Source organism: Natator depressus, chromosome 12 (assembly GCF_965152275.1).
Source record: "Natator depressus isolate rNatDep1 chromosome 12, rNatDep2.hap1, whole genome shotgun sequence".
Lineage (NCBI taxonomy): Eukaryota > Metazoa > Chordata > Testudines > Cheloniidae > Natator > Natator depressus.
In genome coordinates, this window is record NC_134245.1 from 2,714,337 (window position 1) to 2,858,069 (window position 143,733).

General features: G+C 48.5%; 2 protein-coding genes across 4 annotated transcripts in view; both read right to left on the reverse strand.

Annotated features, from left to right (window-relative positions):
• GOT2 (glutamic-oxaloacetic transaminase 2) overlaps positions 1 to 8,606 on the reverse strand; it is a 20,805-nt gene extending 12,199 nt beyond the window's left edge. The window contains exon 1 of the mRNA XM_074968339.1: positions 8,495 to 8,606. Coding sequence (XP_074824440.1) covers positions 8,495 to 8,580 — 86 coding nt within the window. The 5' untranslated portion in view covers positions 8,581 to 8,606. The remainder of the gene's footprint in view (positions 1 to 8,494) is intronic.
• A 35,589-nt stretch (positions 8,607 to 44,195) lies between these two features.
• Positions 44,196 to 107,898, reverse strand: CALB2 (calbindin 2). 3 transcript variants are annotated; one of them, XM_074969056.1, is made up of 11 exons: positions 107,707 to 107,895; positions 76,698 to 76,774; positions 71,805 to 71,894; positions 60,666 to 60,746; positions 56,010 to 56,066; positions 53,987 to 54,064; positions 51,748 to 51,803; positions 50,774 to 50,813; positions 50,621 to 50,674; positions 49,573 to 49,644; positions 44,196 to 44,743 (listed from the first exon to the last, which is right to left on the reverse strand). In XM_074969056.1, exons 1-11 carry the CDS (start codon positions 107,795 to 107,797, stop codon positions 44,627 to 44,629), a joined length of 813 nt encoding a protein of 270 aa, XP_074825157.1. In that variant the 5' UTR covers positions 107,798 to 107,895; the 3' UTR covers positions 44,196 to 44,626. The 3 variants fall into 3 exon arrangements, with proteins under 3 accessions (XP_074825157.1, XP_074825160.1, XP_074825159.1); XM_074969059.1 differs by lacking the exon at positions 60,666 to 60,746 and having other exon boundaries at positions 107,707 to 107,898; XM_074969058.1 differs by lacking the exon at positions 49,573 to 49,644 and having other exon boundaries at positions 107,707 to 107,896.
• Positions 107,899 to 143,733: the final 35,835 nt, after the last annotated feature.

Genomic DNA, 143,733 nt, shown 5'->3' on the forward strand with positions numbered 1-143,733 from the left:
CTGGGGGCCCTGGGGGTGGTCAGCATTGTCCTATCTTACCAATAAGTTGAGTTACTGGGTGGACATTTGAATATCTAAATTTTTACATATTGACAGAAACCACTGTCCTTGGGGCTCTAAAGCATTCCTGCTTGATCTGCGATTTTTGTCTTAGTTGTTAGCTAAATTTTACCTCTTGCCTGACACAGATATGGCATAAGCGTTGCTGCACTGCCGTCAAGCATCATCTGAGGGAAAAGCCAGCCTCTTTGTTGTAACTGAAAGCGTTCTGTATGAATGCAGCAATGCACTTTACCAGGGCACTTCCAAGCCAGCAGGATTATTGTGTGACCTGGATACCTCAAGAAGTGACAATTTCAGTCTGGACTCTAAATTCAAGAAGCTGTGTCTCTCCATTAAGCTGCATGCACAACTAAAGACTGTACTCATCCCCCACTCCAGACTAAGAACTTTTATGGTGGCAGAGGCAGTTAAGAGCACTGCTAATTAGAGTAATCCTGGAAACAAAACAATTTACATTCCATTACATGCTCAAATCACAAGATATCTGGAAAAACATTCAGACTTGCTTCAGCTAAGCAAACAGCTCCAGCTCAATCCAGGCTCTCTGTAAATCATTAATGGATAGCAACTAAGGGGTCTGATGATTTTCAGATGTGCTGGGCAGCCAGAACTCCACTGGAGTCAATGGAAGCTGAGGATTTTCAGCACTAAAATTAATATAAGGCACTAAAAAGGCTGTAAACAGACAAAAAACACAGTTGCATTTTTTATGCTGTCCTAGATGCATCTTTAGTACTGTTCTGTGATGGTAGGCTCTTCAGGCCAGGGACCACTCCTACTTCTAACAAACTGGGAAAATCCCCAGTATGTTTTATGACTATTGTATAAAGTAAAACCATGACAGAGATAAGTCACAGTTTCAGAAGAGTTAAGATAGCCCTCAGCTGGTGGGAGAATTCACCTAGCTGGCTCTAGTTTCGGGAAGCCTGGGATCAAGAGGAGACTTAATCCCTAAAAGAACTCTAGAAATAATGGGGGAGAATTTGGGAGGGGAGGGGAGGAGTTGAGATAGACTGGCCAGGATGTATCACTGAAAAGGCTGGCAGTGTCAAAGATAGCGGGACCAGGCTGTAAGCAGCATAGGCTGTTTCCCCCAACTCAGAGATGGGGACTAAGCCTAACTCACCTGAGCTATCAATAAAGATATTAAGATTAGGTAAGGGAGTATGTGTGCAGGCCTGTTATTTTAAACGAATTTCTCTAAGCACTGTGTACCTTTTGGGAAAGTGTCATGCTTTATTTTACAAATTTATTTTGCATCTGAAGAAGTGGTGTTTTACCCATGAAAGCTTATGCCCAAATAAATCTGTTAGGTTTTTAAGGTGCCATCAGACTCCCTGCTGTTTTTGTGGATACAGACTAACACGGCTACCCCCTGACACGTGACATGCTTTATTTTGAAGACACTGTTCCTGTATCACTGCAAACATGTTGTCACAGGCTCCCAAAGGGAACCCCTGGCAGGGTCCGACCACCCCAGTTAGACCCGCTGGATTAGTCATGTTTCTAGGTCCTGGTTTGAGAGAGGGCAAACTGGAGAAGGCCTGATCCCTGTGGGGGTACACTCAGAGATCCTGAGAAGGCACAGGGGTGCAACTAGCCCTGTAACTGCCGCACCTAGCGCAACAGAGTCAAAATCCTGATCACAGCTGCTGGACATTACTGTAATGTAAGTGTTTGAATAAAGAGCGCAGACCCTCATAATAAGCACAGACCATGTGAATTTAGAAAGACCTCTCAACTCAGTACCATTACATTTAGCCCACAGAACTGCTCTGACTGGGTGTGGTGTGCAAAAATTCACATTCCATTGTGGAGAATTGCAGCTTTCTATAGCACTTGAATTCAAATGTGTTACACCACCCTTCATGGTCCTGAATGACATAAAAGGCACTGACAGGCACTCACTTATCTTGCACCTGATCAGGGAGAATAAGTCAGTTTGCTGGCACTATCCCTTTTCTCCAGTGAATTATGATTTCAGGGTTTGATGGTCCAACTCTGCCTTCTACACCAAAGCAAGAGTTCTGTTTTCTTTCAGTGGGAGCTTTGCTCCCCAAAGAGTGCAGAACTAGTGCCTCAGAGAGCCCCCAGGGTTATTTTTTCTAGCAACCTGCTTTTATCTGCCCTACTGTCACTCCAAGGAAGAGGGAGAGCCCTCTTAATGTCAAGGACACACCAGACAGACTGTAAAAAAACAAAAACAAAAAAAACCCCTTGTTATTTCTGTTGGGCCACAGCTAACACACAGCTGCACTCAATGTCTGCAGGCAGTAGAGGTGACACAGAGAACGAGGCCTGGAATTTTTAACCTGCACCCTCAATTTGATGAGCAGGTACAGTTTTAACGAGAGTCCCCATCATGAACAGCAGGACTATTAAGGAGAATACCTCATGCAGCTCTGAGCCAGAGAACAACAGACCGACAACCTTGATACTGAGGGCTTATCATAAATATAAGGAGTACTTGTGGCACCTTAGAGACTAACCAATTTATTTGAGCATGAGCTTTCGTGAGCTACAGCTCACTAGTAACTGAATGGGTTTTCATTATCCATATAAATATCTAACACTTGACCCCATTGATATACAGTTAGTGATTTCCACTGCTGAATTATGCATTGTGGGTGAGGGTTTTTTGTTTTTTTAAAAAAAGAACAGGAGGACTTGTGGCACCTTAGAGACTAACCAATTTATTTGAGCATAAGCTTTCGTGAGCTACAGCTCACTTCAGTGGATGCATCCGATGAAGTGAGCTGTAGCTCACGAAAGCTCATGCTCAAATAAATTGGTTAGTCTCTAAGGTGCCACAAGTACTCCTTTTCTTTTTTCTTTTTACGAATACAGACTAACACGGCTGTTACTCTGAAACCTATCATAAATATATATCTTCACCCCCTACCCTAGGATCAGGTGGTTTGGGAAGTTTCTGGCAGAATGTGACAAGTGACAGGAGATTACCACTCAGAGGCAGTGAGATCATGGACAGGGTGCTGAACGGGGACTCAGGAGGTCTGGGTTCTTTTCTTGCTCTGCCACTGACCTATGATACACCGGGTCAGTCACTTCTCCTCTGTGCCTCCATTTCCCATCCCACCATTTGTCTTGTCTATTTAGATTGTAAGGTCTTTCAGACAGGGACCGTTACTGTGTGTGTATAGCACCTAACACAATGGAACCCAATCTCAGTTGGGCCCTCTGGCCAACTATAACAAACAGTTGTCTAGACAGTCTATTTTTATGTGGCCCTCATTACCATAGCAATCCTCTAATAAAGTCCACTTCTCTATTGCTACTGGGAGGAGTATCTTGAAAGGATTTAAGGATGCATGTCAGCACAAGCCTTAGGGTCCTTAATTAGTTTTAAAATTGACAATATTTTTGTTTTGGAATTTGTGGACGGTTGATCATAGAAGCTGTTTATATTTTAAGTGCGGTGTCAGCTGAGGGAGGAGGAAGAATCAGTCATGTGTTTTGGATATTCATCCTCAGTTCATCTGCTTTAAAGGTGCGTATGAGCAGCCAGAGCTTTTAAAGCTACTTTATGTTATGCAGAATATTGTTTTGTGTTCCTTCAGAAGCGACTGTCTCTGCAAATAACTGGTAACTGCCCTGAACATGGTTTGTGGTGTTTCCACTTTACAAGAGAGCCATAAAAAAAATTATCTGTACACTAGTGAACCTCCTGCAACACACACACACCCCTACCAATTTTTTAGGTACTTAGATTGAGCTGAAAAAGCATAGGCTACTTTTGCAGGACCCTTGAAATTACATTTGAGATGGTGAAAGTCCTTTGTATTTTTACCATGTCTTTTATTCAAGCAGCTTAAAGTGCTTTACATATTAAGGTTCCAAACTTGGAAACACTTAAGCAGGTCAGTGAACTAAATGGGACTACTCATGTAGCGAAGAGTCTGCAGGATCAGGCACTAAGCACCTCAACACTCCTGTGAGTTAAATACTTTCATTCCAAGACTGTTTTCATTGGCTCCAGATTACCTTTAGGGCTGATGATTTTCATGTTCATTCTCAGCCAAGGAATGAGTTTTTTGGGTGAAGGCTGAAGAAAGTTTCTTCTACGGTTTATTGAATTTGGAAGGAGGGATATGATTCAGCTATTTAAAAGATAAATGGGTTATTTAAATGCAAAAAAAGAAAAGAATCCCCAAAAACAAAACAGAACAAAAAACCCAACTAACTACGTTTCCTTTCAGAGTTCAAAGAAAAGGAGGACTTGTGGCACCTTAGAGACTAACAAATTTATTTGAGCATAAGCTTTTGTGAGCTTCAGCTCACTTCATCCGATGAAATAAATTTGTTAGTCTCTAAGGTGCCACAAGTACTCCTTTTCTTTTTGCAAATACAGACTAACACGGCTGCTACTCTGAAACCTTTCAGAGTTCAGATTTTGCTTTTATCAAGGAGAAATGTCTGCTTTGCTTTCTAGGAGTGGCTGAAAACAGACGTGAAATATGTAATTTTCCTTGTCAGTTTCAGTGCACATCATATGCTCTTATCTAACCAACTCTGGATAGCCACACATTTACAAACCCACTTACAGAGAGTTTTTGAACTCATGATCCTCAAGAGGGGTCCAAGGCTCAAGATATCAGCAAACTCCTATACTTTTGTGGTAACTCACATCTAATATTTTAATGTGTCATCTATGCACTGCACCATACCGAGTTTCAGAAAATTAAGAAAAGACAACGTTAGTCATGCCTTAAGGTAGAAATTTTAAATGGCTCAACACCTCAACCTCCATTCCAGCACTGGCTGCATTTCTATTAACCCTGAAGTGCCTTGGGATCCTTTAAGATGAAAGGAGATGTCAGATGTTACAAGTTCTTAAGAAATTGTGAATACCACCAGGGATACAAACTGTAAAGTGAAAAAAAGAGTTCTCTTCAGTCACCAGACTGTCTCTAACATAAGCATCTTCTCTGAGCCACAGCAGCCTCAGGAGTGGAGTTTGCTGACAGAGTCAGCAAAGCCTGGGTTCAGAAAGTACATTTACATTTGTGTAATTAATTATACAGAAACTCACAGAAGTCTCTCTTTAAGAGGGCCATTCCTCCTCTCTGAAGAGAGTCCTGTGAATATACAGCTACATCAAGCAACACAAATATCTACACTACACTCAATTGCATAATCCCTGTCAATAAGAACCCCAAACAGGGTAGGTGGAACAAAGGTCACCCTTCTCCTGCAACCAACTGCGATTAGAACGTACACCTTTTCAGCTGCCAATGGCCCACAGGGGCTATAACAAGCCTTTCAGCCACTGAACCTGAAGAATTCATTCCTTCAATCAGCTGCAGCAAGTGCTTCCCCAGTCAGGGATATTTTAATAACTAGCTAAAGTCCAGTCATATGACAAGATGTAATAAATAAATTAAATGTCTGATGCAGTTATTCTGCATGTTAAGCCAATTTTATATTTCAGGGCCATTTGTTTTGTACCTCTCAATCTATATACCAGTTTTAGAGATGCTATTCTTTGCTAATAGCAACTGTAACACAATCAAATGCCATTTTAAAGTAATGAAAGGAGGAAAACCAAATACTGCTAATCCCTACCTGACATCACTAATAGCTTTGATAAGGAGAGTTGCATAAAATAAGCAATGTTTGCAGTACGAAACCTCGATGGCCTTATGGTCATGGCAGCTTGTAACTAGTTAATAAATTAACAGGGAGAAAGGGGCATATCTGATATCTGTGGATCTTAATTTTTCAAATGGCATCTGGCATATCCACCTCATTCCAAGAGGAAAAGACTTTTTAATAGCTAGCCACATAGATTAAAAAAAAGAGAATATTAAAAAGCAGAGCTCAGTATAATAACTCTCCCCATGTCCCTTCAGATTAGTTTATAGTCTAGTTAATTAGAGGCCTGCTCCACTGCATGCAATACCTGCACACAAGAGCAGCATAAAAGGCCAATTTCTCTCTTCAGGGTACCAGAAAATGTTGTTTTTGACACTCTCCCTGAAGCCCCATCATGGTGTGGTATATAGATGACCCTATACAAAAAGTAGTACGCAGTACAACACTAATGTTTCTTTTGTTCCTCTAAGAGCCCAGTGAGGAAGCCTTGCTTTGCCACACTGACAAGAGCCACAGAACACCAAGCAGTGACCCGAAAATGAAGATTCCTTGAGAGCAGTCATTCCTCTCCCAAGGTCTGAGTGTGCTGTCTCTTAACTACTTTGAGTCCAAGCTTCTGGTGCTCCAGGATGGTCATGTGCGCAGCTCAGTGACCTCCAGTTGGCAGCACGAAATGCCATCATTAGATCAGCTTATGCTTTTAAGTGACAATCTGAAGAATTTCAGACTCTTGAAAGAGCTCTGGTTACACCTCATATCCTTACTACCTGTCCATTTCCTAAGAGGAGGAGGTGTCTAGTGAAATCACAGACCAGGGACCTCCCAATTTCTTAGCCTGACTCACTGTCTTTTGAGTGATTCATTTACCCTGTCTGCCTCAGTTTCCTTACCATTTACATGCATAGTTAATGCGATTCAACTTTTTTTAAAGTCACTTCCATCTAGGGTGATGAGACATCTCATTTTTAAAGAGACAGTCCTGTATTTAAGGCCTCCTGCAGGTGTCCTGACTTTTTTCTTAAAAAGGGGAAAATTCTGTTTCCCCCACAATCAGTACTGGTGATGAGCTCTGTAAAGACACAGACCAGGTTATCCCTCTTTCCGTTGCCTGCGGCTGGAAGCAGCTCCCATCTTTTCCCACCTGCACAGTGATGAAAGGCTGCTGCTGACCACATTCTGGTGTGAATCTTGGCAGAAATCTGGGGACGGGGGCATGTGACACTATGTGACCCCCCCCCCCCCCACATGTTGCCTCGGGGAAAACCAGGTACCAGGAGAGGCGGGTCCATCCCCAGGACCCAGCCAGGCATGGCGCACAGAGAGAGGTCACCCCCTCTGTGGGAGAGAGGTGTACGGGAGCATGTGTTTCACTTCTCCCCATGTGTGTGAGAGGGTAGGGGTGTGTGTCTCCCCCAGGTGAACCCTAAAGCCTTAAAGAAGGTAAATAAAAAGAATCCAACTACACAGTATTTCTTTTTAACAGGGGCTCAGTCAACTTAGAATCAATCACAGAATATGAGGGTTGGAAGGGACCTTAGGAGATCATCTAGTCTAACCCCCTGCTCAAAGCAGAACCAATCCCCAATTTTTTGCCCCAGATCCCTAAATGGTCCCCTCAAGGACTGAAGTCACAACCCTGGGTTTAGCAGGCCAATGTTCAAACCACTGAGCTATCCATACTGATGTTAATTTGAATGTATGTACTGCATAGTTCTGATTGATTACCATTGACCTTGCTTGAATACGAGTAATTTTACTAGGTGTTCCATATTCAGTATAGGAAATATGGTCACCCTACTTCTGTCTGAACTTCCCTCTATTCTTGTTACAGGTAACACCTAAGTGTCACTGTAACTGAGATGGGACACAAAAATAATCCCATTTACCCAGTACATGTACTCCGTACAGCTGCCAACACTTAGTGCATGGCAGGTTTCATAATCTCCCCTCCCATTTGAGTGGCTGTTTTAACATTTATCAGGCAGATGCGACTGCAATACCAGGCAGGCTCAGGGCCAGGTCACCACACGCTTTAAGAACCGCCCCGTCATGAGCGCGGGTGTTGCCAGGGTGACCCCACCAAAGGGGACTGCGGGCCAGAGAGGAGACGAGCCAAGCCCGGAACGCAGGGGCAGGGCCGGGAGGGCAACACCAAGAGGCGCAGGCTGCAGCACCGGGAGCCAGCGCCCAGGGCCCCCACGCTGCCGGCGGCGGCACCCACCCTAGGGGGCCAGGCGGGGGGCGCAGGGCGAGCCGTGTCCGGGCTCCCAGCCCTGCACTCGCGGCACACGGGGATCCTGCGCCTGGGGCCGGGCCAAGGCCGCCGGGCCAGGGTCCCCCGCCCCCAGGAGCACGAGGCCGCCCGGGCACTGAGCCCGGCAGCGGGGGGACGCGGCTCCTCCGCCCTCTAAACCTGCCCCTCAAGGGCACGGCGCGATCACCGGCAGTTCGCGCGAGCCAATCACTGCGGTGGACTAGCACCACGCCCTCGTCACCTCAGCCAATCCGAGATGCCTTTCCTGACTCCGTCATCACCTGCATCGCCAGCTCGGTCCGATACGGGCCGCGCCGAGGGACACGCTCCCTCGTAACGCGAAAAAATCATGGGGGAAGGGAACCAGCCGGGCTGCAGCGAGAGGACTCCCCCTCTCCCCAGCGCCTCGCTCGCGCTCCCAAAGCAGGCGCGCGGCCCTGCCCGCGTCGGCGGAGCCCCAGTCACGAGCTGCAGGTTACGAGGCGGCTTGGGCGCCCCCCGGCAGGGGCGCGTGGCCGCCGGCCCCGCTCCCGCGGGCGAGTCCCCGGCCGGGCTGCCCGTTACCTGGCTCTGGCCGCGCCGGGGGCCAGGCAGAGGCGGCGCGGGGCCGCGGCGGCGAGCAGGAGCCGGGCTGGCTGCAGCAGGGCCATGGCTGCGGCGGGAGCTGACGCTGGCTGGCCGCGGCTGCCCGGCGCCTTACGCCGCGCTGAGGAGAGGCCTCGCTCGGCGCGCGGAGAGGCGCCCGGCGAGCCCCGCGCACGCGAGCGCCCCCGCGGCCGGGCGGGCGGTGTGCACGCGGGGCCGGCGCGGGGGAGAGACCCGCGCGCAGCAGGTGCTGCGCGGCACGCGCGGGTTGTCGTCCCGCCGGACGGGGCCTTCCAGCTGGAGATCAGAGCCCGCAGAGGGCCCCGGCAGGCAGGCGGGGGAGCCCCTCGTGTGCTGGTGGCAGGAAGCGCCCCCTCCGCGGGTTGCGCTTTTAGGGTCTCCAAGCCGCAGCGCGCACCCCATGTGTCCGCCACACCGATTGTTCTTTCTCCGGGGGGCTTCCTCTTTGCCGCCCTCTCAGCAGCCAAGGGTTAATTCCAATCCCTCTAGCAGCTCGCCCAACCCTGGTTTGTCTAGCCCAGTTTCCTACCACACTAGGAGCCAGACATGAGTGTTTCAGGCTCCTTTAAAACAATTGTCTTGTGATGAAAATAATCTGGTTACAGTTCATGCCCCTTGAACACCAGGGACCTTAAAAATTTAGTGAAGGAATTTCCTAATCATACAATCATAGAATATCAGGGTTGGAAGGGACCTCAGGAGGTCATCTAGTCCAACCCCCTGCTCAAACCAGGACCAATCCCCAACTAAATCATCCCAGCCAAGGCTTTGTCAAGCCTGACCTTAAAAACCTCTAAGGAAGGAGATTCCACCACCTCCCTAGGTAACGCATTCCAGTGCTTCACCACCCTCCTAGTGAAAAAGATTTTTCTAATATCCAACCTAAACCTCCCCCACTGCAACTTGAGACCATTACTCCTTGTTCCATCATCTGCTACCACTGAGAACAGTCTAGAGCCATCCTCTTTGGAACCACGTCTCAGGTAGTTGAAAGCAGCTATCAAATCCCCCCTCATTCGTCTCTTCTGCAGACTAAACAATCCCAGTTCCCTCAGCCTCTCCTCATAAGTCATGTGTTCCAGACCCCTAATCATTTTTGTTGCCCTTCGCTGGACTCTCTCCAATTTATCCACATCCTTCTTGTAGTGTGGGGCCCAAAACTGGACACAGTACTCCAGATGAGGCCTCACCAATGTCGAATAGAGGGGAACGATCACGTCCCTCGATCTGCTCACTATGCCCCTACTTATACATCCCAAAATGCCACTGGCCTTCTTGGCAACAAGGGCACACTGCTGACTCATATCCAGCTTCTCGTCCACTGTCACCCCTAGGTCCTTTTCCGCAGAACTGCTGCCTAGCCATTCGGTCCCTAGTCTGTAGCGGTGCATTGGATTCTTCTGTCCTAAGTGCAGGACCCTGCACTTATCCTTGTTGAACCTCATCAGATTTCTTTTGGCCCAATCCTCCAATTTGTCTAGGTCCCTCTGTATCCTATTCCTACCTGCCACCGTATCTACCACTCCTAGTTTAGTATCATCCGCAAATTTGCTGAGAGTGCAATCCACACCATCCTCCAGATCATTTATGAAGGTATTGAACAAAACAGGCCCCAGGACCGACCCTTGGGACACTCCAGTTCATACCGGCTGCCAACTAGACATGGAGCCATTGATCACTACCCGTTGAGCCCGATAATCTAGCCAACTTTCTACCCACCTTATAGTGCATTCATCCAGCCCATACTTCTTTAACTTGCTGACAAGAATACTGTGGGAGACGGTGTCGAAAGCTTTGCTAAAGTCAAGAAACAATACATCCACTGCTTTCCCTTCATCCACAGAACCAGTAATCTCATCATAGAAAGCGATTAGATTAGTCAGGCATGACCTTCCCTTGGTGAATCCATGCTGACTGTTCCTGATCACTTTCCTCTCGTGTAAGTGCTTCAGGATAGATTCCTTGAGGACCTGCTCCATGATTTTTCCGGGGACTGAGGTGAGGCTGACTGGCCTGTAGTTCCCAGGATCCTCCTCCTTCCCTTTTTTAAAGATTGGCATTACATTAGCCTTTTTCCAGTCATCTGGGACTTCCCCCGTTCGCCACGAGTTTTCATAGATAATGGCCAATGGCTCTGCAATCATAGCCGCCAATTCCTTTAGCACTCTCGGATGCAACGTATCCGGCCCCATGGACTTGTGCACGTCCAGCTTTTCTAAATAGTCCCTAACCACCTCTTTCTCCACAGAGGGCTGGCCACCTACTCCCCATGCTGTGTTGCCCAGCGCAGCAGTCTGGGAGCTGACCTTGTTCGTGAAGACAGAGGCAAAGAAAGCATTGAGTACAATAGCTTTTTCCACATCCTCTGTCACTAGGTTGCCTCCCTCATTCAGTAAGGGGCCCACACTTTCCTTGGCTTTCTTCTTGTTGCCAACATACCTGAAGAAACCCTTCTTGTTACTCTTAATGTTAGAGAGGAGCCAGAAAGGTTTAGAAAGGAGCTCTGGACAGTAATTCAGTGTTACAATCGACCATGGGCAGATGTTAACCAACTCTTGCGAGTAGTTCTGCCAGCCAAGGTTCAACAATGACTAATTGCTCAGGCCCAGTGGCCCGGTGCTGACCCCAAATCTGGAGATGCCCTGAGGCTAAAACTCGCCTCTTGAGCGCCATTCCGGAGGTCTGCCCTAGGAAAACGGATTGGAGAAAGATCAATAACTGTAAACAGAACAAAGGCAAATCCCCGACCGATTATCTAAATAGACTAACTAAGGTATTTGAGCAACATTCGGGAATTGCCCAGCCTGCCACCATGCCAGAGAGGCAGTGGGGGCTGCCTTTGTTCAAGAACTCTTACCAAAGGTTCAGCAGCAGTTAAGTGTATCTGCATTGGCTGACAAACTAAACCTCTTTCTGAATTGGTGACAGTTGCCAACCATTGTACAGCTTGCGTAGAGCAGAAGAAAGAAAGTTCTGAAACAAAACTCTTGGCCTTGCAGTTGCAAACTTATCAATATAGAGGCTGCGGGGCAATGAGGGATGAATGAGGACAAGGTCAGGGGAGAGGGAGAGGTCCCTCATATCCTGCCTCAACAGGGAACACTGCAGGCCATGTTTGTGGCCAGGAGGGACACTGGAGAAATGAATGCCCAAACCAAGCACCTCAAAATCCTCCACCCCCTTTCCCAAACACTGAAGCGGCTCCTTCTCCCCCACGGAACAATTCTTATTAGAACAGCCTGAGGGAACGTAACTGCATCATGAATCCTTTCATTCCTATTAATCAGAAAGGCCCATATGTAAATTGTGAAATTGCAGGACAATCTGTTGCTTATCTTGTGGACACTGAAGCTAGCAAATCGGCCTTAAGATATTTAGAATTTCCCTCTGTTCCCTTGTCATATTAATGCCATTGGTATTTCAAATCAACCTGTTCCACATCCTGTCACAAAACCCGGTTCTGTTTTCCTGGGACCCATTTCTGATCAAGATGCCTTTTTACTCAGTCCATCCTCTCCTTTTAATTTGTTGGAACGGGATCTGTTGTAAAAAGAAAAGGAGTACTTGTGGCACCTTAGAGACTAACTAATTATTTGAGCATAAGCTTTCGTGAGCTACAACTCACTTCATCTGTACTTTCCACAGTATGCATCCGATGAAGTGAGCTGTAGCTCACGAAAGCTTATGCTCAGATAAATTGGTTAGTCTCTAAGCTGCCACAAATACTCCTTTTCTTTTTGCGAATACAGACTAACACGGCTGCTACTCTGGGATCTGTTGTGTAAATTAGGCTGTACTATCTATTGCACACCAGATGGCGTATTCCTACAAGGTCCTAATGAGAATACCAATCTGGTGCTAGCTACACTGCACACAACAGGTTTCAGAGTAGCAGCCGTGTTAGTCTGTATTCGCAAAAAGAAAAGGAGGACTTGTGGCACGTTAGAGACTAACAAATTTATTTGAGCATAAGCTTTCGTGAGCTACAGCTCACTTCATCCGATGCATTCAGTGGAAAATACAGTGGGGGGATTTATATACACAGAGAACATGAAACAATGGGTGTTACCATACATACTGTAACGAGAGTGATCAGGTAAGGTGAGCTATTACCAGCAGGAGAGTGGGCGGGGCGGGGGGAACCTTTTGTAGTGATAATCAAGGTGGGCCATTTCCAGCAGTTGACAAGAATGTGTGAGGAACAGCGGGGGGGCGGGGGAATAAACATGGGGAAATAGTTTTACTTTGTGTAAATACCCATCCACTCCCAGTCTTTATTCAAGGAGTCTGTTTTTGAAGGTTTTTTTGTTGAAGAATTACCACTTTTAGGTCTGTAATCGAGTGACCAAAGACACTGAAGTGTTCTCCGACTGGTTTTTGAATGTTATAATTCTTGACGTCTGATTTGTGTCCATTTATTCTTTTACGTAGAGACTGTCCAGTTTGGCCAGTGTACATGGCAGAGGGGCATTGCTGGCACATGATGGCATATATCACACTGGTAGATGTGCAGATGAACGAGCCTCTGATAGTGTGGCTGATGTGATTAGGCCCTATGATGGTGTCCCCTGAATAGATATGTGGACACAGTTGGCAACGGGCTTTGTTGCAAGGATAGGCTCCTGGGTTAGTGGTTCTGTGGTGTGGTATGTGGTTGCTGGTGAGTATTTGCGTCAGGTTGGGGGGCTGTCTGTAAGCAAGGACTGGCCTGTCTCCCAAGATTTGTGAGAGTGATGGGTCGTCCTTCAGGATAGGTTGTAGATCCTTGATGATGCGTTGGAGGGGTTTTAGTTGGGGGCTGAAGGTGATGGCTAGTGGCGTTCTGTTATTTTCTTTGTTGGGCCTGTCCTGTGGTAGGTGACTTCTGGGTACTCTTCTGGCTCTGTCAATCTGTTTCTTCACTTCAGCAGGTGGGTATTGTAGTTGTAAGAATGCTTGATAGAGATCTTGTCTCTGTCTGAAGGGTTGGAGCAAATGTGGTTGTATCGTAGAGCTTGGCTGTAGACAATGGATCGTGTGATGTGGTCTGGATGAAAGCTGGAGGCATGTAGGTAGGCATAGCGGTCAGTAGGTTTCTGGTATAGGGTGGTGTTTATGTGACCATTGCTTATTAGCACGGTAGTGTCCAGGAAGTGGATCTCTTGTGTGGACTGGTCCAGGCTGAGGTTGATGGTGGGATGGAAATTGTTAAAATCATGGTGGAATTCCTCAAGGGCTTCTTTTCCATGGGTCCAGATGATGAAGATGTCATCAGTGTAGCGCAAGTAGAGTAGGGGCATCCGATGAAGTGAGCTGTAGCTCACGAAAGCTTATGCTCAAATAAATTTGTTAGTCTCTAAGGTGCCACAAGTACTCCTGTTCTTTTCACACAACAGAGTCAGCCTGACCACGTGCAGCTCTCAGCCCTGATCTTGTTCACTTATTGTCACAAGTGCCCTCTTATCTTTGGTCTCGGCATGCAAACGAAGTGGGGCAGATCCAAACAGCCTAACCAGTTGAGATTTTTGTTCATCCTTCTAAATCACTTCCAAGGGTATCACAATACCCACTGCGCCCTGAAACAGAGGAGGGAATAGCTCCAGTAATGGATTCCTTGTTACAGCAGGGTAATATTGTTCCTACTACTAGTTCTTGTAATACACCTTTTTCCCCCGTAAATAAACCAGGGAAAAACACCCATCGGTTTGTTCAAGATCTACGCACGGTTAATGCTGTTGTCTTGCCATCTTTTCCAGTGGTTCCTAATCCAGCTACTATTCTTTCTTGTATTCCCCCCACAGCCACTCACTTTACTGTTGTGGACCTTTGCTCAGCTTTCTTTTCCATTCCCATTCATCCTGATAGCCAATATTTGTTTGACTTTACCTATAAAGGGCGCCAATACACCTAGACTCGCTTACCCCAAGGGTATACCGAATCTCCATCCCTGTTTTCCCAGATCTTAAAGAAGGATTTGGACAATGTGGTCTTTCCAGGAAAATCTGTACTCATACAATATGTGAATAATCTTTTGTTGGCCTCCCCTTCCATTGAATCTTGTAAAACTGATACTTTGGTTCTTCTGACAGCTCTTGCTGCCAAGGGTCACAAGGCATCTCAGAAAAAACTCCAGCTGTGCCAACCCAAAGTTCATTACCTTGGTCATGATATTTCACCTGGCACTCGCCACTTAGCAGGTGCTCACATTACAGCTATTTTAAACATGCCTAGGCCTGTCACTATTTCTCAAATGCAAACCTTCCTTGGTAGGACTGGGTACTACAGACAGTGGATTTTGGGTTATGTGACAGTAATTAAGTCATTGCAGGAGCAGATTAAGTCAGGCACCCCCAAGCTGCATCCACGGTCCCCAGAGGCTGAACAAGCCTTTGTGGCCATTAAAGAAGCCCTTTCCAGGGCCCTGGCCCTTGGGCTTCCCTATTATGCTAAACCATTCATTCTTTTCTGTCACAAGTGTAATGGGTTTGCCTTGGCTGTACTAATGCAAAAACACAGAAATAAACGCTGTCCTCTTGCTTATTGCAGTACTACCCTAGACGCTTGGGCAGCTGGATTTCCTGCCTGTCTCCGAGTTGTAGCTGCAGCTGCCCTTTCTGTGCAATTAGCTAAATCCATAGTCTTAGGATCGCCATTAACTGTCACTGTACCTCATGCCGTGGCAGTTCTTCTGTTGAAATCTAAGACACAACATCTGTCTACTTCCCGCCTCACTAAAGATGAACTTGTTTGCTGTCTTCATCTCATATTACCTTGGCTCACTGTCCCATTCTAAATGCTGCCTCTCTATTGCCTGGGCCGGAGGACGGGGAGCCATATGACTGCGTAGCTGTGACGTCTCTCCTTACCAGTCCAAAAAAAAAAAAAATCTTCTGGATGTGCCTTTGCAGAATCCTGATCTCCTTTATTTTGTAGATGGCTTGTGCTTGCAAGATTCTAAGGTAAATTTGTAGCTGGTTATGCTGTATGTTCCTTGTATTCTGTTATTGAAAGTGCCTTCCTTCCTTCTGTGTTTTCAGCCCAGGTTGCTAAGCTTATTGCCTTGACCAGAGCCTGTATTTTAGCTCAGGATCAAACAGTTACTATTTATACAAATTCTTGCTATGCCTTTGAAGTGGTACATAATTATGGTTTACTTTGAAAGTACAGGGGTTTTCTTACATCCACTGGTTCTCCTAAGAATAGTCTGTATGTATCTGCTCTTTTGGATGTCCTTTTATTGCCCAAAGTGGTTGCTATTGTTAAATGTACAGCTCACCAGACCCCTCATGATAAAGTTACATGTGAAAATGCCCTCAGGCTGCGTACACTTGTGCCTTGATTGAGCAGCCTCCGCTAGCTTCCCTTGAAGATCTTGCCAAGATCCAGGAGGCGGCATCAGAGGCTGAAAAATGTTCTTGGATGCTGCTGGGTGCATTTTACACCCTGATCACCTTTGGCGTTCCCCGAGTGGCCGCCTGGTTGCGCGTCAGGTGCTCTTGCCCTATTTTGGTCCCATGTACCACGGAGCAGCGCAAGTAAGCAAATGGGGGATGGTTGCTGCAGTTAAAAGGGACTGGCGTGCACCGGGTTTTTCTTCTATAGCACACCACTACTGTCAACAATGTATGATTTGCCAGCAGCACAATGTTGGTAAAGCTGTTGATGGTAAAGTTGATCCCCGCCCTGGAGACCTTTTGTAAATATTCAAATTGATTTTATTCAAATGCCTAAATGTTGTAATTATAAATATGTGTTAGTTTTAGTTGATGTTTTTTCAAGCTGGGTTAAGGCCTTCCCTTGCAAAAGAGCAGATGCCAAAACTGTTGTGAAACTTTTGCTTAAGGATTTTGTACCCTGATTTGGCATACCAGTGTGTATCAACGGTAATCGTAGAACTCATTTTACTGGACAAATTGTAAAAGAGTTATGTACAGCTTTGCAGATCCAACACAACCTCCACTACCCCCACCACCCGCAGTCTGCCGGGACAGTAAAACGTCAGAATGGGATTTTGAAAAAGAAACTGGCCAAGATCTGTGCTGAAACAAACTTAAAGTGGCCAGATGCCCTCCCATTAGCATTAATAAATATAAGAGTGACTCCCAATCGAAAGACTGCACTCAGTCCTCATGCCTAATGCGGCTTCCAGCAGCACCTCCACTAACTCTCGCCCAGATGGACATGCATTTAATGGATAACACAATGCTTAATTATTGTCAGGCACTAATAAAATATGTTAGGTCTCTTTAGACACAGGTAAAAAAAGCACTACCCAAGGATCCTAAGCAACTCTGCCACTTGCTGAATCCAGAAGACTGGGTCTACATAAAGGTCCATCAGCGAAAGACCGCCCTGACCCCGCACTGGAAAGGCCCTTACCAAGTTCTGTTAACTACCAATACTGCTGTGATGTGCCAAGGACTGACTCCCTAGACCCATGCTTCTCACTGCAAAAAGGCCCCTCCAACTTGAGATAACTCTCCAACTGATGATCGGTCTCTCTCTCCTTCTGGTGCTGCTGTTCCTTCTGGACAGCAGAAAAAAGGACAAAGTAAAGTGCTAGTAACTTCTCCCTTGTCCACTGACAGAACTACCATTTTGCTAAAAAACCCCAAATCATTACAGGGTGATGTGCTAGTAACCTCTCCCCTGCATAATGCTAAACCACGACTGCTCCAAGAGAGAAGAAGGAACACTCGCTCTGCTGAAACCACCAAGGGCCGGGAATTCCTGACGACAAAGGAAATTAAAAATTGGCCCTGGTGAAGAAAACAGAGGATTGTATATTAGCAGGGAGGGAACTGTGGGGACCGTTCTTGGAATTGTGAAGTTAAGTGGTGGTTTAAATTTCTTCCAGGGTCTGGGCTTTGTGCTTACGGACATCAAAATGTACTGCCCTCCCCAGCTGGCTTCCTGATGAAAAATACCAAAGACGCTTTACTGCCACGAACATTACCCCACCATCCCCTCCACCTTTGCCACCACCCCTGTAACTTACCCAAATACAGACAACACTGTATATTCTAATAAAACCCAATAGCCAAGGCCTTCACAGCTTAGTAATTTACTCAAATTTTGTTCAAAAAATTTATTTTTTAAGGTTCCAAATAGTTCATACAAGCAAACAATTCAGTAAGAAACAAAAGGGTCAGTGAAAATAGAAATATGTGATATCACTACAAATAAGCCCCCAAAATAAAAAATTAAGATTAATGGGTTCTATAGCGAAGTAGATAGGATGGCTGTTCCTGGAGTCTGCAGTACGGTAGATAAAAAGGGTCCTTATTGTTATTTGGTCACCCTAGTAGTGAATAATCAAACGTATACGCAAAGAGTCTGTTCTGCCACTGGAAATTTTACCTGCATTAAAATAATCCCAGTAACTAATAATTTAACCTGTACCATATTGCAATAGAATCATAGAATACCAGGGTTGGAAGGGATCTCAGGAGGTCATCTAGTCCAACCCCCTGCTCAAAGCAGGGCCAATCCCCAATTTTTGCCCCAGATCCCAAATGGCCCCCTCAAGGATTGAACTCGCAACTGTGGGTTTAGCAGGCCAATGCTCAAACCACTGAGCTATCTCTCCCCCCAATGCTATTAACTCTTTCCTGTGCTATTAATGCTAATGCCTCTCAGAAATATATAGAAGTGTTTAGCCAACAAATGTGGTATGGTACTTCACCAAAGAGAGATGTGTTAGAATATCAATGGACTGTGACTACACTAGAGACTATAAACTTCACGCTGCCCTTATTCAGTTTTCAGGTGACCTCTACATATCCTAATTGCTCAGAAGGGGCTGCCATTAGGTTAGCACAGCAAAGGGCCTGGGTTTCCTCTAACAAGAAGAGGGACTTGGCTGGACACCTATGGGATGGTGCCAATAGCGCAGCTGCAATTTAGAATATTTATAAAGGCCAACAACATGAAGAGAAATTAGGACAGTTGTAAAAAGCCCCAGGTCTTATTACTGGAGCACAGTTAACCCAGGTACAGGCTGAAATTGGTAAATTACGTGTTATCTCCACACTTAGTTCACTAACCCAGAGACTTCTGACGACGATGGTACTAAATATCGCTAATGCTGGGAAGGCATTGCAGTGGGATCTGGCATGTTCAGAAATTCAGGATTTCCTGAATAACCAGCTTATGGCCATTCGGAGTGATCGTGAGCATCAGGCTTGGCCCACTGCCCTTACAAATACCTCAGAAGTATCAAGTGATCAGTGGCTCCATGTCTAGTTAGTGATCAAAGGCTCCATGTCTAGTTGTAGCCAGTATCAAGTGGAGTGCCCCAGGGGTCGGTCCTGGGGCCGGTTTTGTTCAATATCTTCATAAATGATCTGGAGGATGGTGTGGATTGCACCCTCAGCAAGTTTGCAGATGACACTAAACTGGGAGGAGAGGTCGATACGCTGGAGGGGAGGGATAGGATACAGAGGGACGTAGACAAATTGGAGGATTGGGCCAAAAGAAATCTGATGAGGTTCAACAAGGAGAAGGGCAGAGTCCTGCACTTAGGACGGAAGAATCCCATGCACCGCTACAGACTAGGGACCGAATGGCTTGGCAGCAGTTCTGCAGAAAAGGACCTAGGGGTGACAGTGGACGAGAAGCTGGATATGAGTCAACAGTGTGCCCTTGTTGCCAAGAAGGCCAATGGCATTTTGGGGTGTCTAAGTAGGGGCATTGTCAGCAGATCGAGGGATGTGATCGTTCCCCTCTATTCGACACTGGTGAGGCCTCATCTGGAGTACTGTGTCCAGTTTTGGGCCCCACGCTACAAGAAGGATGTGGAAAAATTGGAAAGAGTCCAGTGGAGGGCAACAAAAATGATGAGGGGACTGGAACACATGACTTATGAGGAGAGGCTGAGGGAACTGGAGATGTTTAGTCTGCGGAAGAGAAGAATGAAGGGGGATTTGATAGCTGCTTTCAGCTACCTGAAAGGTGGTTCCAAAGAGGATGGATCTAGACTGTTCTCAGTGGTAGCCGATGACAGGAGTAATGGTCTCAAGTTGCAGTGGGGGAGATTTAGGTTAGATATTAGGAAAAACTTTTTCACTAGGAGGGTGGTGAAACACTGGAATGCGTTAGCTAGGGAGGTGGTGGAATCTCCTTCCTTAGAAGTTTTTAAGGTCAGGCTTGACAAAGCCCTGGCTGGGATGATTTAATTGGGGATTGGTCCTGGTTTGAGCAGGGGGTTGGACTAGATGACCTCCTGAGGTCCCTTCCAGCCCTGATATTCTATGATTCTGTGATTCTATCATCTGATTTGTGGCCATGGAAACGTACTTGGAAATTTTCTGGGTGCAGGTGCAGATGTTCACAGTGCTCCTTCCAAGCATATGGACTGATTAAAGGGATGTGGGTTCCCACATACCGAATCCTGCTGGGTATATGGGGAGGATGCATGTGGGATTGAATAATTCACCAAAACATTTAGAAAATTTAACTACCTGGTATGCCTAACCCATTTATAGTCAGTGCTTCTGAAATAACACCCAACATTTGAATAGGAATAGGAAGTAAATGAACACTCTGTCCTTTAAACCCCCCCCACAGCTTCAGTGTGTACAAAAACTAAAGCCAGGGGAAGTTGTCACTGTTCATAACAATGTTTGTTGGAAGGGTATGAAACAAGGAATCACTCTGACAAAACACCTGCTCTTCCAAGCTAATAACAGTTATATGTATGTTAAGGACACCACTTTGCAAGACGTACATTTTAATCTCACCCCTGTGGCAGGCAATCATATTATTTATTTGCCTGCGGATAGAATCCTACAATTGGCCCTTAGGTTTCAGATAACCTTTAATTAAACTGCCTTAGTACCTAACCGGTTCCAAAATTTGCTTTCACTCCTACCAGATGTCCGGGAAATCTCTGAATTACAAGGTCAAATTCATATGCTTCAAAATATATATCAACTTAAAAAATATGCCTTTTATACAGCCTATAAAGTGTCTACGTTATGTACTAATGATAATGCATTGTGTTATGTAACTAAGGCTAGAAAACAAGCCCATAATATGATTACATTGGGAATGTCAGTGCTTTTATTCTTGTTGTGTAGTTTAGGGTTATGCTATTGCTGTTGTAAAGAACGTAATAATAATAACACCTTCCATGTTCACACTAACCATGCATTGTCATTGCATCAAACCAAAGCCCGTAAGACTAAACCCTTTGATGTAAAATCAGAAATACGAGGTTTAAGACTAATAGTTGTGCTAGAAGCACAAAGCCCCAGCCCGGCCGGAGGTGGGTTGGTATCACATGACCTAGCCATAGTGCACTGGGCTGAGACCCACCCAGCTCTGCCACTGGCTTCAGCCCACAGAAAGATTTCAGTGGAAATGGGGTCTGAATACTGTCAAGGATCTGGGCCCTCACTGTGTGTATCCCCATGTATAAAATGATGTTTACCTCCCTTTGTAAAGCACTTTGATGTCTACTGATGAAAAGTGCTACACAAGACTAGGTATTATTACAACAGGTGAGTACGTGAAAACAAGCGAGTGATGTTTCCAAGGCCAGGGTGCCTAAGCATTCAGTAGCAACACGTAATTTCCTAACAAAACCACTATAGATTATTAAAACCAATAGCATTTGCACTGATCCACTTTACTGTCCACCATTTGTGTAAACTGTTCACTTTTTGCACTTCATTGGCCTTGAACAACAAAACGAGACTAGTCAGTTTCATTTTGTGTACAGTGAGCTTCTAATGACCTCACTGCCTGCTTCTCCCATGCTAGCAAAATGCATGCCTGGGTTGTAAAACTCAGCAGGGTGATGTTTGGATCCACATACCCTTCTTCTCTTGGATTGTTGTTCCTTTGTGCATTGGAATCTGATGTCTGTTTTCTGCCGTGCATGAAGCTTTACTCTGTATCATCTCTTTTATATTTGTCTTGTTTAATTTAGGTTGTAGACATTTAGGCAGAGTAATGTGACTTGTCTTTGGGCCTAGTCCTGTAAATCCTTACTTGTGAGAAATCTTTACTCATACAAGTAATTCATATAAATTATGGAACTACATGTATGCACAAGACCTTTCATATAAATGTGGACCTTTGCTGTAGATTGCAGTGGCTCGAGTGGTCTTTATGGAGTGGGGAATAAGAGGATCAATGGAGCAGCAATATCTCAGACCACACTCAGTCCCACTCACATTCCATCTCCTGCCTGCTTTTGCACAGACAGCTCCCTGGCACAGTTACACAGTTGCTGTGTGTCGCCCCAGCAGCCAGCCTCCATTGCTTGTACAGCAGATCTGCATCCCTTCCACTGCCTGGGAGCCACCACGCACACAGAGGAGGGTGTGGATTTGGCCCTTGGTGCATGCAGCTGTTGTTAGTGTGACAGTCGTGGAATATATCTGTGTCTCCTGATGAATTTCATTTTGTTTTGTATCATTAATAGACATTTTTCACTTCAGTTGCTTTGAACAGGGTGACTATATTTCCCTGTGCTGAATACAGGACACCTAGAAAAATTACTCATATTCAAGCGAGTTCAATGGCAATCAGTCAGAACTATGCCGTACACACATTCAAATTAACATCAAGTTGACTGAGCCCCTGTTAAAAAGAAATACTGCATAGTTGGATTCTTTTTATTTACTGTCTTATCTTTGAGATTTATGGTTCACACTGGAAAACACAGATACCCTTACCCCCACCCCCATACACCTCTCACACAGGGGACGTGACTGACCTACCCGATGCTCCTTGTCCGGTGCTCTTTGCCCTCCATGCCAGGCTGGGCCCCCAGGATGGACCCTCTCCTGGTACCTGGCGACACGTCTTCCCGAGACAATGCATGGGGCGGGGGGTGTCATGCAGGGTCACATGCCCCCAAGCCCCAGATTTCTGCCAGGGTTCACAGCAGAATGTGGCCAGCACCATCCTTTCAGCACTGTGCAGGAGGGAAGGGAAGGGAGTTGCTTCCAGCCGCGGGGGAGGAGGAGAGAGGGAGCGATGTCCTGGCCCATGTCTTTGCAGAGCTCATCTCTTTCCTACACCACTACTCCAGGTGCCCACCCCAGGTGCCAGTTTGTGTGTGTGTGTGTGGGCCACGAGGACCCAGAGTGTAGAAAATGGTGTCTGCTGCTGCTGCATCTGTATTCTCTCTGCTCGAGATGCACAGAGATGGGGGAGTGCTGGGCTGGAGGAAGGAGGGCACAAGAGACAGAACAGGCAGGCAGGAGAAAAGGGGAGCGGGAATAACAGAAAGCAGCAGGAGCTGCAGGGAGAGAGAGGAGGAGGAGCCTCTTATGTCCCTCTCTAGCCCCCCAGGAGCCTGCACTGATTAGCCCCAGCTTCTCAGGGAGCTTCCTGTGTCCTGCTGCTTCCCTGAACCCACTTGAGGAGAACAGGCTGTCAACTGGAGTAGTAGGAGCCAGTTAGGCCCTAAGACGCTGATATCTTCCCTCACTCAGGCCCTGCTACCAGCCTGCTTATTTCTAGCCTTCAACTGAGTGTTGAGAGCCACTGGCACAGAACAGCAGCCATGAGTGAAAGAAGAAAACGCCCCTCTGGGGCAGCATTCAGAAAAAGAAAGAAAGCAAAGGAAGCTTTTCTATCTAAGCAGGAAGGAGCTCTCCTGAGATACGTAGACACAAATGTTCACGGTGAGCCTTCCGGCCCCAGTGAGGATGTGAGTGGTGAGGAGACGCCTGATCTTCCAGTCAGTCAGAGGGCAGGTGACCTGGCAGCTGCTGCAGCATCCATATCTCCATCTCAAGTGGCTGTAACCATGCACATTCCTGAAGAAAAGTGCAGATCAGAGAAGAGTGTGGTGGAGGCGCAAGAAACAGCTGCTGCTGAGTTTAGTTCCTTGAGTCCAGAGGATCCAGGACTGTGGACCTGCTTGAGCAGTAGCCTGAGGGACTTCCTTGTACTGCATGGGCCACAGCAAGTGAAAAACTTCATGTTCCCCAAAGACAATGAAAATAGAAGTTTCCATCCAACATGTTACTGGCGTGAAATCCCCAATGGTGACAAAGTGGAGAGGCCATGGCTTATGTACTCAAAAACCCAGAATGCTGCATATTGATTTTGTTGCAAACTCTTCCAGTCTAATGTTCCAGCCACATTGGGTTCTACAGGAACAAAGGACTGGAAAAATCTGGCTAGAAATCTGGCATGCCATGAGAAGGCAGCAAATCACCAGAGAGCATTCCACATGTGGAAAGAGCTGGAGATGAGACTAAGGTTAAAGGCCACCATGGATGATCAGCATCAAGAGAAGATTGCTTCAGAGTCTCTTTACTGGCAAAATGTTCTGAAAAGGCTCATTGCCATTGTGACAATGCTTGCGACCCAAACCCTAGCCCTGCGTGGCACTGCAGATCAGCTGTATGTGACAAACAATGGAAACTTCCTTAAAATTGTGGAGCTGATGGCTGAGTTTGATGTACTCCAGGAGCATCTGAGAAGAGTCACCACCCAAGAAATGTACACACACCACTACCTTGGAAAAACAATTCAAAATGAGACCATACAGTTACTGGCAACAAAAGTCAAACAGAAGATTGTTGCAGATCTGAAGTCAGCACGATATTACTCTGTTATTCTGGACTGCACATCTGACATCAGCCATATGGAACAAATGACTTTAATGGTGCGTTTTGTAACAACAACAGAACGTAGTGAAAATGTCCCTGCAATGGTGACTGTCAGAGAGCATTTTCTAAAATGTATTGACATTGATGATGGTGGTGGAATCTCCTTCCCTAGAAGTTTTTAAGGTCAGGCTTGACAAAGCCCTGGTTGGGATGATTTAGTCGGGGATTGGTCCTGCTTTGAGCAGGGGGTTGGACTAGATGACCTCCTGAGGTCCCTTCCAACCCTGATATTCTATGATTCTATGTGCTTCTTAAAAAGCTGGAAGATACGGGAATTGCGATAGCTGACCTGAGAGGTCAGGGCTATGATAACGATGCCAACATGAGAGGAAAGAACAGAGGAGTGCAGACACGGATCCGAGAGTTAAACCCTCGAGCTTTTTTTGTCCCATGCAGTTCTCATTCATTGAACTTCGTGGTCAGCGATGCAGCATCAGCTTCTAGTGAAGGCTGCTGAATTAGAATCATAGAATATCAGGGTTGGAAGGGACCACAGGAGGTCATCTAGTCCAACCCCCTGCTCAAAGCAGGACCAATCCCCAATTAAATCATCCCAGCCAGGGCTTTGTCAAGCCTGACCTTAAAATCTTCTAAGGAAGGAGATTCCACCAGCTCCCTAGGTAACGCATTCCAGTGATTCACCACCCTCCTAGTGAAAAAGATTTTCCTAATATCCAACCTAAATCTCCCCCACTGCAACTTGAGACCATTATTCCTTGTTCTGTCGTCGGCTACCACTGAGAACAGTCTAGATCCATCCTCTTTGGAACCCCCTTTCAGATAGTTGAAAGCAGCTATCAAATCCCCCCTCATTCTTCTCTTCCGCAGACTAAACATTCCCAGTTCCCTCAGCCTCTCCTCATAAGTCATGTGTTCCAGTCCCCTCATCATTTTTGTTGCCCTCCGCTGGACTCTTTCCAATTTTTCCACCTCCTTCTTATAGTGTGGGGCCCAAAACTGGACACAGTACTCCAGATGAGGCCTCACCAGCGTCGAATAGAGAGGAACGATCACATCCCTCGATCTGCTGGCAATGCCCCTACTTATACACCCCAAAATGCCATTGGCCTTCTTGGCAACAAGGGCACACTGTTGACTCATATCCAGCTTCTCGTCCACTGAAACCCCTAGGTCCGAGCCATTCGGTCCCTAGTTTGTAGCGGTGCATTGGATTCTTCCGTTGTAAGTGCAGGACTCTGCACTTGTCCTTGTTGAACCTCATCAGATTTCTTTTGGCCCAATCCTCCAATTTGTCTAGGTCCCTCTGTATCCTATCCCTACCCTCCAGCGTATCTACCTCTCCTCCCAGTTTAGGTCATCTGCAAACTTGCTGAGGGTGCAATCCACGCCATCCTCCCGGTCATTGATGAAGATATTGAACAAAACCGGCCCCAGGACCGACCCCTGGGGCACTCCACTTGATACCAGCTGCCAACTAGACATGGAGCCATTGATCACTACCCGTTGAGCCCGACAATCTAGCCAACTTTCTATCCACCTTATAGTCCTGTATTTAATGTAATTCAAAGCATCTATGTATTTTTCTCTGTATCAACTCATAGATGGCAAATTTTGAAGCAACATCTGGGAACATCCTCTCTGACACTGAAACTACTGAGTGCTATACGATGGGAAGGTCGAGTGGAGGCGATAAAGCCTATCAAACACCAAATTGGGAAGCTAGATGATGCCATAGTTGCTGTGGAAGTAAAAAAGGGAATAAAGGGGATTTGGATGCAGACATCTTAGTGTTCTTAGGAATAGAGGAAGAGTCAGGCTAACTCTAACTCTAATAACGCGAGACTTTAAGGCAGGGCCTGGGCGAGTGGGAAGCGAGTGGAAAAACTGTAAGAGATGATGTTTTGACCTTGTGTTAAATAAAAATGGAACATAAACTGTAGCAAAAGCTGCTGAGAAAAGTAAGAGACCAGAAAGGAATACATATAAACAAGATGCGGCTGTTAATCTTTATTGTATGCAACCAAAGTAAAGACTGCATTTTTCTTCCACAATTTGGTGCCGTGACTCGTATGGCAATGCCCAGCTGAGTCAGCGACAACTACTGCGGACCGTTCCCCTTTGAACCCCATGGGGCCACAATAGAGGTAAGAGACATTTGAAATCTCTATTGGAGTATCAGAGGAGGACTGCCCGTGGGGCCGCCTGTCACTTTGGGGCTTATGCCATGTGAACTTATTGATTAAGCAACAAGATCAGATGCAAAGCGGTACTGAGGAACTGTTGCTGGCCTCAGTAAGGGTAGTTTGAAGTGGTACTGAGGGTTTAGTTTTGCCACCCTCAATCAGGTTAGTTATATGCGGTACTGAGGAGTAGTCTTGCCGCACTCAAGAAGGTTAACACATCGGTGCTGAGGGGTTTTGGCCACCTCAAGTCAGGGAAATGTTGTATAAAGAATGAAGGTTATTTTTAAATAAGATGTATCAGGATATGGGGAGTGTGTGTGTGTGTATGTATATGTGTGATATATATGAATGAAAGGCAGTATAAGCCGCTGACCAGGCCTAAGACTTAAGCTGTCTCTAGCCGCCCCAGGGCTACCCCATGTGGACATTCTAAAAGGAAGGGGGGGTCAGCCGAACCTTGTGACCCAGCGGAGAATTTTTCTGTACTTAGGAGACAGTGGCTTGCAGGCTCTGGGAGAAGGTGACATCACTTCCTCTGCTTCCCGCGCCGCCTGCGAGCCCCAGCCCCACCTGAGCTTGGGGCAGCAAATTTTTTGTTTGGGGCACAAAAATGCCTACAGCCGGCCCTGCCAGGTAAGGCCCTGTCCCATTGTAGATTGGCCCTGCCAGGACCAGGAGTAATCTGCATAGTTGCCATGAATTTATGGACGATGTTCCTGACCCACAGGCCTTACCACAGAGCCCCCCTGCATAGTTTCAGCAAGAGTGAGGAATGGCCCCATTGTGAATCTGGGCATGGCCAGAGTCAGGTTAGAAAAGTTCTGCTCCCACTCAGCCTGCAGCATTTCAAGAGTGCAAGCGTGTGCAGGGTCCCGGCTGAGCAGAGCCTGTGGATTCGAGTCCTTTTCAAATGCCAGAGTCTTTCTGAGCATGTGGGAACCACAGTCCCCAGTTAAAGGAAGAAATAAATTGTGGTTCTGGTGTCAGGCTGGTGGAGTTGATGTGGATTTTCTAGTTTCCATTCATGGTTGTATTTTTTTTTTTTTAAAGCATATCTAATGATTCATGCTGTCCACATGAATCCTACGGCAAACACAGAATAGGTAGCTACAGCCTCTGCCATTAACACAACTCCACCCAAGGGTTTTCAGACTTTCCTTCCTCTCCCTTCCCCATCCCCATTGCATGCCCCCAGTACGTTAGAGTTTTCATTTGTCCCCAGTGGAGATCAGTCTCGGAGAAGGTACTTACCAGACGGAGGTACACACAGGAGAGGCTGGCTTCGGCAGCCAGCAGGCAATGCAAAAAATCTCTTCTCGGTCACCACCAGAGCTCCTCTAAGGCTGTTCCTTCTGGGTGCGGTCACCTGTGCACCGCCTCATGGCAGAAGCTGGCGCTGCAGCTGCTCACTCCTTTTCCTCCAAAGGGGCTTCAGCCCATCCTAGTTGCTTCTGGTTCAGCCCTCTGGTTAGACCACCAGAAACCTTCAAACCCTGGGAGGGGGAGGAACAGAATCCAACGTAACAGTTTCACATCAAAACAAAACCAAGGCGTTCTCAGCTCCTGAGGTTATTCAGACACCCGTTCTCTGGGCTCAGGCTCAGGTCCTCAAAGGTATTTAGGCTTCTAACTTCCATTGACTTCAGTGGAAATTAGGAATCTAAATCATCTTGATGATCTAGGCCTCAGATCCTACACTTCCCCTCAAGTGAGGTGCCCTCTGCCATTGCCCAGCATAACAACCATCAGCAAGTCCCTGGTAAACCCAGACAGGCCAGTTTCAGGCCTGCCTTCCCTGCAGGGGGACTCTCTGACCAGTCACGGTCCTACCCACACAGACTTCTCTCCCCAGGTGGGAAGCACACCACAACTGAGCAATCTCTCCCCTTTTTAGGCCCTTTCTAAAGGTCAGGCACCAATAATGTCCATTGGGCAGGCAGGCTTGATTGTGCTTTCTGCTATTTGTTGACCCTTTTCTGCCCATGTGCAGTCTGTATGCTCCATCATAATACAGTATCTCCTCCATGAATTCAGAGATCTAATTCAATGGTTTAAACTCACTGTACTTCGCTCCTTAGGAAGTGTTCCAGAAACGCAGAAAGTAAAATGTACCAGGAACTGTGAACAGTTTGAGAAACTCTTTACAGCTCTCCCTGCTGCTGCAGACATTCCATGTCTTTCAAACAACACAACCGTCATCTGCACTGCAATCAGTCAGAACTTACAGAATCTCAGTGGATATCAAACAACGTCTGACTTTGAAGATTTGTTTGACAATCTCTCAAAAGAGTCTCAGACTGGAAATGAGAAAGCAAATGACTTGCCCTAGGGGCTGCAGTTTTTTGGAAGAATCCTTTCAGAAACCATTCTATTTCAAAAGGCTAGTGATTGATCAGTCTATTCCACTCCTGCCCTTGTGGCTGATCCTGCTATGAACAGAAAGTTCCCAGCTATAGCCATAGTTCCAGCCTTCAGTGGCTCAGCCACAGAGACATTTGGGGCAAAATTCTACTCTCGTATAACTCTACTAAAGCCAAAAGAGTTACATCAGGGATGAATCTGCCCCATACTCTACTTTTGGGGCTTTTGACACATTGTTGGAGCATTTGTTGCCACAGTTACTAATACTTCAATTAGTCTCCACATAGATTGTTAACATCCTACCAGTAAGAGAAACTCACCAGATATTCGCTGTCAGATTCAGTCCTAATCACTTGTTTCATATCTGACATCAGAGAACTCCTATGAGCAAAAGAATTTGCAACAGCAGCCATACCGCCAGCTATCTGGGGAGCTTATATCAACCTATTCTGTGACCTGTATTCAAAAGGCCTTGGTGAGATGAAAAAGGATAGCTCCTCTAAAAAAAAAAAATTTAGATGTTATTACTTATAATTAGGAAGGAAAATAGGAAACTCTTTCCCTTAAAGCAGTGTCATACATATTTCTCCAGTGCTTTAAAGGGTCAGTATCCATGAATGTTAGACCCAGAATGCTATTGCCAGCAGGAGAGTGAGTTTGTGTGTGTGGTTTTTGGAGGGGGGTGTGTGTGTGTGTGGGGGGGGGAGGGTGGTGAGAAAACCTGGATTAGTGCTGGAAATGACCCACCTTGATTATCATGCGCATTATAAAGAGAGGTTTCAAAGAGGGATGGGCTATTACCAGCAGGAGAGTGAGTTTGTATGTGTGTCTGTGTGTGTGTGTGTGGGGGGGGAAGGGTGAGAAAACCTGGATTTGTGCTGGAAATGGCCTTCCTTGATGATCACTTTAGATAAGCTGTTAGCAGCAGGACAGTGGGGTGGGAGGAAGTTTTGTTTCATGGTCTCTGTGTGTATATAATGTCTTCTGCAGTTTCCACGATATGCTATGCATCCGATGAAGTGAGCTGTAGCTCACGAAAGCTCATGCTCAAATAAACTGGTTAGTCTCTAAGGTGCCACAAGTACTCCTTTTCTTTTTTCTTTTTACGAATACAGACTAACACGGCTGTTACTCTGAGACTCAGAATGGAGGGTTGGGGGGCGTTGAAAAAAAAGGATTGTAGAAAAGCTATTAAGAGAAATACTTTCATGGCCAGATTTCAATGCAAACTGTTTTGTGGGGCTCTAAGCTTTCCACATGCAAAGAAAAAACACATCATTTCATTCAGAATGGCTTTTATTTTAGATTAAGGGAGACTAGAATGAACACAAGTAAAATGTCCTTGACAGAGCCCAGTATGTGTCTCCTCTGTGACAAGCTGCATCAACTCTGCCTCAGAATAGCAGCTGCCTCTGCAGAGAGTGGACTCAGAGAAATAGAAAGGTGCAATATAACAGAAAGACATCTTCAACATGATGATGGGATGGATTGCACTCTCAGCAAGTTTGCAGATGACACGAAACTGGGAGGAGTGGTAGGGTAGGGATAGGATCCAGAGTGACCTAGACAAATTGGAGGATTGGGCCAAAAGAAATCTGATGAGGTTCAACAAGGGCAAGTGCAGAGTCCTGCACTTAGGACGGAAGACTAGGGACCGAATGGCTCGGCAGCAGTTCTGCAGAGGACCTAGGGGTTACAGTGGACGAGAAGCTGGATATGAGTCAACAGTGTGCCCTTGTTGCCAAGGCCAATGGCATTTTGGGATGTATAGGTAGGGGCATTGCCAGCAGATCGAGGGATGTGATCGTTGCCCTCTATTTAACTTTGGTGAGCCCTCATCTGGAGTACTGTGTCCAGTTTTGGGCCCCACACTGCTGGATGCTTTCCAATTTTTCCACATCCTTCTTGTAGAGGGCAACAAAAATGATTAAGGGGCTGGAGCACATGACTTATGAGGAGAGGCTGAGGGAAATGGGATTATTTAGTCTGCGGAAGAGAGGAATGAGGGGGGATTTGATAGCTGCTTTCAACTGGTTCCAAAGAGGATGGATCTAGACTGTTCTCAATGGTACCAGATGACAGAACAAGGAGTAATGGTCTCAAGTAGCAGTGGGGGAGGTTTAGGTTGGATATTAGGGAAAACTTTTTCACTAGGAGGGTGGTGAAACACTGGAATGCGTTACCTAGGGAGGTGGTGGAATCTCCTTCCTTAGAGGTTTTTAAGGTCCGTCTTGACAAAACCCTGGCTGGGATGATTTAGTTGGGGATTGGTCCTGCTTTGAGCAGGGGGTTGGACTAAATAACCTCCTGAGGTCCCTTCCAACCCTGATATTCTATGATACTTCGGCTGGGCGGATCACCCTTTCCCAGGCCAGGAACACCTTGACTGGCCTCCCAGTGGGGCTTATGAAGATGGGGCCCATTGACATTCTTTGACACTCGAGTGGGTCACCCATGGTGGTTGTCAGAGCACTGGGCTACCCTTCTGGTGGAGCTGGTCCAGTCTGCTTACTGGAATCTAGACCCCCTAGGAGGCCTTGGATTATGGGAAAGTGAAGACAGCTATCTTAGACCAGACTGGCATCAGTCCAGAGACATACTGCTGACACGTCTACTGGGAATGATACCCACCCCGGTCCAGACTGAGGGCAGTAGCCCAAAGTCTCTGGGGCTACTGTTGGCAATGTGGAACCAGAGAACTAGACCAGAGTCCAAGTGGCTGAGACGGTGGCTCAAGAACAGTTTATCCAGATCCGTCCTGGTGGAAGGAAGAAATGAATGCAGCAACACCAGCCAGTGACTCTTGCCAAGGCCATCATGCTGACAGAGGATTAGTTGGCTGACAAAGGGTCGGAGCTGCGACCCTATAAACCAGAAGGCCCAGACAGCTAAGACAGACAGACTAAATGGGACGCCCACCAAGCTTGGAGATCTGGAATGGGCAAGTCTACCTAGGAAGACTTCAGGTAATTACTAGTCCCACGGAGGTTGTTGCAGGAACTCTTGCATCTAGCCCCCTTGTTGCCCTGAGCAGGGCACCTGGGAAGGGAGAAGACCCTTCAGTGGCTGGCGTGAAGGTTCTTTTGGCTGGGTATACACCACAAAGTTAAGGACTACTGTGCCTCCAGCCCTGAGTGCCAATGAGCCAGGCCAAATGGAATACCAAAGACACTCCTAATCCTGCTCCCCATGGTCAGGGCGCCCTTTGAATGCAATGGCATGGACCTCATGGGACCATTGGAGGAAAAATGTAGGGCAGGATATCATTACATCCTCATGGTTGTCAACTCTGACTCAGTATCCTGAGGCAGTTTCCTAATGCCCAGACACATCGCCATAGAGGTCATGAAGATCTTTGCCAGAGTCGGCATACTATGGGAAATACCGACAGACTAGTGCACCAATGTGTCATTGCGGCTAATGGCCGAATTATGTTCGAGGGATGTGATCGTTCCCCTCTATTCGACACTGGTGAGGCCTCATCTGGAGTACTGTGTCCAGTTTTGGGCCCCACACTACAAGAAGGATGTGGATAAATTGGAGAGAGTCCAGCGAAGGGCAACAAAAATGATTAGGGGTCTAGAGCACATGACTTATGAAGAGAGGCTGAGGGAGCTGGGATTGTTTAGTCTGCAGAAGAGAAGAATGAGGGGGGATTTGATAGCTGCTTTCAACTACCTGAAAGGGGGTTCCAAAGAGGATGGCTCTAGACTGTTCTCAATGGTAGCAGATGACAGAACGAGGAGTAATGGTCTCAAGTTGCAATGGGGGAGGTTTAGATTGGATATTAGGAAAAACTTTTTCACTAAGAGGGTGGTGAAACACTGGAATGCGTTACCTAGGGAGGTGGTAGAATCTCCTTCCTTAGAGGTTTTTAAGGTCAGGCTTGACAAAGCCCTGGCTGGGATGATTTAACTGGGAATTGGTCCTGCTTCGAGCAGGGGGTTGGACTAGATGACCTTCTGGGGTCCCTTCCAACCCTGATATTCTATGATTCTATGTTGCTTATTGAATATTCGTGCCCTCAGAACCTTGAAGTACCATGCCCAGATGGATGGGCTGGTTGAGAGTTCAACGGGACCTTGAAGGCAATGCTACACAAATTCATGGCACTAGGGCACACTGTTACCAGTCCTGTTAGCAGTGTGGGAAGTCCACGGGCTTCTCCCACTTAAAGTTCCCCAATGGGAGGCAGCCCAGGGGCATCCTTGACCTTCTAAGGGAGAACTGGGAGGAACAAGAAACCCAGGTCATGGGGTCAGCCCATTTACATGTTACAACTGTGCAAACAGCTCTGAACGCCTGGGACCTTCACCCAGGAGAACCTACTTCAGGCGCAATATATGCAAGAGCAGCAGTACAACAGAGGGGCCAGGATATGTAACTTTGAGCATGGAGTCCAGGTTTTACTCTTGTTACCCTCCATGGAGTCCAAACTACTAGCTAAGTGGTAGGGTCCCTTTGATGTGGCATGGCAGGCAGGGCCCATGGATTATGAAATCTGTTTGCCCAGGCAGCGAAAGGCGATACGAATGTACCTTGTGAACCTCCTGAAAGCCTGGAAGGCCAATGAAGGCCTCCTGATTGCCCTTTGCCCTCTGAAACCAGAACTGGGGCCTCTAGTCAAGGAACCTGTGGATACGAGTGTGACACTGCACCCCATAATCTTCACAGTGATATTATTATGATAGGTTAATGGCATAATTATGTTGCATTTTGCACTAGGTAAGTCATGTTAGGTGTCATAGGAAAAGTTATGATTTACTGAATATGATTATCCTATATGTATGCCTGTATAATTTTTGTATCTGAAGTTATGAATATTGATTATGTATCTGTACTTCAAATGTAGTTACATCTGGGTAACGCCCACTTGACAAGATGCTGTCAGCCTCGATAGTGGGTGGGGAAGGGCCTATTCAGGGCAATGGGCCATAAGGAAAAAACAGGCCTTGGGAGAAGCTTATCTCCCACCTGGTGAGCCTTCCTGTGAATACTAAATACAGCCTGTGAGTGATGGCTGCTATGACTCTACAAGGACATGTGACCAGGCTACATGATGCTGGACTTCATCTTGGGATGTCAGTATTTTTCCACAGATTGGTCTGGGAACCAAGCTTTGGAACAGGGTTCCCACCATATGTAAAAGCTTTATAAGGCAGGGAATGACATCATTTGTGGTTCTTCACTCCCCACACAAGAGGTCTCCTGAAAACACCTGAGGAATAAAGACTGAAGGGAAGTGATGGACCAGGCTAAAGGGATTTCTAGCCAGTGTATGAAACACCTGGGGATTCCAAGCTGCAAAGCAAGTGTGACTTGCCCCTTAAGGATCTGCAGCCTGTTTGTATCATTTCTCAGAGTGAGAATCTGCTATTCATATCCAATCTAGCTAGTATATTAAGCTTAGTTGGCATTTTTTGTTTATTTGCTAGGTAATCTGCTTTGATCGGTTTGCTACCACTTAAATCTATCTTTTGGAGTTAATAAACTTGTTTTATTTTAATCTAAACCAATGAGCTTTGACTGGAGTGCTTGGGGAAAAGCTCTGCTTGGATACCACAAGTATGCATTGTCCTCTTCACATTGAGGGAGAGGTGGACCAGGTGTTAAACCCACATACTGGCCACATTTGACCAGGCCAGGACAGTCCTGCTCTGGGGTCTGAGGCTGGTGGTTAGAAAGCCTGCATGTGACTACAGCTGGGTGTGTCCCTACCTGTGTGGATGCTGGGGAAAGTGCAGGCTGGAGAGCTCTGCAGCTTGTCACAGCAGCACAGTGTGAGAGGGAGCCCAGGCTGGTGGGTCAGAGGGCTCCATGGTACCCCAGTTCCAGGTGGCACCCCAGAGGAAGTGGTCACAACGAAGCCCATGACAATTGGCCAAGAGCTCAACTCCGAGCAGCAGGAACAGCTACAGTGGCTAGTGCAGGCCTTCTGAAATGTCCTGTTGACCCTGGACAAATGTAATGAGCCACCACATCACCAGGTCAGAAGGTATTCAACAACCACTGGCCCCTCCCTAAGAAGATGTGGGGAGCCATCCAGAAAGAGCTAGAGATGATCCTGGGGGTTGTGGAGGAATCAGGGAGTGAGTGCAGAGCTCAGTAGTCTGTTCCTAAATCCAATGGGGTCATCCAATTTGCACTGACTTCTGGAAAGTCAACGCTATTTCCTGATTCAACACCTACCTGATGTCCCAGGTAGAAGAGCTCCTGGAATGGTTCAGTGGGGCCAAGTTCCTTTCCACCTTAGATTTGACCAAAGGGTATTTGCAAATATCCCTGAGGCCAAACTCGCAGGCAAAGACAGCCTTCTCCACGCCGTTTGGCCTGTTCCAATTCGTAACAATGCCATTCAGGCTTCATGGAGCAGCTGCCAGATTCCAGTGGCTGATGACTTACTGCAGTCACGTGATCAGTATGCTGCGGCCTATATCAACAGTATTGTGATCTACAGCGCCAGCTGGGAAGACCACCTCACCAACATGCTGCAAGCCCTCAAGAAAGCAGGTCTCACTGTGAATCCAGCCAACTGTCACTTTTGGGCAAAGGGAGGTGACCTACTTGGGGAACACAGTGGAGAAGGAAAGTTACAGCCCTTGGTAGATAAAGTACCTGGTGGTGTGGACCCTGTTCAATGGCCCTAGACACCATTTGACCCTTTCTCTCTCTATGGCATAATAAAAGAGCTAATTTAGGTTCAATTGAGAGTCTTGTTACATGCTGCAGAGCTGAAATCACTGGTACCTAGGTCTAAGTATTAGACCTACTTTGGGATAGCACCTCTATTGCAATGGACTGCCCAGTGTGCATCAGCAGTGAGGCTCCCGCACTAACAGCTGAAGTCACTGAGAGCTGTGTTAAGGGGGGGCCCGAAGACATCTTGGAGAGTGGCCAGTAGGGAGGCTGGTGGAGAGGGCCAGAGCAGAGCCCACAGAGAGGTGCGGCAATCGGCCGTTGGGGCGATGAGCGAGTGACCAAGCAGTAGAAAGTGTAAGGTGCCTCCTAAACCCCTTCTACCTAGGGTTGGAGGTGAACTGTCTGGATGAACCTCTGAACTCTGGGGCTGCACTGGCCAAGGACAGCAACTGTGAGTGGGGTACAGAGAAAGAATGGGCACATTAAAGGGACTTTTGTGTGGCTGGACTTAAGAACTTGAGGGGCAAAGGACACTGCCCAACTTACTTGGGGGTGGGTCTTTTGCTCATGGTTTATGTTTATGAACCCTAATTGTGGTGTTTTCCCAAGTTAATGCTGAGTTACTTCCCTCCTCTTATTAAAAGTTTTTGCTACACTCAGACTCTGTTCTTACAAGAGGGGAAGTATTGGCTCTTAGAGGCACCCAGGGGGTGGTGTGAAATTGTCCCAGGTTGCTGGGTGGGGGCTCGAGCCGGTTTTGTGTTGTATTGTTGAAAAGGAACCTCTAGATACTGAACCTGGCCCTTGTTGCTGCTGGCTCCACCTGCCAGAAGGGTTACAGATCAATGGTTTGGGGATCTGTCTGAATTAGCAACAATTATCCATGTAGAGGGAAATTATATGAATTCAAAGAAATTTGGACCCAGTTTCTTGATAGATTTGGATAAAATATGTGGAGACAGCTCAAATAATGCCAGACTTCCATTCCACATGACCCCTTCTATCCCCCAGTCACCTCTTCCCTTTTTGCCTACTTGATTTTGTCTTTTTCTTTAATTGTCCCCCTCCCTAACAGGTTGTGTCTGAACTCTGGTCTGATTTTTGTATTGTCTGGTCTTGCAGCTTTGACAAGTTTGTAAAGTTGCGTAATTACAGAATTTCATTGGCTAGGCTGTGTAATGAGCAGCATTTGGTGACATGTACAAGCAGTAAGGCGTTCCTATTGTTTGGCGTTTCTGTTTGTTTGTTTATGAAAATTAATTTTAAAAAAATCACAAAAAAGAAAACCTGCCTTATTGTGATAGACTGAAGGAGCTCTATCTATTTAGTTTCACAAAGAGAAGCTTGAGGGTGACTTGATCACAGATCATGAGTATCTACACAGGGAACAAATATTTGATACTGGGCTCTGCAGACAAAAGGTCTAACATGATCCAGTGGCTGAAAGTTGAAATACTGCTGAAAGCAATACAAATTCAGATTGGGAATAAGGTGTAAATTTCTAACTGAGGGTAATTAACCATTGGAACAATTTACCTGGGGTTGTGGTGGATTGTCTATCACTGGAAATTTTTACATCAATATTGGCTGTTTTTCTAAAAGCTCTGGTCTAATAATGATTTGGGGTAAGTCATGTGGCCTGTGTTATACATGATGTCAGACTAGATGATTGCAAGGCCAGAAGAGTCCATGGTAATCTATGACTCAAAAAAAGTGTGGTGTTTGTTTGTTTTTTTGTTATTCCCCCCCCCCCCACCCCTTTAGAGACTCTCTACAGCTAAAAGGAAAGGGAACAGGGGATATTGTTAAGGCTTTCATTTGACTTAATACTTGCCACTGCAAATGCTTTAACTGTTTTCCCTTCTTTTCTGTAGTATTAAGAAAAGGTTAAACATTTTAATGATCTTTGCCATGGTAACTAAGCAAGGTAAGTCTCTGTAAACCAAAGCCCAAACCTTCTTTAAAAGTGTTTAATGCTGGACAGTTACAGGATCAGGTTAGCACCTTTGACCCTGTTGTGTGATGGGGTTTAATCCCCCATACTGGCAGAGAAAGTGTTAACTGAAACCAGAGAGCAATTAGCACTCCTGGTTGCACCTCCAGGATGGGTCAGACCCAATTCTGGATTAGGCCCAGCTGGGGAGGAGTTGGGTGTCTAAATGAAGGATGAGTCCCAGCTGAGGATAGGGTTGCCAGGTGTCTGTTTTTTTGACCAGAACGTCTGCACCCCCAGATGGAGCCCTCACCCCCTCCTGCATCCCAACTCATTGTCTCAGCCTGGTGAAAATAAGCGAGTGAGAGAGGGTGGGGAGAGCAAGCGACAGAGGGAGTGAGCTGGGGGACAGGGCCTCAGAAAAGGGGCAGGGCAGAGTCTCGGGAGGATGGGGCAAGGGTGTTCAGTTTTGTGCGAGTAGAAAGTTGGCAGCCCTAGGTGAGGAGTTGGGTGACTAATAAAGGAAGCCCCTGAAGGCCACAGAGGAGAGGCTTGGGGGAGCATAGCCTTTGGGAGCTGCTCCTGACACAGGCATTCTGGCAAAGGACAGGAGAGACACGGGGAAGCTACAGGGATGGAGGGAGCCTTGACAGAAAGGCAGGGAGGTAGCCTGGAGGTTGGGTTTCCAGAGGAAAGCGACATGGACACATAGACTTGGGAGAGGCAGACAGGAGCTGTCCTCCATTGCTCAGAATGAGAGCTGGAAAGAAGTCCTAGGAAGGGGAGAAAAGCCAGTGCAGAAGTGAGCCAGGGAGGGCCTGGGGAAAAGGACCTAGAGACAGGCTGAGGGAGGAGGTGGGCCAGAGAGGCAGTGGGGAGTCTGAGGAAGCAGAGATTAGCTGCTTATATAGGGTCCCTGGCCTGCAACCCAGAACAGAGGGAGGGCCTAGGTTTCCTTCCCAGCCACCAGGCAGCTGGTGTGACGGAGTCCCCTGAGACAAGGAGTATAAGGACTACTGGGCCCAGTGCTGGGCTGAAGCCCTGGCACAAAGTCATTGGTTTAGTGTGTGTGTGTGGGGGGATCTGTCTGCTACTCCAAAGGGACAGGGCTGAATGTGATCTGGGTGGAGGACCAAGCCATGAAAAGAAGCAGACCACTGCAAGGCTGGAGAGAGGCTGGTGCCAGAGGAGAAGCTTGCTATGCCATACATGGCCATGAGTGGGCAGCTGGCTGGCTGGTGAGTCACGCTCTTCTACACACTGTTTACATCAGTGGAATTCAGGAAGTATCCGTAGTTTCCACCACTGCAGGTGGCCATGTATACACAACAGGGACCACATTGCTCCCAGTCCTTGGCATGGAATGGGCATGTTTTGCCATTAGGTTTGTCAAGACCCCAGACATAGGGAAACATGCCAGCCTCTCACAGTGCCAGACAGCTGCTCTCTCCGCTCCCATTGCAGCTGTGTCACCTGCTGCTGCTCATCTTTATATCTCAGGCCATTCAGAGATTCCAAGTCAAGAAGGGACCACTGTGGCCTCCTGTATTACACAGGCTAGAGACCTTCCCTGTATTGATTCTGGTTTGAATTAGAGCAGATCTTTCAGAAAACACCCAATCTTGATTTAAACATTGCCTGTGATGGAGAATCCACCCCTGGTAAATTGTTCCAGTGCTTAAGTACCCTCACTGTTAACATTTACACCTTTATTTTCTGTCTGAATTTGTCTAGTGTCAACTTCCAGCTGTTGGAGCTTGCACCCTCCCCAGGGTGAGGAGGGTGACAGACGTTCTCTCTCAGCCTACTGCAGGTAACTTTTTCTGATGACTAAATCTACATGGAAGAAATCCCAGTTGCCAATCCTCAGGTTCAAAGGACTCACCTAGCCAGGGGCATGCACAAAGGGGGGCACAGGGTGGCGGGGGCACAGCAGGTGCCCCTCCAAACACAGTAACATTTAAATTCCTGCACATGCCCCTGCACCTATCTGTCTGCAAAGGGTGGGCCTAAATTGCCCCATCTCTCTTTGTGATGGTCCACATTTCCAGATTGTGGGCAAGTGCTCTTAGGGGATGCTATGTCTCTCGTTACTGAAGAGTCAGTTAAATCAGCCAGTGAAACCCATGATTCTGAGCTTTATTGATCACTTTGGCACTGCAGGGGAAGCCACATGGTGCTGACTAAGGCCCTGGTCCTGCAAACACTGAAGCATGAGCCTAAGCATCTGTAGCACTGGGGCCACACACAATTGATTCAGTGTAAAACCTGGACTCAGTCCTTCAGGGAAGAGCTCTTCTTTCATCATCCCAAAATCCTGGACAAAAGTCTAAGGAGTTATTCCCAGGATGTTACTGGGGACTAGTACAGAAACAGTGCCAGTTTACTTTGGATGTAGTCGCTGTGGGTTCATCTACAGAGCGAGTCTAAACTTGGGTCTACCGACTTGGGCTTGCTTTACGGCCCTAAGAATAGCCATGTCGTGGTTCCTGCTCAGGCTTCGAAGCCGGGGAGGGGGTCATTTTCAGAGTCTGGACTCCAGCACTGTAGCATGAGCCCTGCAAACCTGAATTGGTAGACCTGGGCCCTGGGACTTGCTGCTGCCGGTGTTTATTTTGCAGTGTAGACATACCCAATATGGGGAGAGATGGAACAGTAAAGATAGCTGCTGCCTCTGCAGTCCCAGCTGTGCAGTGTCTAATGCAGGACAATTTCCATGTACTTCTAGCCCCTAGACTGTAAGTTCTCTGTAGCCAGGGCTACCCTCCCCTTTGCCTTCTGAAGTGCCAAGCACACTGTGGGTACTTAACAAGTAATGTTGATCCACTCCAGTTGGCACCATTATGCAGGACACAGGGCAATTCTGTCAGCATTGGGTGTTAAGAGATGGATACTATGATCCATCCTAGACACTCATGGGGGTATAGGAGGAGCCGATGGGAGCGGGAGGAGAGTTCTCAAGCAGGATATTTCACAAAGCCCCTGGCTGGTTTGTTGTCTGTACAATGCCCAGTCATGTCAGCAGGTGGGATTCCAATCTAATGATGATCTCATTTCAATAGCATCTTTGATCCAGGAGGGTCCCAATGTATTTGTGGCCACATTCTCTCCTGGTGTAAATGGGTAAAACTCCACTGAGATCAGTGGAGCTATGCACTTTCACCCACAGAGAACTCATTTAAAAGATAGAATCATTTCTCCCAGTCACTGAAATGCAGCCACCTCTGGGGTGGATTAGGGCAGTATTTGAATAGCACAGAGCACCAGCTGTTTCACCATAAACATCCAATTTTTAAAGTAAATGACACCATCCCAATCTGCCATCCCAGAATGCAGGAAACTAGCTGCAGAGTTTAGGTTCATGGTGCACCTTGCCTAAGAGCTCACAGAGCATTGGTTGTAATATACCTCTTGGAGGGAAAGTTTTTATCTACCCCTGGAATGGAGTGATTGTCTTATCCCCTGGCACATGCTGGTTTATGCTGGTTATTGACGTTTATCCTTTTTAAAGATTTTGTATTTGAGGCCTGTGATGGGGTGTTTACCCCACACAAGGCAGAGCAGTTTAAATTAGACTAATTAACCTGAAGGGCTACACCTGAGGGAGAGCTGGGGCTTGAGAGGCTGATTGATGATGGAGCCCAGCTGAGAAGGAATGGGGGGCTCTGACATAAAGCCAGGAAGTTCCCAGCAGAAATGTGGTGGGGGTAAGGGAAGGGGAAATGGGAGAGACGAGACGAGACGAGACGAGACGAGACGCAACGCAAAAGATGGAGGAAGGGTCCAGGGAAAGCGCAGCTGGGTCTGGAAGAAGGCAGCTCACAGTTGCTAGACATGGGGTCTCTGGACTGGAACCCAGAGTAGGGAGTGGGCCTAGGTTCTATGACCAGCATCTGGGAGAAGTGGCACTGACTAAAGAGTAGAACAGAAGAGTGCCTGGGACTATTGTCCAATAGGACTTTGTTACCCTGAAAGGGGAGGACGATAGTAATCTGGCTAGAGGGCCAAGCCAAGAAGAGAGGGTGCGCTGAGTTGCAGAGAGAAAGAGGCAGCAGGGTGCACAGATAAACAGCAGAAGCTGGAAGGTGCTAATCCCCAGAACAGCCAGGAGGAAGTGCCCTAGTGGTGAGTGAGTCCCGTGACAAGGTCATATTTAATTAATAACCTTTTTGGCATTGACTGGAAAACAAAGTGGAGAGGAATACACATTTTTTGAAGAAAATTTCCCTTCCACTCAATATTTGATCAAGCTGGTCCAAAAAAATAGGAAAAATGGCAAAGATTTTTGTCATCTTTCCTGGTTTTTCCCCAAATTTCAGAAAGTTGCTGGAATAACATATAAAATGAATTTTGTTGAAATATAGTGGGCCGGAGCTGGTGCATCGTTCTGGTTCCTTGTACCTGGTACATCCCTGGCAAAATGCAATAGAAGCTGTTCAAACATATGACCTGCCATGCTGGAATAGACCAGAGATCACTGGTCTGTCTAGACTGGTACCGTGCCTCTGACACTGCTCACTCGTGGAAGCCTTTGTAAGGTAACTTGCAATGAACTTATTTTGTAGCTCTTGACTTTGTCATTTTAAATGGGAACTTTAGTGGTGCATTAACTTAGTTTGTGTTTTCGGTTTTTTGGGGTTTTTTTTTTTTTGCATTTAATCTATGGCAATATCACTCTTAGAATTGCACTAAGTTATTTATTTCAGTGTCCTACAATAACAAGTTCCATAAATTACTATGTTGTGTATAAAATATTTTCTCTTATTGGCATTCAAGTGCATCTCTGATCTGCTCTGAAAGCAATCTTGTAGTCTGGCATTGTGGGGTTCCATACTTAGGCCTTCTTTACACTAGAAAGGGTTGCTGATATAACTACACGAGCAAACCCTCCTAGCATAGATGCAGCTAATACTAGCAAAAGTTTCTTTGCAAGTACAGCTTATATCCACTCTCTGAATGACACCAGCTACCCCAGCTAAGGCCTTTTTCCCCTGGCATAACTGCACCTACATTCTGGCTTTTATTGGTGTCGAAATGTTATTAAAACACCCCACGTTCCGATGCGACATTACAATTCCAGCAGAGTTTCAAGTGTAGACCTTCCTGTAGCTTCTCAATGACATCGGGGCAAGTATGGTTGGGTTACAAATTAAAGTATGTTATTTCTAGGCTATGGCTACACTAGAGTTTACAGTGGCAAAGCTGCAGTAAGATAATGTAATCACTCTAAGCTGATGGGAGGGACCTCTCCCGTCCGCTTCACTACTCCAGCTCTGTGAGTGGTGGTAGCTATGTCATCAGGAGAAGCTCTCATGCCAGCATAGTGCTTCTAACCCAGCACTTAGGTTGGTGTAGCTTATGTTCCTTTTTCACACCCCTGAGTGACATAAGTTATACTGCAGTAAGTGCTAGTGTAGACATGGCCTTGCTGTCAGCTCACTAAGCAAAGCGAATCAAGGTGGGATCTTTCTTTCTCCTGCATCATCATCGGTAAAAATGTTCCTAAGGGCAAATGAAACCCCCTAATACGTCTGCAACCCTGTTGTCTTCAGATCAGGTCCTCGGTTACATTTGTACAATCACCCTGCCATCCCTGGGTTTGCACAGGTGTCAGTGATTAGAACTTAGAACAGGTCTATTGATGGTGCACATGGGAGAATAGACCATGCAGCTCACTCTCTGCAGTGTGTTGACATGGCAGGGCTAGCAGCAGAAATAAGATGAGAGCTTATTTTTATCCGCTAACTCAAGCAGATGTGCTGGAGAGAAAACCACTCAGGCCCCAGTTCTCCCTTGCCTTGCTCCTTGTGTTCTCTCATATACCTGTGCTAAGTGAGTGTCCGATGCTACCAAATAACAGTTGTTGGGCTAAATTCTCTGTAGGCATATTACCACTGACCTCAGTGGAGTTATATCAGCAGATAATTTGCCTCTTGGTGTTATGCCCCCCTCAGACAGGTATAAGTGATGACAAGGAGAAAATCTGATTAAGAAATCATTCTTTCATAGCTTCTTTTCAAACTAGAACCAAAGTTTTAAGGCCCTGGCAGTGGGACAAGCCAGCCCTATGGCTGCTGCAGGACCATAGAACCACTGACCAGCCTTCAAACCTGATCATGAATCTGAATTTCAGATGGCAAAAAATAACAAAGTATCCCCCTATGGAGTCAGATTTTCAGAAGAGCTCAGGGCTGGAATTTCAAGAGCTCAACACTACAGCCAGTGACTTTTTTTTGCACTGAGACGGTTTTGAGGGAAGATTAGGTTTTTGACTAAATGGTATTTTTAAACTAAAAGTATCTGCTTTTCCACAGGGAAATTAATTCTTACCCTCCCCACCCCTGCCATTGAAAAAACTGAATATCCAAATACTGAAATACTTCAATTCAGAATTGCTGCCATGGTGCCTCATGGGAGTTGTAGTTTCAGAGTCTCATGCTTCTGTTCTTTTCTATGGGCTGGCCTCTCTGGTCAGACTACATTTCCCATGATGCACCAAATCTATCACCTGCCATGATGTACCACCTACCTTCACCAAGAGAGGAGATGGTGATGTATCATGGGAGAGGTAGTCTGACCAGGGAACCCAGCCTATAAATGAGAATGGGATCACAAGGCATCTGAACTACAACTCCCACTATGCACCACAACATCAGTTTTGGGTTTTTTTGCAAACACCCCACCTCTTTCCCCCTCCCAAAACCTCTCTATTTCATGTGGCACCCCTCCCCAAGCACCACCACTTTCCAAACAGTTCTATTCAGTACCCAGCACCTTCTATACCTGTGACTCTTTAGGAGAGATTTTCAACTGAGTGCAGCACCCAGTGTGCTGAGCACTTAAGCACCAGTCGGATTTTTCCACATTGGAAACTGAGCTCTTTTGAAAAACCTAGTGCTTGTTTGCTTGCAGGTGTGGCCTTCATCGTCCCAGAGAAAAGAGATCCAAGCGCAGTCTGTCAGCCCCGATAGCAGTACTAAGTTTATTTGTAAACTGTTCATTGGTAAACAATAAGACAGAACTCGAAAAGAACAAAAAACAAATTATTCACTCCAGATTCAGGTATGTACAGGAAACAAACTACGCCAATGCAAGAGACACAGGCTGTACCCAGGAAGAGAACTGGACTATCACCCTACTGAACACTTAGCCTAAATCACAGAGCCACTGGTGGATGAGGTCATGCATCACTGCCCCTCTCACTACTGTTGGCGAAGCTTCTGTGACCCGGGTCACAAGCAGATCAGCAAGTCTAGCCTGGGGGGTTTGGAGTTTATTGGTCAGAGACCCATCCAGTTGCTCTCCCTCCTCATCCACTCACGCTTGCCCTCTCTAGTCATCTTTGTAGAAGGTGGCAGGGTGGGGGAGGTTTTGGAGGAGTGGGGCTGGCGCCTCTTTACATGGGGGGCTCGTTGCAGAGTACAATTTCCAGTTCCGTGCGGTATAGCTTCCCCCCATCGGAGAGGTTCATGATGCTCTTTCTGTAGTTGGTGAGCTGCTGGATGTTCATTTCCTGGCAGACGGGAACAGAAAGGAACATGATATAGAACGGCTGCATACACACAACTAGATTTCAATGGGATGAGCTGGCCTTTGAAGTGGAATTCAAGGACCTCCCAGATAAGGTTGCCAACCTGGTAATATTTAAAAACTGGACACTTCACCAGGAGTGCCAGAACCTTCCCTGCCCCTCTCCCCCCGGTCACTCACTGCTTTTCCTCTCCCACCCCTCCTACCTGAATCAGGAGGGACTCACCCGTGGAGCCGGGGCTGGGCGCTGCAGCTGCCCGACGTAGGTAGGAGGCAGCCACGGCTGCGTATGGGGGGGCTGGAGCAGGTGAAGACCTGGCACCTCCCCCATCTACAGCAACCAGACTTTGAGTACCAGCCAGTAGATCTGACTGGACACTGGTCCCCTTTTTCAACTGAACTTTCCGGTTGAAAACTGGGCACCTGGCTACCCTACTTCCAGAGCAGAAGGATTTGGGGGATTGTAAGTCGCAGAGAGCATGGGCATTGTAGACTGGTAGCAAAGCATGCTGGGAAGAGAGGCAGTGTAAAGGTGGCTTGTGGCAGTTCCCCCTAGTGCGAGGGGAAAAAAGAGGAGAGTTGGATCTCTCCGTGGGAGGAAGCTTGGAAGTGGGGAGACCTTGAGAAGGAGGGAGCAGAACCCCTCATAGGAGACCCTTGGGTGGAGGGCTAATGTGACTCAGCCAGCAAGGGGAAATGGACAGCGGCGGTGTCTGAAAGCAAGAGGTGAGCTGCTTTATTACTGAGTGGGGGCCAGGCCCACAGACTCCAACTCCACCATGGTAGGCCGCTGCAACACCACTGAGAGCAGGGCAGTTTCCCCAGTGTAAAGCAGGAGTAAGATGGGTAAATCAGGCCCAGTCTCTGCATTCGTCCTACAAACTTGCTGTAGTTCACTTTGTACTCTTTCCTTAAGTACTTCTTGGACTCTGCAAAACAGCTGGAGCAGCTGTTTGTACTCTGGCCATAACTGCTTGGCTAGAATGACCCTCACCCCTGCACAGAGAGTCAGAAGCACCAAGCTTCCTCCCACGGACTCCTTCCTCCCCACCGCGGAGAGATCCAACTCTCCTCTTTTTTTCCCCCCCCGCACTAGGGGGAACTGTTCAGGAAGGACAGGCAGGGCAGAAAAGGTGGGGGAGTTGCACTGTATGTAAGGGAGCAGTATGACTGCTCAGAGCTCCAGTATGAAACTGCAGAAAAACCTGAGAGTCTCTGGATTAAGTTTAGAAGTGTGAGCAACAAGGGTGATGTCGTGGTGGGAGTCTGCTATAGACCACCGGACCAGGGGGATGAAGTGGACGAGGCTTTCTTCTGGCAACTCACGGAAGTTACTAGATCGCAGGCCCTGGTTCTCATGGGAGACTTCAATCACCCTGATGTCTGCTGGGAGAGCAATACAGCATAGACAATCCAGGAAGTTTTTGGAAAGGGTAGGGGACAATTTCCTGGTGCAAGTGCTGGAGGAACCAACGAGGGGCAGAGCTCTTCTTGACCTGCTGCTCACAAACTGGGAAGAATTAGTAGGGGAAGCAAAAGTGGATGGGAACCTGGGAGGCAGTGACCATGAGATGGTCGAGTTCAGGATCCTGACACAGGGAAGAAAGGAAAGCAGCAGAATACGGACCCTGGACTTCAGAAAAGCAGACTTTGACTCCAGACTTTGACTCCCTCAGGGAACTGATGGGCAGGTTCCCCTGGGAGAATAACATGAGGGGGAAAGGAGTCCAGGAGAGCTGGCTGTATTTTAAAGAATCTTTATTGAGGTTACAGGGACAAACCATCCCGATGTGTAGAAAGAATAGTAAATATGGCAGGCAACCAGCTTGGCTTAACAGTGAAATCCTTGCTGATCTTGAACACAAAAAAGAAGCTTACAAGAAGTGGAAGATTGGACAAATGACCAGGGAAGAGTATAAAAATATTGCTCGGGGATGCAGGAGTGAAATCAGGAAGGCCAAATCACACCTGGAGTTGCAGCTAGCAAGAGATGTTAAGAGTAACAAGAAGGGTTTCTTCAGGTATGTTAGCAACAAGAAGAAAGTCAAGGAAAGTGTGGGCCCCTTACTGAATGAGGGAGGCAACCTAGTGACAGAGGATGTGGAAAAAGCTAATGTACTCAATGCTTTTTTTGCCTCTGTCTTCACGAACAAGGTCAGCTCCCAGACTACTGCACTGGGCAGCACAGCATGGGGAGGAGGTGACCAGCCCTCTGTGGAGAAAGAAGTGGTTCGGGACTATTTAGAAAAGCTGGACGAGCACAAGTCCATGGGGCTGGATGCTCTGCATCCGAGAGTGCTAAAGGAGTTGGCGGATGTGATTACAGAGCCATTGGCCATTATCTTTGAAAACTCATGGCGATCGGGGGAAGTCCCAGATGACTGGAAAAAGGCTAATGTAGTGCCCATCTTTAAAAAAGAGAAGAAGGAGGATCCTGGGAACTACAGGCCAGTCAGCCTCACCTCAGTCCCTGGAAAAATCATGGAGCAGGTCCTCAAGGAATCAATTGTGAAGCACTTAAAGGAGAGGAAAGTGATCAGGAACAGTCAGCATGGATTCACCAAGGGCAAGTCATGCCTGACTAATCTAATTGCCTTCTATGACGAGATAACTGGCTCTGTGGATGAGGGGAAAGCAGTGGACGTGTTGTTCCTTGACTTTAGCAAAGCTTTTGACACTGTCTCCCACAGTATTCTTGCCAGCAAGTTAAAGAAGTATGGGCTGGATGAATGGACTATAAGGTGGATAGAAAGTGGATAGATCGTCGGGCTCAACGGGTAGTGATCAATGGCTCCATGTCTAGTTGGCAGCCGGTATCAAGCGGAGTGCCCCAAGGGTCGGTCCTGGGGCCAGTTTTGTCCAATATCTTCATTAATGATCTGGAAGACGGCGTGGATTGCACCCTCAGCAAATTTGTAGATGACACTAAACTGGGAGGAGTGGAAGATACACTGGAGGGTAGGGAGAGGATACAGAGGGACCTAGAGAAATTGCTCTTAAAGAGATTGGGCCAAAAGAAATCTGATGAGGTTCAACAAGGACAAGTGCAGAGTCCTGCACTTAGGACGGAAGAATCCCATGCACCGCTACAGACTAGGGACCGAATGGCTCGGCAGCAGTTCTGCAGAAAAGGATCTAGGGGTTACAGTGGACGAGAAGCTGGATATGAGTCAACAGTGTGCCCTTGTTGCCAAGAAGGCCAATGGCATTTTGGGCTGTATAAGGAGAGGCATTGCCAGCAGATCGAGGGACGTGATCGTTCCCCTCTATTCGACATTGGTGAGCCCTCATCTGGAGTACTGTGTCCAGTTTTGGGCCCCACGCTACAAGAAAGATGTGGAAAAATTGGAAAACGTCCAGCGGAGGGCAACAAAAATGATGAGGGGACTGGAACACATGACTTATGAGGAGAGGCTGAGGGACCTGGGATTGTTTAGTCTGCAGAAGAGAAGAATAAGGGGGGATTTGATAGCTGCTTTCAGCTACCTGAAAGGCGGTTCCAAGGAGGATGGCTCTAGACTGTTCTCAGTGGTAGCAGATGATGGAACAAGGAGTAATGGTCTCAAGTTGCAGTGGGGGAGGTTTAGGTTGGATATTAGAAAAATCTTTTTCACTAGGAGGGTGGTGAAGCACTGGAATGCGTTACCTAGGGAGGTGGTGGAATCTCCTTCCTTAGAGGTTTTTAAGGTCAGGCTTGACAAAGCCTTGGCTGGGATGATTTAGTTGGGGATTGGTCCTGGTTTGAGCAGGGGGTTGGACTAGATGACCTCCTGAGGTCCCTTCCAACCCTGATATTCTATGATTCTATGAACTCTTCAGAACAGAGCAGATGTGGGACTTCAGTGGAGCACAGGCCTCTGCACAGAGGCAAACTTTGTGCATTGAATGGCTTGCAAGTAAGCACCCATGTCCTGACTTGGCAATGGGCCGTATTCACCACTGCAGAGTGCAATGGCTCCTTGGCTGGGTCATCTGCAGGGATTGAACCTGGAACCTGTGGATCTAAAACCATGAGCCTCTGCTGTCTGAGCTGCTTAATAATAAACCTGCTTACTGGAAGTAGCAGCTTCCTTGTGCCACTCTGATTTAGCAGCACCTTGCACAGGGCCAAGCAAGCGCAGGGCAACAGTGATTCAAGCGCCTGGCCTCCACTGCTCCTACATTCCTCAGGGCAGACATTGCTGAGCACTGTGCAGGCTTATTACAGAATATGAGGGTTGGAAGGACCTCAGGAGGTCATCTAGTCCAACCACCTGCTCAAAAGCAGGACCAGTCCCCAATTTTTGCCCAGATCCCTAAATGGCCCTCTCAAGGATTGAACTCACAACCCTGGGTTTAGCAGGCCAATGCTCAAACCACTGAGCTATGCTTCCCCCACACCCACCTGATCAGTGCTGATCAGGTGCTATGCAAACCCCAGATGCCTGGGCACTAGCACTCTGGCCTACCTTCTGCACCCTGCAGGATTGAACCCTAAATGACAGGTCCAGCTAGGGCTCCAGCATGGTAAACTTTGGGCCAGATATTCCAGTGTACCTTCTGTGCACCACATGGGGCTGCAGCCAGCATCCGGCTGGCCCCAAGAGGATTTCCCCATGCCTGCTGCTGGCATAAAGATGACGCTGTGATGCACTTATCCGTGCCTAAGGCACTGCCCTGCACTTCATCCACGCATAAAATAAAGACTAGTCATGGAGGACGCAACAGCTGCTATGGCAGACCTCGGGAGCAAAGCTGCTCTAGTGGATTTGCCCACTGACTTTAACAGGAGCAGCCCTTAGGTTTGTCTCCATTTGTTCCTTGTCAGCTCACCTTCTTGTTCTTCTCATAGAGGTCTTTCAAAAGGGCATCCAGCTCGTTCTCATCAATGAAGCCGCTCCCATCCTGGTGAGCAGGAGATGGACACACGTCATCCAACCCACAGGGCCCTGCAATCATCTCCCTGCCTCTGCTGCCTAGGGCTGCAGTGGCCTTGCTGTCAACCACCAGGGAACAGCTCAGACCTGCCATTCCTCTGGATCCCTCACAGGTTTGGGGGCCTGTAAGCTACAGGAAACCTGACACTGCTGGGAGCAGCACTCTCCTTAGTCCAGAGGGCAGCAGTGGGGAATTGGTTTCACTTTTGACTGTGTTCATAATGTGATGATGCAGCCATTGCAAACATTGCCACTCTCACTGGGGTAAGGCCCTGAGTCAAAGCTCATTGCTAGCACCAGAAAGGCTTTGAGTCTAGGGCCTGGTCCAGAGCCCATGGGCATGTCTCCATTGAAATCAAGGGTGTTACACTGGTATAAGTGACAGGAGAATCCTGCCCTATATACAGGCTGGTGCCAGCTCTACTCACTATAACGGCTAGCAGCAGCAGTGGTCCAAAACAGCAGGATTTCATTCTCCATTATTATTCTGTCTCTAAATCCACAAGTCCCCTGTGTTCAGGTGGGCAGCAGATCCCAGGATTCATAGACTCTTTAAAATGTGCTCTTCTGTCCTCTACAGGCAGAACTCCCCTACTCACATTGGAACAAGAGTCTCCTCCACACCCCCTCCATGAGCAGAGCAGTTGTCTACGTGCTGTGGACTAGAACCCCAGCTAGCCTCAGTTGGCATAATTATGCTGCAACTTAATGGAGCCCTGCAGATTTAGACCAGCAGAGACTCTGGCTAGAGGATCTTTTATTCTGTGCTGGTTTTATGACAGTGAATGGGAGAGAATGCCAAAATGCCTTTCCCAGTTGCAGCAGGCTAGAGAGAACAGGGGAAATAAAGTGCTAGGAAGAGTTCTTCCTGGACCAAGCTCATAGGATTTCAAATCCCCTTGTGCTTCCCCTTCTTCCCCACCCCATCCACACAAGCCTCGTACCTTGTCATAAAATGCAAAGATAGCATTGAATTCCTCGGTGGCTAGTTTCATTCCCTGGACAATGACAGAAAGAATAAAGAAATGAGCCACGCACACAGGGAAGGATGCAAGGAAATACAATCACATGGGAAAAGGAAGAGCAATTTTTTTTACCTGAAATTTAAGTAGGAAGTTCTCCTGCACAGGTAAGAGTCTGCAGAGAGATTGTGAAAGGGTAAATAGGGAGCTGAGAGGAGACACTCACCCAGCACATGTAGCCACAGGGCGTATCATCCTCAGAGCTCTGCACAGATGCTGCCCTGGAGAGATCGGCCTTGCCTGCTCTTCTGTGGATGTACTGCACTCAAGCTAGTTAGTGGAGCCCTGTAAAGATGCGCCTACAGCCTGCACCAACCAGCTTCTAAAATGGAGGCCTCCCTGTTTTGCCGCTCAGCCCTCTCAGGAAGGGTATGGTCTTCAACTCAGGGAGACCGAGGGTTAAAAGCTGTTGAGATTGATAGGATGGTCACAGCCCAGACTCCAGTGGATGTCTGTTTGCAACCTGATTTGGCATGATTAGGCGAGTCGGGCCAGAAGTGGAATAGCAATGGGTGCTACAGGTTGGGATTGAGGTGTATGGACAGAATTGGGCAGGAAGCAGTTTGTTTGTCCTACAGTCTGCCAGGCTGGAGCTATTGGTGATTGCTCCCCACTGCCCAGGCCTGGAGATTAATGTTGTTCTTTTTCAGAGGCCATAAGGCCAATGGTATTAGGCCTCATGGAATGCTTTTTCTGCAGTTGGGCAAGCCATAGTCGTCTCTTCCATTCCTGGTGCTGATTCCTCTCTGGCACTAGTGTGAATGAGAAGTAACTCCGTGGAGCTCCATTGGTGCAAATGGGAAGGAAGCCAGGCCCCTGGACTTTAATAGCAGTCGGGTCTGAAGCCCTTTGTTTGGAATGGCTTTGAGGCAGGACTGGAGTGGCTTGTAGAACAAGTTCAGAGCATGCCTGGCTGCATGCAGCTGGAGCTGTAATTCAGCAGCGGGGGAAGATGGGTTTGATTGAGGGGAGGGTCTATAGTTTTCTTTGGCTCTTGCAGGGGGAAGACTAAGAAGCCCAAGTAGCAAGCAGTGCAAGAGGACCCTTACCGGGACATCTCCGACAGGCCCAGCTTCCCGTCCCCATTCATATCGAACATCCGCAGCTGATGGGACACAAACCAGCAGTCTGTTAGTGACCGGCTCTTCCCTCCACCAACAGCCCCAATTGGGATTGCAGCTAAGCCTTTGGCAAAGCAGGGGGTCAGCTGCCACAATGCCAGCTTTCTACTGGGGGTTGGGAAATGGGGCCTGTTTAATTCAGTCACGGAGGAGGTAGGGTTGCCAGATGTCCGGTTTTCGACCAGAAAGTTCAGTCAAAAAGGGAATCCTGCAGTAACAGGACTCTGCCAATACAGGGCAGGAAATGCAGCAGCTGGAGCCTGGAGGAGCTGTTCTCTGCTCGCGGAGAGAAGTGGCTGGCTGGCTCTCGGCAATCTCCAGCAGACAGACTGGGGTGTGTGTGGGAATCCTGTCAGCCCCCACCCGCCCCACTCTGCCCTGATTTTCCCACCCTGGCCTCTTGCTCCAGGGACTGAGCCCCCTCAGCCCCTCCATGCCCCAAGTTGGGCAGGCACCGCATCAGCTCCTCCCAGCCCAGCTCTGCAGGTGGTAGGTGAGTCCCAGGACATGGGGGAGTGAGCAACAGGGGGGAGGAGCGAGCGGGAGGCAGGGCCTGGGAAAGAGGCGGGCCTGGGGGGAAGGGGAAGGGAAAGGGCAGAGGGTGGGGCTGGGTGCCCAGATTTCAGCAGTTAGAAAGTTGGCAACCCTAGGAGGAGGGCAGGCCTGGTTCAGGGTGTGTTAGGAAGAAAGCTCTCATCAGCCAGATAAGCTTGATTTTATAGCTAAGTGAACTGTAGGGAGAAAACGTTGAGCCAAACTGTTCCCTAGTGTAACTTCAATGGGCAACCCCCAGGGATAGATTGGGCCTGTTATGTGTGCGTCTTCATTTTACACTTAGTAAAGCCTGTGACAGGTTTAACAATACCAAGCTCTCACATAGCACTTTTAATCAGTAGATCTCAAAGCAATATAAACAGGAGGCCACTATCATTATCCCCATTATACAGACAGTGAAACTGGGGCACAAGAGGGGAAGGGACTTGCCCAAGGTCACCTAGCAGGTAAGTGCCAGAGCTGGGACTAGGACCCCGGTCTCCACACTTCCACTCTAGTGCACTCTTCGTTAGGACAGTCTCACCCCACTTTCCACATCACATGCCACTAGCCAGATTCTGTTGGCAATCTCAGCAGAGAGGCCAAGGAATTGCTGGGGGCCTAGACACTGAATTCCCCTTTCGTGCGAAGAGTGGACCTGTTGGGGCAGTGGGGGAAGCCATTCTGCGGTTAGACACAGGCTAGCACCGGAACCCTTTGCACTCGCCCCAGCCTGCCCTTTCCTGTGACTGAAGGGCCCAGCCCAAGGGTGTGCTGCTCATGCTCCTACAGCAGAGTCTCTGATCCAGATTTCTTTCTGCCTGGGGGAGTCAGGGCACGGAGTGCTGCGGAACGAGTGCACCCGCCCTCTGAGGGCCTACCATTGCTGTTAGATAGAGCAGCACTTCTGACAGGCTCTAGGAATCACATCCACTCTTTTGGCTGGAAGATGGTAGCGGTGACAAGGGCTAGTGACCCTGGGGAGTCTCCGAGTCCTGAGACAGAACTAGAATTGCCCCAGCCCAAGCAGAAGAGATCATTCAACCCAGTGCTACAGGAGCCGGCCTTCTCTGCTACAGTCGCCATACGCTCTTTGGGACAGGAATTGGCTTTTCGTGACGTGTGTCCAGTGCATAGCACAGCGGGGGCCTGAGCAGGCCTCTTGGTGCTATCACAACACCGGTGAGAGATAGCACCTGGTGAGGCCAGGAGCTGCACTGCGGCACATGCGCTCCGTCACTGGTGTGGAGGGAGGAGAGTGCGAGGGACACATTCCCCACGTTGGCGAAACGAGTGGACACAGGCTGGGGGAGCTCTCACTGCATCCGCTGAAGAGGAGGAGGGGCGTGTGTGGGGGGCTGTTTGCCCAAACCAGGGGGAGGATGGGGGAGCATCTCTGATTTTAGCAGTGGGAAGAGGAGCTGTGTTCCCTAATCTAACCCCTTTGCTTTTCACCCTTCTGCTGGTGTCCCTCTTCAGGCAGCTGGACTCACGCAGACTGACTCCTCGTCCCCACAACTTCTCTGAGCTGGTTCTGCAGGAGGCCGAATGGGCTCTGAATGGAGGGAGCTGGGGCAGCTGCCACAGGGGAGGCAACAGCAGGACCCCCTCCCCCGGGATTGGGGTCACTTACTATGGTCTGTGTATATTCTTGCAGCTTTGGCTCATCGTAGGGCTTGTTCGCTTTCTTTAACAGGTCTGACAGGAATCCCTGTGAGAGGAGAGGACCACGTAAGATTCGTCACATTTACAAACCCTGGCTTACCAAGGCAGAACTCCACCTGGGTTGCGGTAGTAACAACAGGCCCTTTGTTTTTCTTCACTGGGGAAAAAGGCACGTCCACTGCTGGGCAGTCTAGGAATGGCACTGATGGGTTGCAGAGAGACGCGTCACACCTGTCCAGTCAAGGGCTATAGCCACAACGCAAGAGCATGTCTGAAAATGTTAGTGTGGGAACTTCACGGGGACGCAGTGGTCACTGGCTAGTACCTTGGCACCCCCATCACTGTGCTAGTCTCAAAGCAGCAGAGTGCTTGGCACAAATTCCCCTAGGAGTAAACCTGGGAATGAGTGCCTATAGTGGACTGCCTCGTCCTTACATACTCCATAGGAAGTAGCATCTCCTCGTGCCTCTTGGGGTCAGATTTAGCCCCAGTATACATGGACATCAATGGGGCTGGACCCACTTCCATGGGGTGGAATTTGTCTTTAGGTTTGTTGGTGTGATCCACAGTGAGCATTTCTTTCTCACAGCATCACTCTGGAGATTAGGCATTTCTCACTCTGAATCACCCCCAAAGGAACCTTCTTCAAAGAGCTCTAAATTCCCTTCCAGAATGGGAATTGCCTGATCCCCGCTTCATTCTATGTGCATTGAGAAATACCCCGACCCAAAGGTAGTGTAAATTGCAACACAGCTCTAACGGACTCCTGTGCAGCCATGCTAGTTTACACCAGCCGAGGAGCTGGCTCAAAATGTCCTGCTGGCATTATCTGGTTCTGGCTCTTCACCCTCTGAAAGGTACATGGCACCCAGCCAAGGGGACTGGCCCAAATTGTGTGCCCCATCTCTCACAAGGGTTTTGAGATCAGGAGCACTTCAGCAACTCACTGAGTAAGGCAAACCTAGGCGTATGGGGCAGCTTCCAGCATTGTACATGTCTAATATCCTAAGATACAGTGATAGTGACCGGAACAGCTGGTGTTAGTAGGCTCAGGTTTGTACGGTGCAGAGAGCCCGCAAAATTCCTGGATGCTGATGGCAACTGAAGCTGCTAAGCACTTCACAGGAACAGCCCATAGTTAAGAAGGGAATGAAGCTTTCTTGAAATGAGGCCACTGGCGCTGCAGAAGCCAGTCGATCATAGTCAGCGGAATTTTAAGATCAATATGTTAACACAGGCAGTCTGCAAACAGTCTTATAATGTGGGGTAATATAGACAATACACAGTGAAACCTGCCTTCAGCCACCACCCACAGGGCAAAGCAGAAACCAGTTGCCTACCTAGCAGCAGAGGCTCGTTAAAGACTACACCAAACTGCCATGGAAACTTTGGGGTTGCTTTACAGTGGTCACTTAAGACAATGCAATGCCATCATGGAGTGGGTCCGTAGTGCAGATTCTACTGCTTGCATCTGTGCAACCCCATTGGCATTCAGTGGTGTTGCAGAGAAGTCACTGGGGCAGGATTCAACCCTGGGTGTGTTTAGTGAGCTTTATTTCTAGTTGTTTCTGAACAGTTGCAGACCGCTGATCTTTATCAGCTCATCTCCCCAAGCTATTCTAATGTAAGACAGCTTCAGTAAGAGTCTCCCATCTGCCTGAGAGCCCAGCTCTGCTTCTGCCAGTGTCAATGACAGTTTTCCCACTTGACTTCAATGGCAGTAGGAGTAGGCACTATACTGTGAAGTACAATGCAGGCTGAAGTGATCAGGAGCTGCAAAGGGACAGTGTAAGCGATCAAGCCTAGTGTCTGATAGACTGAGTAATCATAAGATATACAAGAGCTGCGGACATGCACACAAACTGCTTTTCTCAGAGAACGACTCTCAGGAGAGCTATGGTATGGTCTAGAATGCCACCCTAGAATAGCCCCCACCAACAGGACAGCCCTTTAAAGTCATATCTCCAAGACACTCTTCAGTCATTCCCCACCTTGAGTTCATTGGCTTCTATATACCCGCTGCGGTCTGTGTCATATTTCCGCCAGGCCTGCAATGGAAATGCCACACATTAGTACAAGTGATCCCCCACTGAAAAAAGTAATAGATTTCGGATAGTGAGAGAGTGATAGGTCTTTGATCTAGAAGACAAAGGTATAAATGCGATCTAATGGCTAGAAGCTGAAGCTAGACCAATTCAGGCAAGAAATAAGGAGAAAATTTAACATTAAGGGTAATTAACCACTGGAACAACTTACCTAGGGCATGATGGATTCTCCATCACTTGAAGTCTTTAAATCTAGATGGGATGTCTTTCTAAAAGATCTACTATAAGTCAAACAGAAGTTATGGGCTCAATGCAGAAATTACTTCATGAGTTCTATGGCCTGTGTTTTACAGGTCAGACTAGATAGTCATAATGGTCCCTTCTGGCCATAGCAGCTTTATGACATACTTGTCGGGAATCCACTGATTTTACTGGGAACTGCATCCACTTAACATCCGGGCTGGATCTGGCCCGATGTACATATGTAGACAGCAGTGAATGTACTGGGACTACCCCTGTCAGCTTTTCCTTTTTAGGTAGCCCCTCTCGTGGCATTGGGAATGGGAATGGGAATAACTAAAGCTATCATGACAACAGACCTACAACATGAGGTCCATTCTCCTAGTGATTTGTGTGTTATCTCAACATCGGCACATCCATCTCAAATACAATAAGAACTACCCCACAACTGCCTGCACTAAACTCAAACGAAACCCAACCTGTTAAGGAGTTTGGCTCACTGAGTGTGAACCTGTTCTGTAGCTGTGGAGGAGACAGACTGTTACCCATGAACAGCAGAGGTGACAAAGAGGGAGGGAAGGGCAGTAGAAATGTGCATTTTTCCCCACACTTGGTTCGCATTTATTGTAAGTTTCTGTCTATCTCAGGTCTAATACAGCATCCTTTACCATGACACCTGAGTCCCCAATTGAAGTCAGGCCCTATAGATCAGGAGTCTGTTTACAGTCTCTCTCTGAGGAGTTGGTTGATCAAAGTATTTTCCTGCTTCCTGTGAAGACACTACCTTGTATCCCCCACACGGTATGTCAGAAGAGATCTCCCTACATGCTTTTCTACTGCCTACTGTAGATTTCCATCACCATCTGGCATGAGGAGAGCACAGCTCCTCATTGGTTTCTTGAGTTTTCTGAAGAGACTGGTTTTTGTCATGAGGGGAATTGGTTTACCAGAGCTGGGTGTACTCAGGTGAAAATAATGTCAAGAGTTCATGCTCATTATTATACTCGATATTGGTGGAGTGGGCTGAATTTAATATTTAATTGAATGTGCTTATTAAGCAATAAATCCACGTGTCTATTAAATGGCAATAGGTAGGCTCCCATTTCATCGAATGGCATCACATTTGCATGTTGTACTCATTTTCCCATAATTGTTTTAAACTCTTGCATAGTGTTGCTGTGCATTGCTAAACTAGCGGCTACATTTCACTAGCTGGTGAAAATTTTCATGTACATATCATATTTATGAAGAACTTTGGAATCTGTTAGACAGAGATGCCATATCACTTTATAACTTGAGAGGGTCTTTTATCCTCTCCTCTTAAAGAACTTTTCAAATATTAACTACTTACACCCAGAAATGTCCCTCTGAAGTAGATAAAGGTCATTTTACCCTCCTCCAAAATGCTGTCACTTCTGTGTGGAACACAGCCGCTGTTCGAGGGCACAAAGTAACACCACACGGTTTAGGACAGAAAGCGAAGAGGAGACCATCCAAATAATACTGGGAGTGAAATGTGCGGAGGCAGAATATAAATATCTAACCTGCAATTTGGGCAAGTCACAGGGACTAACTTCCTTACTCTTCTGAGAAGTGTCGTAAGATCCTTGATGATGACAAGGCTTCTGCACCTCACTTGCAGGTTTGGGCCACATCTCCGATAGCACAGCAGCCATCGACAGCTATGCCTCTGGACATTAATCACCTCCCGCAGCCCAGATCTATCTCCTTGCTCTTCCCTTCCTCTTCAAATTCTTGAAAGAGGCTAAAGAACTGATTTAAAGCACCTGGCAATTTAGAACATTCTCTGGTAAAGTGAATTTCAACAGCACAACACAAGGGAAGTCCTCCTCCCCTTCCACAAGGAAACACATCCCACTAATGAGCAGCACCTGGGTGTCGAGTCCAGATTCCTGGCTAGGACTTGGGAGTGATCAAAAAAGAGAGCTCCTGCCCAAAAACTCCATCCCAGGTTTTAGAGTGTGAGCTGGGCCAGGCCTTTGGAGATTAGGGAGTGTTCATGGATGCCAGTGTTGTGCAGGTCTGATCAGTGAAGCTCCTAGATTGAAGGTGTGCCTTAGTCATTGGGACTTGGGGGTTAGAAACCAGCCAACCTGTCACTCTGGGATGAGGGAGCAGCGATGTTCCCACAGTCCACTTTGTGCTTGTCATAAACTATCTGACTAGCCCAGGTACTTTCAGAGTACCTGTCCCCTTAACAAAGTGCAGTATGACACCAGAATTATGCTGTAGGCTCTTTGTGGCAGGTCCTGTCTGTTTGTACAGCACCTCACTCAATATGGCCCCGATCCTGAACTGCTTAATACAAGCAACAAAAAGGACAAAACTACTGTGTGGATGTGTAGAGCTAAATGCTGCTCCCACTGAAGTCTATGGCAAAATGTCCCTGGACTTGAATGGCATCAAGGTTTGGCCTGTTGTATCCATAGCTATAGCTTGCCTTCAATGGGAGGATAGAATTACAGCTGGCATGTACCTGTCTCTCCTCCAGGTAAAAACATTCAGAGGAAGCCAGCATGGCTGCTGGACAGAGAAACCACTCACCTAGAGAGTGTGGCCGAGGATTTCGCCAGGCTGTATTCATTAGGAATAGCTTGTTACAAGTATGCCAACATTTTTATGGCTGACTTAGAACAACGCTTCCTCAGCTCTTGTCCCCTAATGCCCCTACTCTGCTTGCGATACATTGATGACATCTTCATCATCTGGACCCATGGAAAAGAAGCCCTTGAGGAATTCCACCAGGATTTCAACAATTTCCATCCCACCATCAACCTCAGCCTGGACCAGTCCACACAAGAGATCCACTTCCTGGACACTATGGTGCTAATAAGCGATGGTCACATAAACACCACCCTATACCGGAAACCTACTGACCGCTATTCCTACCTACATGCCTCCAGCTTTCATCCAGACCACATCACACGATCCATTGTCTACAGCCAAGCTCTACGATACAACCGCATTTGCTCCAACCCCTCAGACAGAGACAAACACCTACAAGATCTCTATCAAGCATTCTTACAACTACAATACCCACCTGCTGAAGTGAAGAAACAGATTGACAGAGTCAGAAGAGTACCCAGAAGTCACCTACTACAGGACAGGCCCAACAAAGAAAATAACAGAACACCACTAGCCATCACCTTCAGCCCCCAACTAAAACCTCTCCAATGCATCATCAAGGATCTACAACCTATCCTGAAGGACGACCCATCACTCTCACAGATCGTGGGAGACAGGCCAGTCCTTGCTTACAGACAGGTCCCCAACCTGAAGCAAATACTCACCAGCAACCACACACCATACAACAGAACCACTAACCCAGGAACCTATCCTTGCAACAAAGCCCATTGCCAACTGTGTCCACATATCTATTCAGGGGACACCATCATAGGGCCTAATCACATCAGCCACGCCATCAGGGGCTCGTTCACCTGCACATCTACCAATGTGATATATGCCATCATGTGCCAGCAATGCCCCTCTGCCATGTACACTGGCCAAACTGGACAGTCTCTACGTAAAAGAATAAATGGACACAAATCAGACGTCAAGAATTATAACATTCAAAAACCAGTTGGAGAACACTTCAATCTCTTTTGTCACTCAATTACAGACCTAAAAGTGGCAATTCTTCAACAAAAAAACCTTCAAAAACAGACTCCAACGAGAGACTGCTGAATTGGAATTAATTTGCAAACTGGATACAAATAACTTAGGCTTGAATAGAGACTGGGAGTGGATGTGTCATTACACAAAGTAAAACTATTTCCCCATGTTTATTTCCCCCCCCCCCCCCGCCCACAGTTCCTCACACATTCTTGTCAACTGCTGGAAATGGCCCACCTTGATTATCACTACAAAATGTTCCCCCCCCCCAATCTCCCGCTGGTAATAGCTCACCTTACCTGATCACTCTGGTCACAGTGTGTATGGTAACACGCATTGTTTCATGTTCTCTGTGTATATAAATCTCCCCACTGTATTTTCCACAGTATGCATCCGATGAAGTGAGCTGTAGCTCACGAAAGCTTATGCTCAAATAAATTTGTTAGTCTCTAAGGTGCCACAAGTCCTCCTCTTCTTTTTGTTAGTCAATGCATTCCCCTGGTAAAAGTTCAAATATATTCCCCCGGCCCTGCCTGACTGCCTCATTCTCCCCCCACCCCCAGCCTCCTAACATGCAGGAGAAACATTCTACCTAACTCAACAGAATTAAAGAAATTACAGGCTGAATTCCTTATTCAGCCTTTGATGTCAGTGGAAATTTAGCCTAAGGATGGCTTCAGGAGCTGATTCTGTTAGAATAATAATAATAAAAATCTGCTCTCTACTCACCTCCATGAATTCCGAGCTGGATCCAACATGCTGTCTGAAACACAACAGGAAGTTCTCCTCTGTGGGCAGGATCTGAGCCAGCTGGGGGCGGGAGAGGGACAGCAAAGCCATCAGTGAGCAGAGTAGAAGGTTAGTCACACAACACACACAGAATCCTTGGCCCATCCCACTGGTGCGTGTAGACGGTGACAGAATAGGATTGTGTTCCTTCTTACTGCATCTTTGTAATTCTTGCTACTTTCACAGGCCACTGCCATTTTGTGAGGGAGAGTCAATGCAGCATGTTGCAGAGGAGACACATTGTGCTCTCTCTCTCTCATTGCGAATTTACTTTTGCTCTTAATTGTTTTGCATAACCTAAAATAAGTCACTGAGACTGAAATAATATGGTCGCTCTTTGCGCATGGAAAGAGCACAACAAGTCCCATCTCTATTGTTTGCAATAATTCCCTAGCGTCTCTTCCTGATGAAACACATTAGCAGAGTGCATGTTACATTCCTCTCTAATGGCTAGTCCACTAGGGAATAACAGCCTACTGCCGCTACCAGCTAACAGAGTTAAACTATTAGCTCCAGTGATTGAGGTCTGTGCTTTTGTGTTAAGGTCCTGGCCTTAAATTCTGCTGACAGCTAAGAATGAGGTTTGTTACACTGCAATGCAACACACTTTCTCCATGCATTAATAAGGGAGTTTGAAAGTATTGTGGCTCTTTTTTACTTCCGTGTTTGTTGCACCTGCATCCTTGATGATGCTGAGCCCAGCTCTCAGAATCGTGTTAGGCAGTAAAGTGCTGCCACAGAATGAACTGGGGGCGGCTAGTCACACGAAACACTTTCTATGGCTAATAAATTTGTTAGTCGCTAAGGTGCCACAAGTCCTCCTCATTCCTTTTACTAAACACTTTGTTCTACCTAAAGCTTTTGTAAAAGTGGCTGTTTTACACTTTAATTTTTGGTGATCAAGAAAAGGAGAATTTAAAAGTGGGGCAAAAAAAGTCCTTATATGTACTATTGACACCACCTAGGATTACTGAATGCAAAAGAATCCTAAAAAATCCATTTTCATCATTGACACTGTTTACAATTTGAGCTTTTTTTCCATTTGGACTGGGAAAAGAAGCTAGACAAGTTCACATGTGCACTCCTAGTCAGTTTTAGACAGAAACTGTTTGGGTTTCAAGCACAGGAGGGAACTGTTTACATCCAGATAAAAAACTATTTTTAGTGACATTTTTAAAGGAAAACCCATGAAAACATTAGCAATGGGGTTGGGAACTTTTTAACAAAACCTTACGTTTGAAGATCAAGGCAGTTAGGACCAAAGAGAATTGTTCCAAAGAAGATTAATAATTTGAAAGGACCATAGATAAAACTGAGACCTAAACTTTGTGAGGGTCCTCTGTTTTTCCAGTCAGTTCAGTTCTCCTTGTCTGTCTGCCTTTTGGTGCCCTTTTCACAGCTGTCTTCTTAACTTTGAGTCATTTCTCCCAAGACAGCGTCATTGTCTTAATCAAAGGGCTGGACAACTTTTAATAAGGCCTGGGCAAGCGAGCAGCTGGACAGAATATTTCTTTGGAAGCTCAGGTTGGCAGGAGCCCCCTTTTTATTAGGAAAATAATAAAGTGGAGCTTCCTGGTAAATCGAGAGAGCGGGCAGCAGACCTGCAGGAGACAGAGTGACTGGCTTCCTTGATTTTTTCATTTAGCGGTAACAGCTGAAAGGAACCATGTCCTAGCCACTGAGAACATCCTGGCTATATAGCTGGCTTTGTCATGACAGCAACTCACCAGAGCAATTTCATTCCCTCTGCAGGTAGGGTCAAATTTAGGTCCGGTGTCACTCCACTGACTTCAATAGGGAGGAGTTTGGCCTGACAAGTTCTCAGATACTGTAAAGCTACAAGGATGTAGACTGCGGAGCCAAAGATCTTATAGCCCCCACTGCCCATGGTATATACAAAAAGAACAGGAGGACTTGTGGCACCTTAGAGACTAACCAATTTATTTGAGCATAAGCTTTCGTGAGCTACAGCTCACTTCATCGGATGGTATATACAGTATGCCTGCTCCCCAGTCAGAGTCCTCCCCTCGGAAAGAGAAATGAAGTCTGGTTCTGCAAACCAACAGTGGATTCATGCAAATCCCACCCATTATGGATGTGACTGGCTTCAGCTGAATTGCTGCCATCCTAAGCCCTGCTTGGCTTCTCCTGTGCCCATGAGCAACTGTACATGAGATGCAGTTACATGAATACTGGTAATTCGTTGGTATGGTCAGCAGAACGCACAGTGCGAAGCATGTTGGGATATGACAGAGTCAGGCCAATTACATATTACTGGTCCCTCTGCATGTGCTGGCTCAAACGCAGGGCCCAGGCCTGGGGCCTGACTCATGCGGAGTAGCATTTTGGTCCATGAGTAGTTAATGGTACTAGTCAGTGTGAGTCAGGCTAGCAGGATCCGTGCTGACACAGCAGTGCCTCCTTGATGGTCACAGGGAGGAAGCGGGTGGGAGGCAAAAATGAGAGTGTACACATGCACAAGGGTGGGGAAAGGGATGACGACAGGCGAGTCAGAATCACTGATGGCAAAGTGGGGAAGGGAATGTGAGGAGAGGCAGAGAACAGAAGGTAGAGACTGAAATACATCCTCTGGGAGCTAGTGCCTCATCACTCACAGGAAGGGAGGGCAGAGTACAGAAAAGTGAATCCACCTCTGGGGAAGCAGCCAGCTGGACATGCTGCCCTTATTTTAAAGGGGCATCCTTTCCTTGGTGCCTAGCCTCCTACAGCACAGGGATTTGCCAACATCGTCATAGTGTGTGGACCAGAGCCGGCCCACAACATTTTGGCACCTGAGGCGGGGAGCTCAAATGACGTCCCCATGCCTCCTCGGTTGGGCCAAAACTTTGAAAGGTCTCAATTCTTCCTTCTTCCCGTTCTACTCCTTTCATCGTGCTGCTCTGCTACCGACCCCGATAAAGGAGAACTAACAACTTAAAATGCCTTGTTCAAAAATTTTAAGTAACACTTCACTTTCTAATGCCGGAACAGCAAATGCAACTTTTCTTGTCTGGCATTTTAATCTTTTTGAATAATCAAAGTGGGGCTTTCCGTGCCTTCTTGGTTGCAAAGATTTGAACTGCTTCCTGAAGGTCCACAGTCTGGGCCAGCTCATGCTCTATTGAGATGGTTGCAAGGCCGACCAGCCTCTCCTGTGTCATTGTGGAGCATAGATGTGTTTTTCTTAACTTCAGCTTGGAGAAGCTGCGTTCTCCACTGGCAACTGTTACAGGACGTGTTAGAAGTACGCGCAGAGCAACAAAAGCATTTGGAAAGAGGGTGGTCATCTTATTTGTGCACATATATTCCAGAACAGCCTTTGGAGTTGATCCTGCTGAAATGTATCTTGAAAGGGCTTTCAGTTCATCACCTAAATCACTCGCATCAATATCACGCATGTCATCATGTGTCTCTAGTGCCCTGCATTGCTGCTGTAGGTCTTCTTCAGGTATAGCGAGGGGTTTTGAGCTGCATGAAATGTTCTTCAGCTGACTATTGCATAATCTAGCACCTGGTTAAAGAATTCAGCTTTGAATTGTTGTTTGGGGTCTGTGACAGGGTCAGGCCAGATGGCTACAGGAGAGTAATCCTATTGGGATCCGGGATGCTAAAGGATCCCCCCCCAGCGTAAGAGGGGGATCCACAGGACCTGGACACCAAATAAATCCCAGGGACAACTAATGAAATAACAGGGACAGGAGTGTGTTCAAAGGGTCAAACACAGGGAACCGGATAGGGACATCGAGCAGAGAACCCCAGACAGCACCCACTGCTCCTCAAAGACGTCAAGGGAGTCAGTGGACACTGCCCAGAGGAACTCTGCCTGGATACGTGAATGGACGGAGGATCGGAAATAGGCCCCACAGTCACAGGAGACTCCATCGGCCAACCTCCTCACTCTGGTTTTATAGATGGCCATTTTAGCTAGGGCCAGGAGGAGGTTGACCAGGAGATCCCGTGACTTTGTGGGGCCACGGATAGGGAGTGCATAAATAAGAAGGTGAGGGGAAAAGTGCAACGAAAAACATAACAAAATATTCATGAGGAGCCAGAATAGGGGCTGCAGCCTGGCACACTCCAAATATATGTGTGCCAGGGTTTCCCTCATGCCACAAAAGGGGCAGGTATCCGGGACGGGATGAACCGCGCCAAGTACATGCCCGTGCTCACGGCTCCATGAAGGAGCCGCCAACTGATATCCATGGCGGCCTCGGGACCAAAGTGGAATATAGGCTGGCCCACCGGGGCTCCTCACCCTCCAAAGGTGGCAGGCAGGGGAGGAGGGTGCCAAAGGGGGTGGGCTGGAAGGGGGGGACAATCAGGGGTTAGGGGTCAGTCGCCGACACGGGGTGGAATTCCGGCTCCTCTAGCTGCACTGGGGGAGGGGGGGATACAACAGCATTGGGGGTGCAGTGAAGAGGGTTTAAACTAAAGAGGGGAGTGGCACAAGTGCATGGGAGGGGGCATGGGTGCACGGAGCAAGGGGCTGAGCGGGCCCCACTGTAAACAGCTGCAATCCACAGGGCCCTGGGCTGGAACCTGGAGTAGAGGGTGGGCCTGGGTTCCCTCCAACTCCCTACTTGATACCGGAGGAGTTGAACTGGACTGTGAGTTCCACCAGAGGGGAAGGTCTCTGGCCTGTTCCCCAATCCACTAAGTGGATCAGCAGAGACTGCGGGGATTGTTCTTCTTCCTTTTCCCCATGCTGGCCAGTGATGAGGCCAACTGAGTGAACGGCAGATTTGAGCCACAAAAGTGGCCAAACTGAGGGCTGCTGTGAACCTCTGAGGCAAGAAAATCCGCCAATAAGCACAGGACCCACCAAGGCAGAGGAGGAACTGTGTCACAGGTTTCTTATGGGATTATCCCGTGCCTTGTAATCAAAAAGTCGTCTTCTTTGGTGACTCTTGTATTCTTGAATGGGTGGGGAAATAGCTTCAGTGTGGAGTTCCTCTGCCAACTTCTGCGCACTCTTCAGAGCGTTTTGAAATCCCCCATCTGACCGGTACGACGGTAGGTCTGACTTTGCTTTGTCCAGTTGTTCCATTGCTCCAGATAGATCAAGGTCAACACCTTGGAGTCTCTTGCTTACAACATTTATTTCAAACAGTCTGTCATGCCACAGCACTAAGCCACGCAGAAATGTGAAGTGATGTATGTTTCTGGTGATTCCATTTCCCTCTGCCACTGTTCTCCCACGAACAGTTCCTGTCATAGCATTGTCCTCCATCATGGCAACTGTGGCATCATCTATCTTCCCAATTTGCTGTTTGATAGGCTTTATCGCCTCCCCTCGACTTTCCCATCGTGTGGCACTCAGTGGTTTCAGTGTCAGGGAGGATGTTCCCAGATGTTCTCTAGAAGCTGATGCTGCATCACTGACCACCAAGTTCAATGAATGAGAACTGCATGGGACAAAAAAAGCTCGAGGGTTTAACTCTCGGATCCGTGTCTGCACTCCTGTTCTTTCCTCTCATGTTGGCACCATTATCATAGCCCTGACCTCTCCTGTCAGCTATCGCAATTCCCGTATCTTCCAGCTTTTTAAGAAGCACATTTGTCATACCCGCTCCTGTGGTATCATCAATGTCGATAAATTCTAGAAAATGCTCTGACCGTCACCACTGCCGGGACATTGTCACTAGGTTCTGTTGTTGTTACAAAACGCACCATTAAAGTCATTTGTTCCATATGGCTGATGTCAGGTGGGCCGTCCAGAATAACAGAGTAATATCTTGCTGGCTTCAGATCTGCCACAATCTTCTGCTTGACTTTTGTTGCCAGTAACTGTATCGTCTCATTTTGAATTGTTTTTCCAAGGTAGTGGTGTGTGTACCACGACTTGGGTGGTGACTCTTCTTAGATGCTCCTGGAGTACAGCATCAAACTCAGCCATCAGCTCCGCAATTTTCAGGAAGTTTCCATGGTTTGGCACATACAGCTGATCTGCAGGGCCACGCAGGGCTAGGGTTTGGGTCGCAAGCATTGTCACAACGGCAATGAGCCTTTTCAGAATGTTTTGCCAGTAAAGAGACTGACGCAATCTTCTCTTGACGCTGATCATCCATGGTGGCCTTTAACCTTAGTCTCATCTCCAGCTCCTTCCACCTGTGGAATGCTCTCTGGTGATTTGCTGCCTTCTCATGGCATGCCAGATTTCTAGCCTGATTTTTCCAGTCCTTTGTTCCTGTAGAACCCAATGTGGCTGGAACATTAGACTGGAAGAGTTTGCAACAAAACCAGTATGTAGCATCCTGGGTTTTGAGTACATAAGCCATGGCCTCTCCACTTTGTCACCATTGGGGATTTCACGCCAGTAATGTGTTGGATGGAAACTTCTATTTTCATTGTCTTTGGGGAACATGAAGTTTTTCACTTGCTGTGGCCCATGCAGTACAAGGAAGTCCCTCAGGCTACTGCTCAAGTGGGTCCACAGTCCTGGATCATCTAGACTGAAGGAACTAAACTCAGCAGCAGCTGTTTCTTGCGCCTCCACCACACTCTTCTCTGATCTACACTTTTCTTCAGGACTGTGCATGGCTACATCCACTTGAGATGGAGAAATGGATGCTGCAGCAGCTGCCAGGTCACCTGCACTCTGACTGGAAGATCAGGCATCTCCTCACCACTTACATCCTCACTGGGGCCGGAAGGCTCACCGTGAACATTTGTGTCTATGTATCTCAGGAGAGCTCCTTCCTGCTTAGATAGAAAAGCTTCCTCTGCTTTCTTTCTTTTTCTGAATGCTGCCCCAGGGGGGCGTTTTCTTCTTTCACTCATGGCTGCTGTTCTGTGCCAGCTAGAGTGGCTCTCAACACTGAGTTGAAGGGGAGAAATAAGCAGGCTGGTAGCAGGGCCTGAGTGAGGGAAGAGATCAGCGTCTTAGGGCCTAACTGGCTCCTACTACTCCAGTTGACGGCCTGTTCTCCTCAAGTGGGTTCAGGGAAGCAGCAGGACACAGGAAGCTGCCTGAGAAGCTGGGGTTAATCAGTGCAGGCTCCTGGGGGGCTAGAGAGGGACATAAGAGGCTCCTCCTCCTCTCTTTCCCTGCAGCTCCTGCTGCTTTCTGTTATTCCCGCTCCCCTTTTCTCCTGCCTGCCTGTTCTGTCTCTTGTGCCCTCCTCCCTCCAGCACAGCACTCCCCCATCTCTGTGCATCTCGAGCGGAGAGGATACAGATGCACCAGCAGCAGACACCATTTTCTACACTCTGGGTCCTCGTGGGCCCCCCCCCCCCCACACACACAGAGTCTGGCACCTGAGGCGGCCGCCTCAGTTCACCTCCTGGTAAGGCCAGCCCTGGTGTGGACCACACCATAAGAGGGAGCGTCTCTCTACCACCATCTTCTCTCCCATTCATCACTGTGTGCACCTAACTCCCCTGCTGAACAGCTGCCCTGGGGCAACCACAGTAACGGCTTGTGTAGCCACGTACGTGGGGCAGTCATGGGATTCGAATCTAGGACCTACTGAGCTGAAAGCAGAATGGAAGTGGGGGGCTGGCCCCCCACTGAAACTTAGTGGGTTTTTGGTCAGCTCCCACCCACTATCGAAAGAAAGGGGAAGGGCCAAAGAGAAATCAGGATCGAGAGACTGTCAGTCCCCAGGGCCAATGGGGAGAGGCCGACACTCCGAATCCGCCCAGTTGAAAGGGCAGGTGAGCCAGTGAGGGAGTCAGGAGCCTGGCGTCCTGTCCTCCTTGGGAGGTGGAGCTGCCTGGGTCACAGTAGGGCAGAGCTAAGGAGAGCAGCAGCCTGAGCTGAGCTGAAGGCAGAGCAGCAGCAGCATGGAGTCAAAGCTGGGCTGGGCTGGAGCTGGTGCAGTGCAGACCGGGCGTGCCGACAGGAGCCAGGGCTGAGCTGGGATAGCAGGCATCCGTCATGCCACGAGCAACACCGGAGAAGAGAGTGGTGAGCGGCTGGGGAGAGCAAGGGGGCTATGGGCAGAGGGCCCAGCGAGGGGACACATTGCTAGGCTCAGAGCCGGCTGTGTGTGGTGCCCCCAGGCCCATGGACAGGGGAGGGGGGGGATGTCCTTGTTCCTTTAACCTTTTCCATTTTCCCTTATTTTTCTTAGTTGCTGTTTAGTAAATTGTATTTGGTTTAGTATGAGTAATGATCAGTGGGCTAGGGCTGTGGCTGGTGCAGAGAGAATACCCCTACCCCTTGGCCTATGTGACCATGACAAGACTAGGGTTAAACATCCCAGGAATCCTGGGCCCAGCTTTATTGGGGGTAACAAGCACTCTGCCACATGGGAGCGTGGAAGAACTGTCCTTAAGGTCAGGCAGGTTTCTGGGTAAAGGAAGTGGGAGCGAGGACTCAGGTCTTCTCGCTATCTGATTCCACTGGGGTAGTGCAGAAGCCAGGAAAGGTCCTCACAATAGTGGGACCATTCCCCCACTTGCAATGAGCTTCCACCACTTGAGCTAGAGAAGTCAGCATTCGCAGACTTGTACACCTTTTATGGGACGCAGTGTGGTCTAGCAAACAGAGCACTGAACTGGGAATCAGGAGACCTTGGTTATATTCCCAGCTCTGTCACTGGCCTGGTGGGTGACGTTGCGCAAGTCACTTTGCTGCGTTGTGCCTCTGTTTCCCCATCTGTCAAATGGGGATTATGATGATCAGTGTAAGAGCCTGCTATTATGTAGATCAGCCACTAGAGGGCAACAGGTTGAGATTCCTCACTACCCAGAGTGCAGATCACACTTACCTGGGCAGGCAATATTAGTGCTGAGTGTATTTCTATCTTATTTTAATGCAGTGCAGCAGCTGGAAACACGGAGAAGCCAAATCCGCGTGACCAGCCAACCCCCCACTTGTCACCATGAAGTGCTCTGCAGACCGTAGTCTGGGACTACTGCCTCATTAAAAAATATGCCACACAGTTCTCTCTCATATTTCAACAATCATGCAAAATAGATACAACTTTGACACCTCATCCCAGGTATGAGTTTATACCACTGGCCCTGAAAGATCAGCTTCATCTTTGACCTGACAGTTGATGTAAGAGTTTATAGCCCTTCTCAAACCTTATTCTAGCTACGCCATTTTTATTGTTCCTATCAATGTCTAATCCTTTTCTACATCCCACTAAGTTCTTGGATTTAATAATTTCCTGCAGCCGTGAGAACCAGGCCTCCTGAGTTCAGTTCTTGTCACTCTGATAGAGCAGAAATAGAAATGGTCCAGGAAAAGGCAGCAGAAATGATTAGAAGCCTGTAGAGACTATATGAAGATAAATTAAAAAGATTAAGATGCTTTTCTTTAGAGAGGAGACGAATGAGGGGGAATATAAAATAATTACTGGGAGAGAGGAGGGTTCCCATTTATCCAATCTCATAACTTGGGAGCAAAGGGGCAGACAATGAAATGTAAATCGACAACTTCTACAGCTGTTCAATAACTTCTACAGGGAAATTCTGTTTTATGCAATGCATAGTTAGCCAGTGGAACTCCCTGCCACAATATGTTAGTGGGATAGAAGGAGGAATTAAATATGTATATGAATAGTGGGAACATCAGCAGCTGTTACACTAGCTGGGATAACAATCCATAATGAGCATCCGCTCATGCATCAGGACACAAGGTAGCCACATTAGTTGCCAGGGGTTCAGAAGATATTTCTCCCATGGCTATTGGATTCACAGAATCATAGAATATCAGGGTTGGAAGGGACCTCAGGAGGTCATCTAGTCCAACCCCCTGCTCAAAGCAGGACCGATCCCCAACTAAATCATCCCAGCCAGGGCTTTGTCAAGCCTGACCTTAAAAACTTCTAAGGAAAGAGATTCCACCCCCTCCCTAGGTAACCCATTCCAGTGCTTCACCACCCTCCTAGTGAAAAAGTTTTTCCTAATATCCAACTTAAACCTCCCCCACTGCTACTTGAGACCATTACTCCGTGTTCTGCCATCTAGTACCACTGAGAACAGTCTAGATCCATCCTCTTTGGAACCCCCTTTCAGGTAGCTGAAAGCAGCTATCAAATCCCCCCTCATTCTTCTCTTCCGCAGACTAAACAATCCCAGTTCCCTCAGCCTCTCCTCATAAGTCATGTGTTCCAGTCCCCTCATCATTTTTGTTGCCCTTCACTGGACTCTTTCCAATTTTTCCACTCCTTCTTGTAGTGTGGGGCCCAAAACTGGACACAGTACTCCAGATGAGGCCTCACCAATGTCGAATAGAGGGGAACGATCACGTCCCTCGATGTGCTGGCAATGCCCCTCCTTATACAGCCCAAAATGCCATTGGCCTTCTTGGCAACAAGGGCACACTGCTGACTCATATCCAGCTTCTCGTCCACTGTAACCCCTAGGTCCTTTTCTGCAGAACTGCTGCCGAGCCATTCGGCCCCTAGTCTGTAGCGGTGCATTGGGTTCTTCCGTCCTAAGTGCAGGACTCTGCACTTGTCCCTGTTGCATAGGTGCCAACTTCTCCTGGTGCCAGTGGGTGCTCATGCTCCCCTGCCCTCACCCCAACTCCACCTCTGCCCTTCCCCCATTCCAACCCCTTCCCCAAAGTCCCCACCCCAACTCCGCCCCCTCCCTGCCCCTATTGGACTCCTTCCCCAAATCCCCACCTCTTCCGTGCCTCCTCCCCGAGCACGCCACGTTCCCGCTACTCCCCGCTCCCTCCCACAGCCTGTTACACTGTGAAACAGCTGTTTCGTGGCGGCAAGTGCTGGGAGGAGAAGCAGGGAAGGCGTGCTCATGGGAGGAGGCAGAGGTGAGCTGGGGTGGGGCGGGGAGCTGCATTTTCAAAGGTGCCTAAGGGAATCAGGTGCTCAGATCTCATGGAAATCCAATGGGATCTGGACACCTGACTCCCTGAGGCTGCTTTGACAAGGCAGCCTAACGCAACATGCGGCAGGATTCACACTCCCCACCTCTGGAGTGCAAGAGGATCCATGTGTCCATGCTAGGATCTAATCCCCCAGCACAGGTGGGACATCCTGGTCCCAATGAAGCCAATGACAAGTCTCTCACTGACTTCAGTGGGGCCAGGATTTCCCCCTGAGCACAGTAGTACTGATGAGAGCAGCTTGCGGGTGCGATGCTCGCGCTAGCACCACTCACCTCTGCCATTTCAATTCTGCCATCTGCATTCTTGTCATACTTCTGCATGAACTCCTTCATCTTCTCTGCAAAGTTGCCATTCTTAGAGTCCTGTGAACAAAGCGAGAAGGTTTGTCCCTCTTGCACTCCAGCAGGGCCTCTGTGCCTCCCGCACTGCGTCTGGTCAGTGCGTTGGCTTCGAGCCATGAAATGACGAGAGAGAACAGCAAATGGGAAGGACGCTGCTTGGATGTCGAACAAGCCAGGACATCAGCAAGGAGTCCCTTTCTCTCTTAGCCCAAGGCAGGAGAGCCAACGGAATATCCTACCTCAACGCATTTGGGTTAAATGATTATTGCAATTGTGCCTATGCGCCCCATTGCGCTAGGCACTGTACACACACACACAGACAGACCCTGCCTGGAAGAGTTTACAGTGTAACTAGACAAGAAGAATTAGTCTCATTCCCGGCTAAGAAGCTGAGGCACAGTGAGATTGAGGGAGACTCAGGGAGGCAAGGGCAGAGCTAGGATCTGAATCAGATTTGCTGCACTGAGGCCAGTGCCTTAACCCCGAGAGTACTCCCATCTAATCCAAGAGAGCAGACTGGCAGCTTGCAGGGAACTCTAATCTAAATGAGTTTGAGGTGAGTAACAACCCAGCCTCACATCAAACCAGGAAAGGGAGCTGCCCATGTATCCCTGGCCAGCTAATGCCAGTGTCAGGGTTCCCTCCCCACTCTGAACTCTAGGCAGTTCAGATATGGGGACCTGGATGAAAGACCCCCTAAGCTTATTTCGACCAGTTTAGGTTAAAACTTTCCCAAGGCACAAATTCTTTGCCCTTGGACAGTATGTTGCCACCACCAAGTGATTTAACAAAGAATCAGGGAAAGGACCACTTGGAGTTCCTATTCCCCCAAAATATCCCCCCAAACCGCTTCACCCCCTTCCCTGGGAAGGCTTGAGAATAATATCCTAACCAATTGGTTACAAAGTGATCACAGACCCAAACTCCTGGGTCTTAGGACAATAGAGAAATCAGTCAGGTTCTTAAAAGAAGGATTTTATTTAAAAATAAAAATCACCTCTGTAAAATCAGGATGGAAAATAACTTTACAGCGTAACACAAGATTCAAAAACACAGCACAACTTCCTCTTGGCTTAGTTTCAAAGTTACAGAAAACAGGAATAAACCTCCCTCCAGCAAAGGAAAAATTCACAAGCAAAAAACAAAAGATAATCTAACACACCTTGCCTGGCTTTTACTTACAATTTTTGTAATATGAGAGACTTTTAGGATGGTTTATAGGAGAAGGAGTTTTCTGACCTGATGTTTCTCTGCTTCCCAAGAGAACACACAAAAAACAAAAGCCCCCCCCCCCCAGATTTGAAAGTATCTTCTTTCCCCATTGGTCCTTTTGGTCAGGTGCCAACCAGGTTATTTGAACTACTTCACTCCTTACAGGTAAGGAGGAATTCTAGGCTATGCTTAGCTGTATGATTATGACAGCCAGCTTTACAGATTACTCTGTAAAGGCTGCAAACCCTTACTAGTGAGCGTAACACTCACTACCCAGAGCAGTCCTTTTAATGGCATTGGGGATCCTCTGGGCGGGGAGAGGTTGCAGGGTCAGGTTTTATTAATATAACTTTTGCTAAGGCAACTCTGTCTAAAGCTCCTGTTGACTCCAACGTTAACTCAACATTGCCAACTCTTGTGATTTATTGTGAGGCTCACACTATTTGGTGTTTTCTCGTCAAGCCCCAGCTCCTGGAGTCATGTGATAATAGGAGAATTGCAGCTTGCATTTAAAAAAAAGTAGGATTTGAGCCCTTGGGTGTGTGGAGAAAAGCTGGAAAATGTGACCCCTCTAAAGGCTCCAACGACAAATATAAAGACCCCAGATCTATTATTTTTGTGACTGGGGGGGCGCTGGCCTGTGATTTTTGCGGGGTTGGCAATGTTGTTAATGACTCAAAAATGGCAAAGTAGATTTTGCAGAAACTTTCCTCAACAAACATCACCTTGGGGCTGAGACCAAGCCTGGAGGGCCAGATACTGGAGACACTTATGACATGGGCAAGCAGAATATTGTGTGTACCAGGGGAGAAAGACAATCAAACTACCCACATCCAGCTCTACTCAGATTGCAAGTCATAGGAGCTGGAAAACAATAACCCAGCCTTTCCCCAAGCAGCAGATTGGAGTTTAATGGTCACCCTCTTTTCAGAACTCTCTTCCTTAGTTGGCTTGTCATTTACTCTCTGAAAACAAGAGAAAAGATCACGAGTTATGAGGCTTTGTTGCTAGAGCGTCTCAGCCATTAGAAGAGACCAAATTAGATGCTAAACAACTGCTCAGCAGAGGAAGTGCAGTCCAGTGGTTAGAGGAGCGGGAACTAGGTGCTAGTGCTCCTGAATACTGTTCCTGATTCAGCCACTGACTTGCTCTGTGGCCTTAAGCAAGTCTCTTCACCTTCCTTGTGCCTCAGTTTCCCTATTGTTAAAAATGGGGCTAATCCTATTTCTCTTTTAGGATTGCTGTACAGCTTAATTAATCTCCATACACACAGTGGCTGGAGATCCTCAAATGCCAGGTGCTATTAAAATTGTATTGACTTTTGTTTCGGGCCAGTTCTTCCGTATGTGAATAATTGGATGGGTGGGTCCCTCTTTAAAGCAGCATGGGTTTGCCATGCCTTCTTACCTTCTGGCCTTTGCACAGCCAAAGCAGTAGAAAAGGCCACCTGGGCTAAACCCAAGGAGGCCTTGGTTAGGCAAGGGGTTTTGACTGGCCAGCAGGGGGCAGTGTAATGATTGGGGCTGAGCAGTGTTTGGTCAGCAGGGGATGATGGGCAATGGATCCGCTAAGGAATAGGCACATACACACAATATGTGTCTGTGCTCACGCCATGTCAAATGGCTTGGCCTGTGTGAGCAAACCTTGGCTGATGGGGACCCCAAACTGTGTGGAGGGGACAGCAGCACAAAGGGGAGCTAGTTTGTTGTCCTCTCAGCGCTTACATCCAACCCCCTGTCAAGGGAGCACAGCCCCAGAAGGAAAGAACAATCAAAGCAGCAGTCTGGTTATGCCACAGCCTCTCCGAGGCAGTGAGGCCCTGCTCTCCAAGGCTGTTTGGAAGAAGTGGAGATCGTGTTTCCAGTGATTCCATAATTTATGCTGTCAGTTCCATCTGCAGCCTTGCATATGCTCCAATGAATATTGCACAGACATCTGCCAGCAGGCTGCCAGGCTCAGTGCCACCTGTGCCAGCCTGATGATCACATGGCAGCGGGCGAGCCTAGTTCGGTCTCACACTGGTGTGAGAAAGGGGGCTGAGCTCGTCTCTGGCTTGCCTTGGCCAGAGAGACGGCACCATGACCCAGAATATGAGGGTGATATTGGGGAGGAGGGGAGCAGAAAATGAGAGGAATAAATGAGGCTCTTTAGGGATCACCCCTTCCACACACCCCCTCCCAAAACCCAACCCTGGATGTTAGGGCTAGAATAAAAGTTTCATAAGGAAGGAGATAAGAGCTGGCTCGGTGGCAGGGCTCTGTGCTGTCACGCAGGACAAGTGGCTTCAGGGTCCAGTCTGGACTAGCAGGGACTGGGCTCACACTGCAGAGCTGGTAGCTAGGGTCTGAAAGTAGCAAATACCCTGAGTTGCTCAGCAGTGGCTCTCTCAGCTGACTGAGGCTTGAATGGATTTCAGCCTGGTTCTTAGCCAGCGAGGCCTGGCGCCTGAACCCACCCCAGATGTTTAAAAATCACAAGTCAGCCCCCTCCAAAATCAGGAGACTGGCTTAGAAATCACGAGTTTTTGGAAAAAATAACCCATTTGGGGTGATTTTTATTTGCCTGCTGATATTGGAACCTTAAGGTTGTCCTCGTGTCACATTCTCAAGCTGCTCTTCGCAAAGCCTGAGGGCTAGAAACGTATTCGTATTGACCATTTTAAAACTGTTCTTTACTAACCACAAGTAGCCACGACCTGAATTTCCAATGTCAACTGCAATATGGCACTGCGAGCTGCTGGGGCCTTAACATCAGTGGTGATGCAGAAGAGTGAGCGACCACCCTGCTCCTTGCAGCACTGCACCTCTAGCTCTATGCTGGGCCAGCGGGGTCAAAAGTGACGCAAAGGGGAGTACACCACCTACGGAACCTTTCACACACACCCCCTTCCGGTAGCTGGGGCACTGGGGCTGCAACAGATTCTCATGTAATCACTCGACTCCAGTAGCTGGGGCTTTAAGTAAAACATCAAATATTGCAAGACACAATAAAGTCACGGGAGTTGGCAACACAGATAGTGCAGCCTACAAACGCATATTTGCAGCAGATGTTTCCAGTGTTTACAGAGAGGCCATAGTTTTTTTAAACCCAACTGTGTAATAATGTGAACATATGGGGGAAATACCCTAACTTCTCAGTACATGGAAATACTTGCCAAGTATAAATTGGTAAGGCACATATTGATTCCTAGCCAAATCCTGCTGACTTTGAAGAGTCAGGACCAAACATCATCAAGAGGTTTAGCTTGGCACCCACACTGGGATTTTAGGTACCCTAGAAGTAGGCCTGAGACACAGAGTTCAGAACCAGACTTTTCCAATGTCCAGGGCTGTTTGGAGGCAGGATTGGGACCCCACGCCAATCTCAAGTCAGACCCAAGCCCCTGAGTCCTTTTGAAATTTGCTTGTCACTACTGGGCATGGTCCCTAAAACTTGCAGGTGATGGGCAGAGATTCCAGCTCCCTGAGAATGGCTCTTCGTTGCAACCCTCATAGGGAATGAGGCAACACTGAGCTGTGCAGGAGACTCAGGTCAGGAGAAGAACAGGAAAGGAGGGAACAAAGAAGAAGAGGAAGAACAGCAGGAAGAGGAAAGGAAATGTATTTTTCTTACCACTCCAGCACCCTTCCTAGCACTTTCCAGCTCCTGGAAGAAGTTTTCCAGCTCCTTGCCTTCAATGTAGCCATTTCCTGCAAGGAAAACAAATATATGGTTAATAGTGGTTGAGCCAGTGATGGGCGTAAGGCAGTGCCGGATTAAGGCCTTTGTGGAGAGGCCCAGCTCCTGGAGTCATGTGATTACATCAGAATTTAAACATTCAGAAAAAAAACCAAAATGAATTTCTAGCCTTTGTGGTTGGAAAAAAAACTTGAAAACATGGCCCAAGTGTAACCAATGCAGTGATGTCTGCCTGAGTCTGCAGAGAGTCTATGACAATTACTTGGAGTGGGGAAACTGCCCCTTGTTTCTCAAAAGGGGGCTATCTCCAAGACCTTTTGCTCCAGGGCAACCCAGCAAATCCGATTTGGCAGAGGGCTGGATGTAACAGGAGGAATAGAATGCAGCTGGCCTAGCCCACATATCTAACTGGTTTCACCGGGCTGCTGAAGTATGTCCGGAATGCCCCCACAACCTACCCCGCTGCTCTTGGTGGAGACAACGGGGCTCCATACCGCTTCTCTTGCCTCTCTGGGAGTGGAGGCCCCCCTGCCACCTCCACTCCCAGCCGGGGCTGGGCCAGGGCACAGGGTTCTGGGGATACAGCCGTGGAGGGCCTGGTACCATAGTGTGCCTGTGGTCCCAGATTGCCTTATTATCCATCCCCAGTCCATCGAACAGGAGGAGCTCTGTGTGTCTATGGAGTTCCCTTGCCACACTTCCCTGACCCCTGAGCAGAGGCAGGAAGGTGGCTCTTCAGCTACTCTCCCTTAAACTCAGCTTGGGAGTCAGTAACTCAGCAGGGGCAGGGAGCAGGCTCAGGAGAGAGCAGCACAGATTCAGGCAGTGTCTCTTCTCTGGATTTCCCTCTGGCATTATTCACTCCTGCGAGGGCAGACTGGTGTTACTGGTGCTCAAGCCTTCCAAAATAGGCCCAGAACTTGGGCCAAAGGGCCGGGGCTTGCTTACAGTATCAGGAGAGAACTGGATATGGGCCCCCGGCACAACATTTGAGATCCAGGTCTGAAGTGTGAGGCTGTTGTAGCCAGGCTCTTGCCTCATTATGGGAAGACAGGCAGAACTCGGATGGACTGGGCCGAAAGCAGACCAATAGACACAGCCGCTGCTAACTGAAAGCATCGCATCTGGTGCACCTCCAGGCAACACTTTGCTCCAACACATGCCTCAGTTTAACCCTCACCCTGTCTCATCCCATCCCCTCCTGCCCATCACACCCCAGTGACAGCTAAAGCCCTGCCACACCCCGTCCCTCTGCCCAGCACACAGCATGTGGGGTGTCACACTTTTGCATCTAACGGCAGGGTTAGAAGGGACAGCAAGGTTCCTCTAGTCCCGGGTTTCAATTCACACTGTGATATGAATATGTTGTGTTTGTACAAAGGATGCCTTGTGAGGTCTCATTTTGTAAGGCTTGATTTGTTGAAGAAGAATATCCTGTTGGATTATGTATGCTACCACTGTGTGCAAAGGTATTGAGGTATTGCTATATGTGATCCTGAAACGTGGTGCGAGGTTGGGAACACCCACAGCCAGCCTTTCCGTTACAACAAAGGGGTAGCCATCAATAGCCAGCTGGTCGTTAATGGCTCATCAACGCACAATCCACTCTTCCAGAGGCTTCTCAGAGACTGCTTGACTCAGAGACAATGGAGACTCAGAGACAATGGAGACTGCTTGAGCAATGGAGACTGCCTGACCCCCATGTCACAGCCAGGACCTTTTTGGCAGCTGGAAGAAGGTATAAAAAGAGAGCCTCTTCCCCGCCCCCACCCAACTCAACACCCGGAAGACGGTCTGGAGGACAAAGACTTTGAACGGGGGGAGTTTGGTCCCAGGCTGGGGGTTCCCAGCCTGTGTATTAAGAAACTGTAACCTGCTTGTACCCTCCGTCAGTTGTTTCGTTCAACTCTTGCTTAGACTAAATGTTTAGGATTTAGAATGCGTTACCTTTTTATTTTCTTCTTTATTTTCTTAACTATCTCTGATCTTTATGCCTACCACTTACAATCACGTCAAATCTCTCTCTGTCGTTAATAAATTTACTTTTAATGTTGGGAAATCTGCTCATGTTACAAAGGCTGACACCGGCCCACTTTCCTTTGACGAAGCGGCGAACTAGGTAATGAACTTACACTGGCCAGGCTCCTGACCAGTGCAAACTAGTACAGTTCTGGGGTGCAAGACTGGGGAGCTGGCGTGGGGGAATTGGCTGGAGCCTCCCCATTGTGGGGTCATGAGTGGCTGCGAGACCATTCATGCAGCTCAGTTGGGTGTGTCCCTGCCGGTGGATGGCTGTGTGAGTGCAGGGCCTGTGAGTATCACAGTGTGAGAGACAGCCCAGGGTGGTGACTTTGGAGGACTCAGTGAGTTCACAGTCCAGGATGCGCCTCGGAGACCCTGCCACACCATGTCAACAACCTGGCAAGATCTCATACAGAGATTTACTAGGTGCCATCCTGCATAGCAAGACCTAGCCTGTCAGCCTCCCAGGTTAGCCTGTCTGGGCCAGCTATAGCAGCAAGGTGACTCAAAGCCTTTCCAGAAGTTCAGATCTATAGCCCTAAGCAGGCCCGTGGGCTGTTGTAACATGCAGCAGTGGGCTAGTCTACTGTTCTATGGTACTTATATGGCCCCCAATACCGTAGCGTCCAAGCACCTCACAGTCTATTACCATATTTATCCACGTAACACCCTGGGACATAGGGAAGTGCTATTATCTCATTTTACAAATGGAGCTAAGTGACTTGCACAAGGTCACATGGGAAGTCTGTGGCACAGCAGTAGGTCTCCTATGTACTATGCTACTGCTCTAACGGCTGAACCATCCATCCCCTCGTATCGAGCAGATAGGTGGCTGGCTGGCTTAGAGAAGCACATGCTAGGGCTGATGTGTGACGTGATTAGTGTCAATGTATGACGGAACCCAGTAGATTTGGAACCTCCTCACCATGTTTGAAAGAATCCCCTCTCTCTCCTGGTCTCCAAGAGCACAAAACAAAAGTCAGGTCTGGAACAAAGGCCCAGGGCTCTCTTACATTGGGTCGATCTGGGGCCTATGTAGCTTTGTTCCAACCCTGGCTCTGTAGTTAATAGTGTGGCAGCATTTCCATTATAAACCCTCATTTCAGGGGTATACAGCTCAGCCCCAAGTGCTCGGTCTGGGCTGTGACTTGCCACACAAGTTGTCAGCCAACCAACCTACTTCTCTCTTCTTACCAATCTGAGGCTATGTCTACACTAAGTTACGCTACTCCAACCATGTGAATAACACAGCTGGAGTGGACACAGCTTAGGTCGACTTACTGCGGGGTCTACCACTTGCCCCTCTCGTTTGGGGTGGAGTACTTGGGTTGGCCGGACAGCGATCTGCGGTCGATTCGGTGGGGCTTCACTAGACCCACTAAATCAACTTCCGGTACATCAGTCGCTGGAGCGTGGATCCGGCTATAGTGTAGACATAGTCTAAGAGCATTAACTGCAGCCCCTTTTGAAACTGCAGGAGAGAGGGGAAAAAGAAAGATGGATCCAATTGAGATCCTTCTTAGAAGTCAGGCTCCAAAAATGGCTTTGTTTTTTTTGTTAAAAAGAGGAAATGTGGGAAGTGAGTCTCCCTCAACTTGATCAGATCATTGCTTCTGCATTGAAATTGGACGTCGGTCAATGCACAACTAGGAAACGAAAATCAGCCACTGACTATGCAGCAGCTTGTCTTCAAAGCTCTTCCCTATGCCGTCTGACGGTGCATCATGGCACCTTGCACGGACATTGCTCTTTCCTAGAGCCTTGAAAGACTGAAGAACCAGAGGAATTATTTTGATCACCACTAAAATGCATCCACGTCAGGTGTGGCATGTGGCAGTCTGTAGCCATTTTACAGTCCATTAAATACAAACCCAGGACATTAAAACAGCAACAAGCCCCTCTACATGGAAACTGGCCAGGCAGAAGGAAACATAACCAAAATCTCCACAACCTGGACTCCCAAGAAGCGGCCACACTGCAACAGCGCCCAAATATCATTCAGAAAGATGGAGTCTGCAGCATGCCCCAAGGGTCAGGCTGGCACTATTTCAGACAGGGAATTTCTACGGGGGGGAGGGAGGAGGGAATTCCTAAGTCAATAGGTGCTCATGGAAAACGCACTGTCAGAAGCGCATACCCTCTTTTCAACCAACTTGGTCACGTCCAACGTTCACAACGGGGGCAGCAGCGTGGCAAAGTTCTAGAGCCTCTCTCACTTCTTAATAATCCCTAGCTCTTATCTAGCACGTTCCAGCTGTAGCTCGCAAAGCACTCTACAAAGGATGTTAGCATCATTATCCTCACAGTGGATGGGGAAACTGAGGCACAGAGAGGGGAAATGACTTGCCTAAGGTCACCCAGCAGGCCAGTGGCAGAGCTGGATAGAACTGAGGTCTCCCGAGTGCCAGTCCAGTGCTCCATCCATTAGATCACCCTGCCTTTGAGATCCCAGACTTCGTAGGTCAACAACACCACCTTGCACTCCACTCAGAAACCAACAAGCAGCCATTGCTGATCATGGATGGTTGGTTCTTGCTCACATGCTAAGGGTCTAACTGATCACCATATATAGGGTCAGGAAAGAGTTTTCCCCTGGGTCAGATTGGCGGTAACCATGGGGGTTTTAACCTTCCTCTGTAGTGTGTGGGTGCAGGTCACTTGCCAGGATTATCTGGGCATATCTCACTTAATTAGTTCTCTGCCCTCGTAGGGGCCTTCTGTTCTCTGCCTGTGGCACATCATAGTCTGGTTTCCTGCGGGCCGTAATACCTTGGTCTCATTTCTTTCGTTGTGTCAGTGTGCAAGTGGCCTGTGCTATACAGGGAGTCAGACTGGATGATCTGGTGCTCCCTTCTGGCCTGGAACTCTATGACTCTATAATGGCAAGTACTCCACGTAGCAAGCTGACTGCTGCATTCTGCATCAGCTTCCACATGGAGTTAAGGTGGCCATGTAGAGCGTCCACACTAGAGGCCATAAAGCAATGGATCAGTTTAGGGAGGCAGGATATAATTCCCCAACCTGGAATTTGTCCAGCACACTGAGACCAGCATCCCAGCCCTGATGATAGGTCCTTGTCCCTTCCCATCTCATCTGAATGCTGAATATTGATTTGGGTGTTACCAGCCCACAGGCTGGAACGGCCCCAGAGATCTGCCTGGGTAAATAGCCCTAAACACCGTTTGGAATTCTTTGCCAACTGATGGAGAGAACATCTATGGATGTAAAAAGCTGCCTTAATTCATATTTATCCAACTTCCAGAAATGGCTCAGGTATCTCTCTCATGAAAGAGTCACAACAAAATTAAATACAACCTCCCACCTGTGATATCGAACAGCGTGTATCCTGATGCTCTACATTACAATCATTCTTTATTAAAAATAAAAAAATTGAAGCCTAGAGTTATAGAAAGCTTTACTATGGTTTCAAACTTGAAACTCGACTCAGGTTTGCCAAAAGATTCTTAAAACTGGGCCAAGATTCCAATAACCCTGGGCTGGTATTAAGTTTTTGGACGGCAACCATGTCCGATCCTCTGGATTCACTCATTTTTAATCCCAACCCAGGCAAAACCTCGGTCTTTATTCCTCTCCAAGAGAGACAATGTCTGGAAGTTGAAGCTAGACAAATTCAGACTGTAACAAAGGTGTATGATTTAGCAGTGAAGTAACTAACCATTGGAGCAATGTACTGAGAGCCATGGTGTCCTGCGTGACCTTGGGGAAGGCCCTTAGCCTCTCTGTGCAATGGGGATAATAATGCTTCCCTGCCTGACACAGGTGTTGTGAAGATAAATACATTAAAGATTGTGACATGCCTTGAGCTGTTCAATGCAAAGTGCTATACAGGAAATAGGTATTTATTAGGATTACGGTGGCTTCTCCATCAGTGGCAATTTTTAAAATCAAGACCAGATGTTTTTCTAAAAGATCTGCTCCAGTTCAAGCAAGTGTTAGTTCAGGGAAGGGCTAAGTGTTCTGCAGGGAGGTCACCGTGGTCCCTTCTGTCCTTAGAATCTATGAGTCGTGCTAGGTGCTGTAAGCACATACAGTGAGAGACAGTCTCTGGCCCACAGCCTAAACAGATACGCGTCGCGGGGAACTGAGGCCTGGAGAGGAGAAGGGTTTTGCCCAAGGTCACACAGCAGGTCAGGGATCATGCCAAGAAACCAGGCAGGGTTGCCAGCTCCACATAGCAGGAAGTCACTGTACAAACCTTGAAAAATGGCTAGATGTTGCTGTTTAAGCACTCAAAAGGAGTCAAAAATGTCACTAAACAAAATGTCCAGAGAATTCAACATCCATCCATCCATCCATCCATCTGTATATGCACCCAGGCGAGTTTAGTCACAAAATCATTGACAAGCAGCTCAGTAATGTTAATAAAATCCATTCCATGCTCTTCTTACTACATTCTGTCGCACACCAAGCCAATGTCATTATGTCTCAGTTGAGCACATCCTTGGAAGGAATCACTTTCTTGGGCTGAGATCACTATAATCTGCAGGCGAGGAAAAGAAGTTTGTGGAGGCGAATTAAATAGTTTGCTAAAGCCAGGCGCACTTTGGTGAGAGCAGCAGATTAGCCAGGGCTTGTTTTTAGCCACGTGCCTCCTTTCTTGCTGCTCTGTAGTAGGTAGCACAGCCTGTGAGGCAGGGAAAGCTGGCTAATGAAGTGGGCAGGGCCGGGGAGGCAGGTTCGCCAGTGAGGAGAGCCGCATGGATGGAAGGTGGGGTGGGATGAGACAGGGCCATGTGCCCCAGTGGGGCAGGGGGCACTGTGCCTCCACGGCTGAAGCCCTTACTACAGGACTGAACGTGGAGTTAGCTTGATTTCGGCTCCCCTTTACTCCTTCCCCTGGCTGGCCTGGGGTTAGCTGCCCAGCTGGGGGGGACTGGGAAGGGGTCCAGCTAGCAGATTTTTGTTTTAAAATCTACTTTCTTGGTTCCCTGCAGCACCGAGCACAGGTCAGGCGAATGCCCTGGCTCTCCCTTTCACTAACCTGTCGGCTCAAATCCAGGCTGGCAAGAAAGTGAGGCTCAGCTGAAATTAACCAACCCCAGCCCTGTCTGAACCAGGCTTAACCTGGTAATTTACAAAAGTAAACCGCCCAGGTTAGTTACACCAGTGGAGATTTCTCTAATATGGGCAGGGGCATAATGTGGGCATGTCTTAACAGAGCCACAGATTGGGCCAGCAAGGCCGGGAGGTCCGCCTGGCTGGAGGGCTGGGCTGTGAGATGGGACAGACCAGTGCAGGCTGAGAAGGCTGTGGACAGGGGATGCTAGAGCTGAGGAGGAGGATGCAGCATGGCTTGCCATGAGGGTATGCACTGGCTAGGGAGTGACCCCGCCACACATACCCCTCACCCCTGCATTAGACTGTAAGCTCTCCAGGGCTGGCACTTTCCTTTTATATTTCTTGTATATTTATGGTTACGGGCTGACTGTGTGCTTGGTGCTGTAACTGCAATGAATGTGGCTGCTGTGGGGGTCAGGGGCAGTTTGCTGTAATGTCCCAGGCAGGTCAAATACATAGAATATCAGGGTTGGAAGGGACCTCAGGAGGTCATCGAGTCCAACCCCCTGCTCAAAGCAGGACCGATCCCCAACTAAATCATGATCTATTGCTGCCAGATGAAATGGTCTAATGGAAATGCACATACCCTCATTAGCTGCTCTTCTCTCTTGCACCAGTTCCTGTTCACTGGGAAGGTAGTTCTTGGGGCCTGTTTCTTCTCTGCTTCTTGTGTGAGGAATTGCTCCCAGTTTCATGGCGCTGAGGCTTAGCTACAGAACATTGAACTTGAAAATGCCTGACGAAGCCCTGGCATGTGGGTCACTGGGAGAAACTGCAGCAGAGAGAGGAAGCTGATGTGGGGGGAATCTCGGAGAGCCTCTGCTGCTACCCAGGTACAGCCATTGCTAGGGCACCAGAAATGAAGCTCTTATGGAGAGCTCCTTCTGTGTGCGTCCCTCTCCATGACTGGGTTACCCCGGCAGGGCCTCTTGGGACAGTATTGCTGCGAGTCGCCATTAAAGCATCTGCGCTCCCATGACGGGATAAGCCCTTACTCAAGTTAAAAATCACCCTGAAGGTGATGGGAATTCTGCCTGTGAAAGGACTGGGAGGATACCAGGAACTTGCCCATTTGTTATACCTATCAATGGTATTTACATGGCCGCTGTAACAGGGTGACTGGCCCTTTAAGGGGAAACTGCTGCAGTGCCCACCTGTGATGCTTAATTCATGCCCCAAGTGCAGAAAATGAGCAGTCAGGTCACATGCCTAAATCAGATCCTCTGGGGTGGAGAGCAAACAGAAGCCTGTGGCCAGCCAGAGAGAATCCGCATTCTGGGAGCTGCTGTCTGATAGAGAGGAGAGAGACTAGGGGTACCAGAAAGCCCTGCAGTAGCAAGTCTCCGAGTCTGGGTCAATGGACTTTGCTAAAAGGAGCAGTGTAGCCATTCCGCCTGGGTTGGAGCCTTCATTCTCGGAGCGTGTTGTCTGCAGTGCCTCCTGCTGGTGTCCCTCCGCACCTAGACCTGCCTCTTCACTAGCTCTTCCTCCTTCACAGCTGTCTTTGTGGCAGAATGTAGGGGGTGACTGCAGAGACAAAAGATGCCTTTGACCAGGGGAGAGGGAGATCAGATAGTGGCCAGCTGCAGTCTGAGGCACGGGTGCTGTTAACCTCAAGCTCTCATTGTTTTAATGTAAAGAACACCACGCTCCCTGCATGATGGTCTCTTGCTGGGTATGACCGAGCTGCAGCTCCTCCCTGAGACAAGTCAGCTCAGTTACCCACCCAGTGCATGCTGTCCAGCCGCAGGGCTGCAGGTGAGACCTCCAGGGTGTGCTCAGGGTCCCCCTCAGAATTATAGCCTAGGCTCACAGAGTGAGCAGTGGAAGGAGCCAACTGTAGCGACTCATCCAGTCCATTCCCATTCCCTAGGGCAGGGATGGGCCACTTTAAAGTAGCAGAGGGCCACAAAAATCCACTAAAACCCTTTGGCGGGTTGGGATAGTTGGGTCTTGCCTCCAGGTGAGGTCTTGCCCCTGCCCCGGGGGAGTGGATTTGGTGACCAAGATGCCCTGTGCAAATCCTGCAGCAGCAGCTCCTTCCCACAGGACTGGGCACAGCTTCCTGGCTGGCCCGTTGGATCTCGCCACAGTGTCACATGACATACGTGTCCCCCTTTGGGCAGGGCTCATTCCTGGCCCTAGCGGTGCCAGATCACCTGCCCCAACCTGGACTGTGGCGGGCCAAATAAAATGACCTGGCAGGCTGGATGCAGCTCCTATGCCACCAATTGCCCATCCCTGTCCTAGGGTGTCCAGCGTTTGCGTTTATAATGCAGTAGCACCCAACAGCCACAGCCAAGTTGGGCCCCACTGTGCTAGGCCCTGTGCAAATCTATCATAAATTACGGTCCATGCCCTAAAAGATCATTGCCTGGTCGCTCCTCTCCTTCCCCACATGGCAGCTCTTTGCTGAACACCTGGCATTGGTTGATTGGCATGAAGGACTTTGTGGGACTTACCTAGTGCAAAGACTAGGGTCAAGGAGTGAGATGGGATGTGACTGAGGAATTCAGTTACAAACAGCACAGTGAAAAGTGACCAGTTCCTTCTTTCTCCATAATGAGAATGGTGGGGGTCAGCAGCTGGAAATGCTTCTCCCCATAGGGTGGAGTTCATGGCTGCAGAAGGCCATTGTGTCAGGCGCTGTGACTAGAACTTACCAAGATGATTTTATCAAGAACATCTGCAGCTATTGCAAGCAAAAGATAAATCAGTCTCATGCTTCAAGGGCTGGGCATACACTGATTGCTGCTATGGTCAGGAGGAATTACATACTTATCTCTCAATCTCCCATAGACTGCACAGGTGTTCCTATGCATCATTAGGAGTTCTTATCTTCCTCTGAGTTCTCTAGCATTGACTGCTTTTGGAAGAAGTTTATTGATGGCCCAATGGGCTGGTGCCCCAGTGCTTTGTGACATGCTGCAGTAACAGAGACTCACTTGTTAAAATTCCCAGGGAGATAAATAGCTCCTCGTGATAACTGCTGAATTTCCTTAGTTATAGAAACAGCCCGTATGTTCTGTAAACAACACAACTTGGTGTTTAGGCAGTGCCAAGTTTCTTTAAACATAGACATTCAGTATCTATCACTAGAATTCTTTGTTTACTTACTTTTGACCAAAAAAAGAGACTGTTTTTACACAATGCATAATTAGCCGGCGGAACTCATTGCTACAAATATCACTGAGGCCAAGAGCTTACCGGGATTCAGAAAAGACTCAAACATTTATATAGCTAGTGAGAACATCCACATTTAGATTAACTAGGAATATACATGCACCAACTCCAGAACAGGGAAGGGCTAGAAGCCTGCTTTGCTTCAGGGCCTAAACCAACATCTCATGGAGGAGTTAATTAGAAACTTCCCTTGAGGGTTGGTCATTAACAAATGTCCACTGGTGGGTCCTGCTATGGCCCCTATTATCTGAGCACCTCACAATGTTAGCCAGAGTTGTGCTGGCAGCTCCCCTGGGAGGCAGGGAAGTGCTATTACCCTTGTCTGACAGATGAGGAAGTGAGGCACAGAGACAGACTAAGGCCCTTCTTCAGGGTCACACAGGGACCAATAGCAGAGCAAGGAATCGGACCTGGGTGTGTCTCAGGCGCAGGGATCATTGCTGATGTGCATGGGGGAGGCTTGCACTGCCACAGCCCCTGTGGTAACTAGCTCGTGGGGCTAGAAGACATCAGTCTCCATGACTGTCATGCTGGCACCTTTCATCCACGCAGCGTTCCACTGGATGGCACCACTAACTCACTCAGTGTCCTCTTGGAGCAATGGATGTTGCCCAGGATTCTCTGCTTGCTGTCTCCTTGTAGATCCCTTGTTTTCCTCCGAGGACCTGCACCCCCCTTCCTCTTTTGTTTTTTGCTGGCTCCTGTGTTCTTTTGACCTCTTTGTTTCCACGGGCAGAGCCCCACCACACACTGATCAAAAAGGCGGGTGCCCTGCACCCACACATACATCCAAGCAGTGTCCCACTAGCTCTCTTCTTCTCAGAACAGCGGGTGCTGTCTGGGGGTCTCCGCTTGGTGCCTCGCACTGATGCTCTTCTGTTGTACCTTTGACCCACCTCTGCACTGTTCATTTGTCCCATTAGTTGACCTCAGGGTTTTTCTCCGAAGTGGATGGCCCTCCCTTCACTGGAGATCAAAGAGCCCAGAGCCTTTCGCTAGCATTGAAAAGTACTTTGAAAATTCCAGTCCCTTGCTGAGCTCCTTTTGGCAACTTGGCGCTGGGGCCTCAATCCACAGGGCTGCACGAGTGGTTTCCTGGGAAGGACCACCTCTCTTTGCTGCCCTGCCAGAAATAGTCCTCCCAGGAAGGGCGCAGGCAAGCCATTGCCAGTCGAGCCTCACGCGGATCTTGCAGCAGCCTTTCCCCAGTCGCTGGGCAGCCAGGTTGGAAGGGAGAGTGAACAAAGTATGGCTGGCTGCTTTGGCCCTGGAAGGAGCTGCCGTCTGGCTTGCAAAACATTTAATGGCCTTCTACGCTGCTGTACACTTAAAGCTGGGGTTCCTATGGTAACAGTGCCTTCTCTCTCTCTTAATGAATTCATTCCCAATTAGTTTCCGTTCGGTCTCCCTTCCTTTCTCTCTCTAACTCCAGTTCATCTCTCTGCCATCACTTTCTAATTGCCATCTGAAAGGCTCCTGTGTTCGGGTGTTCTCATGTGGAGCAGAGCAAGCAGGGTGAGGCTTCATCAAAGATTGAATAAAGCAGCCGTGGGGTGCGGCGCTCAGCCAGGAATCCGGGGAGCGGGGAGCAGCGATCGCTATCTCCCGCCACCTTCCTATCCAAGCCGGCTACACAAATAGAGGTGCCACTGACATCCCCTCCGTGCCCCTCCCCCACCCAGCAGCTGGGCGTGTGAGTGCACCGGGCCCTAGAAAGAACGAGCAATCGGATCGTGTCTGCGCTTTCCCAGCACGATGAGTAATGAGGCTTGTCCTGCAGCCATGCCTGGAATGACACACACGTACAAGGCCTGGTCTGCATTGCACAGCGCTATGCTGGGACTGGAAGGGAAGAAACGCGGACAGATCTGAGCTGCTTTACCCACCTAGAATACAGAAGAGGAAGCTGTGACGAGATTTTCTCTCGGCTGCACCAAAGAGAAGCTCTGGAGAACGAAACACCCAAAGGCAAGAACTAAGGAGACACCTGCTTGTCTCCCCCAGCCCCCTCTACCTTTTTACTGAATTGTTTGGGAATGACTAACTCCTCTATGGCTATACTGCAATTAGACACCCGCGGATCAGGCTCGGGGCTAAGGGGCTGTTTAATTGTGATGTAGACGTTTAGGCTAGGACTGCAGCCCGGGCTCTAGGACTCTGCAAGGGCATTAACATGGCAATTAAACAGCCCCTGAGCCCGAGCCCCGCGAGCCCGAGCCAGCTGGCATGGGCCAGCCGTGGTGTCTAGTTGCAGTGCAGGCATACCCTAAGACTATTAGGGCTTGAAGGTCGTGCCGTGTATTACTGAAAAGGTCATCTTTCATGCATGCTAAAGGACCAGCTTAGAGTGCTTCCATTCCTGCCTCTCAGAGCCCAGGGCACTGGGGTAAGCAATTGCTCACCCAGTCCGCTGGTTCCTGTATGTGGGGTTTCCATTGTCACCCACCCTTGACTGATGGTGGGTCTGTACGGTTACTAGGACAAGTAGCGTGAGCATTTGGGGCCGACGCAGCATCACTGTGCCGATGACATTTGGCTCTGTCCCTCATTCAGTGGACACCGTGTGTGGACTCTGCTTTCCCAGTGGGCCTGCTGAAGGGTGAGCTGCAATCCAGATGGAGGTGCAATCCTGATAAGATGGAGGCAATACTAGCTGGTTGGGGGAATGCAACTGAGCTGGCACCTACCCCATGAGAAATCCAGCCTGCCCACCAGCCTGTGGCCACGAGCAGGGGCTGCTTCCAGTGCTCAACTGGGATCTGTTAAGGGCACTCCACCTTTCTGGAACTGTGAGACACCTTTTTGGTTTTGGTGTCCACAGCCTCTGTCTCCACCCAACCCACTGACAGCCTCCAACCACACCTCCATGCTGAGGGTTCATATTACAAGCTTAACTGATCGTTCTCCAAAGAAGATCACTTTGCTGCTGCGGGTCACGGTGGCATTCTCAAAAGGGCCCCAGCCTTCCACCAGGGCAGTACTGGAGGTACACCTTGCCCCATGAAGCTGGTACATGCACTGGGGCAGCTCATGCCAATAGAGAGAGACGAGGGAGATACAAAGATATCAGGAGTGCTCATTATTTGTTCTAAGCAGTACCAGGGATTCTGTGAGCCCTATCTAGTATTTCTGCTGGTGTGCTCAGAAGCAGTGTCTCTCGGAGGAGGGAAATTACTGTCCGTCTAATAATTAGTCACATGTCTACTCTCGCAGGGTATTTGGTTACAAGATTGTTGAAGGCATGCTTCACAAATCTCCCTTTTTATCTCTGAAGGTCCATGCATTGCCATGTCAGCCTTCTTCTGATAAATTGGTTAGTCTCTAAGGTCCCACAAGTACTCCTGTTCTTTTTGCGGATACAGAATAACACGGCTGCTACTCTGAAACCTTCATTTCCCCTGGCTCTCTTGGGCTCTCTTTACTGGATGTTCTTGGGGAATCAGAGCTGCAGTCCAGTACATTATCCAGGCTCAGAGATTCGCAGAACAGCAGTTGTTTATCAGGTGAAGCCTCCTAACCGAGAGCCTTAGGGAGGATTGACAACGAGACTGGTGGAGCTTCTATGAGGCCATCTCCTCAAAGAGTTGTCTTGAAAGCTGCTGAGAGAGAATGAATTGGAAACAGATCCTATTTGTCCTTGCCACCATTTATACTGCAAGTTAATGTTCCACTCATTGAGCTTCTGCTTCCATGGGCTCTGGATTCTTATCTTCCGAGGAAGAGGAAAGGTCAACTTACAGCTTCAGCTTCTCTGCCCTCTATTCTCAGACACCAGCCCATCCAAAAATCATCAGTAACCTGCGAGCTAAGTAGCCACCCAGCTGGACCCTACCTGCCTTATGAAGTATAAGGAGATCAGAGGCTAAAGTGATATGCCTGTAGACAACCACTACTTTACCCAGAGAGCCTACATTGGCCATTCCTTTCAATACTGTATGCTCAGCCCTGACAAGGTCATTTCTGCCTTCAGGAAGAGAGTTGCTTCCAGTGTCAAGAGGAATACTAGGAGTTAGAACGTAAATGAGTTAATACACACCCCTTAATCTCTCTCTTGCCAGGTCTGCTCAGGTAAGGCTGATGGCTAGCAAAACTGTACTGATGCCCCCAGACAGTGTATTCTCCTCTGCCCGTCCAAAAGAGTAACAGTTACCACCCCCATTAGCACTGTCTGCCTGCCTAGCGCAGGGTTCTACAGTGCCATCTATCACCATGGTGTTCGGGCTTCTTCCAGTAAAACCAGTATCAACAGCCAAATCCCGAGTGGGCTTCATGGATTCTCCAGAACTAATGGAAGACAGATGAGTAGTCCACCCTCCTGCTCATCTCCCAAGTTGCAGCATGACCCAAGGAGCCAGGTACACATGACATGGTGCCAGGTGATCAGCCCCCATGAAAGGTCTGCATTATAAAGTGACTAAGTTAACAGCAAGAACATATCATTACTAAGGGTGAACAAAATGGTCCAAGTATATCCTTGGTATAACTCCATCAGTGTTCCCCAGAGCATCATAGATAGAAGAAACGGAATGGCCGAGGCCACTCTTAAATGCTCCTTTGCTGCCAAAGGCTGATCCTCAGTTTTTGAAGACCTTACAAATTCAGGCCCATCTGACAATGGCCTGTCTTAAGTGCTACGGCTCTGTGGCAAACAGATGGTCTCCTCCGCCCAACTGTGCCCAGTGTCTATGGCAATTGGAATTCTGCCTCTCATTGGCAGGATCATTCACTGGTGTAAGCAGTATGGCCATAGAGCATCAGGCTGGTGAATAATTATAAGGTTTCCATTCCACCTAAGGGAACTGGAAGGGTTTAGCAGGTAGACAACAGAATGTAAGGGGACTGTTGGCCCCTTGCTAAAACTCAGTAGGGGGGTTTGGTTGCTAGCTCCCAGTACCAAAAGAAAGGGGAAGGGTCGATGGGAAATCAGGACCCGGAGACCGACAGTCCACAGGGCGATAGGGAGAGGCCAATGCTCCAGGTCAGCCTGATGGACAGGGCGGGCAGGCTAATGAGGGAGTCAGGAGGCCAAGGGGTCCCGTCCTCTGTGTGAGCTATTGCCTGGGTCAGACAGAGTGGGGCTGAGCTAAGGAGAGAGCAGGGGCCCCAAGCTGAGCCAGGGAGCAGAGCTGTGCTGGCCAGAGGGGCCAGAGCAGCAGCCCAGGGAGCGGATCTGTGCTGGGAGCAGTCACAGAAGCAGCCCACAGAGCAGACGTGCTGGGAGCAGAGCTGAGCAACCAGAGCCAGAGGGGCCAGAGCAGCAGCCCAGGGAGCTGGAGGCAGGGCAGCAGCAGCACTGAGGCAGAGTGGTGGGGCTGGGGCTGGGGCTGGAGCAGTCCGGAGCCGGGTGCGGTGAGCAGCTGGGGAGAGCGAGGGGGACGCTGGGCAGCGGGCCCAGCACAGGCCAGACTTGGGGGATCAGAACCCTGATGGGGCGGGGGCGATGCCGAGAAGAAAGGCCCTGCCACCTAAAGCCTGAGGGTGTGTGGCCACCACCAGAGCGAGTGTCCGACCCGCAGCATCCCTGCAGCACAGCCAGGGCCGGAGAAGGGACCTGGGACGTGTGAGGAACAGGCTGAACTGCCCTGACATCCCAGAGATGCTGGTTGTGATGTCCCCGGGCCGCAGAGCTGGGTGATGGGTTTTCCTTTCACCTTTGCAATTTTCTCCTTATTTTTTAATTAGTTGCTATTTAATAAATTCTATTTGCTTAAACTGTATGTAATGTAATGATTTTGTTCAATATCTTCATTAATGATCTGGAGGATGGTGTGGATTGCACCCTCAGCAAGTTTGCAGATGACACTAAAGTGCGAGGAGAGGTAGATACACTGGAGGGTAGGGATAGGATACAGAGGGACCTAGAGAAATTAGAGGATTGGGCAAAAGAAACCTGATGAGGTTCAACAAGGACAAGTGCAGAGTCCTGCACTTAGGATGGAAGAATCCCATGCACTGCTACAGGCTGGGGACTGACTGGCTAAGCGGCAGTTCTGCGGAAAAGGACCTAGGGGTTACAGTGGATGAGAAGCTGGATATGAGTCAGCAGTGTGCCCTTGTTGCCAAGGCCAATGGCATTTTGGGCTGTATAAGGAGGGGCATTGCCAGCAGATCGAGGGACGTGATCATTCCCCTCTATTCGACATTGGTGAGGCCTCGTCTGGAGTACTGTGTCCAGTTTTGGACCCCACACTACAAGAAGGATGTGGAAAAATTGGAAAGAGTCCAGCAAAGGGCAACAGAAATGATTAGGGGACTGGAGCACATGACTTATGAGGAGAGGCTGAGGGAACTGGGGTTATTTAGTCTGCAGAAGAGAAGAATGAGGGGGGATTTGATAGCTGCTTTCAACTACCTGAAAGGGGGTTCCAAAGAGATGGATCTAGACTGTTCTCAGTGGTGGCAGATGACAGAACAAGTAGTAATGGTCTCAAGTAGCAGTGGGGGTGGTTTAGGTTGGATGTTACGAAAAACTTTTTCACTAGGAGGGTGGTGAAGCACTGGAATGGGTTACCTAGGGAGGTGGTGGAATCTCTTTCCTGAGAGGTTTTCAAGATCAGGCTTGACAAAGCCCTGGCTGGGATGATTTAGTTGGGGATTGGTCCTGCTTTGAGCAGGGGGTTGGACTAGATGACCTCTTGAGGTCCCTTCCAACCTGATATTTTAGGATTCTATGAATGGTCAGTGGGTCAGGGAAGCATCCAGAGTGGAAAGAGCACCCTGGAGTGGGGACACCCGAGCCCTGCCTAAGTGACCACGACAAGGTTGGGGGTCGAGTCCCCCAGGAATCCTGGACCCAGCCTTGTTGGGGTTATGAGGACTCTGCCACACAGGAGAGTGGAAGGGGAGCTCTCAAGGGCAGGCAGGTCTCTGGGTAAAGGAAGTGGGAGCGAGGACTCAGATCCTTTCGCTAGCCCATTTCATCGGGGTAGTGTGTAAGACAGGAAAGTTCCCCACAATAGTGGGACCATTCCCCCGGTTACAAGAAGCTGGTGGATTTGTCATCTTTATGTAAAATCTGTCTAGGTACTTCTATGGACCACAGCACCTTTGTTTCTGGATTAAGCCTCACAACGCCCCGTGCCCCCAACAGTCCCATTTTACAGATGGGAAACTGAGGCACAGAGCAATGCTGTGACCTCCCAAAGATCACACAGGAAATTTTTGGCACCACTAGGAAGATAACCTGAGCCCCAGGCCAGTGCCTGAACCAGGACACCATTCGTCCGCCTCTTTATCAATAAAACATGCAGAGGAGCCCCAAGCACCTCTCAATTCAGTTAAAGAGCAGCAATTGGTTCAGCAAATTGAAAAGAAAAACAAGAAAAGCTCCAAGTTGCTGGATTATCTTTTGCCATGGCCACGTCAGAGCTCTCAGCAAAGCAGGTAGATCTTACCCTCCCACTACTGCACTGTAAATGACCCACAGCCCAGCGTCAGATCGCTTCAGAAGTTTCACCCGTATGGTTATTTACAGTCATGCCATGGGCAGAATGGCAGTTCAGATTCTGCTCTTCACTGACCTTTTTTTTTTAAACCATGGCTGCTGCTCAACTAAGTGGCTCAGTCCAGAATTTTGGTCTCCTTGCTAGAGTATGTATTTGTCCCCCATTACAGCATCTGAGCCCCTCCCGATCATTAATGTATTTACTCTCACAGTCCCTCATGTGAGGTAGGGCTGTGCTATTATCTGCATTTTACAGAGAAGAAACTGAGACACAGAGACACTCGATGAACTTCCTAAGGTCACACAAGGAGTCTGTGGCAGAAGACACAATTGAACCCTGCTCTCCGGCTACTTCCGTAACCCCTGGGCCATCCTCCATCTCCTGTGCATCCCCTCCGCTGCGTCACCACAGAGCCAAAGCCGTGCACTGAAAGCCTGGGGAGTTGGTTTGGTTTTCAGCCACTTCGGTCAGTAACTACATTTTGCACTGTGAGTTCTGTACACAGCTAGTACGCATTCCTGCAGGATTCAGCTATCCACAGTGACTGTCAGAGGTGAAAGAGTGGCTGACAAGTGGACCTCATGCTGGCATCAGCCAGGCAGAGAGCTTTGCTGTCTATTTAACTGCAGTGAGAAGAACCTCGCCCTGGTATCTGTTTCCAGTGAGAAGAGAGGCTGGAGAGCTTGGTGGAGATTGCTTTGGCTATTTATTTCAGAGCCATCATTTTGAGTCCACCCTGTTCTCACATCAGATGAGTTTGATGGTGTCCATCCAACAAGGTTCAAATCATAGAATCATAGACTATCAGGGTTGGAAGGGACCTCAGGAGGTCATCTAGTCCAACCCCCTGCTCAAAGCAGGACCAACCCCAACTAAGTCAACCCAGCCAGGGCTTTATCAAGCCTGACCTTATAGAGCCCTCCTCCTGTGGGATCATAGCACAATGAGAATGCACTATCCTTTCACCGCCCATGGCCATGAGGGGACCAAGCCTAGCCCAAATCGTGGGTGCAATGAGTTCAGTGCTATCATACAAATGGGTTTTTAATCTCTGCTTAGGGGAGGCCAAGCACTGGAAACGCAGGGGTTGGCGCCAGTCAGGCCTGAGGTGCCTTCACAGAGCTGTTGGGGGAACTGGCCCACACCAGGCTGGTCCAATCAATCTCACACACTAACATTCCCCAAAGCCATCAGCAGCGGCCTGGAGTTGACTCCACCAGCAGGGCATTTGAGCCTTTTCCCTACTGTGATGTCTTACCACCACAGAAGAAGTTTCAGACCCACCCCTCCCATCAAGCCATAAGGAAGGGGAGGCTGATCATGACAACCCCTACCCAGCCAAGAACCCCGCCACTACCTCAGTGGCTCATGAACAGACAAGAGCCTCCGTTTCCAGCATGCTCTAGACCCAACCTCCCAGCAGCCTCAATGAGTCCTAGAGCTTAAGGTCAGTAGGGACCACCATTTCATCTCGCCGGACCTTCTGTAGATCACAGGCCTCCAACACCCGCACGCTAAGCCCAGCCATGGAAATGAGACTAACATGAAGGAGTTGTTTGTGCTTCAGCAGTGAGCTGATGCAGTGAAGGGCTCTGCTGCTGTCCCACTGCATCCTGGCCTCTGCTTTGGAGCCCAGACAGAGGAGAGGCAGATGGTTATTGACACTGTCCCACAATGTTCTGAGGTCTGAACGGGCATAGCCAGAGGGGCAGCAGATTTATCCACAGTGACTGACTCTCAGCTGGGTCCCAAGAAGCCCGGTGCTTCAGAGCTGCCGTTCTTTTCCATATCAGCTGAGACAGTCTTCAAGCCAGTGAGCACAAAATAAAAGTGAATGAATGAATAGACTTAAGAGCTGCAGTGTCATTCACAAGGATAGACACAGCCACCGTAATCAATCCTGCTGCCCTTGGGAGTACAATGGTCAGTGATTTATTGGTTTCAGAGTAGCAGCCGTGTTAGTCTGTATTCGCAAAAAGAAAAGGAGGACTTGTGGCACCTTAGAGACTAACCAATTTATTTGAGCATAAGCTTTCGTGAGCTACAGCTCACTTCATCGGATGTAGCTCACGAAAGCTTATGCTCAAATAAATTGGTTAGTCTCTAAGGTGCCACAAGTCCTCCTTTTGATTTATTGGTGGGTATCCTCACCAGGCAAAGGTCCGCGGCTGCAGGCTGAGCTAGATGAATGAGTTGCAGTATATTTAGTAAGTGATTGTGCACACCAAAGAGGGATGGGGTGGAAGTTGGGGGAAAAAGTACATTTCCCAGCTAGGAAATTCCCTTCATGAAAAAAATCTCTACAGCTGAGCAGCAGCCAGGGACAAAAAACACCCTCTTGGAACTTCATGATTACAGCAGGATAGAACTCAGATCTTCCTGTTACAGAAAGCACAGGCACCTGCCGTTGGAGCTAAGGGAAAATCTCCTCTAAGCAGAAGCAATATAGAGTTCATGGCACACAACTGAGCAGTTCTGATTGCTGCCAGTAGAAGGCAGTCACGTACATACAAACCAGTTCATTACAATAGCTTTATGGGAAATATAGGATGGTCCAGCGATCAGGGTGCTAGGCTGGGACTCCACAGAGCCTGGTCCAATGCCTTGGTCTGCCATAGACTTCTTGTGTGACCTTGGGAAAGTCACTTCGTCTCCTGTGCCTCAGTTTCCCATCCATAAAATAGGGTGAATAGTACTTTCCTGTGGGACAGGGGTGCTGTGAGGATAAATACACTGTGAGATACTCAGATACTAGAGTAACAGGGCCATGTGAGTCCCTGAAATACCTGAAGCTTCTTTCTCTAAAGCTTCTGGTGCTGTGGACAGAACCCTATGGGCCATTGGTCTTTTGGGTGATGGCAGTTTCTAAGTTGATCCGTTCCCTTGTTTCAACAGTTTTTGAGCAATGGCTGCTTGGGAGTCGAGGGGTGAAAAGGAAAATGGCTCTGTCAATGGCTAGCTTTCCCCTTTTGTGTCTGAGCCGCAGGGAGTCCCAGCCAAGCCTGGCTCATATCTTTTTGAAATGATTTTTATACAATTTTTCCCTTTGTTGGCAAGAAGCGTACGTGGCTCTTTCCAGCTCTGGCTGGGCTCTTTGATGCGATAGTAATGGGCTGAACAGTCCTTGTTAAACAGCCTCTTTGCAAAGGTAAGGGATTTAGCTGCTGCTTTTCTGTTGGGTCTCGCTGCAGCTGTCTGCACTAGGGACATTTACCTTTCCAGTTGCCCACCATTGCAGTCACTGGGGAAGCCCAGCATGGTAGTGACGATGGGAGCCTTAATACAGACAAGCTGCTGGTGTGTTAACCACGGTGCTGGCTAATCCTGCCCAGAGCAAGTAGAGATGGCATGGTGCAGGCCATCTACACTTGCTGCCCTCTATTGCAACAGACTCATTGGTGGATTAGTGTTAGCAGGTGTGATAAATGAAGTGTGTGCGTGCGTGCAGGGGGGTGGCTCCCTTTTATGGACACCCAGCCAGCCAGCCAGCTGTAAAATCCCTCTTGGTAGCTATTCTCTGCTTGCTTTACCTGTAAAAGGTTAAAAAGTCCCCCAGATAAAGAAAAGGGAGCGGGCACCTGACCAAAAGAGCCAATGGGAAGGCTAGAACTTTTTAAAGTTGGGAAAGGAGCCTTCCCTTTGTGTTTGTTGTGGCCCTCTGGGAAGAGGGGAACAGAGGGCACCAGGAATGCTGCGTAAACCTTTAAGCCAGGTATGAGAAATCATCAGATCATACCTAGAATTACTTATTTGAACCCCCCCCCCCCAATATGTAAGTAAATTAGGAATGTTTAGATAGAGGTGATCAGGTTTATTTTGGCTTGTGGATCTCCCCTGTGCTAACCCCAGATGCTTTTGTTTTGCTTGTAACCTTTAAGCTGAACTCCCAAGAAAGTTATTTTGGGTGCTTAATTTTTGGAATTGCTCTTCTGAAATCTAGCAAAAGCCTAAATTCCAGATTTATTTTCTTGCTTTTTGTTTTTAATAAAAATTTCTTTTTTAAGAACAGGATTTGGATTGTTGTGTCCTAAGAGGTTTGTGCCTATGCTGTTTGATTAGCTGTTGTCACCAGCTAATTTCCTTTGTTTTCTTTCTCAGCTCTTCCCTGGAGTGGGGGGGGGGGGGGGGGTGAAAGGGCTTGAGGGATCCCCACAGGGAGGAATTCCCAAGTGCTCCTTCCTGGATTCAAAGGGTTTTTTTGCATTTGGGTGGTGGCAGCGTTTACCAAGACAAGGTCAGAGAGAAGCTGGAACCTTGGGAGTTTAATACCAGCCTGGAGTGGCTAGTATTAATTTTTGGAATCCTTGCGGGCCCCCACCTTCTGCACTTGAAGTGCCAGAGTGGGGAATCAGCCTTGACAGCAGGGGTGGGAAATGTGAAGGCTCTAGTGTAGACATGGCCTGTCCATGAATTAATTGGGCCCAGAGCGCACAATCCCACACACAACATCTGTGCCATAGAGCCACCTAGCTAGGCAAGGGCCCAGGATTGCCTCTGGGGTGTGTGGGTTCTCCGCAAAGCCATGCAGCTCTGGGCAGTTTGAGCGCGAACAGCCCCATGCAGGGCTAGGTAGACCCGTCACACTCTGGTGTTGGTGGGCACTCCCTTCTGCCCCCTCCCGCACCCCTAGCAATGGGCACTGAGGCCTGTGATTCCCCACTGACCGGTTGGGTCCTGGTTTTTACACATATACAATTTATCTATGCTCTTGCAATCTGCCCATCACCATGATCTCTGAACTTGGTAGCTTTTATAGCCCTTTTCATCAAAGCACTTTACAAGGGTGGTTAAGTATTATCCCCATTTTACATTTGGGGTAACTGAGGCAGAGAAGTTTAAGGCTAAATTTTTCAAGAGCAGCTACTGATCTTGGATACACAACTTCAGACACTTAGTGCCGGCTTTTCTAAGGTGCTGAGCACCCATGCCTATGGGTGGCGAGTTCTATGGGCCCATGGTGGCTGGGCACCAGGAATATTCCTGTCCCAAGGGCCCAGCTCCAGCAAAGTTTCCCACCTACCACCCCCGGGTGATTTAAAACAGCCCGGGGGCTCCCGCCACCACCCACAGCGCAGCGGGGCTGAGCGGCTTCCTGCGCGCTCGCTCCACATGGCTGTCGGCAGGTCCTTGCAGCCCGTGTGAGGGGGTGTGGTGCTGTGTGCTGCCCCCCCCCCCCAAACACCCCTGCGGCCAATGGGAAGACAGCAGCGTGAGGAGACCCCCCGGCCTGCTCTGCCTAGGAGCCGCTGCCGGAGGGGGTGCCCCAGGTAAGCATCGAACCCCCCCCATCCACTTCCAGAGCCTGCACCCACACCCCCTCAGCAAACACACCCTTTGGCCCCCAAATTTCCTCCTGCACCCCCACCTCCTCTTGCCCCCAAACTCCCTCCCAGAGCCTGCACCCCCTCCCCCCAATTCCCTCTTGCACTCCCACCCCTCCCCTGCGCCTACTTTTGTCCCCAAACTCCCTCCCAGAGCCTGCACCCAGCACCCAAACTCGTTCCCAGAGCCTGACCTCTCACCCCGTCTGCACCCAAATTCCCTTCTAGAGCCCAGCACCCCTTCTGCACCCCAATCCCCTGCCCCAGCCCAGAGCCTGCACCCAAACTCCATCCCAGAGCCTGAACCCCAAACTCCCTCCCAGAGCCTTAGGCAGGTGTGTGTGGGGAGTTGGGGGGGGGGAGGGTTCTGGGTGTTCTGGGCACCACCAAAATTTCTACAAACCTGCCGCCCCTGCCCACGCCTCCCATTGACAGCAGCCGGAGCTGTAGCTGATTGATACATCTGGCAGGGGTCTCAGTGGTTACAACCCATGGCTCCATCTGTTAGTTCAATGCTTTATCCACTGAACCATGCTGCCCAAAGGTGTATGTCACAGAGCGGCTGCCCCTTTAAGGGGAGTTGGGCCCAGCCTTACCTGTGACTGAGCAGCAACCTCCCAGCTGAGACTGATGGGTGATTATAAAAGCCAGCATACAGCCCAGCTGGGAGGGAGCTGCCAGGGCACAGGAGGCTCTGGCTGAAAGCGCCTGGCTTAAGGGGAACAAGTATAAAAAGCAGATTGGCTCCTGGGGAAGCCTGTGGAGCCAGCGAACCCCCAACATATGGCCTATAGGAAGACTGGGAGAAAACTCTCCTTTGCATTACTTTGTGAGCTGTGTTTGTCTTCTCCTTCATGGAGAATCTGAGCCAGACTTTGGGGTGTGGCCTCAGTCCTTCCAGGGCTACAGGAGACAGGGCAGCTGCCTATAGCGATCCTACAGATGGCGGGGTTAATCCCAACTGCGTGGCTCCCATGAATCTTGTTCACTACCCGCTAAGTAGGGGTGAATTTCTATTTTCCTGCACTGCAGAAATGTGTACCGTAGGGTGCCAAATACAGCAGGAAGGTCCCAAGTAGGTCTGGGCAAATGGCGTCAAGCTATTATCTGCAAATATTGATTTGAAATGGAGAGTGAAATTCAATATTGCCAGATTAGCGACTGGCACTGGGAGAGTAACGAAAATGAATGAGCACTTTAAAAATCATGAAATTCTTCACGTTGTCTGCCAAAGGCCTAGGGAATGCTTAGCTCAGACACGATCCCTAACCAGACTCTATTACCAGCCTCCTGCAACTGCTCTTCCAGGGTGCAATTCATCCCTGAGCAAGCAGCTAGCGCCACAGGTAGGCATCACTTAAACCGTGCTTAGGTGGGATTTAAATAGTACCTCGCCCTTTGGCACAGGGGCCAGTGTCTCCCGCTAGGAGCCCAAGCCAGCTTTGTCTCCTAGACTAAAACCAACTTAAACTAAACAAGCTCATCTGCAGATTAGAGCAAGTTGTAACTGCTGATGACTTTTCATTCTTCCTGTGCTCCTCTGGCCACCAGGGAGACACTGCTTGAGCGGGACTGCAGCTTAACCCATGCTAAAAGAATTAAACACCGTGCGACGCACAAGCATCACCAATCTTGGCGGTGCCAGAGCTCAAGTGGGGAGTGCCCTGGGTAAGAATTCCCCCAGATTTGAATCTTGTTTGTGTTTTCTCTTTCCTGTGAATTCAACTACTCAACACCAGGAGCAGGTCATGTACCCAAAGAGACGGGGCATTGCTGAAGTCGAACATACCAGGCTAGGCCCCACTTATCTCTCCCTCTCCCTTTTCTTGCAAGCTCCTGTTGATTTTGAATCAGTCCGGCAGACAGGATTTAATCGAACACTCACCACAGGACAGCTGTGTCCAGCAACATTCCAATGGACACACAAGTTTTCCTTTACACACCACAGGGCTCCACTCCCAGAAGGAAAAATAGCTCCCACCAGTTCAGCACAGAATTCATGTGGCGTTAGCCCCGGTCTTCCAACACAGGGACGGCAGGTCCAGCGTTTACTGCTAGATGCTCTGAGGCATCTACGTTTTAAACAGAATTTTTGTCTGTCAACAAATAATTGTTGGCTTGGCTATCTTACAAGAGAGGGGGGCAGTAAAACCAAACTGGACAGTGCCTCCTCAGTCAGGATACCAGAGCTTTCAAGTTATTGGGCATGATGCAGGACTCACGGGGCAAGGTTCTCTGACCAGTTACGCTGCGAGTTCGGGTCCGTCTGGCCTTCAGGTCTATGAAGAGACCCAGGCACCACTGACTCTTAATAACCCTCCAAAGTGGGAAAGAAAAGCAGAGGGTGAGGAGGCTATAACTGATGGAGAAAGCCAGCAGGGAAAAAACTCACCATTAGCAAGATCTTATCTCAAGGCTTACTGCTTCTAACCTAAAATTCCCCAGTGTGGGGTTCAACCCAGCCCGGTGAGCCCTGAGAATGGAGCCCAGCCTGCCCAAAGACCATATCCCTGGTACGGCTCAGACTCTTCCTTGAGCACCCGCCCACGCTGAGCTCAGCTTAACCCTTTGCTCACCAAGGACCAGGAAATGAGCACATTTTAGCCAGTGCTGCCAACGTCTCTGCTGGCTATCACTGTGAGAGGAAGCAGGGGTGCTACATGATGTGTCCTTTGCTCTTGGAGTCTGCCAGCCAGGGTAGGATTTCAGCAGGAGAGCTAGGGCACGCACACTGGGCATGGGTTGTCATGCCCTCCCACCCCCATCTAGCACACACCGCAGCATATGGGACAAGCAGCAGGGGAGACTGGCCACACCTGATAGCCGGCAGGCCACACCTCCTTGGTGAACTGCCTGGCATTGTGCCTCCGAGCACTGAGTACTCGATGAGACTCCTGCCCTGCAATGGGGGCAAAACCCCTCCCTCTCTCGACACTAGCAGGTCCAGGCAGCCCCAGGCAAGGCTGGGGGGTTCCCGTTTGCAGGAACTTAATTTAGGTACAAACACACACAAGCTGCTTTGCAAGGTAAGAGGACATAAGGAGGTCCTCCAGGAGCAAGGAATCTGCCAGTTGCCCAGAGGTGCCCAGGCCTTTCCATGCCAGTGTGCTGCCTGACTAGGCCAGCATTTCAAATGGGTGAGAACCCAGGGCACTAGCTTTGTACACGGGAGGCTGCAGGGTTGCTCCTAACAGATATGGGCAGGCTACCAAGCCTCCTTCTCAGAGAGCGACACCAGAGATGCGTCTCCCATAAGATCCTTTAATGCCCTGCCAGGAATCACAGTTGTGAGCCTAAGCAAGGTGTGTTACACACAGCTCCACCTAGTGTCTGAACAATATGACACCGTTTCGCATTCCATTGCACAGCTCAAACACACTGCGCAAGACAATGAATAAAGAGCTGCCAAGCAGGAACTGTTTGCAGTGTTCAGCCTAGGAGCAGCGCCGCTTACTGGCATGTTATCCTATTAACTGGCTATGTACAGACAGCTCTTCTGCAGAGCAATCTTTCAATACTGCGCAAGGCAAATGGGAGCCTAGTTCGGCCCCAGGGCAGTGCGGGCCTGCTCTGAAACCCAGTCAACCCACTGGAAAGAATCCTATTGACTTCACTGGGATTTGTCTCAGCCCATGCATGAGTAACTAACTGAAGTCAGATAACTTTGTATCTTCCAAAGGAGAAATGGAGCCCAAGGAGCAGAGGAGTTTGTAGCTGATGTTGAGACCTAGGAAATCAGAAAGAGAGAGAGAGAGACGGGGACTGAGTAAAAGAGGCAAGAGGCACAGGCAGAGGAAGAAACCCTGTGAGAGAGAAAAGCTAGCTAGAAATTGACACATCTGTAAGATTTAAGGAGTGAATGAGGGACAGAGGATGAAATGACAAAGAGAAAGAAAACTCGAAGAAGAAAAGCAAGCTGGATTTTGCTTGTCGCTAATTGCACCTCATGTTTTAATTGAGAATTTCCCTGGCCATTTGACTCAATCCCTTGGCTGCCTCTAACCTGAAAATCTCCAACTCCGCTGGGGCTGAGAAATCATTTTAACTGTCTGCAAAAGTAAACAAGGTGCATCGACCCGCCAGACACCCGTGCTTTGTGCTGACCTGTCAGGTAAGCTCTGCCATTCTCATCTGCAAGTTTAGTCCCCTCCAAGGGTCCAGCAGATGGGTTAATATTTTCATTTGCATGTGCAGCCACTGTTAAGGAGAGAAATGACCCAAATAGAGCAGTTCTGCACTCCAATGGTGCACTGAGCATGCTTCCCTTGGGGCCTACTGTGCGGCAGATGACAGAGACAACACATTTCCCCAAATCCCTGCGTAGACTCCCCAGACTCTGCCATATAGGACCTCCCTAAAATCACTGGGTGAAATCTCTGGCCTATGTGTTGCGAGAGGACCGGCTAGACTAGCACAACAGTCCCTTCTGGCCTTCGGCTCTGTGAGACTTAGTGGGAAAGATTCTTACTAATGTAAATTAAGGCAGTTTCAGTCCCAACTGTACTCCTTGCTTCTGATGTTGAGGAAGAATGTGGGTGAGGGGATGCTGCTGCAATGGGAACTGGAGTTGTTAAAACCCAGCCTTTTGCAGCATTCAGGATGCTGATTGGAAAATGATTGAGCAGAAATTACACTGTGACATTCCACACTGCATCTCTCAGCAAATGCTGATCACATCTGCTCAGTTTATAAATCAAAAGAAGGCAGCGGAGGGCAAATCCTGTTCTTGGTGAAAGTTGTGTAAATCCAAATCAAACCACTAATTTCAGTGACGTTACTCCAAATTTACACCAATGTAACTAGGAGCAACATTTGCCATGATTTTTCTCATACCCGGCAGCATGGAAACCTCCAGCTGGGTTCTCTGCCTCTTCCATCATTGCTGGTAATAAAGTTTCTGCAGCCAGAACTCGGCTCACAAGTTTGTCAAGGAACAGACTAGAGTTGGTTCTGTTGGATGTTAACGAGAACCCAGCTAGCTGTAAAGTGCCTCTGCCAGGGCAAAGAGCTCTGCAGTTATTTTAGCTCAGCCAGCAATGGTTCTTTGAATTGCTCTGCACTCAACATAAAGCATATTTTTCCTTACTGTCTGATTTAACATAATCACAAGTGCTTTACTTATCTAATAATTTCCAACTGAAATAGAAACTAATGCGGGCAGATTTTGAAAGCAAATGAACCCAAGCCACTCCCTTCTGCAAATGCTTCTCAAGATCACTTTTGCTGTTTGTTTACAGAGGCTTGTTGGGTTGTGGAGTGAGGCAAGTGTTTCTTCAGCAGGTGGCTTTGTTTAATTGGTCTCTGCAATGCCCTGAAGGGAGAGATGATAATCAGGAGAGGTTTCCTTCACAGGTCTTGGAAGGGAGAAGGAAGAGAAGGGCCTCAAGGACAAGGCTGAAAACAAAAAATGATGATTTGGATGAACAAACCTTGAGCCACAGGCTGAAAGAGATGGAGATAAAGGTGGATGGGACACTCCCATAGAATCTTTGTTCTAGCCTTGGATCTTACTTTATTCCTACTTCACTGGTGCCACTGACTTCTCTCCCTTGTTCCTGAGGCTTGCTGTTCACCTTTGTTCTTGCTACAGCATTTTAAATCTTCTTGTATTTTCCCGTCCCCAGTTTATGACCCCATTATAAATGCCCAAGTGCCTGGAGGCTCCCTGGACTTACAAGCAAAGACCACTCCACAATCATTCCCCAGTGCCCCCTTGCACTTCCCCCCTAGATTCAACTTTTCACCCCAGCTTTACCATACTGCAGAGTTTCTGCTAGAGATGGGCTAATCTGGGATCATCTGGAGTCCCTCCAGATTCAGGGGTGTTTCAATTTGGGGCTTTGCTTTGGGTGAATGTCTGCTTCTTGCCTTCTGCTCTAATTGCTGTCAAAGAGTGATGCAATGGCAAGGACATAGCTAATGATAAGCTAGCACGACAATAATAATTGGCAGCCATGCCCAATAAGTGCCCCCCGGTCTCCTGGGAAGTCCTCTTCTCTCCCTGCCCACTCCATATGTACCGATTCACTCATAAATTGCACAGTTTATGAGTCAACACCCTGTTTACTTAGATTGTGTGTGTTTATTGGCTGTCCCAGATGTATCAGGACTGATGTTTTAACCCCTCCACAAATACAAGGCTCCCCACCACTCTGTTCCAATTAGCAAATACTTCTAGAGATGAAAGCTCTACAAGGAGCTTTCCGAGGAGAGTTTAAGTAGCTGAGCACCAGGTCATTGCATCTCGATGACCTGCACACCCATCACAGTGATGCTGTGCATGGAACTCCCTGCCTTTTGCTAGTGGTCTGGCTTATTTCTGCAGGAATCCGAGTCTTTCTCCCCTTTCACAGCTGCTGTGTCCTTCTGATGGAAGCTACAGCTCCATGTCCCAGGAAAGCCTTTCAGCACCTTTAGCCCATAGGTGGGAGCTTGAAACTAATAAGAAGTTTATTTATTGTAAACACTCAGGCAGCCTGTACATCAGCACTGCCTTCTCCCCTGGAGTCCTGGAGACATAAGATTCCACCTGCCCTGTGTGGGGCACAATTCCCACAAAGGACATTCCTTTTGTGCAGGATGGGTGGGATGTCAAGGTTTCAGGACCAGGTAAATGGACGGATTACAAGGGTCTGCAAGTGGCTATGATTCAGGGCTGGCTTACCTGGCTAATTATCCCTTGATAGCAGCTGTCCATGACAGAGAAGCTGGGCACTTTGAAATAACAGCTGTATAGAGACCCTTCTGCACAGCCGAGCTCACTCCCTGCTTCAGGAGGGACCGGGAGAGGAAGTAAGGGGATCGGACATGCACAGGGGGGTTCTTTCTGCTCCACCAAAGCCATCCTCACATTAGGACAGATTTAAAGCCATTTTCATTTTCAGGTTGCATTGGCATCTCTGGGCTCAGGTGGGTCAAAGCTGCGAAAACTTCACTTGCCGTCTGGTTTTGAAGCCAACAGGTGACTGACAGGACACAACAGACACCCCTAAACCTTCACCTAGGAGATGGTGCTGGCTGTCATGCCTGCAGACAGCTCGCCCCATCCTAGCATACCCCTACCTGCTCAGGCATCCACTCAGCATAGATTGCTACCAACGTAGCCATCCACATTCCATCCCCCCTGCTACCTCACAGAGGACAAAAGTTACATATGCCTGACCAAAGATCTGGACTCTTCACATAGAGATTTAAGACTGGGGTCAAATTGAGCCCAGGTGCAAACAGGTACAATGCACCAACTTCAGCTAAATTATGCTGGGTTACTCCAGGCTTTAATTTCAGCCCAAGTGTCACTTTTATTCCCCATCAGCTCTGGACCTTGCTGAACAACAAACAAAACCAGCAGAAGGAGGATTACTGGGCTGCCTGACTTAGAACACGGAACAGTACCATAAGGGATTGGAGTTAAGATTGGGGGAATCCAGTGAGCAAGAACTATTGGGGTAACAAAGCAAAATACTAGCCAGCTCCATATTTTAGAAGGCAGCTGGAAAGTTCCCACAAGGGCACAGCCTTGTCGCAAGCAAAGCCAGTCCCAGCACATTACAATAGGAATTTGTCCTGGCAGTAATGTCACACCAAACAGAGCAGATGGGCTGGGAGACTCCTACGTGCGATACCTCGTGCCAGGGTCTCCTAGCTGGGGCAGCGTCCATTGAAAAACTTTCCTCACAATTAATAACAACAAAAAGCCCCTTAAAATGTGCACTTAGGAAGGTTTTTTTACAGTTGTCCCAATAGAAAAATATACATTTCCAAAGCCCACATGCATGCAGATCTAACTCTAGCAAGAGCACACAGGGATGGGTTTTTATCAAATATTTAAGAGTTTTTTAAAAAATCCTCCTAAAAGTATCTAAAAGAAGTTTTGGGGGTGAGGTTCTTACTGACCATCAGAATCGTAATGTTTCCAGATGTCCAGGAACTGGGATGCTGTGAGCTCAGCCAAGTGCAGGTAAGGGGCTTGCTGCTTCCCCGCCATGGTCAGCTGCCAGGGAAACCCTCCGTGCTGCTCTGTCTCCTCTCTTCAGCTCCCCTGATCTCGCCACCAGTATCTCTAGCCTCTCTCTGCTCGGCCTTTATATAAACCCTCCGGAGCGTGCACAGGGCCCTGGCAGCCACTAGAGGGCGCACAGTCTCCGAGAACCTGAGATATGGCCAGAAAAAGGGAGCGAAGGCAAGAGAGAAATGGGGAGAGGTGTGGAGCGTAAGGGGGTGATGAGCTGAAGGGAGGATCTGAGTTTCTAGGATTTCGCTAACATCTGGAGGTTTCTGCATAGCAGCAGCCAACCGATCTAGTTAAAAAGACCCAGCTCTCTGGAATTCCTGCCATTGATCTATATCGCAGCCTGCTCAGAGGTCACCAGCCCTAGCATGGTACCCTCCCCATTGAAAGCGGCTCTGCGTGCTCCGGAGTGAACTGGCGGGCTTGCTGTGCTCTGGGATGAGACACGCCAGTGGGACCCATTGTAATGGAGTCCAGAGCAAACGGGGCCGAGCTCAAAGACTTTCAAGACTCCTCTGGGTTGTGGCAGCCAAGCCCAGGGACAGGACCTGGGTAAGAGAATTCAGTGCTGTTCTGTCTTGGTCCAGCTGTGTAGTAAGGAGAAATAGTTATCCTGAGGGCTGATCGATAACCACTGTGAATCGGGCTGGGAGGTCTCCGGCCAGCTCCACCTACCAGCTCTCCCAGCCAGTCCTTCCCCAGTGTACGTGGATGTGGCTGTGAAACCCTGTGGGAGACAGCTCAGAGAGGACAAAAGCTCTAGCCCTGCTGCACCCAGCAAAGAATTGTTTTGGCTGAAGTGGTGGAGATGTATCTTCGTGGAGCCACGGGCTGGTGACTGCAAGAGGCCTCATTAGTGGCCTTCCTTACAAAGCAGTCCTTCTAGAGAGTGGGACAAGCTCCTGGTGGGATCATTGCAGGGCTTGCTACTGCCTCTTCCCTTGATGTGCCTGTTCACTAGGGAGGGGATGCTGGTCCCTGGGACTGTCAGTCCAGCACCTTACACAAGCATTGGCCATCGACAATTAAAAGAGACTCGGACTGCCCCAGCTGCTGTACTGTATAAGAAATGACATTCCGAGGGCTCCCCTACCGGACCAGAGACAGGTGGTGCTCAGTAGCACTGGGACAGACGTGATCCACACAGAGCAGGCCAGGCCAGGGCAGAGCGAGGGATGTAGCTTCGTTCCTGGCCCACCCTCAGAGAAGCATCTTGCTGTAACTAATCAGACTGAGCATGCCTTGGGAAATATCCCTGTCCGCTGATGAGAGGCCTGGACTCTCTGGTCTCTTGCTCTCCAACCCAGTAGGACCAGAAGGGCTGGGAGGTGGAAGCACGATCAACTTCCCGGTGGCCGGGTTACTGTCATGGCCTGCTAGAGAAATATCTGCCAGCTGATCATGCGCAACATTAACTGAGTTCTAAATAATAATACTACCTAGCTCCTCTACTGAACTTTTCAGCCATGGATCTCAAAGCAAGGAAGGAGAGAAGCATCATTATCCTAATTTGACAGGTGGGGAAACTGAGGCACAGAGAGGTAAAGTGACTTGCCCAAGGTCAACCAGCAGGTCAGTGGTCTCATCTAATATAGAGACCGATGTAGTTATTGTCCCTATAAATGCCTGATCCTGTCTGTAAAATTACAAAACCCTTGGCACCTACAGCACCTTGTGGTAGCAGGTTCTATACACCCGTTGTGCGTTTGGCAGGGAGGCACCTAGTGGAAGTGAGAAAGAAGCAGTTTGGGTAGGGGGCACTCTGAGCGAAAGGACCGAATCCAGTTCTGGTGTAAGAGGGCAGGACTGCACTGATGCTGAATTTGGCCCTAGAGAGTTCTGGGGTAATCAGAGTGTAACCCTTCTGCCAGGTGGAGCCAGCAGCAACCAGGGCCAGGTTCAATAGCTAGGGGTTCCTTTTCAACAGTACAACATAGAACCGGCTCATGCCCCCACCCAGTAACCTGGGAAAATTACACACCACCCCTGGGCATCTCTGAGAGGCCATACTTCCCCACTCACAAGCAGAGTCTGAGTGTAGCAAAGAAACTTTTAATGAAAGGAAGGAAGTCCCCCAACATTAATTAGGAAAAATGCCACAAGCAGGATTCATAATCATGTCCCCCACCGAGTGCGTGGGGCAGGACGACCCCCCCCACCCGAGTGCGTGGGGCAGGACGACCCCCCCCACCCGAGTGCGTGGGGCAGGACGCCCACCCCCGAGTGCGTGGGGCAGGACGCCCACCCCCGAGTGCGTGGGGCAGGATGCCCATCCCACAGTGCGTGGGGCAGGACGCCCCCCCCCGAGTGCGTGGGGCAGGACGCCCACCCCCGAGTGCGTGGGGCAGGACGCCCATCCCACAGTGCGTGGGGCAGGACGCCCACCCCCGAGTGCGTGGGGCAGAGCCTTCTGCCCCCTGTTCTTGCGTTCTACAACCAACAGTTCCTTTCCTGTGCCCCCTCTGCTCCCTCACCACACGCCACTCACAGGGGCTGTCCTAGGTCAGTGAGGACCCTGCATTCAGAGGTGCATATGGGTGAGTTCACTTCCCACCTCAGGAAAAAGACACCTAGAAGAAGACCTCGCCATCTGGCCACCCTGCCAGCTGCCGCTCCTTGCCACTTGGCTGCCCTGCTCACCGCTTTTGCTGGCTGCCCATCAGTCACCTCGAGCTGCCACCTGCCGCTCTGCTGTGACCTCTGCCGCTCAGTATCTAAGGCTTTGTCTGCACAGCACGGCTTCTAGCGACATACCGTGTCACTAACAGTTGGGCAGTGTAAACGCTTTCAGCCCCTGCACGTGGAGTTCATGTTGTGGACAGGAGAGCGCTCACACACGGCCACTTGCGTGATTTTTAGCTCTCAGCCGACTGGGCAGAAACACTGCCCCACCACACGTGAGCTCAGCTCTCATCGAGTACTTAACAACAGGCTCCGAATAGAGCCTATTTAACTCTATCTTTAAACAACCAAACCAGGGACCCTTAGAGAGAGTCCATGACTCCTGGCTGAGGCACCTGTCTGCATTGTCACAGAGGTCTAGCATTTGAGCCCCTGACTTAGTAAGTTCCTTTCAGCTGAGCGTGACCCCTTCATTTGGGACAGGTTAAGCACAGTTCTGCTCCCCTTTATTCATACAATAAAGACAACATTGATAGCAGCATGTCACCCCCCTGCATTCAGTTCTAAAGTGATTTGTAACCCAGCACCAGCCAAAGTTGATCTAGTCTGCGGCTGCTCTACACCACTGCCTGAACCCCACTTAACCCGCCAGCAGGGGGAATGCTCGCGTGGTAGCTCTAATCCACCCCTCCAAGCCCTTGGTGCAGGGGATGCATTTTGGGACTGCCTGGGTGGTCCCTGGGACAGCCCTAGGAGGCCGTTGGCAGCCAGCACAGTTACAGCACCTTCTGGCTACTCTGGTCTATGCTAAGGGGCCAGTCCAATGGTGGCTGAGGGTGGTGCACCCCCTACCCCTAAGCTGTACTGATCTCTCTGCAGCCATAGGCCAGGGTCTGGCTGGCATGGAGCTATCCTCAGGCCCAAGGGATCTCAATCCAAGGCACCAGTTCTGGCACCTCAGTGGGACTGTGCATGGAGGCAAGTTCTGCGCCAAGTGGGAGACAGGGCCTGACCCAGGGACTGGATGCCTGTGGTGAGAAGGAGGCGATGGTGCTGGGCACAGACTTGGCAATGCCATGGCTTTGTGGGGGGAGGAAGGGGGGGAGCTTGGTTTCTTTACTTGGATCGTTTGGGTTTGGTTTCAGTGTATGGGTGCTCTTCTCTGAGGGAAGTGTGGGAAGCAAGTGAGGAAGCCAAGCAGGTCAGAAGGTGGTTCTAAGGGTGGGAAAAAGCAGTGAGACAAAAGGGAAGGGGGACTTTGGCCCTGCACCAGCTCAGAAGCCCAATGGCACAAAGGAGGGCTAAAGACCCCTTCTGAGCTGTGCCTCTTGATAGGTGCAGCCCAGGATATGTCTCATGGGGCTCAAGGCAAGCTCATAGCCAGATGGAGGGATTCACCAAGGAGAGCTCCCAAACACAAACCGTGGAGGTGATGCTGGCCAGGTGCAGGGAGATGATTGGCTTTCAGATATTCATTCCCAAGGCTCTGGAGGGACTAAGGAATAGTAATGTATGTGACGTTGCACTATATATGCTTTTATGAAAGTATGCTGATGAGTGTGAATATAATGTAACTAAAATATGCTTCATGCAAAAGATCTCTTGTAAGGTATCATTACAAAGCTTATAATCTACTGAGTGTGGTCATCCTATTTGTATAAATGTATCACTCTTGTATCTGAAACTGGAAATATGAAATATAACTGCAAAATTTGGGCCATTAACGGTGGTTTGGAATCTTGATGGCTCCTGTTAGGGGCTTATTCCTTCACCTGCTCACTTCCCTGGTCCTTCTCGCATGAACAGAGAGCAACAATACCCAAAGTCCAAAGGTGCAAACAATTCGATGTTTATTGGGGTGAACTTCCAGCAAGCAATGATTCCAATTTCCTTCCTTGGTGTCCCCCTTCCCAGCTCTGACACCACAGAACCTTGCCTGTGTCCCTGTTCCCATTCCCCCCTTTAGCAAAACATGATTCCAATTTCCTCCCCCTTAGCAAAACATGATTCCAATTCCCCCACCCCCATTCCCCGTTCCCATTCCCACCCTTCCTTCCTGATTGACTGCAGACTATATAGTAAAACTTGAGTTCTGCTTAGCTATACCTTAACCAATCATTTTACTGAAATTTAACTAACCACCCTAACATATTGTAACATGATTATTTAACCAATTATGTCCCACCACCTTAATTGGTTTACACCCAACAAAATTAATTATACAGCAGACAGGAACAATCACAGAACCAGACAGAGATTATACAGACAAACAATAGGGAGATGGGGACTACATTGACAGAACAACACAGAAATGAGGATTTCACATCCCAGCTATTGATAAGTGAGTTCTTGCCAGACAGGATGCTATCAAACTAAGTTTCCTTTTACATCTTCAGAGTAACAGCCGTGTTAGTCTGTATTCGCAAAAAGAAAAGGAGTACTTGTGGCACCTTAGAGACTAACCAATTTATTTGAGCATGAGCTTTCGTGAGCTACAGCTCACTTCATCGGATGTAGCTCACGAAAGCTCATGCTCAAATAAATTGGTTAGTCTCTAAGGTGCCACAAGTACTCCTTTTCTTTTTACATCTTCTTGGCTCTTCCCTTTCTCTGGAGGCGATAGGCATTATCAGGACAGAATTGTATCCTAACAGCCCAATAGCACCTTCTTTCAATGTGACTAGTTTGGAATGTGAGGAGGTGACTGGTCGCTTCCCAGCTTATGGCTGCCTCTGCTACTTAGCCAGAGGCCTTAGCCTAAGCACAGGGCCTCAGGCTGTCACAATGAGAAAAGGCCCTTACACCGGCAGACAGTGATTTTGATTCTTTCTTTCTTTTATACCTCTATAACTAGCTAAATGATAAACATATACCTAAATTCTTAAAGTATAGACCTTTGCAGACAGGCCTGAATATCTATATCCTAACGGCTCCCATCAACCAGGGCAACTGACTGTGGATGGCTCTGTTTGCAGACAGGCCTTCCTGTGCGTCAGGCTGGGAGGAATGAAGGCTTGGCGTCTCACAGGACATGTGATCATGTCACCTGAACTGGAATCCATTTTTAACCTGGTGTTTTTCCATTGAGAAGGAGGGTGGGAACCCAGAAGGACAAAGGATTCCTGCCTTATGCAAAAGATATATAAGTGGGTGGAACAGAACAAAAGGGGCGGCCATCATGAGAAATCCCCTCGCTACCACCTGATCTGGAACAAGGGCTGTACTAGGGGAAAGGATTGTGCCCAGACTAGGAAGGCGTCCAGTCTGTGATAAAAGTTTACTGAAACATCTGAGGGTGAGATTTTATCTGTATTCAGTTTTCTTACTGTACTAGACTTAGACTTGCATATTTTATTTTGCTTGGTAATTCACTTTGTTCTGTCTGTTACTACTTGGAACCACTTAAATCCTACTTTCTGTATTTAATAAAATCACTTTTTACTTATTAATTGCCCAGAGTATGTATTAATACCGGGGGGGGGGGGGGGACAACTGTGCATATCTCTATCAGTGTTATAGAGGGTGAACAATTCATGAGTTTACCTTGTATAAGCTTTATACAGGGTAAAATGGATTTATTTAGGGTTTGGACCCAACTGGGAGTTGGGCATCTGAGTGTCAAGGACAGGAACACTTCCTAAGTTGCTTTCAATTAAGCCTACAGCTGTTAGGGGACATGGTTCAGACCTGGGTCTGGGTTTGCAGCCGGCTAGCAGGTCTGGCTCAAACTAAGCAGGGCAGTGAAGTCCCTAGCTAACAGGGCAGGAAAGCAGGAGCAGAAGTAGTCTTGGCACATCAGTTGGCAACCCCCAGGGGGTTTCTGTGATCCAACCCGTCACAACGTGGCCCCCACATTCCACTTCTGTGGGAGGTGGAAGGAAATATCCCGGGGGGCAAAAGCACAGAAATGTGCCCCCCACATTCCATGTCCTTGTCAGGAGGGGGCAGAGGGGGCCTCTGAGACTGGTGCACAGCGCCATGGGACTCACCTTCCCCACCCTCATGGGAGAACGCCGGGGACAGGTGCAAGACCCTGTGACCGGTGGGGGGTGGGGCTAGCATCTGCAGCGCAGCAGCATCGTAGGGGAGGTTTCCATTATATCCAGGCTCAATGGCTCTCAGCACCCCCACAATACAAATTGTTCCAGCCCCCCTGAGCAGCATGACAGCCACCTTTCACCGGATTCTTTCATTGACAATGAGATGTAAATAAACCCAGAGAGTGGCCTCTCTACTCTCCTCCCATGGGGGCGCATCTGTTCCCTTTCTGAAAGGCTAAATTAACACATGTCTCAGCTAGCCATAGAATGGCACAGGTGAGAGAGGCCACTGGCCAATTTTTCAGTAACTGGGGAGGCATTCCATCAAGAGAGCTCTGAGCAACAGCATCGATGCTGGAACTAGGGGTGCTCGGCATGCTGCCACCCCCCGCCCCCAGGCTTGATGTGGGTTCCATCGTATAGAGGGGTTCCAGTTCGGTTCCGTGGCTCTCAGCACTCCCACTATAATCATTTCCCCGGCACCCCTGAGCAATGTCACAGCAAGGCACGGTAACCAGAGGGGAGACAGGTTATGTGCACGCGCAGGGCACACAGCCATCGCCCAGGACGGGGGTGAGTCTGAGCAGAGCTGTTTGGCTGGGCTGGTTGCTAACCCTTTCACATGGCAGCTCAGGCTGATGTTGCTGCTACCCTGCTGTGAAGTCCTCACCATTTCCTTCAGCAGCTCTTACAGTTCTCCTGCCCACCTGACGGCATCTGCCTCGCGAGAACCACCAGATGACTGGAATACTGATTCCAATGGAAAACCTGGATTTCAGCGCACCCTGATCAGGTGATTTTTCCCTTGGCAACTCTGCACCCAAGTGTCTTTAAGATAAACTGCTCCCATCTAAGTAGGTAGGAGCGTCTTTCCCTTGACTGGCAGGTATTTCAGCCAATCCCTGCCCTATAGTAATGGAGTTTAACTCTGCTGCAGTGAGTATAAAGCACAGAGGTGGGTGGGAATCTCTGCTTTCAGGTCTGCTGCTTGGAAACTCAACCAGTTTCAGCAACTTCCCAGAAGCCCAGTAACGGAAATTCCTGGACTGGACAGCATTGCCACAAAGGCTAAAAACATAGGAGTGGCCCTGTCAGAACTGACCCATGGTTCTTCCAGTCCGTTGTCCTGTGTCTGAGGACAGGCAGCACTGAGGCTCCAGGGGACTGTCTAAAACCCTCCTACTGCAGCTATTTGTGCAGTATTAGCCCATGACAGGCATTTCTTCCTGATCACAGGGATAAATAGTTTCAGCCCAGGAGCAGGATTAACAGCCATTCTCACTGTTATATTAGGTTATTTTTCTTTAGGGGACAAACTCTCAACTGGCTTTTGTATCACTCATCCTTTTAAATACCTGTGTACTGCCTCATTATTTCCCGCTCCAAACTAAGGCCCTGATCCTGCAAACACTTAGGCATGCATTTGACTGTAAGCATGTGAATAGTTTCATTGAAGTCAATGGGGCTACTCACGTGAGTAAATTTAACCATGCATGTAACTGTTTGCAGAAGCAGGGAGCTATTTCCTGCAGCTAGACCCCTGCACTCAAAACAAGCCTTGCTGAAGACTCCACACAGACTCAGAGGTCTGTTTGCATAGAACAGCTTGCAGGGCCTATGGAGTTGTAGTTCGAATGATGTAAGCAAGCAGTCTAAGAGTACAGTGGAGTCTTTATTCAAGCAGCTCCAAAATATACGACTCTCTGCTATCTTGAAAATGTCCTCTCCTTGCTCTCCCTTCCGAAATTTCCCATGGGTGTCTTTGCATTTAGCAATGTTTACTTTTCTTCAATTAGGATTAAATCCTAATAAAGTTCTAGAGTCTGATTCTCCTCTCCCACCAGTGTAAATGAGAAATAGATTCTATGAAATCAGTGCAGCTAAATTGGTATGAATGAGAGGAAAGAGCAGACCTCTAAAGGCCAGAGCCAATGGGAGTTAGTTGCCTAAATACTTTTGAGGATCTGGGACTAAATCTTTGAGATCTTCTTTGGAAGACATTCTCATGCAAGGAAAACAATGTAAAGACTATATACAGAAGTTGGGTCAGCAGCAAATTATGCGTGAGATCTTTTTTCCCCTCACCCAGATCCGGTTAACATCAAGTCAGATTATTGGTGGATTTTTTTTTTACTTCCTGTCAGCTTCAGAATTATAGGAAGATTTCCAGACCCAAACAAACAGGTGAAACCTGAGGTTTGTCACTTGCTCTAACAAAACGTGCCTTGGGGAAGAAATGTTGCCATGGATACAGTAACCCAGATCCAAAGAGGAGGTTTGTCCAAAGTAAGTGGTAAATAAAAAATTAAAGGAATATAGAAAAGTTCATACAGGCAGAGAACAGAAAACTAATCACTGGCAAACAGATGCTAAGTTATCTGTAGAGAATTTATTATCGCAAGATGTCTAGGACTTCATGCTACATGCAGTGGCGTTTTGGATTTTGGCAAGGATGGGGCTAGATCTCCTTTTCCTTCCTCCAGAAAGCACAAGCAGTGATTGGTTGAACCAAAGGAGAACTTCTGTTGGCGCTATAGGGTCTGTAAGCCACAGCTGAGCAGTGCTACTTCTGTCCTTAGAAGACAGTGATTAACGCACTCAGACTAGCCCCTCTGTTACAATATTTGTATTGAAAGTTTAGGTTGGAGGAGAATAAAAGGCAAAGATATAGTGAGAAATTAATTCAGTTTAGGGAAAAACAAAATCAGGACAGTCCAGGTTGGATATTAGGAAACACTATTTCATTAGGAGGGTGGGGAAGCACGGGAATGAGTCACCTAGGGCGGTGGTGGAATCTCCATCCTTAGAGGTTTTTAAGGCTTGACAAAGCCCTGGCTGGGATGATTTAGTTGGGGATTGGTCCTGCTTTGAGCAGGGGGTTGGACTAGATGACCTCCTGAGGTCCCTTCCAACCCTGATCTTCTATGATTCTATATTTCATGAGCCCGAGCCCAGAGCAGCATGGGTTGTCCTGACCATTTGCTCTGTGGTTCTGTTTGGCCAAACAGCACCACATGGCACATGCACAGCAAGTAGGAGACAGTAGACTGCTGCCCTGCAACCAGCCGGATGGGTGGTGGTTTTGTGTACAGAAGAGGGCACATACTGCACTGGCCAGTGAGTTACACACGCCCTTACTCAAGATGGGATCTTTTCACCCTGTTATGCTAGTTTTACATCAATTTAAAGTTCACAGGCAACTGCTTTCCCTACTGTCATGATTAAAGGGCAGGCTGTGCTTTAGACCCTTTTACAATCTCTCCAATTGCACCCCACAGATGACAGGTTTCACTACCTTTGCCCAGGGCCAGCCTTACATGTGGGTGACATGAGCAACTGGTCAGGGGGGCACCATGGTCAGGAGGGCATCATGGGCACTCCCCCCCCCACACCATACACCCAGCCCAAGACCCCTTTAATCACCAAGCTCTGTGTCTGGAGTTAGGGAGAAGCTCCTACCATGTGCCGGGCTCCTGCTGTTAGTCCCGGCCAGGATGGGGAGAGACAGCAGTTCCTCTTCCCCTGCACAGGTCCACAGCTGGGTCTGACCCACCCCCTGGAACTTCCCCCAGCTGCAGGAAGCTTTGCCCCTCAACCCCACTTCCTGCCCCCATTGCTCCCCAGTCGTCGGGGGAGGGGTCACTGTACTGGGAGCTGCCTCATCCCTTCCCTCCCCCCGTTCACCCAGGGCTCCATTTTCCCTAAAGCCAGCCCTGCTTCTCCCCTCTCTGGGTGGAGCCCCAGAGACCCACCAGAGTCTCTGGGCTTCAGGTCCCCAGTTTACTACCTGAGATAAACTGGCAGGCTCAGCTGTATTTGTCGCTTGCAGGAACTTACCTCTGGGAGCCTGTGATCGGTGGCTGATTAAAGTAACTCAAAACACCTCCTTGAAAACCAAATATTATTTCTACACCCACAGGTATGTAGCATTCAGAGAAGTGAGTTAACACAACAGAAGTCTGTATGCATCTGGTCTCACCCAAATGTTATTCTCTGCAGGTTTTGGCAAGCTCCGCTTAACCCAGATACCCCTAGTCCTGGGCTAGGAGAGAGAGACAATCTTAGCAGAGTTCTCTGCCTCTTGCTGTGTCTCGCCTGAGCAGCTACTGCCCACTCACCCTGTCCTTCCTCTCTAGCCGGGCTTTTTGATCCTGGGCTCAGACCAATGAAGAATAAACCTGCAAGCCTGACTGCAGCCAGGAAGATGGGCATTTCCCAATTAATAGTGCCTTCATTGTTCCTTTAAGTACCGTTGGTATTTTCCTTTTAGTTATCTCTCTTAGTCATTGTTTCATTTTCTGCTTGGCTCTCCCTATCAGCATCCTTTGATTTGATTCCATGTCGTCAGATGAAATAATCTTAAGCAGGTAAACTGAGGCACACATGCTATTAATAAAAAATACATTCGCCACAGCTACAAATGTACATTCCCAGCAGTGTATGCTGTGTGAGCTCTGGTTCCCCCGGGTACAGCTGCTACAGTCCTTCATCAATTCTCATAACAAATGAGACTTGCTCTGGGATAGTGCCAAGGCGGGTGACACAGGCTTCCCTAATACCATTAGGTAAGGTGTGTCCATAAGGCGGGGAGGGAAGTGTGTACAATAGGAGTAGAAGTAGACAGGGGGGCTAACTAACTTGTTTCTGTTAGGCTGTGTTCGGTGCTGCAGCACATGTCCCATAATGCTCTGTTCCCCATGGAGCGCCCATCCTTGCCACAGAAAGCAGCACAGAAGTGATATGTTGTTTCTACTAGCTCTCATCACTGTGAGGAGCAATTATAACCCACCCCCCACGCCCCCAGCATGGTGCGCTGTCTATTCTATTGTATTCTGTACAGGTTCTTATACCACACTCATCTCAGGGATAGCTGGGCCACAGAGAGAGGTTGATGAGCTTACTACAGCCTTAGCAAGTAGAGCTGGGTCTCTCAGATCAGACAGTAGTAGCTCATGTTTTAAGATTCAGAGATCCCAGGTGTGATCCCTGCAGCTCTTGGGCACCTTTCCCTCCCCTGGGTGCAGTGTTACACAATGGAAGAGTCCTTAGTTTAGTGAAGACACAAGTGTTGGATTCTGATTCTCATCAGATTGGCTGCAGTTGAGGACTGGAGTGCTTTAGCACAATGCCTGTCAGTGTGCACTACTGCCTGGCTCTGGTCTGTGACTTCCACCTTCTCCAATAACCATATGTGACAAAGCGGGGTTTCCCCCCTTGTTATGTTGTATGTGAGTTTTACTGTTTTCCATGAATATTGTGTGTGCTTAGATTCCCTGTGTATTGCACCAAAGCCTAGGTGGTGGGAATATGGGTGTGTGACATTTGCTGAGGCCCTCAGGGGCAGGGGAGGCTGCCCAGCTGCTTGCACATTAGGAATAGATGGTGCCCATCATAACCTGAGAACCAGGAGGGCGATGTGACCAGGTGACACTTTGCCAGGAAAGCCAGACAAAGACCGGAGGAGGAGCAATGGACTTGTTGGAGGCCAGGTGGTTGGGTCCAGTCAGGCTCCAGTTTGGGATTTGGATGGGGGGGTGTTCAGGGACACTAGGCCCTGGGTCCCCCCAGGTGGACTTTGCTGAAAGTTCCTGATTTCTGTACTAGCAAACCGTTTTATGCTATGTTCATGGCTGACTGCAAAGTTGGGGTGCAGGGCCTGCTGCGGATGTGCACAATGAGAACAGGGGTGCTGAATGCTCTGAGGTCACCGTCAGATCCAGGAAGGCCATAGCCAAGGGGGCTTTGTGTCCTGGACAATGTGCCCTGAGGGGAGTCACGCTACACCAGAGTCCTGGCTAGCTTCACACAGAGCAGTTCCAGAGCATCAGACCTGTGACTCTGTGACACCATGAAGTAAAAAAACCTGTCACAGTAGCAGGGCCTGAGTCTCATCTATGGTAAGGACTCTCTCCCCGGCTCTGCTGTGCAAAAGGGCCTTAACGTGGGTGCACAAAGGTATAAAGGGGTCTTAGAGTAATGAGAATCAGACCCTTTATCTTTGGAGGGTATCTACTTAGCACTGACTTGGGCCTGCCCCTGTGGAGTCCTGCTGCATGGAGGATGTCCGCTGTGCCCATTTAAGTGTGTGGGGAAGGCTTCATTTTCCCCTCTCTGGGGTTTCTCTTTTCTCGTTCCTGCCGTCTTCCCTTATCTGGGAACCTGAGCCTGCTTCTTTTCCCTGTGTGTCTTCATCCTCCAGGAGAGAATGCTTCCGTAATCCAGGAGTGGAAACTCATCACTCTCTCTGAGCTGACCTCAATAGCAGCCTCCCCAGCTCACATGCATGCAGCACAGTATTGGCCAAAGAGAGGTCAGGGCAGTGAGAGTGAACATTGATCCTCTAAGTACCAACCCCATCATGTGGCTGATTTACGAAGCCGCTTGATGCCAGTCATCATCAGCCCTGGGGCCATTTCAGCTGCTGGGTGCCAGACCCTTTGCCCTGGTTTTCGTGGCTCACTGCAAGGAGAGCAGCTCTACACTCTCCGAACTGCTTTAAAAAGAGGTTATTGCTGCACATTAGTTGGCAGAGAGTTTCCAGATCTTATCTCTAGCACAAGACAAGTGGGTCATTCATGGGAACAGAGACCTCCTGAAGGGGAACTGACACCAAGAGGGAGGAGGATATAGATCCAGGTTGGCTGGTTGGGTCAGCACACTCTGTGGGATCAACGGATCCTTTTGCCGTTACTCTGCTGCAGTGAATCCTGCGGCTGGGATGATGAGGACGGGGAGGTTAGCGCTCGAGGGGCGCAGGGGAGGTGGAACTGGGCTGAAAAAATTAGGCCAACCACTTGTCATCTTTTCTAAAATCAGCCTTTGGGATCTTTTGCCTCTCTGTTTACATGGGAAGCTCACTGGGTCAAGGACCCACTTTGTGTTCTGTGCCTGTACAAAGCCTAGCACAATGGGGTCCTGGACTGGGACTAGGACTGCTAAGCTCTGACGTGAGACGAGTAAATAACCTGTATGTGGCCCACTCAGCGTGGCGTTCTGTCCCTCTCTAGTGGTGGCTCTCTCATCTCAAATCACCTTCCATGGCCATCGCCTTTCTGACTCTGTGCTTTGAAGGGCTGGGTAAGGACAGTGTCTTAGTGAACTAGGTCCTCCTCTCAGGCCAGGTACCAGGTACCTTACTGCATGGCTCCTGCCCTCCTTCTTGGCCTCCTCCCTGCTGCCAGTCAGAGGAAACAGCTTTTAATTGAGCCTGTTGTATTCATTACCTCAGGGAAATAACTGAGACAGAGAGTTTCCATGAAAGGATTAGGTAAGAGGGGGAGAATGGGGCTGAGGCTATAGCCCAAGACTACAAGGCAGGAGACCTGGATTCTAACACCGCTTGTACCACTGACTGTGTGACTTTGGGCCTCTTTGGACCTCAGTTTCCCCATTTGAAAATGAGGGATTACTCTACTTCTCCAGGGGCTGAGACTCTGAGTGCTCTGAGCTCTTGCTGGTAACAAAGAGCAAGATTTACTGACAGCCCAGCTAGCTAAGTCAGAAATTGCTGTGGGGTGGGAGGGTCATAGTCTCTCACCGGTCATGGTATCATGTTGCCCTTTTATACAGCAGTGGCAAGGAAGGGAAGGGTCACCATTCTCCAGAACATCCAGTGTCAGCCACTGCCTGAGGCCAAACGAAATGGCCCAAAGATCTGGGGCTAAACTTCCCACTCCTGTAAGTGGGTGCAGCTCCATTGGTTTCAATGAAGTTGTACTTGCATGAATTTAGTCTCTGATCAGGCCATTAGTACCCTGCTTCTGGGAACCAGTCACCACAGTCCCTACTCTGGTGCTTGGGATCCAGGGTGTGCTGCCCTTGCCAGGGCTCCTAGGTCCCCCAGTCTCACTCCAACACAACAGCTGAGCAGTCATCGTATCTGCCATCAGCTCTCAGCTCAGACACACCAGGGGCCCAGTGAGTAAACACGGAGTTGCTCTAAAACACCAAGGATGGGTAGCAAACTAAGGACCAAATCCTGAGATCCTCCCTGCTTACTTGGGCAAGATGCCTTCTGAGGGCAGGGAGAGTTTTGCCTGTGTGCAAACTGAATAAGGATCTGAAGGATTTGGCTCAAGGAATTTACTTGCACAATGCAATATTTTTAATAAAAAATCGAACTACAAAATAGCAAACCTGGGCCAGAGTTTGTTCTCAGCTATACCTGAGTAATCGCTCAGAGAGTGAGAGAGTGAATTTAAGCACAGATGGTCAAAACTGCCAGTGTCTTAAAGCTACTGCAGGATGGTGTAATTGGTGCAGGTGCTCATCTCTGCGCAGTCACCGCACAGGGTGCCACGTCCACTAATTAGCCACAGTCAACACGGTTGATTCCAAAGACAGCACCAACTGTCTGTTTTAATACCGGGCCTTTATGCCCCCTCCCTGACAGCGAAACACCAGGAGGGAGACCTCTCAACTGAGCTGCAGTTTGGCAGAACAGGAGAGAGAGAGAGCTGCAGGCCATTGCTCCTGAATTCATCTGGGTTTGCTAATTGGCAGGACTTCTGTTCAGATACCTGGGGTTGGTCTTTTCACTCAGCAGAAACTGAGCCTGATTCCTCCTTCCCATCCTCCACCAGTTGTTTCTTCTTCTGGCTCTTTTAAAGCTGATTTTGACATGTTAAAAAGTTCAGGCCTGACTGATGTTTGAGGCAGCGAAGATGCTCACCTTCTGGTTGCTCACTTCTGAGGGCTCAGGCTGGTTTCCATGGAAACAGATGCAGAGTTGCTGGGCACTGCCAGGTATCCAATGGATAGTGAGGAACCGCACTGCCCAGTGTATAATGCAACATGACAGGGAGAGGAAAACCAGCTAGATCTAAACCCATTCCAGAACTGCCTGTGCTTGCATTTGTGTGCAGGTACAAATATAGCTGTCTCCATATTTGAGGGAGAACGGTGTGGTGTAAAGCATATAGCATCATGCGTTTGGGACGAGCACATTATTCGCTTGTAATAATGTGCTACTAATTTGCTTCGATGTGGTGGTGCACTTGTTCTGTAAGGTTCAGGAAGGCAACCAGCATGTGTGAATTCCTCCTCATCCCCGGATCAGTATCTGTGGGACAGTGGAGCTGGCCTGATGAAGGCAATTTGGGGTTTATAAAAATACATGTGCTGCTGATGCTGTTTTTAGGGCCCTCAGCAGTGAGGGACAAGGCTGGCTCAGCCGAGTTGGCAGCCAGTTCCTCCCTGAGATCTAGCCCCGAAAGCAGAGAGTACTGGGAAATGTAGTCCCCTGGGCAGTCATGGCTGTAGTTCTAGCCTGGGGCAAAGCATGCTGGGACTTAAAGGGCCTGTATAAAGCACTTTCCAGGGGCTGGGGAGAGATGTAGGGGAGTGGGTCACGCTGAGAGGCAGTTCTGGAAGTAAGCCTTTTATGGTTTTGATTTTGGGGGTTTTTTTTTTTTTAAATTTGGTTTTGTGTTTTATTTTGTGTAGGCTTTGAGGGGAGGGTCTCCCCCCATTTCCTAGAATGGGGGATACAGCCCCTGGCAGGAAAGGAGGGTATTGGTGCCTGTGTAAAAGATCTCCACACAGTAGCTAAGCCATCGGCGAGTCAGTCCTGGAGGTCGGACTAGATGATCTGATGAGCCTGTCTGGCCTTAAAAATCAAGCAATGAAACCACGCTGTGTCCTGGTGTATCTGTGTGTGCTACGACCTTAACGTAACACTCCTCTAGAAATGTTTGAGATTTATTTTTTAAATAACTGTATCCCTCTGCCTGCAAAGTCAGTCTGCAGAAGGCCCCCGTTCAGCAAAGTACTTAAGCATGTGTCTAGCTTTAAGCATGTGAGATCAAGCTGTATGTCCCAAAGTGTATCTTTTATGTAGCTAAATTAAATTAACTTAGTTCAGCTCACCACTTTTACTTACTTCTCTTCGGTCTGAGCTCTATTGTGTCACCTCTTTGTAGTTTCATGTATTTATCCTTATAATGAAGGATTTAAATTCTTCATCTGTATTAAACCCTTCCAGCGAAGAATTAGAGAGGTTTAAAAATAAAATTCAAATGCAGATTTCTGGTATAGAGAAATTAGAGAAGGACTTTGATCATTTTGAAGGCAGCACGTGTGTCCTGTTACGGAGATGGGAGATTGAAATTGCATTTTAAAAAAAGCTTTTCCATTTATTTTTATGTTTTAAAAAAAGCCTGAATAGCTGTAAAAGAGAGTATCTGATAAATGAAACCTTGCAAGATATATGGGGGGGCCAATCTCATCATCAGTTTGTTTTTGTTTTTATCCTTTTCCTGATAACAACGGGGATTTCTCATGGTGTGATCTGGCCCATGTTGTTATTGGGGTCCTCTGTCATAATCACTTCCATTCAAGACAGTCATGATGGCACAGGGATAGGATTATCCATAATGTCAGTGGGATAAAAGCAGCAGCAGTTGACCACCTAGGGGAGGAAGATCCAGCTTCCATGAAAGTTTTCTTTGTAATGATGGACAGGTAAAGTTAAACGGCAGGCACACATGACAGGCCAGGCTTGCTCCTGGGATGATGGAGCCCCAGCAGTGGTCAGTCTGGGTGGAACACGGCTCCCATGGGTCTAAAGCTGGCCTCAAAGTGGCAGGACTGCTCACTGGGATGGGGCAAGGTCCAGCTGCTCAGGAGTTGTGCTGATTGAGTAGCCACCAGGCGGCATCCATTCTATCGCCATATTGCCGAGCCCAAGGATTGAAAAATGACGAGTCAGGCCTCCGAATCAGGAGGTTGGCTTAAAAACCATGAGATTTTTAAAAAAAAATAACAAATGTTAGGTTCTTTTTGTCTTCAATTTTCTGCCTTTAGGGTGAGCTTACTTCATGTTTTCAAGCTTTCCTCAGAAAGCATAAGCGCTGGAAACTTACTTTTATTTGAATGCAATCTGTTGATTTCAGCAGCTGAGGCTTTAAAAACCACCAAATACTGCAAGACTCACAATAAAATCTTAAGTTATCAATACTGCATCCACCAGCAGGGCTCCAAGAGCCCCAGCTCGGACTTCTTTAAAGGTGCCTTTGCCCAACAGAATCTCAGGCATTTGTCTTTCATCTTCTGTTCAAACCCTCACTTGGTCCACCCGTGCGCATGTGCTTATGGTCCTGGTGTCGTGATTCATATATCCATGTAATACATTATAGGTCATTGAGGCCTGGTATGAATGACGCGTGCTTGACATGAGTACTTGCGTTGCAAGTTAACAACCGAAGCAAGAACTTAAGGTCAAGGACTATTAGAACTATTCGTGCAAAAACAATCTTATGTTCCAAGAAAAATACAGAAAATCATCAGAAAAGGAAACAACAACAGCTGGACTGATATAAAATGGCATAAGAATTTGAGGAAATGGCACACCTATGATCATGGCAGCCCACTTAGGATTGTCTTTTTGGAATTGTATGGGTAGAAGGCCTGTAAACAAAGGCAAAGAACTGATGATGTGATGGAATGGACTATAAATGGTTGCCTATGATTTCTGCCAATGGGAGTAGTTTATTGATCCAGAGTCCCATGTGGATATAAATGTGGCTTTCGCTGGCTCCCCGCATCTTATGATCGGAAGGAATCTCGACTGGCCATTGGGACCATTCTGATCTTTGGACTCTGGTACAGTATGTTTGGGGTGTGAATGTGGAGTAAGTAAGGTTTGTTTAATAAAGAGCATTTAAAGTATTATATACCAACACTGTGTCCAGTATCTGGCTGCTCCCCCATCCTGCAGGGAGACCTCTATTGTGGGTCTAACATTGGCATGTGCAGGTCACAAAAATCCACCCACAGTGTGACCTGCTTCAAGTCATAATTCCACATTGCTAGCAGCCTCTGGTGATTCTGTCCCCAAAGTGCTTGGAAATGTTAAAATCTATTATCCCTTTTGGGGTGGGACATAGCAGCTGTGTAACCAAATGCAGCAATACGCACACTATTTTAGAACTGGAAGTGAAGAAGAGTATATCCAACTACGTACAAATACAGAGGGTATTTAGCTAAGCAGAATGTACTTACCCAAATGGGAAATTGGCCAGGACGTACACACTAACTTTTGTAAAAGTTCACAGGTGATCTGCAAAGAACATACAGGCTTAAGACCTCTTCTTACATCTTATCTGCAAGACCACACCTCCAATGTCCCTTAGCATCATCCTTTCACTGACTCCAGTTGACAAATTGGGAACACTGTCTTTTCAGTCACCAACACAATGATGGGCTGCTTGGATGTTTCCCCTCTGAGTACTGATCTAGCCTGACCCTAATTAATTTACGAAATCTGACAAGATCTCAGCCTTAGGTGCTATGGCTGCACACTAGCTACATTTAACTGAATGTATGACCTCCACTCTCAGTCAGATACTTGTATTTGCATAATATTTATTTAATAAATATCGAGTACTATTGCTTGGACATAGAGCACTTGTCTCGTATCTTGTGCCCTGAAATTGACAACTGTTAACATGCTGTTCTACTCTGAATAGTGAGTAAGTAAAAATTACACCTTCTTTCTCAGCAGAACTTTTTTCTAGTCAGTCACATCTACTGACTTTAGTGACCAATTCTTTTTAACTGCTTTTTGCTCCTGGTAGCCCTGCAGAACTGACACAGTTATGGGAAACAGAGTGGGCATTGTCTTCTCTTTGGATGTCATTTGCAGAACTGGTTACTGAGACTCAATCAGCTACCCGTGTGCAATCCAATGTCATCGAGGAACCTAGTTTTAAAGTTCATGAGAGCCAGCCTTACCCTGCTCTGCTGTGAGATGTACCCACCAAGGAAAGGTCAGCCTTCATCACACATGTCGGGCTGTATGAATTTAATGTACTCCCTTTCGGGCTGCGGAATGCACCCGCCACTTTCCAAAAACTTGTAGATGGTCTCCTAGCAGGATTGGGAGAATATGCAGTCGCCTACCTTGATGATGTGGCCATATTTTTGGATTCCTGGGCAAAACACCTGGAACATCTACGAAAAGTCTTCGAGCTCATAAGGGAGGCAGGACTAACTGTTAAGGCTAAAAGAAAAAAGAAAAGGAGTACTTGTGGCACCTTAGAGACTAACCAGTTTATTTGAGCATGAGCTTTCGTGAGCTACAGCTCACTTCATCGGATGCATAGCATATCGTGGAAACTGCAGAAGACATTATATACACACAGAGACCATGAAACAAAACTTCCTCCCACCCCACTCTCCTGCTGGTAACAGCTTATCTAAAGTGATCATCAAGTAGGACCATTTCCAGTGCTGGAAATGGTCCTACTTGATGATCACTTTAGATAAGCTGTTACCAGCAGGAGAGTGGGGTGGGAGGAAGTTTTGTTTCATGGTCTCTGTGTGTATATAATGTCTTCTGCAGTTTCCACGATATGCTATGCATCCGATGAAGTGAGCTGTAGCTCACGAAAGCTCATGCTCAAATAAACTGGTTAGTCTCTAAGGTGCCACAAGTACTCCTTTTCTTTTTTCTTTTTACGAATACAGACTAACACGGCTGTTACTCTGAAACCTGTTAAGGCTAAGAAGTGTCAAATAGGCCTAAACTGAATGACTTACCTTGGACATCAGGTGGGTCAAGGAACTATCAACCCTGTACAGGCCAAAGTGGATGCTATCCAAAAGTGGCCTGTCCCAAAGTCAAAGAAACAGGTCCAATCCTTCTTAGGCTTGGCTGGATATTACAGACGATTTGTACCGCAATACAGCCAAATCGCCGCCCCACTGAGGCCTGGTCTACACTACGAGTTTATGTTGGATTTAGCAGCGTTAAATCTGAATTAACCCTGCACCCGTTCACACAACGAAGCCATTTTTTCAACATAAAGGGCTCTTAAAACCTTTTTCTGTACTCCTCCCCAACGAGGGAATTAGCGCTGAAATCGACATCACCGTTTCGAATTAGAGTTAGTGTGGACACAATTCGAAGGTATGGGCCTCCAGGAGCTATCCCACAGTGCACCATTATGACTGCTCTGGACAGCACTCTGAACTTGGTTGTACTGGCCAGGTATACAGGAAAAGCCCCAGGAACTTTTGAATCTCATTTCCTGTTTGGCCAGGCGAGCTCATCAGCACAGGTGACCATGCAGAGCTCATCAGCACAGGTAACCATGCAGTCCCAGAATTGAAAAAGAGCTCCAGCATGGACTGAACAGGAGGTACTGGATCTGATTGCTGTACAGGGAGAGGAATCTGTGCTATCAGAACTATGTTCCAAAAGACGAAATGCCAAAACATTTAAAAAAAATCTCAGAGGCCACGAGGGACAGAGGCTATAGCAGGGACGCAACACAGTGCCGCGTGAAACTTAAGGAGCTCAGACAAGCGTACCAGAAAACCAAAGAATCAAACCAATGCTCCGGGACAGAGCCCTAGAGATGCTGTTTCTATGCTAAGCTGCATGCAATTCTAGGGGGGGCCGCCACCACTACCCCACCCCTGTCCATGGACTCCGATGATGGGGTACTCTCTGCCATGCCTTAGGATTTTGCAGATGGGGAAGATGAGGAGGAGGAGGAGGATGAGCTTGGGGAGAGCACAGAGCACACCATTCTCCCCAACAGCCAGGATCTTTTTATCACCCTGACTGAAATACCCTCCCAACCCAACGAAGCTGGAGAAGGGACCTCTGGTGAGTGTACCTTTTAAAATATAATACACGTTATAAAAGCAAGCGTTTTTTAATGATTAAGTAGCCCTGAGGACTTGGGATGCATTCGTGGCCAGTACTGCTACTGGAAAAGTCTGTTAACGCGTCTGGGGATGGAGCAGAAATCTTCCAGGGACATCTCCATGAAGCTCTCCTGGAGGTACTCTAAAAGCCTTTGCAGAAAGTTTCTGGGGAGAGCAGCCTTATTCCGTCCTCCATGGTAGGACACTTTACCACGCCATGCTAGTAGCAAGTAATCTGGTATCATTGCATGACAAAGCCTGGCAGCATATGGTCCCGGTGTTTGCTCGCATTCAAGCAATATCTGTTTTTTATATCTCTGTGTTTATCCTCAGGAGAGTGATATCGTTCATGGTAACCAGGTTGAAATAGGGGAATTTAATTAAGGGGACATTCAGAGGTGGCCATTCCTACTGGGCTGTTTACCTGTGGCTGAAAAGAAATCCTCCCTGCAGTCAGCCATGCGGTGGGGTGGGGGTGGCGCATTGTTGAGTTGTTCGCATTTGGCTAGCAGGGATCTTCCCTGATACCAGCCAGGCAGTGGGGGGGCAGGGGAAAAGCGATCATCCCAGAGAATTGGACTGGGGAGTGGGGGGTTAGTTTGGTTTCTGCTGCTGCACGTTAACAGGAAAACCACAGCACTAAATGGGCAACTCAACGGGCTTTGCTTGGTATGGGAAAGGAGGGCGCTGCTGTTATGAAGGTTGCAGAAGCCGAAAGACTGGCTTACCATGGCCGCCTGCAAACTGAATTCTGTTGCCTGGCACTGCGTGTGTGATCTCTAACACCAAAGCCGCAGGCACTCAATATAAGATGCAAAATGCAACCTTGTACCAAAATCACATGTGCTATGTAATGTGAATAGTGTTGTTCACCGTGAAAGAGTATAGCCATTGTTCTGTAAAATGTATCTTTTAAAATACTTCACTCCCTTTTTTTCCTCCAGCAGCTGCAAATGTTTCAAGCCTCCCTCCTCCGTCCCAAAGGCTATCTCAGATAAGGCGGCAAAAAAAACGCACGCGCGATGAAATGTTCTCTGAGCTCATGCAGTCGTCCGGCACTGACAGAGCTTTGTGGAGGGACACAATAGCAGAGTACAGGACAGTGGCCGATGAACGTGAGGAGAGGTGGCGGCAGGAAGATCAGAGGAGGCATGAGGCAACGCTGGGGCTACTGCGGGATCAAACGGACGTGCTCCTGCGTCTGGTGGAGGTTCAGGAATGGCAGCAGGATCACAGACTGCCACTTCAGCCCCTGTTTAATGCCCTCCCTCCTCCCCAAGTTCCATAGTCTCCTCACCCAGACGCCCAAGAACGCGGGTGGGGAGGCTCCGGGCACCCAACCACTCCACCCCAGTGGACAGCCCAAGCAACAGAAGGCTGTCATTCAACAAGTTTTGAAGTGGCTTTTTCCTTCCCTCCTAGCCTCTTCCGACACCCCACCCAGGCTACTTTGTGAGTTATCTCCCTATTTTTATGATCAATTAATAAAGAATACATGTTTTTTAAATGATAGTGACTTTATTTCCTTTGCAAGCAAGCTGTGATCGAAGGTGGGAGGGCGTGTGGGGAATTTAGAGGGAGGGGAGGGGAATTTAGAGGCAACCAAGGGGGTGGGTTTTCATCAAGGAGAAACAAACAGAAGTGTCACACCGTACCCTGGCCAGTCATGAAACTGGTTTTCAAAGCTTCTCTGATGCGCAGCACTTCCTGCTGTGCTCTTCTAACCGCCCTGGTGTCTTGCTGCCCGTATTCAGCGGCCAGACGATTTGCATCAACCTCCCACCCCACCATAAACATCCCCCCCTTACTCTCACAGAGATTGTGGAGCACACAGCAAGCAGCAGTAACAATGGGAATATTGCTTTCGCTGAGGTCTGAGTGAGTCAGTAAACTGCGCCAGCGACCCTTTAAACATCCAAATGCCTGCTCTACCACCATTCTGCACTTGCTCAGCCTATAGTTGAACAGCTCCTGACTACTGTCCAGGGTGCCTGTGTAGGGCTTCATGAGGCATGGCATTAAGGGGTAGGCTGGGTTCCCAAGCATAACTATATATAGGCATTTCAACATCCCCAACAGTTATTTTCTAGTCTGGGAAGTAAATCCCTTCTTGCAGCCATTTAAACAGACCAGAGTTCCTGAAGACACGAGTGTCATGAATCTTTCCTGGCCATCCCACGTTGATGTTGGTGAAACATCCCTTGTGATCCACCACTGCTTGCAGCACCATTGAAAAGTACCCCTTGCGATTTATGTACTGGCTGCCCTGGTGCTCCGGTCCCAAGATAGGGATATGCGTTCCATCTATAGCTCCACCACAGTTAGGGAATCCCATTGCAGCAAAGCCATCTAGTATGACCTGCACATTTCCCAGAGTCACTACCTTTGATAGAAGCAGCTCAATGATTGCGTTGGCTACTTGCATCACAGCAACCCCCACAGTAGATTTGCCCACTCCAAATTGATTACCGCCTGACCGGTAGCTGTCTGGCGTTGCAAGCTTCCACAGGGCTATTGCCACTCGCTTGTGAACTGTGAGGTATTCCTGTGCTTCAGGGCAGGGGAAAGCAAGTCACAAAGTTCCATGAAAGTGCCCTTACACATGCGAAAGTTTCGGAGCCACTGGGAATCATCCCAGACCTGCAACACTATGTGGTCCCACCACTCTGTGCTTGTTTCCCAGGCCCAGAATCAGCATTCCATGGCATGAGCCTGCCCCATTAACACCATGATCTCCAAATTGTAGGGGAACATGGTTTTAGAGAAAAGTGTGTTCATGTCCTCATCACTGCCCTTCCGTTGCCTCCTCGCCTGGTTTGTCAGGTGCTGGTTCTGCATAAACTGCACGATAATGCGCAAGGTGTTTACAATGGTCATAACTGCTGCGGTGAGCTGATCGGGCTCCATGCTTGCTGTGCTATGGTGTCTGCTCCTGCTCAGGCAATTCAGGGAAAAGAGAGCAAAACAATTGCCATTGCTCTGACAGAGGGAGGGGCGACGGACAACATGGCTTACAGGGTTAGCTTACAGGGAATTAAAATCAACAAAGGGGGTGGCTTTGCAAGAAACAGAATGGCCCCCTCAAGAATAGAACTCAAAACCTCAAGGATAGAACTCAAAACTGGGTTTAGCAGGCCGTTGATATCAGGGAGGAAGGGAGGAGAAAATGAATACAAAACAAATCTGGTCTATTTCTTGTTTTGATCCACTTCATCTATCTTTATACATCTTGCTGGCAGCAGACTGTGCAGTACGACTGCTGGCCACCGTCATCTCCTGGGTGCTCGGCAGAAGACGGTGCAGTATGACTGCTGGCCATCGTCATCTCCTGGCTGCTCATTAAAAGACGGTGCAGTAGGACTGCTGGTAGGACTGAATCACCATGAGACAAAATTTAAAAGGGTAATGACCTGGCTGAGTCACTCCCATGTTTGTCCAGGTGCCCCTGACCTCATCGAGGCGGTTAAAAGAGCACCCTGGAATATGTTGACGATGGCTACCAGTCATACTGCACTGTCTGCTGCCAAAAGGTTGCCGCTGTGTAGCAATGCAGTTCCATGTCTGCAAGCACCCAGGAGACATGTGGTGACGGTTAGCTGAGCGGGCTCCATGCTTGCCATGGTATGGCGTCTGCATGGATAACCCAAGAAAAAAGGTGCGAAATGATTGTCTGCCATTGCTTTCATGGAGGGAGGGAGGGAGGGAGGGAAGGGGGGGCCTGACGATATGTACCCAGAACCACCTGCGACAATGTTTTACCCCCATCGGGCATTGGGATTTCTACCCAGAATTCAAATGGGCGGTGGAGACTGCGGGAACTGTGGGATAGCCACCCACAGTGCAACGCTCCGGAAGTCGACGGTTGCCTCTGTACTGTGGACGCACTCTGCCGACTACATGCACTTAGAGCATTTGTGTGGGGACACACACAATCGACTGTGTAAAAACGCTTTCTACAAAACCGACTTCTATAATTCAACCTAATTTCGTAGTGTAGACAAGGCCTGACAGACCTAACCAAAAAGAAACAGCCAAATGCAGTTCAGTGGACTGAAGAGTGTCAGAAGGCCTTTAACCAGCTTAAAGCGACACTCATGTCTGACCCTGTGCTAAGGGCCCCAGACTTTGACAAACCGTTCCTAGTAACCACAGATGCGTCTGAGCGTGGTGTGGGAGCAGTCTTAATGCAGGAAGGACCAAATCAAGAGTTCCATCCTGTCGTGTTTCTCAGCAAGAAGCTGTCTGAGAGGGAAAGCCACTGGTCAATCAGTGAAAAGGAATGTTACGCCATTGTCTATGCTCTGGAAAAGCTACGCCCATATGTTTGGGGACGGCGTTTCCATCTGCAAACCGACCATGCTGTGCTACAGTGGCTTCATACCGCCACGGGAAATAATAAAAAACTTCTTCGGTGGAGTTTAGCGCTCCAAGATTTTGATTTCGACATACAACACATTTCAGGAGCTTCTAACAAAGTGACTGATGCACTCTCCCGTGAAAATTTCCCAGAATCAACTGGTTAAAATTGTCCTTGAGATGTGGAAAATATTGTTAGTCTTTATACAGTTAGTAGTATATTTAGAGGTGCATGTGTCTTATTAACTCTGTTTTCTCCTAGAGCTCCAGGAAGAAATCACAGCCAGTGTTTCACCTTATGTGTGATTTGGGGGGGTAGGGTGTGTGTCATAAATATAAAGGGAAGGGTAACCACCTTTCTGTATACAGTGCTATAAAATCCCTTCTGGCCAGAGGCAAAATCCTTTCACCTGTAAAGGGTTAAGAAGCTAAGCTAACCTCGCTGGCACTGACCCAAAATGACCAATGAGGGGACAAGATACCTTCAAATCTGGAGGTGGGGGGAAAGGCTTTTGTCTGTCTGTGTGATACCTTTGCCGGGAACAGATCAAGGATGCAAGCCCTCCAACTCCTGTAAAGTTAGTAAATAATCTAGGTAGAAAATGCATTAGGTTTTCTTTGTTTTGGCTTGTAAATTCGCTGTGCTGGAGGGAATGTGTATTCCTGTTTTTGTGTCTTTTTGTAACTTAAGGTTTTGCCTAGAGGGATTCTCTGTGTTTTGAATCTGACTGCCTGTGAGATTATCTTCCATTCTAATCTTACAGAGTGTTTCTTTTATCTTTATTTTGTTCTTCGAATAAAGTTCTGGTTTTTTTAAGAATCTGATTGAATCCTTAGAAACCCAAGCTGGTCTGTGCTCAACTTGTTTATTCTCAAGCCTCCCCAGGAAAGGGGGTGTAAGGGCTTGGGGGGATAGCTGGGGGAAGAGGAACTCCAAGTGGTCCTTTTCCCTGGTTCTTTGTTATAGCGTTTGGTGGTAGCAGCATACCCTAGTCCAAGGGCAAAAATTTTGTGCCTTGCGGAAGTTTTTAACCTAAGCTGATAGAAATAAGCTTAGGGGGTCTTTCATGCAGGTCCCCACATCTGTACCCCAGAGTTCAGAGTGGGGAAGGAACCTTGACAACTTGTATTCTATTTGATCCACTATAACCCCCCACATCCTTTCCAGCAGTACTACAGGTGAGCCAATTATTCCTCATTTTGTAGTTGTGCATTAGATTTTTTTTTCTTCCACAACTGAAGTACTTTGCACTTGTCTCTATTGAATTTCATCTTGCTGGTTTCAGACTAATTCTGTAATTTGTTAAGGTCATTTTGAAATCTAATCTAATGGGGATGATGATCATAGAATCATAGAAGATAAGGGTTGGAAGAGACCTCAGGAGGCCATCTAGTCCAACCCCCTGCTCAAAGCAGGACCAACCTCAACTAAATCATCCCAGCCAGGGCTTTGTCAAGCCAAACCTTAAAAACCTCTAAGGATGGAGATTCCACCACCTCACTAGGTAACCCATTCCCGTGCTTCACCACTCTCCTAGTGAAATAGTGTTTCCTAATATCCAACCTAAACCTCCTCCACTGCAACTTGAAACCATTGCTCCTTGTTCTGTCATCTGCCACCACTGAGAACAGCTGAGCTCCATCCTGTTTGGTACCCCACTTCAGGTAGTTGAAGGCTGCTATCAAATCCCCCCCTCACTCTTCTCTTCTGCAGACTAAATAACCCCAGTTCCCTCAGCCTCTCCTCATAAGTCATGTGCTCCAGCCCCCTGATCATTTTCATTGTCCTCCACTGGACTCTCTCCAATTTGTCCACATCCCTTTTGTAGTGGGGGGCCCCTAAACTGGACGCAATACTCCAGATGTGGCCTCACCAGTGTCGAATAGAGGGGAATAATCACTTCCCTTGATCTGCTGGCAATGCTCCTACTAATACAGCCCAATATGCTGTTCACCTTCTTGGCAACAAGGGCACACTATTGACTCATATCCAGCATGATCCAATTTTGTAAACAGAGTCAAGATCTGTCTGTCAGAAGTGCTAAAGTATTATAAAAGAAGTCCCAAGCACCACATCTAATCTCAAAGAGCAAATCACGTATGGAAATAAGCAATCCAATAAAGAGCTCCCATCTTGTCTGTTGTGGGGACAGTTTGACAGTTTGACCGTGTGCTTGATTGGTGGTGTGAAAAGTGTGAATTGGGAGTGCTTTGTTCCAGGTGAGCCTTGAGTGGGCCTGACTGTTATAAAAAGCCAGTCAGCTGCGAACCAGCTGAGCAGCGAACAGCAGAGAGGCTAACAGAAGGAGTTTGCCTGGGAGTTCGCCTGGGGAGAGCCCACTGAGGCTTACATCTTGCCGACTTCTCTGAGTAGTTACTACAACTCCTGAGGAAGCTCGTAGAAGGAAGGTAATATGGATGGGGGGTGTTCAGCTGTTGTGACCTGCACTGGATGTGCCATGTTTGTCTTTCTTCCACAGGACAGAAGCGACTTTGTCTGTACAAAGTGCAAGCTGGTCTCCACATTGGAAGAGAAGGTTCAAGGTCTGGAGCAACAGGTATCGACCCTGAGTTGCATAAGAGAAACTGAAAATTTCCTGGACAGACGTCAGGATATCCTTCTACGGGCACAATGTTCTGAAGATTCAGAGCAGGCTGCACTGCGGGGACAGGAGGACGGTGAAGAAATTTGGCAGCATGTGACCTCCAGAAGAAGAAAGGGGAGCGTCCATGTACCAGCAACGCAGATACAGGTAAGTAACCATTTTCATGTTCTCTTCACAGGTACTAATGCGGAGAGTGGACGAGATGATACATCTGAGGGAAGGGAACAGAAGGAGACTCCGCCGATTGGAAGGCAAGAGATGCACTGTCCTAGGGTTGGGGGTTCCACGACCACTGCTCCCAAGAGAAGGAGGCGGGTGGTGGTGGTCGGGGACTCTCTCCTCAGCGGGACTGAGTCACCTATCTGCCGGCCTGACTGGGAAAACCGAGAAGTCTGCAGCTTGCCAGGAGCTAGGATTCACGATGTGACGGAGAGACTGCCGAGACTCATCAAGCCCTCGGATCGCTACCCCTTCCTGCTTCTCCACGTGGGCACCAATGATACTGCCAAGAATGACCCTGAGCGGATCACTGCGGACTACGTGGCTCTGGGAAAAAGGATAAAGGAGTTTGAGGTGCAAGTGGTGTTCTCGACCATCCTCCCTGTGGAAGGAAAAGGCCTGGGTAGAGACCGTCGAATCGTGGAAGTCAACGAATGGCTACGCAGGTGGTGTCGGAGAGAAGGCTTTGGATTCTTTGACCATGGGATGGTGTTCCAAGAAGGAGGAGTACTAGGCAGAGACGGACTCCACCTAACGAAGAGAGGGAAGAGCATCTTCGCCAGCAGGCTGGCTAACCTGGTGAGGAGGGCTTTAAACTAGGTTCACCGGGGGCAGGAGACCAAAGCCCTGAGGTAAGTGGGACATGGGATACCGGGAGGAAGCACGAGCAGGAGTGCACGAGAGGGCAGGGCTCCTGCCTCATACTGAGAAAGAGGGACGATCAGTGAGTTATCTCAAGTGCCTGTACACAAATGCAAGAAGCCTGGGAAACAAGCAGGGAGAACTGGAAGTCCTGGCACAGTCAAGGAATTATGATGTGATTGGAATAATGGAGACTTGTTGGGATAACTCGCATGCCTGCAGTACTGTCATGGATGGATATAAACTGTTCAGGAAGGACAGGCAGGGCAGAAAAGGTGGGGGCGTTGCACTGTATGTAAGGGAGCAGTATGACTGCTCAGAGCTCAAGTATGAAACTGCAGAAAAACCTGAGAGTCTCTGGATTAAGTTTAGAAGTGTGAGCAACAAGGGTGATGTCGTGGTGGGAGTCTGCTACAGACCACCGGACCAGGGGGATGAGGTGGACGAGGCTTTCTTCTGGCAACTCACAGAAGTTACTAGATCACAGGCCCTGGTTCTCATGGGAGACTTCAATCACCCTGATATCTGCTGGGAGAGCAATACAGCGGTGCACAGACAATCCAGGAAGTTTTTGGAAAGTGTAGGGGACAATTTCCTGGTGCAAGTGCTGGAGGAACCAACTAGGGGCAGAGCTCTTCTTGACCTGCTGCTCACAAACCGGGAAGAATTAGTAGGGGAAGCTAAAGTGGATGGGAACCTGGGAGGCAGTGACCATGAGATGGTTGAGTTCAGGATCCTGACACAGGGAAGAAAGGAGAGCAGCAGAATACGGACCCTGGACTTCAGAAAAGCAGACTTTGACTCCCTCAGAGAACTGATGGGCAGGATCCCCTGGGAGAATAACATGAGGGGGAAAGGAGTCCAGGAGAGCTGGCTGTATTTTAAAGAATCCTTATTGAGGTTACAGGGACAAACCATCCCGATGTGTTGAAAGAATAGTAAATATGGCAGGCGACCAGGTTGGCTTCACAGTGAAATCCTTGCTGATCTTAAACACAAAAAAGACGTTTACAAGAAGTGGAAGATTGGACAAATGACCAGGGAAGAGTATAAAAATATTGCTCGGGGATGCAGGAGTGAAATCAGGAAGGCCAAATCACACCTGGAGTTGCAGCTAGCAAGAGATGTTAAGAGTAACAAGAAGGGTTTCTTCTGGTATGTTAGCAACAAAAAGAAAGTCAAGGAAAGTGTGGGCCCCTTACTGAATGAGGGAGGCATCCTAGTGACAGAGGATGTGGAAAAAGCTAATGTACTCAATGCTTTTTTTGCCTCTGTCTTCACGAACAAGGTCAGCTCCCAGACTACTGCACTGGGCAGCACAGCATGGGGAGGAGGTGACCAGCCATCTGTGGAGAAAGAAGTGATTCGTGACTATTTAGAAAAGCTGGACGTGCACAAGTCCATGGGGCTGGATGCGCTGCATCCGAGAGTGCTAAAGGAGTTGGTGGATGTGATTGCAGAGCCATTGGCCATTATTTTTGAAAACTCATGGCGATCGGGGGAAGTCCCGGATGACTGGAAAAAGGCTAACGTAGTGCCCATCTTTAAAAAAGGGAAGAAGGAGGATCCTGGGAACTACAGGCCAGTCAGCCTCACCTCAGTCCCTGGAAAAATCATGGAGCAGGTCCTCAAGGAATCAATTGTGAAGCACTTAGAGGAGAGGAAAGTGATCAGGAACAGTCAGCATGGATTCACCAAGGGCAAGTAATGCCTGACTAATCTAATTACCTTCTATGACGAGATAACTGGCTCTGTGGATGAGGGGAAAGCAGTGGACGTGCTGTTCCTTGACTTTAGCAAAGCTTTTGACACGGTCTCCCACAGAATTCTTGCCAGCAAGTTAAAGAAGTATGGGCTCTATGAATGGACTATAAGGTGGATAGAAAGTTGGCTAGATTGTCGGGCTCAACGGGTAGTGATCAATGGCCCCACGTCTAGTTGGCAGCCGGTATCAAGTGGAGTGCCCCAAGGGTCGGTCCTGGGGCCGGTTTTGTTCAATATCTTCATAAATGATCTGGAGGATGGTGCAGATTGCACCCTCAGCAAGTTTGCAGATGACACTAAACTGGGAGGAGAGGTAGATTCGCTGGAGGGTAGGGATAGGATACAGAGGGACCTAGACAAATTGGAGGATTTGGCAAAAGAAATCTGATGAGGTTCAACAAGGACAAGTGCAGAGTCCTGCACTTAGGACGGAAGAATCCCATGCACCGCTACAGACTAGGGACCAAATGGCTCTGCAGCAGCTCTGCAGAAAAGGACCTAGGGGTGAAGGTGGACGAGAAGCTGGATATGAGTCAACAGTGTGCCCTTGTTGCCAAGAAGGCCAATGGCATTTTGGGGTGTATAAGTAGGGGCATTGCCAGCAGATCGAGTGACGTGATCGTTCCCCTCTATTTGACATTGGTGAGGCATCATCTGGAGTACTGTGTCCAGTTTTGGGCCCCACACTACAAGAAGGATGTGGAAAAATTGGAAAGAGTCCAGCGGAGGGCAACAAAAATGATGAGGGGACTGGAACACATGACTTATGAGGAGCGGCTGAGGGAACTGGGATTGTTTAGTCTGCAGAAGAGAAGAATGAGGGGGGATTTGATAGCTGCTTTCAACTACCTGAAAGGGGGTTCCAAAGAGGATGGATTTAGACTGTTCTCAGTGGTAGCAGATGACAGGACAAGGAGTAATGGTCTCAAGTTGCAGTGGGGGAGGTTTAGGTTGGATATTAGGAAAAACTTTTTCACTAGGAGGGTGGTGAAACACTGGAATGGGTTACCTAGGGAGGTGGTGGAATCTCCTTCCTTAGAGCCCTGGCTGTGATGATTTAGTTGGGGATTGGTCCTTCTTTGAGCAGGGGGTTGGACTAGTTGACCTCCTGAGATCCCTTCCAACCCTGATATTCTATGATACTATTATGATGCAGACTAAGAGAGGAAATACAAATCCCATTTTGAATGCATGGAAAAGCATGTTCAATGTTGCTGTAAGATTATTTTTAATGTGTATGATAAGCACTAGTGTTTATTCCGGACAGATCTCATTTTCAGTCTAATCTATTTGATGTATTTAGGGCTTGATCCCAAGCCCATGGGAGTCTGTCCATTGCCTTCCACTAGCTTTGGCTGAGGTCCTTAGAGGGCATCAATCATTGCAATAGCTGGGGCCTAAGACGAGCTAGCTGTGATCTATGCACTCTGGGGCTGAGTCAAGCCCTCGATCTTTAGCATAGTGTAGAGGGCTAAGAGGGCAGTTGGTTGATGGAGAATCATTGCAGGAGTGTGCCTTAATGTATTGTGAATGGGGAGGCAGGTGCACACATCAATAAAGAACTATGTGTGTGTCTGGGCATGTTTGCTGAGTACAGAGCAGTGTAAACAGGGAATGGAAACTCAATTATGTGCTATAGTCTGTGTTAGAGAGAGGCACGTGGCTGGCATTCACAGTTTGGTCCCCACCAGTTTCATCTGGACCTGCCTTCTGTCAGTGGAAGCTGTAAAGCTGGATATGCATTCGCTGAGTAGGGCGCAGAGAGAGCCGGCTCTTGCCAAGGAGAAGATTATTCTAACAAATTTCAAAGCAATGTTTGTGGTCCTGATCATCTAAAGCAGTGGTTCCTAAACTTTAACAACTTGTGAACCCCTTTCACTAAAATGTCAAGTCTTGCGAACCCCCTCGTAAAAATGAATATTTCCAGCGATTTTCTCCTTTACTTGAGTATAAATTATAAAAGCAGTGATCTTGGAAATATAAAATTTGTTTATATGACATGCTTATTACACACTACTTGTTATTAATTATTATATATCATTACAGTATTTTTATTACATTACGAAAATGGCAACACTCTTCCAAGATCTCACTTTCGTAGCTTGTATCACTTTGGAATAAGCCTCTTATAAGACAAGGCTCCTGTGTTTCACCAAGGAGTATCAGATGTGAAACAGCAGGAAGGTATTTAAGAAGCCAACCCAAAGAGTTCCTCCTACACAAGCATTCAGGTCTTGAACTGTCCAGGCAAACAACACACGTTACAACAAAGCTTAAACTTGTTCTTCATAATAAATTTAAAAACAATACTAGCTGCCTATTTAATTTTAAAACAGCAAAAAATATCCACCTCCCTTTCCATTTCTTATAAGGAGTCTTGAAGTTTAAATCTCCTCAGTGTGATAGATATGCTTGCTTTGATCTGCTTAGCTCTTGGAAGTCCAGGGTTCACGAACCCCAGTTTGGGAACCACTGATCTAAAGCACAGGACCAGAGATCAAGCAAGATGTCTAAAAGCAAGATGGTAGGAAGGGGACCCCACCAACTACTCTCTCCCAACATACCCTGATGCACATTAAACTTTGGAGTGCAGGAAATGTGAATGGCTCTGTACCTGCCACCTGACAATGGCAGAGATGGTGGCTTTGAGTCTGGAGGTTTTGGAGCATCGTGCTCTCCCCCATCGTCCCAACAAAGAATGTGCCCAGTTTAGCAGAGACCATATTGGTATGCAGCATCTCGTCGGGGTTGGCTTTCTCCTGGCTGTCGTAGTTCATCACTGCTTTGTTGGTGGTCAGAGAAATCACAGAGGTCATTGTGCCTGGCCATAATGACCTCTGGAACAGTGCTCCTCAGCAGCAGGAGAGGGAGAAAGCGGAGTGAAACATAGGGTCAAGGAGAGCATGAGTTGGGAGTCACCCCAAGAACAAAATCCTGCTAGACTCTAAAGGCACAGGGCACCCCAGTGTTTTGTATTCTAAGGTTGGTTCATCCTCTTCTTTTGACACCCTTGCAGCTTTCCTACCTGTTTGGGGAATGGGGCTGGCCAAGTAGCACTGTGGTTACAATGCCACATTGCCCCATAAGTGACACATGTTCAGTCTCGCTGCCTGAGATGAAATGTTTCATATCACTCTGCTTGTGGCCATGCTCGGAGAACTGCTGATGTGGTGTTTCATTCAGCCCTTGTCTTCCTTGGCTAAGGAATGTCACCGGGAGGCATGGCTTCATGGAGGAACGACCTCACTTCCTAGTGGAGATCACAAAAGCGCCTCTTGGTCCTTGACACAAAATGCTCCACCTCAACCAGGTGTTTGGCTGTCAGACTCTGTATGGGTCATTAGCACCCATCCTTGCAAAGGCTTTGTGCAGGTTCAGTAATTGTTACTTGTTAAGCACTGAGATATTCAGAGGGAAGCTCTGAAAAGGGGAAAGTATAAATCAAAACTCCCTCAATTGTTGACTTTTTAGGAAATGATTTACAACCTGTTCCTCCTGTTGCTCCAGTGGACTTAGTGGAGCTAGTCAGCGATTAATCTGGCCCACTAGATTTTGTTTAAAAAAAAGAACTTTGGGGCTGGGCTGCTTGTCCCTCTGACAGGACCCTGGAGCCCTGCGTAGAGGTACAGAGCCGTACTGCTGACTAATCCCGGCAGCTGCACTAGGTGGGTTGTATTAGCACCACATCAGAAATGTCTAGATCTTTGTTCCCTCTCAGAGATGGATCCTAGAGGAGGAGTCCTAGGAACAGACAGGCTTGGGCTGAGTTTATTACTGAAGTTAACAATAAAGACAAACCCCAGTGATAGGGTAAGTCTGGGGAATGCCCAGTGTGTGAATATCCAGTGTGAGGAGCTGGGAATGCTGCCCACATATGGTCCCTCCGTACTCATAACTTTGTCTGAATTACCCCACAAACTCAGCCTGTTCATCTCACCTACTGCATCTACTCCCAGGGTCGTGAGCATGTGATGCTCTGCAATGGTCTCATAAGAGGGACCCGACAATATGCAGTACACACCCCCTTGGATGAAGTCCAGGTAGCCCAGCTCCTGTGCACTCTTTCTAGGCAGGCTGAGCAGATCTCTGTTGTGTACACGTCTGACGTGCAAGGAAATCTCACTCCAGTCCTGCAGGGGAGGGAAGAGCACAGGTGTTGTTGCTGATTCCTCCATAACATAAGGATTCAGCAGGGTTCACCTTTCAGAATGGAAGGCAGACCTCCAGGGTGGACTCCTTCAATCCAGAGCCTCACTTATCACAGCCTGTACGATAGACACATTCGCTCCTGCCCTCGTTAATCCCCCAGCCGTCTGTCTGCTGGCGGGACTACTGTGATGGTGAAGGCTGGCATGTTGCTGCTACAGCAGCAGTGCTTCAGAGTGGCCTCTGTATATTTCGAGCCCCCAGGTCCCAGCAGGAATCCTTGCTGGTTTATTCACCTCCTCTTCAGTTATATGCTGGAACTGTTTAAAATCTTGTATCACGTAGTTGTTATTCACTGCACCTTAGGTCATGGACAGAGCTCCCTTTACAACTTGCTGGTTCCTATGGCCATCCCCAGGGAGGAGTGCTGTGAAGGGTCTGATGGAGGATGGGTAATTGTACCTTAGGGCAATCTCTGTATCATGCAGCTATTCGGACTGCTTTGCTCCAGGGATGCCCCTACTTTGCAACACAGATGGTTGCATTGGCAAACTTGCCAGCAGCCTGAGGGGGCGCAACTAATTTGCATCCACCCATCTTAATCATAGAATATCAGGGTTGGAAGGGACCCCAGAAGGTCATCTAGTCCAACCCCCTGCTCGAAGCAGGACCAATTCCCAGTTAAATCATCCCAGCCAGGGCTTTGTCAAGCCTGACCTTAAAAACCTCTAAGGAAGGAGATTCTACCACCTCCCTAGGTAACGTATTCCAGTGTTTCACCACCCTCTTAGTGAAAAAGTTTTTCCTAATATCCAATCTAAACCTCCCCCATTGCAACTTGAGACCATTACTCCTCGTTCTG

What these genes read in the sequence shown, in the direction of transcription:
- CALB2 (XM_074969056.1), bottom strand. Translation starts at nt 107,797, where the DNA reads ATGGCGGGGAAGCAGCAAGCCCCTTACCTGCACTTGGCTGAGCTCACA. An exon ending in GAAACATTACGATTCTGATG is followed by an intron (nt 76,775 to 107,706) that starts GTCAGTAAGAAC and finishes TTTTCCTTGCAG; the next exon opens with GAAATGGCTACATTGAAGGC. An exon ending in TCTATGAGAAGAACAAGAAG is followed by an intron (nt 44,744 to 49,572) that starts GTGAGCTGACAA and finishes CCCGTCTGCCAG; the next exon opens with GAAATGAACATCCAGCAGCT.